The sequence below is a fragment of the Gopherus evgoodei genome, chromosome 13 (genome assembly GCF_007399415.2).
Source record: "Gopherus evgoodei ecotype Sinaloan lineage chromosome 13, rGopEvg1_v1.p, whole genome shotgun sequence".
Lineage (NCBI taxonomy): Eukaryota > Metazoa > Chordata > Testudines > Testudinidae > Gopherus > Gopherus evgoodei.
In genome coordinates this window covers 13,361,370-13,483,265 of record NC_044334.1, presented here as the reverse complement: position 1 = coordinate 13,483,265, position 121,896 = coordinate 13,361,370, and the positions used below count along the sequence as shown (strand labels likewise).

Sequence of the window (121,896 nt, the reverse complement as noted above, 5' to 3'; positions counted from 1 at the left end):
CAGCTCACAGCTCCAACTACAGGGAAGTTCTGCTCAGCCCTGGGCTGGAACAGGACCAGTATAGATGGAATCGTCCATGAATTTAGCTGCAAAGTTCTAGCAAGTGTCAACTGAGTATGTGCAAGCTGCAATTTTTCAAAAAGCTTATAGTTTGGCCAAATGTGGGCAGATTTTCATGGGAAAGGCAAGAGGCACACCCCTGGCACAAAGGCTACCCCCTGCCAAATGTTAAGACCCTGCTCCGAAGGATGGGGGCACTAGAGCCTCTCAAAGGAAATGTAGCCAGAGGTGGTTTTAACACGGGCAAGACAATTTTTCTTGGAAACAGTGGAACTTTTTTGGCTGAAATTCCCTCTACACCCGCCGCCCCCCCACAACAACAAAAAAAAACAGTCTAAGCCAGACACTCGGAATAGAAAAGCTGGTAGATCAAGGGAATTTGTTACCATATCAATGAAATAAAGTTTTTTAAACGACTAAAACCCACATTTCTTAAAAAAACATTCAAAACATAAATCGCTACACACAACCCTAGTATTTGGGACATCACCTGACTATGTGCTTCTAATCTGCCCTCAGGCCTCTGAACCATGACACAAAAAGTTAGCCTCAAGGTGCACCAAATCGCTCAGGATCCCAATGCTGCAAATACTTAAGCATGGGGGGAAACTTAAGCCCATGTTTAAGTGCTTGCAGGACTGGTGGGATCTAGCTATCATCTGCTTATCCCAGGGATTCCTCAGCTGTAAACTGACACTGACCTCCACTTTGAGTTCTACCGATGAGATATGTTCAATAACAACGAGGTATTATTAGCATTAATGCTACCAACGAAGTGATACTGGAGAACGGATACGCAATCATGGACAATTTCAAATCACTTTTATTTTCTTAATTCGGTGTTATACAATTTAAAACCAAAAAAAAAAAAAAAATTACACACAAAACACAAATTAAAAAAAAAAAGTTGACAATCGAGCATTACCTTTTAAAGAATAACATCATACACTTTCTCATAAACCTGAAGATACGTGGTATTAGATTGAGGTTTCTTGAAATATATTTAAGACGCTACGTACAAACGCTGCAACAAGTAACAAACCCATGACGATAGTGAATCGACTAGACTAGCAATTTCAAATTTTTTCTTTTCTTTTTTGCTTTCCTTATTGTCTACAAAGCAATAAATACTATTTTTTACCAAAAAAAATTTGGATTCACGCTACATGCATTTAGATAACAAATAAAGTCACCAAAGTGATGGCAAAAGAAATCTGTCTTTTTTGTTTTGTCTTTTTCTCGTTGTTTGTTTATTTTTTAAACCCAAGCACAGTGGCTAAGTTTCAAGTATTGAGAAAATATATATACTATGTACACACACACACACATATTTATTTATATATTGGTTGAAGATCTGTAAACCACTTTTTTTTTGGAGCAATATATATTTATATACGTTGAATGTGGACAAATTTGATACATTCAAGTAATTAAATACAGCTGGAAGGCTAGTGCTGAGCTTGTCATGTATACGGATCGGATCGGTACACCTGTGGCATACACACGAATCCTGGGATGCAATTGACTAATACCTGGCAATAAGCGATTAAGTTTGTGGGGTATCCATGGCATTCAGTGTGAAAAGCACGTGTGTGCTGGGAAGTTTGTCCTGGCTTACTGTTTCCACACTGCATCCAGGTTAATGTACTGCACTCGTAGCATAGCCTATTGCAGGACTGGTGGCGATCCTTTCCGAAGTGGTCTGCTTCTTGTTTAACATCTCCAGCCACAGGTTTGTTTTTATTTTAGGAACAGGCAAACATAGCCACAGCTACAGCAGGCTGTGAATGAATGAAGCAATGAAGGACTGATACTGAAGTGACACATCATGTAATCGAACGCCCCTGGAAAGGGACGGGGGTTTACTTGCTTTTGTGTTCTGCCATGAGAAGTGTCCATCTTACCACAGATGAAGCTGGTTCACACGTCAGAGTTGTTCCTTGCATAATATTTTTTCCAAAGAGTGTCATACAAAAACATGCAAAAAATTACAGTGGCAGAGAGAGAGAGAAGTAATGAATGTTTAACCACCATGTGCAAAATGTTATTAGATCCCAAAAGCTAAGCCCACGGTTCGCATTTCATCCACGGAGGTTACTTTTTCCACTCAGCGCTAACAAAATACTGCCATGACTCTGATAAATTAAAACACACCCACACACACACACAAACACTCACAGCCAACCAGTTTTCCCCTCACACACACACTTGCAGCATCCAAGCCTCAACAGATCTTCAACCGCCCACACCCACAGGCCTGGTTTGGCTACACAGTCGCTTAAAAAGAAATGCTGAAGGTAACTGAACACTAAAAGAGTTGGTTGGTTTGTTTTATAAAAATAAAGCAGCAAAACAATAAAAAAAATGCATTTTCGGTTGTAAATATTTAAGATCTCAACGTCTGTTCTTGAGCTCTTAAAAACCATAGAGCTTTGTACTGACGGTCCTTAAAAAGAACATTTAAATAAAAAAACCTCTTGGTACTGCAGGATTTCAAGTCAGCTTTGCCTGGCACGGAGGGGAACAGCACATGGACCGTGTGACTGCTGTTTGCTGCACATGCACAAGATACAGTACAGTTAAATACATACAGTGACACACACTCGATATAGTGATACATACTCGCCCCGAGGAATATGTATTCACACAGATACACACACGTAGTGCAATAAAACAACGAGGAACAAAAGAACAGCATTGCCAGCAGTCGTGAAGTTCCGGGGTCACCGTGTGATGCAAAGTCAACTTGTCAAAGTTTCCATAGTGTGTAAAGTGCTTCTTTGAGTCACAAAGTTAGTGTTTTGAGGGGGCAGTGGGGGAAAGGGTTAGCTAACCAACAGCTGAAAGGAGGACAGCATGGGCACCACCTCCTGTTGGATATGTACTGATGGGCCAAGCTGTGCAGTCAAGGGTCTAGGATACTGACCCTACTGGGGGAATAACCATCGGGGCTTCTTGTAATGCTAGAGTCGTTTTTAAATATATATACACACAACTTTCTTGTCCTTGGTAGCTCCCCATCCAGGTAGGGATGTGACCCACCTCCTCATGCTTGGTACAGGGGAGCCTCCTCAGCGGCGACGTGGTTCCAGCATTGCTCAGCAAGTCTTTCGGAAGGTTGCAGCTGTCTTCAGCAACGCTCCAGGAAGAGATCCAGCTTCCCCACCTTACTCCTCTCCACCACTCAGGAAGTGCTCTGTGGCAGGACATACACAAGGACAAGTGCGGAGAGGGAGCAGCTGCAGGTCAACAGCCAGTTCCTGAGTGCTTGGCTATCAGCAGGGATGGGGAAAGTATGCAACTGGCCTGAAATTCCACCCTTTTCAATTCACTGAACAGTTCACCTGAAACTTCCTGCTAATGGTTTCAGCACATCCACCGCCAGCAATGGATGCAGCACTAAAATACTCCGGCTCTGAGCAGGAGGGCAAGGCAGCAGCCTTGTCCTTTGAAGTGGAAGTGGGAGGAAGGGAAATTCTATCCTTCACCCCCGCCACCAAGAAAGGGAAAAACCCTGACACTCTCCTCCGTCTTCCCCCAGTCTATATGGTGGGGAAGTGCTTGCGATCACTGCTGTCATATGTCCCCCAAAAAAGAATCCAAATCTCTACTGTGGAAAACCTTCCTGATGAGTACAAATAAGATCAAGCAGTTTGTCTTCCAGGTTCCCCGCAGCCAGGCTCCTTCTCCACCACTGCAGCCAGCGATCGGAAACTGAACGTGACTGGCTGGCGTGAGGTTCGCGGCGAGCAGCACTTTTAAAATCACGCACAGATCCCCGATAACAGAGCCGACAACCGGCGTTCAATACACATCTTACCTGTCAGAGAGAAAGGACACAGGAAAATCAGTCTCTTGGCCTCCAGCAATATTAAAGATAACAAGATAAGGAGACATATACAGGATCAGCTCCTGAGCCAGTGTTAATGGATGCAGCTCTGCTAAGGCAATGGAGTTACACCCATTGATACCAGCTGAGTACCTGACTCAAAACGTCCTCATGCAGAGAGGAGCATGAGAAGTGGGAATCATTAGAGACTCCAGAGAACAGTACTTTGGCCACTGTTCCTTATAGGGACATTGAGTTCTCAGAAAGAAAAGGGCCCTAATTTGGCTCTAAAATCAGCGGGGTTGTAACTCTTTAAATCAATGAAGTGGTTTACGCCAGTAGCGAAGATGGCTCAAGATCTCAACCATATTTGCCAAGGCCCAATCTGGGACACAAAGAAATCAGGGTCTGATCAGATCCTTATGGAGGCAGGAAGTTCAAAGTTAGGCGGGATTAATTCCTAAAGCTTCAGGCTCAAGGACCTGAATTCCTGATGTAAATAATTAATATTGGTAGGTGCATGCAGCTGGGCTGTACATTTGGATCTAAAATACAGCCTGTCACAATCTAACAAGAGACACGCAAGAGAGACTGTCTCATTCAGGAAGCTGTGAACTAAACTGGGTTAAAGAACATGCAATATTGTCACAGCCGTGTTGGTCCCAGGATATCAGAAAGACAAGGAGTGAGGCAATATCTTTTATTGGGCCAACTTCTGTTGGGGAGAGAAACAAGCTTTCTGGGACTATGTCTACATCACAAATTACTTTGGTATAACTTACATTGCTCAGGTGTGCGAATAATCCACTTCTCTGAGCAACGTAAGTTATACTAGCGGTTTTCCAACTTTTTTTCCTGGCAAGTGTGGAGCCAGTGCTCAGGGGAGAGGCAGAGCACGGAGCCCTGTGGCCCCCCTGCCTAGAAGCCAGACCTGCTGCTGGGGCACAGCGTGGTGTCAGAACAAGTAGGGACTAGCCCCCCTTAGCTGGGCAGCACTACCGACGGGACTTTTAATGGCCTGGTCGGCAGTGCTGACCTGGGTTGCAACTTGCAGTTTGCAAACCACTGAGTTATGCCAGTCTAAGTGCCCGTGTAGACAGCGCTATGTCGGTGGGAGAGCTTCTCCTGCTGTAACGGACATAGTGTTGACATAGCCTCAATTAAAAAAAATGTTAGTGACTAGATCTCTGTTGGAGAGAGGTGTTTTTCAGGTGGATTAGCCAGCGAGCTACATCTCTGAGTAAGTGATACGCTTGAGACTTGATGAGAAGTGTCTGCAACGCCATAGCGTTCCTTAATAATCCAGTCAGTGCCTACCATGCACTGTTAAAGCAGCAGTCCCCCCTCTGCCTTTAACAACACTTCAGATCAGCCATTAAAGTTGGATCGTTACTGGTATTATTTAACTGACTGATTGCTTGCGGGCTGGAATTCTCTTCTTCCATAAGGTATCTATGGACAGATTTTTGCCCCGATCCCTATATGGCCTCCTCAAGGATTGAACTCACAACCCTGGGTTTAGCAGGCCAAAGCTCAAACCACTGAGCTATCCCTCCCCCAAAACTGAGTGCCCAGCTGCTCACATTTATTGATGTTCTCGATGTCCCCCTGCTCCGTTATGATGTTCAAGAGCCCCTCCATCAGCAGCAGAGCCTTCTGGTACCTCTGTGCGCAGTCCTCCCTGTGATGGAACATCTCGTCCAGCGCTGCAGACTGCACCTGTGTGCAGAAGCCCTCCCCGAGTTATTCTATGCAGCAGGCAGAGGGACAGTATTCGGGCTGCACCATCACGCCACGCTCAGCAGCACGCACACTGAGAGCTGGGTGCCATTGCATAATCATTTATTTACCCCAAAACATTGCTTTGGTCAATCCAAACCCATCCATGAATTTGTGCCGAGTTTGCCCAATAGTTTCGCGGGGACCGAAAAATCGAAATGGCTTGATGGCGTCGAAGGGAAATGTTTTGTTTCAACGTTACCAACACATTTTGGGCTGGAGCTACAAAATGGCCAGAGGCGGAGGACAGCACAGTAGCAATTGAGAGCCACAACAGCCAGCCACGGGGCCAGCAAAAGAGAGTGAGAATGACCCTAGAGCCTCGTGCTTACAGCACCCACCTAGGATGTGGGAGACCCACAGTCAAGTTCCTGCTGCCATAACTATTTAATGTTTTTTTGTAATAAAAAGTGGAACAGCTTCACTGAGAGAGAGAGATGCCTGCCTCAGAATACCCCATAGTTCAGTGGCTTGGGTACTCCTCCTGGAACGGGGGAGATGCAAGTTCAGAGCCCTTCTCCACATCAGGCAGAGAGGGGAATTGATCCTAGGTCTTCCCACATCCCAGGTGAGTGCCCTAACGACTGGGCTAAAAGCAGGGCTCCATCACCACTCCAGGCCTAGTCCTCTTTTGCTTTTGTTAAAATGTCCCAGATCAAAATGAAGAATTTCGAGTTGGGGTCAAACAAAGTGTTTCATTCGACTCAACTCTAAATGTTTTCTGATTTTTCAATTTGCTAAACATTTGGTTTTGGTTTACCCCAAAATGAAACATTTGTCTGATTTTTCTGACTTGCTAGCAACTGAAAAATCCATTATTCACCCAGTGGTATGTATGTCCCTTCCCGGCCCTCCAACGCACAACGAGCCCGGCGTGAAAACAACCTGCCAGCACCCTGTATGTGAGCTGTGACCAATCATGCTGAGCCACGATGCATGCTGGACACTGCTCTTCTAGGGCTGCGAGATCTTTACCATCTGCACGGCGTAGCTGAAAATGAGCTTCTCTGCCGTGATGCTGTTGATCCGATCCATAAGCTTCTGTTTATCCAAGAAGAATCTCTGGAGTCTCATGTTCAGAGAATGGCAGGCCGACACACTGGATTTATAAAGTTCATTAAGCTTCTTCACAACTAGGGCAAAAGAAACAAAAATGTTTGTCTCCACTTCCTGCTTTGTCTCTTTCACCTACTCTCCACGCTCCAAACCTTGAAGGAGTGTCTCTAAGGTGCTTTGTTTAAAGCAAAGCTTCAGCCGTTCAGCAGCATACAGACTGTGAAATACCCGTCACTATCGTGGGCTTTGACTTAGCCTCGTGCAGTAGCTTCAAGGCTCTTATATGGAGATACCCACATATGTGTCTAGTTCCCTGCCACCAGATCTAGTTTCGTTTCTTTTACCTGAAACAACAAAGTTTAGGCAATTCAATGTGTGCACTTTGCCTCACACACCACTGGGAACAGCAAACACTCCACAAACGGAGCCTCTCTGATCCGATGGCTGGTGGCGTGATGCAAACTTGCCTCACCTATGGTAGCTAATGGAGCCTACAATGCCAAGAGTGGGTGAAGCAATGGAGTGGAGCAGGGATATAGCAATTATTTGCTGCCCTGCCAGGTGGACGTACAAGGACACCTGACCTCCCTTCCTGCAGGGCAGCCAGGATTTTAAGGCTCCAGGTCTACGTGATGGAGAAGAGCAAGAAGAATTTATCTCAACGTTACTGTATGTGGCCAGCAATAATAATCCAAAAGGGCGTTCAACAAAGTGAGAGACTGAGCCCCTTTAGTAGCTTAGATACACGTCCTAGACTTACCAGGAGTTTTTTCAAAGGCACACAGGTCAGCCTGCCAAGCTAATGGGACTTGGTGCCTTTGAAGGTCTCCCCCTAATGCCTACATTCAACTTTACATGTTAAAAAGGGACTGTTCATCACAAAGTAGTGTCAGCGTCTTTCAAACTGCTCTCGCTTCCTCATATACTTTGAGACCCGGAATTCTAAGCAGTGCTTCGTGGGGAGAGAAGGAAGACTGGAATAGCTTGCCTAATGCCCAAAGCCTATTGGTGAAAGCTCAGCTATATATCTAGAGGCTACAATCTGCAAGGTACCTAACGAGCATGTGGGAAAAGAGAGGTTAAGACTTCTCTGTAAATGCTCAGAATAATTTGTTATTCAGGCTACAAGGACAGCTGTAGCCGTGGCTGGCCACAGCTTCTGCAAACTCATTCCAATTCTCCCTGAATATGCTGTAGTTCAGAGTTCAGAGACTAGGCTCAGAAGCTCACCCTTGGTTCTTAGAGAGCCCGGTGGATGACCTGAGTGGCACCAGGTAGTGTATGATATACAGTAACGTACAGCGGATTTAGGACTCAGAAAGTTTCAGCCTCTGCCATCTACTCTTTCAAGGGGGAAGTTAGAGTCAGTTCAGAAAATCCATGGAGCGGAGTAAAATTCCAGCCCCCGGGATTTACTGATGCAGCATTTCCTTTGGCCACTGCCTAATGCCTGAACAAAACCCAGTGCAGCTAAAGTCACTGAGCAGAGAGAGCTGAGCGCTATGGCCTCTGCGGGGAAACTGCTCTGCAAAGGCTAATTTGCACCCAGAGGCTTTCTGAACCTTTCAGCCACTGACCAGGAAAAGGTTTTAAGAGACAAGGAGGAGAAGTAGCAGCGTGACTTTCCATTTACACGAGTGGAAATTGTGTGGCTAAGTCCCTGCATTGGCCATTGCAGAAAGAGAGGCTGTGCTGTTATTGACAACACCCCCCCAATGCAGAGAGGTGATTTTCAAAGACACAAAGCAGCCAATGGAAGATGGGAGTCTAATTGCCCTTGGTGCCTTTGAAAGACTCCCTCAATAGCATCCCAATGCTAAGACAAAAATCCAGCCACTAGCTTTGTACTGACTAGTGGCCGTCTTGTGGGATGGCCAGAGACGTGCAACACGTCAGAACCAATGGAAGGCCATAACAAACTGATAAATAAACAGCTTCCTACACTGCCATTGGGTATTGTTACTTCCTGTTTTTTGTTTCTTTCACTTGAAAGTCACGATTGCCAAGAAATGACTCAACTTGCCAAGTAAGCACGTATTCCGAATAATGTAACTAAGTTGCACCCCCATCACGGATAATTAAGCACCTGTGTATAGAGACATGCCAAGATATTCAGATCAGATGCTCTCTCTCTAACTGCCAGTGAGGATTCATACAACGGCACAAGCGAGAACCTGGGTTCTTGCATAAACTGAATGTCACGTGAGGAACAGGTTCTTTGAGGTGTATGAAAAGCATCCCTGAGGACATCAGCAGTGCCAGGAGGCTCATGTGCTCTTCTTCCATGCCACCGGGCAGAGGGCCGATAACTTTGCAAATGGAATGCAATACTTGGGAGAAGGTGGGGGAGAGACAAGGCAGGCTGCTGGCACAGAGCAGGGGTGCGTGTGCGCGCTGGCAGAGGGTGGCAGCGTGAAAGGAAACTGCCAGCACAGAGGAGTGCGAGGAAGGCTGACTACACGCAGAAGTGGTGCTCACTACTGAGTGTGGGGCCACTAGCCACGTTCAGTAGCGATGGCTCATATATGTGGATGGGGGAAGGGGCAGGCGTGTGCATGCATGTGTACAAGCTGCTCCTCCAGGAGCTCTAAAGAGGAGGCAGCTGGTTATCCACGCAAGTGATCCCAGACAGACTGCACTGTGTTCACCTGGGGCTCTCCGTAGATAAGAGAGAGGGTCGGAACTAGCTAGCAGGATGAACTCAGCACTCTGCTTCTCACTCTGCTCTTACTGCTGGAGTCTCAGGGCAATGCAGGGAGGGGCGGGGTCTGTGAGGGGGGAACAACATCCTCATTCCAAGCTCCTTTCCACAGCTCTGGCACTCCAGACGGGTCCCTTGTACTTGTGCCCAGGGGCCCTTACCTTGTTTGACAGTGGAGGAGAGGCACAGCTTGCCTGCCTTGATCTGTTCTATGGCTGTCTGCAGGCCCGAGGACAGCAGCTCTGCTACTTTCAGGTACAGTACCAGCTGCTCTGCATAGCTGTAAAGGAAGCACATTTCAGTGCAAGCAGATCAATGGGCTGGTCGGTGTATTTATAGCATGACCTCTACAATAATTGTCCCAGAGTGCTTTCCAAATGCACACACCAGGCACGTGGGCAGAGAGAAGCAACGCACAGCAGCTAGGGTGGTTTTGGGAAAAGGTCAAGGAATTCTGGCTTCTTCTCAGGCCTTACCTCCATTCCCTGCTGAGAAGGCTGATCTGGTCAGCCACCATGCTCTCCTGAAGCTGGTACTCAGAGGCCACTGAGCTGCTCATCTCGCTGGTGCTCCCTTTGATGGTGGCAATTTCCATCACGTAGTGGACGAAGGCAAGCATGAAGCGCAGGCTGCGCAGGATGTCCGTGTGCTCTTGCTGGAGAAGGAAACACCAACACCGAGGTTACGTGTAGGATGCAGCGTGTGAGGGAGGCAGGACACACTGGCAATAGTGCCAGCACACAGAGGACTCATCACTGGCTTATGAAAGCAGAAGCTGAGGATGTAACTCTAAGAAGAAGCTGTTATTGTGTCTGGGTATGAAATCCCTGCACTCAGACCCAAGCCCAGACACCAATCCTCCTCCTTCACAGATTAATAGAGCACAGCTTCAGGCCACCAGTTTACAAGCAGTTCCCCAGAGAAGCTGGTAAGCCAGGCTCCCAGTAACAGGCTAACCTTCCAACAGGAGTTTTCCTCTCTGTGTGACTGCTTAGGAATCCATCAAAGCTGAGGGCAGTTTCTGTGAGCCGCGGGCCTAATGCTTCTCGCTGTCATTGAGGCAAGCAATGGAGTGATTGAGGACAGAGCTGGGCACATCCAGAAGTAACTGGCTTGAACTCCTATGTATGTAAACCCAACAAATACAAGCCTCACACCAGGCTGTCAATACAACACAACACCCCACTCCTTAGAGTCTTCAGTCTGAGTCGACACTGTCACGGAACCAACATCTCCAGAGTTGATTCTTATTTCAGGACAGGAGTGAGGTACGCTGACAGGGCAAGCTTGTCATGCTGCTGCTTGAGCATCTGTTCTGTGGGTGAACCGTGGCCTTTGGCCTCTTGGCTCTCAATCCAGCACCCTGAGCTATGAGGCACCTTCATTTAATAGGGGGAAGAAACCTCACAGCAATGGGCTCAGCTCAGAGGGGCACTTCCCCATTTCTTGGGGAGTTTTACTGAATAAACCCCACCCAGTATAGCCTGAAGGCTAACTACTCATAGCACCTGCCTCAACTGGAGTAGTGTGTCCAGTTCAGGGCACCACATTTCAAGAAAGATGTGGAGAAATTCTAGAGGAACCAGAGAAGAGCAACAAGAATGATTAAAGGTCTTGAGAACATGACCTATGAAGGAAAGCTGAAAGAACTGGGTTTCTTTAGTTTGGAAAAGAGAAGACTGAGAGGGGACATGATAGCAGTTTTCAAGTATCTAAAAGGACGTCATAAGGAGAAGGGAGAAAACTTGTTCACCTTGGCCTCTAAGGATAGAACAAGAAGCAATGCGCTTAAACTGCAGCAAGGGAGGTGCCTAACTGTCAGGATGGTTAAACACTGGAATAAATTGCCCATGGAGGTTGTGGAATCTCCATCTCTGGAGATATTTAAGAGTAGGTTAGATAAATGTCTCTCCGGGATGGTCTAGACAGTATTTGGTCCTGCCATGAAGGCAGGGGACTGGACTCTATGACCTCTCGAGGTCCCTTCCAGTCCTAGAATCTATGAATCATATGAATCTATGAACGACTGGCTCTTTGAGGGGACTATAAAACCTGTTACAACATCTTGCTGGAACTTCTTGTGGAACTCCTTTTGGTATTTTCGATCAAAACGATCGGAAGAGCTAGCAGGTCTGTCATGCATTCAATGGATACATGCAGTGTCGTAGTCACGTGGGTCCCAGGATATTTGAGAGACAAGATGGGGGAGGGGCCTATAAAAAGACATTACCTCACCCACCTTGTCTCTCTAGTAATACAATGGGTCTGTCCTTCTCTCAAAGTGGCAGGTTAATGCCCTTTAGTCTATGAGTTATGGGCAGCCGTCAAAGGGAGAAATACATCCCTCATATTGAGCAACCAATTATATAGGTTTCTTTATTCACCCATCAGTTCTGCTTCTTGGTTCATGGGTTTCATATATACATGGCCTCCACAGCACCTCAAAATCTCTATTGTCTTTACCCTAACAATACTCCTGTGAAGTAGGTAAGTGCTATTATCTCAATTTTACAGATGGGGAACTGTGGCACAGAGAGATTAAGTGGCTTGCCCAAGGTCACATATGATGGAACAGGAATTGAAACCGAGTCTCCCAACAGCCAGGTTAGCACCCTACTCAATGGACTCTCCTTTCTCCCTACCCATAAAGAGCCTATGGAACTTTCCAGCCCTACCATCAGTAATCATTCAGAACCTCTCCTGCTCCAGTCCCCCAATATGTACTTTGTTTTAGCACTGCATAGCAGACTTTTAAATACAGTCCTGAATTTGTCTTGTTTTGCCCTAAAGGAACTTTTTCAAAGAAAAAACATTCACTTACTTTTTACAATGAAACCTGAGATAAATAATAGGTTTCAAAATGCCAACATTTCAGTATGCTGTAAAAACATCAGCAGAAAGCATCTGTGTGGAAAAGTTGTCAGTTTGGCATTCCGGACAGATCCACAGGGCATAAAACAGGTTACAAATAAGCCAAAAAAAGTTGGGTGCCAGGGAGGTTTTGCAACATGTGAATGGATTATTAAAGCCTGCATTCAACAGAAACGAGGACCAAACCAAAATGACTCACTGCGGACATTTGATGCAGAACTGCATAGCATTAACAAGATCAAGCTGACATTTCCTTGGGAAGATTCTGTTTGGGCCTACAGAGGAGGAGTGGCTGCCACATTCCCATGCTTCTGGGGCTCTTAAGGTGGCAGGAAGTTCAGTTAATTCCCACACAAAATCTCAGGCTCATGGCTCTGCAGAAAACTTAGCAGATGAAACCAACTCAGCACACACCTGACAGTTCATCTCATTTTTCTAAAAAATGGATCAAACCTTAATTCTTAAACCAATGTGCACAGGTCTCTGCATGTATCCAGAGGCACAGCCGGCTTTAGGAATCCGGCCAGCACCTTTTTAATTTTACACCCAGCGGCAGCTCCGGGTCTTCGGCGACGGGTCCTTGAGTGCCACCAAAGACCTGGAGCGAGTGAAGGACCCGCTGCCAAAGTGCCGCTGAAGACCCGGAGCGCCGCCAGGTGAGTACGAATCTTGCCCTGCACTTGCTAAAGCCGGTCCTGTCCAGAGGATGATTTTTTGATATTGGAGTCAAGGCTTAGTTGTAAAAAACCTTTCATAGTCCTAGATGAGCTTCCGTAAGATTTTGAATAAAGATGAAACCAGGCCTTAGTTTTTCCCCTCCGTCTCCAGCTCCACTGCAAATGGATAACCTGACTTACACATCAAATGCAATTGGGCAGTGGGAGCATTTGCTATGCTTCCAGCTCCATTCACTGTGGGGAAAAGGGGGTGTCTGGCTGCCTTTCAACTTGAGAAAGATGGTTCAACAGCCTACTTTGTTGGTTCAGAGTCTCTCTCTCCTGCTATCAACACAAGCATCCAGTTTATTTTCTTTTAGGTCCTTTCATCGGAGATTGTATTGCTAACACAATCCCCAAGTGCATGCAGAAGATAGTAATGGGATACATTAAATAGCTCGCTGGCCGGACTTTGGCTAGACGTCAGTAATTCTTTTTAAAAGGGGGGGAAAAAAAAAGTAACAACCCAGACTTCCTTCACAACCAGCTGATTTTCAGTCAAAGAAGAAAGTGCAATATTGAGTGCTGTTTCCAACCTTCAATTTCAGCTTTAGAAATGGCAAAATTTACCCTCCATCATTCCAGTAACCAGCTACAAGGACTGAGAAGTTCAGTAACTTTGTTCCCTCACAGACAAACAGGACCAATATGCTGAAAGCATTTTTGACTTATTGAACTTGGGCCAGATCTGGTGTAAACTGGCCTTGCTCCCTTGCTGAGGGTCTGACCACATCTTCTGTAAATATCCAATATTTCAACCTTTTGGACTTCCTTTTGGTGATTCACCTCCTTCCCCCACCTGCATTTCTGTTTTAAGTACTCACCTCCATAAGCGTCTCTTCAGGCAGTTCTGGTGCCTCAAATGTAACTGCCCCTTCCAGATTAGCTGCAATAGGATCCACAAGAGTGTACCGGAGACTAGATGGAGCTTCCATGGCATCCCCACCAGCTCCCACCAGCAAGTGTCTGCCGCTGAATGAACCTCCTGAACTCAGAGAGCTTGATGAACCCACTGAGAAGAAAAGTACACATGGCAATGATTTAGACATTAATACCAGGCAGAACTGCAGCACAGCCATTGCTTAGATGATGTACAATCCCCTCTATCACACAGACACCCTGCTAGGAAGTGGAGTATTGGGGTTCTTGATTAGATGCCTAACAAAGAAAGCAGTCGATCCTATGCAACGTAAGTATGTGTGCTACAAGCTTGGAGCCCGTTTTTTGCCATCTCTAGTAGCAGCAGTGGCTCCAGGCACCAGTGCTCCAAGAACGTGTGTGAGGCAGCAAGCCGCGGGGGGCGCCCAGCCGGTGGCTGTGAGGGCGGCAGTCAGGCTGCCTTCAGTGGCTTGCCTGTGGGAGGTCCGCCAGTCCCACGGATTCGGTGGCGGGTACGCTGAAGCCACAGGACTGGCAGATCTCCCACAGGCATGCCGCCGAATCCGCGGGACCGGGGATCTCCTGCAGTTGCGCTGCCGTAGGCAGCCTGATGCCATGCTTGGGGTGGCAAAAAAGCTAGAGAAGCCCTTGTCTAGTAGTTCTGACCCTATGGACAACAGCATGTCAATTCCCGGGCTCCTGGTTCATTTGGGTGGAACTGTTCTCCTCCCCCATTTTACAGATGGGGAAGTGAGGTACGGAGCATATTAAGCTGTCCAGGGTTCCACATTGTGGCAGGGCCAGAAACTGAACTCTGATCTCCTGAGTCCTAGTCCAGTGCCCCATCTACTAGATCACCACTAACCATGTCCCCTTGGGCCAATCATACTCAAGCCCAGAGAGCACCACAGATACATTGTTTACTATAAGATTTATCAATAGCAAAAGGACCCTCCAAAGTCATGCAGTCATAATAAGAGAATTAAATATATTCACCATGACCCGCATTGCAGCACATGTTGTCGATGGGGAACGTTCTCTGAGACACAGAGGCTGTAATGCGTATCTATCCAGCTATGTAAATTCAGCCAAGATGGGATTCCCTACAGTCACTGAACGTCACGGTTGGAAAAGAGACAGCCTTTCCCCTCTGGATTCCATCTGCTGCTCTACAGAGTCTTCAGAAGACTCAGCCACATAATTTGCTGATGAGTTACTCATGACAGACTTGTATGCAGCTTTCTTTCCTTTACCGCCCTGCTTGAGAACTACACCCCAAAGCTTTCAGGGACCCGCAAAGAAGGTCTGAATATTTCCAGCTCTTTGAGGGGAGACAAATGGAGCAGGCAAACGAAAGGAATCTCAAACTCAGAGTATCCCCAAATTTGCAGGCCACTGTTTCCAGCAGCCTTAATCTGGCCTGTACAATTGCTCTGTTGTTGTACTTGTCTAATGACCCTATTTATGGTCACTCCAAACTTGTCAAGCACTGAGGCTGCGTAAGGCTTCAGCTTGTGTCACTCTGCCTCTGAGCCCCCTCCCTCCCAGCAATGACAGCCTGCTGTCCCATTTCTGTACATGAGCAGAAAACTGGCAGTAGTTAATAGAATAGGGGTAATAAAGATCAGTCACAGCTCTTCAAGCTCATTTCTTATCCAGTTGCAACACTTAGTGAACTTGTCTTAATATCCACTGCACAGCTTGCCCTGGGAATGCTTAGGGGTGGCTCGGCATCTTTTCCAGAGGACTCTGAAGAGAACGGGGAATGGAGCCTATGTATGATGTACAGGACGCTGTCAGCAGGTTAGGGAATGATTCGTCTTCATACCCTCTGGTCTCTATAATGAATTTTCACGCTATCCTGCTCAATGCCAAAAAGCCCACATTTAGGACAGGGACTGAGGGAGAAAGAAAGACGGCTAACAGGGTGGTCTCCTTAATCAAGTATTAAAGCTAGTCCTTTAATTAAACTGTACAGCTTGATGGAGTAATGCAGACTCATAATGATGAGCACAGCAGTTCCCCAAGTTAACTATTAAGCACACAGTCATTTCCTATTGAACAACATTATTCAGAGAGAGTGAACTGACTCACATGGATATTTGTTCTGATAGAAAAGTACTAGAAAAGGGCTTTTCCTGAAGTAGAGAGAGAAATAAAGTAACAAATATTTGTATCTCTCTTGATCATCCACATTCATCCTCAAAGCAACGGAAAGAGCTTTCAGTAATAACTTGGATTAGTATTTGCCACGGTTATAATCTCAATGGTGTTCAGGCCATTCTGCTAAACCGTTCTGTGCTGCCAGTGCTCCAACAACAGAAAGCAAAGTCTGTGGCACGAAGGCCTGCCCTCACCACCTTCCAGACAGACCCACCAGAGCAGAAGGGTAGGGCCATTACCTGAAAACATCCTGGTCCTAGTGGTTTGTGGGGGCGTTGTCCCACTGGGAGGGGATCCAACCGTGAAGACCACTGGGGAAGAGCTCAGAGAGCCCCCAGCTCTAGCCCCACAGTATAGGTTTCCTCCATAAGCAGCAGGGGGAGCTACAGAAGAAGAGTGAAAAGGAGCAGCTTTTACTAGGATTACTACTCAGAGGGCAGGATTCCTTTCCCCACAACCTCAAGATGTTCCCACCCACTCTGTTCAGATTCCACTGCTCCCTTTCCAAGCATCCCGCTGACAAAGGAAATGACACAGGCTTGCATACAAACAGGGCACAACCAAAGAGCACCAGCAGCCTTAGGTGGCCTCACTGCTAACTAGATTACCGACTCCTGCAGCTCCTCGGAGGAGGGCTCCCTCCTACACGACTCTGCCACAGTGGAGATCATATGTCCCTCTACCTCCCAGGAACACCGCGAGGGTGAAGGAACGTTTGAAAAGCATCCGATGCTTATTCAACTGTTCCTATTAAAATATTCATCATAAAATAGACCTCTGAGATAAAAAGTAATAATGATACCCAGCTCTTCCACAGCGCTTTTCATCCCTAGGCCTCCAAGTGCTTTACACTGGAAGAAGCACTGTTATCCCCATATCAAATACAGAAGTCAGTTCCTGCTCCCAGGCAAGGAGACCGGAGACCTCCCATTCACACAAAGCCCTGGAAAGCAAGAACCGGGCAAACTTGAGACACGCTACCAAGGCCGCGTGGCCTTCCCTCATACCTGTGATCTCCATTGGTTTCTCATTGTTCAGGCTGTCGTTGCTGCCAGCTTCTGAGATCTGAGCCCCAAAGGCAGCCTTGAGAAGCAGGTCAGTGAGGCGGCCGGTGCTCAGAGATCTAGAGAGAAAATTAAATGTGATGCAGGAAGAAAAAGATGGTTTCAGAAAGGCCTGAGGTTTCAGTGAACTTCCACTCCGTGATCTGTGCCATTCCGCCTCCCCATTTGTTCTGCACATTGCACGGCAAATGGCTCAACGCTGAAGCAGCTGTTAGCCTGCGATGCTCTTTACTCCGCTATATCAGAGCCGTGGGGGCATCTCTGGCTGGGACAGGGAACAGCTAGTAGCCCAGCTACTTGCATCAACACCTTCCTTTCGCTGATCTCTCCTTCCTGTCAGCATTCACTGATGGAGCTCTGCCACAGAAATGGTTTCCTTCTGGCCTCACTCCTTCTTCTGCAGCAAACCCCGTCCCCTCCCCCGACGGACAGAACTGCAACACTCGATATGGGGCTATTCAGGATGAACCCAGGAGAGAGCTGAACTCGCCCCACGAACACCACGCATCAGGACGACAATTAGAGAAGACTAATGACAGCACAGTAGTGTTAAGGCCCTGAAATGGCCTCAGTGGTAGATGACTGGTTTTTAAAGGGATCTCCGTTCAGGAAGCTGGGTATTTTGTTACAAGGGGCGGTGGCCTCCTCACTGCAGGAACCATTTCCAAATGGAGCAATCAGCGTGTTCGTGCAAATGGTGGTAGCCTAGTGTAACTGACAGCCCGGATCCCAGCTAGGTGAAGCCTGGGGTCCCAATCCCAGCTCAGGCCCCTTTATACAGCCAAAAATTAGGACACCCAAAATCACGAATTTAGGGCATGGCCTGCCTTTGCCTAGGAAGCCTATAAAAGTCAGGGTAGTATGTGCCTGCAACACAAGCCTATTGTGAATACTGGCTGATGACTGTAAAATGCAGTGTAGTTACAAGTGCTTGGTCAAAGGGCAGGGGATTGCTTTTCCCCCATGTCTATCAACCAAGTATCACAATACGACATACTTTATGACAGAACACACCGATATCTTACCTGCCCTTAATCTCTTCCACAGGCCGCAAGCCCAGGCCAGTCTGTTGGCAATGGAAGTGTCCCATCTCCTTCAGGTCTGGCAGAGTCCTGTTCCGCGTTGGGGCCATCATGACTCTCTGCTGGGCCAAGAGCGTGAGTAGGTTCTGGGAGCTGGGAGTTTTGGGGAACTCAAAAGGGGACATAGCCTAGAAAGGAGAGAGTTGGGGTTTCTTGGTGAGTTATTTGTAAATATTCTCTTCAAGCCAGTTCTGGTTTTCGTAAATGAAGCTGTATACACGAAACTGAGGCTGAAAACATCTCGGCCCTCCCCAGCCCCAGAGGAAAGGCAGCTGCCTAACACATTTTTGAATGTTACATGCCGCTTCAGAGCTGTGGCTGACCGTTCCCTCCACTGCAGGGACCTCGGACACTGGGGACACCTCACTCTCTCCTGGTCTCTGCCTTTGGCTCATGACCAGCTTAGTCTCCTGAAGACTGAAATTGCTCTAGTCTAATCCAACTTCTTGGGCTGAGCACGCTGGTGATGTTTAACGGCCTGTGATACACAGGAGGGCAGCCTGGAGGATCTGGTGGTCCCTTCTGGCCCTGAACTCTGTGAACTCTCTGATACAAGTGGAGACCAAAGTGAAGCTATCATGTCCGCTTCACAGGTGGACATCAGGGCTCTCATCTCTCCGGCTACCACCCTCAGGATGCTTGCAGGGCAAAGCCTTGCGTTACAAGCCCAGATGCACTGTAGAACTCAGCCTCATACAGAAGCCCACTGCTATGCCTCAGTCCTAATCTGTAGGGATAGGGTAGCTCATTGCCAGGGCCCTCTCAGATCCTTCGTCTCACTGCTCAGACACTAATGCCAAGCGAGATCTGTCCACTAGGAACAGGAGCATTGACTCATTGGACACAGATCATTAAACAGCCCGTGAGGAACAACTAATCAGCCACAGCAAATCCGAACCAGTTTCATTTAAACACAGTTAGTTACTCCAGAATAACTTGCCAGACAGAGCTGCAAGGCAGAATCCACAGAATACCTTCGTAGGGGAGCCCAAGATAGTTGGCAAGGGACTTCTCTGCATGAATTCAGACAGCTTTGGTGAGGACCTCAGCTGTCGGCAGGGCTGCAAGCCATGAACCTGCAGGGGCTGGCTGATGGGAGCGTGTCCAAAGTGAGCAACGAGAGGGTCAGAATGCTGCTTGGTGATCTTCTGCCTGCAGGAATGTAAGTCTGACAGGTTGGGAGCGCTGTGAAGCCGGCAGCCCATCCCTCGGGAAGAGTGCTCAGGCACTGAGGCACCTAGAGAATCCGAACACCCCCCCACCCCACACACACACAGTCATTCTTCGGTTCTAACTCTGCGAGCTGGTTTGATATCAGGACCTACAGGGAAACCTTAAGAAAGCAGAGGAGGCGAGTTTGTCCTAGGCACCTACAGATCAAATCCTTCAATACATGGTCAAGTTCAGACTCTGTTCTCAGCAACGTGTCCCCAAACTTTCAGGCCTTATTTAGGCTTTGACCTGTTGATGCCTAAACTCCAGGGGCTCATGAAATGTGGGGGCAGTCATTGCTCGAGTTCACCTGCTGGGACACTGCACATTCTCAGAGCTGTCTGGCCCAGCAACTAGCAAGGCGGATTTAGGAGAACATGGGCGTAGGGAGGAGAAGGATTCAGGACTTCCACACCGCACAAACCAGTGACTTCCAAGACACAAACCAGAGTTTGTGTCATGTGTGCAACCCACGAGCACCATTTAAATATATTAATTTCATGCCACGGTGGTATAAGGACAGCAACAGCTGGGGAGTGGCGGGGGAGGAGCCAATGGGTAAAGAATCTCTTCTCATCACAAAGGATTTCCTGTCTGAGCCAAGCATCAGAGAAGGACAATATTGTACCCAAAGCCCTTTGGAGAGCACATTTCTGATGTGTCCAGCCCCTTATTCATATGAGGGAGGCAGAAAGAGAAGAGGAAGATAAACATAATATGGACATACCAGGCATGGGGATCCTGCTTCTCGTTTCTGCTCCAGGTGGGGAGAAGAAAACAGTCTGGCCGGGTTGCTCCGGAATTGTTCCGACTTTACGGGAAACACAATCAAAAGGTTTACACAGTACTAGATTTTCCCAGATGATGTTGCAACCACATTAGATAAGTAAGTTTCACCGCAGACCCATCTAAGAGCAAGAAGCACTTAGTCAGCTACCTCTTCCCTTCTCCTCCCTTGGTGTAGGATAAAAAAGGACTGAAAAGCTCCAGGGAAAGCATGAGAAAGGATTCTGAGAGTTTTAGGAAGCGTGATCAGAAGTTCATCCTAACAGACTGGGGTCTAATTAGAGAAATCAAACATTGGCTCCCCACCTATATGAGTCCTGTAAACATGGGATTGGCGACTTCAGAGATGTGAAGGATCTAGTAAAATCCAAGTCCACCCTTTTACCTAGTTCTCCATATCACAACACATGCGGAACAGGGCTAATCTTATCCCCAAATGCCCTGCCCTTGAATCGCCCTATAGTATCTGGGTCAGGTTATCCGATACCAAGAAGGCTACACCTGGGGATTCCACTGACCTTGCCAAATACTGACCCCACTGAAGTCAACAAGAGTTTTGCCATTGACTTGAGTGAGACCAGAACATCACCCCCTGTTTGTTAATCATTAACGACACTAAACACTGATAAGACCGAATGTATCATGATTGTGATGGGGACCCAACTCTCTGGGGTAAAATTTGTTTTAACTGAAATCAGCACTGGAAAAGATTCTGGATTCCCAAGACACACAACTGGGGCCAGATTTTCTAAAGAGCTCAAAAGCCAGCAGGTCTCATTGAGAACAAGGGGAAATCCACCCTCACCTTCCCCTGATAGCAGTGGGAGCTGCCGAGTTCTTTTGAAAATCTGATCCTTCTTTCTTTCGTTTCTCTGCCCTTGTCCCTCATTCAGGATAAGGCTGCTGCATGACAACAGACCAAACAAGGACACAGTGCAGCGGCTGAATGTCAGTTCTTTTCATAAGCAGGCCCTGAGCGAAGATCCACTGTTCACTCCACCATAGGAAAGACTGATTGGCAGGGCCCAAGGAAGCAGTTGAAGCCTTTCATTCTGGACTCATCTGGCTTGCTTTCACATGTAACATGAACATTCTGATTTGCATGGGGCCTTTCACCAGAGGACTGCAAGGTGGTTCCCAAGCATTAAGCAAACCTCATGTCTCATGCAGTAAATGGGTATTATTATCCCCGTATTACAGATGGGAAAACTGAGGAACACACTCTTGTCAAGTCAGTGCCAAGACCAGGGATACAACCCAACAGTGCCTGCCCCCTACTGTAACCATCAGACCATCTTCCTTTTCTAGGGAAATGGGGCGCCCGATTTTGCAATGGTCGTAACACGCCAGGCTCTGCTGGCTGGCACCTTACCTTGCGGGGACGGGGTGTAAGGCTTAGCACCGCCGAAAGAGAACCGTCTGGGGGATGGCACAGCTCCATGCTCTCCAGAGAAAGGAGGGGAAGCACCGATTTTAGCAAACCCAAGAGGGCTTGTACTGCTTGATCTTCGGACTGTGCCAGACCTAATTGGAAACAGCAATAATGCACAGGTTATTCAAGACACCACTAAAGAGGGACAAGAAAAACAACAACATCGCCGGCCATCTGAGCTCCCAGAGCTACTTTCCACCAAGCCAAATCTTCATTAATTGTTTATTATTTGTATTGCAGTAGTGCCTAGGACCAGGCCCCCACTGTGCTGTGTGCCATACAAACAGAACAAGGAGCGTACAATGCACACTGAAAGAAAGACTCCAGTTAGCTTAACTATAAAAGGGACATTAGGGGATTCTCATCATTTTTAGTCACACACACACACACACACACACACACACACACACACACACACACACACACACACACACACACACACACACACACACACACACACACACCCACCCCCCCCCTTGGAAGCCAGAGACTCAGATCTTTCATGTTACCAGTTTGTTTTAATAACTCTATCAAAAAACGCCTAGTGATTTCTTATCCTAGTCGTTGCCTATCAATGTTGGGCTGCTGGTTACAGCAGTCTTTTAATTAGATAGCTCCCTAGGCGCGCATGGCATTGTACAACAGGTGAGCTGTGCCAAATGACTTACTGCCTCAGAGGGCTTTGAGTCAAGTCAGGAATGGGCACAAAACAACACATAGCGGTGCGTGCCATTGCAACTGGAGTGACTGCGCGCACAGAGGAATCATTTTATGCTCAGATTTTCAAAAGAGAGTCCGAGCTACTAACTCCCTTAAGCTCCCTTGAAAAACCTCAGCCTTAAAGAGTAAAAACGACACTGATCCATCCTCCTGAAGTATTGCCCAGATCCTGCAAACAAAGAGAAGGGGAAACGGAGTACAGTGGATCCATCAGGACCTTGATCCTTGAAAGAGACAGGAATATTGTTTTTGGTATCTCACACTATTTTTTCTTTCCAGGAAAAAATAATCTCTCTCTCTCTCTCTCACACACACACACACACACACACACACACACACACACACACACACTTCAAAGAACAGAATGTCTTTTTACCAGGGCAACCTCCTTCACCAAGATTCCCTTCTGCAGCCACTGGGCATGGCATTCAGGCTCCCCGAACAACCAAAAAAAAAAAAATCCTTTTCTCACATGAATCCCTATTTTCACTCTCAGTCAACTCTTGCGAAAAATTTCATTTTCAATCAGTCATTTCAAAAAAATATGTGATGGTCGCAACCCACAGGTGGCTTTTTTGGAAAGGGATCGGTGAGTAATTTGAAAGAACTACTCAGCTCAATATATCATACCATCAGGAATACACACTATACTTTCTCTCTTTGTAAGATTAAGGTGCAGGAATGTTGGTATATCTAATCTGATGACAAAGATTCGATTGGTGTGAATATACACTTTACTCGTGAATGATGCAGCCAAGAGGAAGCTATCCAGGTCTTATCAATTAAATGCCATTACATTCTTTAAGAAACACCATTATATATCTTATTATGCCACCTGCTTTACAGGAACAATGCTTTAAGTGGAACAAGATTTAAAATATTTATTGGTACTTTCCTGGATCTCAAACTGTGTATAAAAACACTCTAAAAAAGCTTTTATGTAAGTGAGGATGTTCCAAATTTATAGCTCATGCTATCTGGGCATGAAATAAAATTATGTATCACCCCTCCACCCCCAAAAGTATGCATTGCACACAAACACGAAAGAAAAGCCTAGCACAGAGAAAAGATGCTTAGACCCTTCATTGGGATGCAGAAAGTGTTTGTACTTCATATGGTTTATTAGGTATCAGATCTCAATAATATCATTGGTTCAAGACTGAAGGCAGTTTGTCCTGAACTTGCTTCAGCGTAACGTTAAAGGGGCTAGTCCATCTTTGGACCATAAGAAGGAAACAGTTTAAAAATGATAACTGCTTGAAACTGCTCAGAGACATGACAAACAGCCCCGTGAGTGAGATGGAATTAGCAAGCAGAGAATAGGTGAGGTGGCCACAGAAAAATGCAAATTGCCACATGGCTACAGTACCACGTCACAACTGGATACAAACAAACTGTACACACGATGTACAGATCTTCCAGTCACACTGCCAAATTATCTCGGTAACTGATAAAACTTTTAGTCGGTCTGCATCACGTGGTCCTAGGTAATCTTGTACAATGGTCAATTCCCTGCCCCCCCCAGATACTTAGCATTCAACTTTCCCTGACTTCTGTGGGATCTGTGGGCAAGTAGCCAAGACACAAATTTGGGTCTAAAACTAAGACATTTGGTCAAATGACTGATAAGGAATGATGGTCACTGTCCTTCTAAGTATGCTTGATAGGCAACCTGAATCCCAACTACAGCTTTTAGCTTGATAAGGTTTTCCCTCTCTTCTTGGAGGATGTGCACTGCACCTGCTGCATGGAGGAAGAAACAAATTTGCTGAGCACAAGGCCTCCTGGAGATAAGGATGCTGCTCTGCATGAGGCTGATCATTTTTAGAAGATGCTCTGGGTTTTCTTTAGATTTCAGACGTTATGTTAGTCTCATCATTGCACTCATGCTGAATAAAGCAGCCGAACATGATACTTTAATCCCAGATTGGTAGGCTATAGTTTGTGAATCTGAACCAGCAATTCCAGTCCCTGGTATCCATATCACAGGTACACTATATCTGCACATTTTCCAGATCCTTGACTTTGCAGGCAGCAAGGATTATTATGGGTGATGGTCAATTCTTTTCTCATGCTTAACTCCCAAGAGCTGCAGCAAACTCTGCTCCAGGAAATATGGGGTATGTAAGCGTAGAAAGGGGTTTATCCAGAATGTAAGAATTTGCTCAAATAGCACTGGCACACCATGATCTGTTATCAGCCTTTGTAAAACAGGTTGAGGCCTCTCGGCAGACCAGTCTGACAGGAATATCAAACCCTTGCTGAAAGTTAACCCTAATGAATGTAAATATACACAAAACTCACCTTGGCAATAAATCATACCTCTGCTGAGATTTGGTTCTTTGCTTGCTGCTTACGTGATGCGACTTGTCAATAATTTGAAGGTATTCCACCACTGGTATATGGGCCTTCTTTAAGGTCTCATGCTTCTTGTAAGGCTCTCCTTTCAATTGGCCTTTGACTGGGAGTGCCATGGTTAAGCCACAGGACAAGTCTAAGACTAACGTGTGTGCGAGGCAATCTCAACAGACAGAAGCCAAGTGCTCCTCAGAGGTGTGATCTATCTATGCAGTATGCAAAGCATCACTCCCATGGTCCAAGACTAATATCCGGTTCATCCTGATTGGCTCCCCAATATGCGCTCTACCTCGCAGGCATGAATTGCTCATGCACTAATTATGTTGCATCATCACATTAACATTGAAGAGTCACACAGGACACATCGCTTTGTGGAGTGACTAAGTGTGTGAACAGATTTTAATAAAAATTAGTTTCAATCATATTTTCAGTAGCTTGACCAAAAACGTCTGTAAGTTTTAGCCATTTGCCAAATAACAGACCATTTTCCCTTGGATGTTCCATCAGCGAGACTGATCTGACAGTGGGGAAGGGACGAATGCTGCCACAAATAGATTCTATTACTGGTGTCAAAATGCCACAAACAATGTTAGCACATGGCATGCTGGGCTGCCCACCTACTGCCAGGGAGAGGGCCCGCAATACAGGAAATTGTGTATAGGGATGGAGACCGATCAGATGGTAAAACTTTCTTATGACATATACAGTGCAGATCTGAAGACTCCTGCAATGAGCATGTGGTGGCATTACCTGCTCCCCGCACCTCAGCACTTACTGTGGCAAAGCGTGTTGATTGGGAGACTGTAGGTTCTGTTCGATCCGCCGGTAGTTGTGGATTTGCGTTGGGACCGGGATGGGGACAGAGTGCTCGTACTTGCTGCTGGAAAACTGGCCTTGCCGGCTGTGGAATTCAAAGAGAAATAAAGACTCTTCTGAGAAGACAGTGTTTAATGATGTAATCTGATTTATTAACTTGCTTAAGTGACTGTCTGCAAGGCAACATACACCTCGCTCCTCCCCTCAGGTTGCGAGTTTGTATTAGAAAGGAGTTCAAAGCCATTAAAGGAAGGGTCACCTCAACCTCCAAAAACCACTCACCTCTCCTTCCTCAGGGCGATTCTCACCCACAGACTGTGTTAGACACACGATGCACCACACCCGCCAGGAAAATCAGATCTCAGCTATTTCAAGATGCAACCAGCCTACTTTCCAGCAGCCTCAGATCAACAGCCAAGGAGCACATCACTGAACGAAGGCTAAATAGCCGTTGCTCACAAAGGACACTGGCGAAGAGTCATCTGTTGCCCAAAGATACTTGTGATTCATGCAGCGTCATCACTGAAGAGACAGCATCTCCACAAGTCTCAGCATTCCAAGGTAGGCACACAACTCTGGGACTATGAGCATGTTTGCAAGTGAGCTAAGTGTGGGGAGGGCAGCCTACTGGAGAGGAAATTATACAGGGCATCTCCGCTATACACACTGAGCAGAATTCCCATTGAGGTCAAGAGGAGTTGAGTGTTTTAGACTCATCCTGCAAACTATAGCCTGCTTTCCAGTCAAATCCAAACAGCCTACTCGGCTCAGGCTCCAATACCTATCCCCTTCAGCTGGCAGTTTTCTCCATTACTCTGTGCCTGCATACTATACGACACAAAACTATGAAAATGCACCACTGCGTGATTCAACTAAGTGGCTTCTTAAAATCCTTCGGTCTTCAGGGAATTCCAGGATTGATTGCCATGGCAGCGTCATTCACTGCAGCCAACCCCAAACAGGTAGCTGTTGCACAGCTATAGGAAGGTCTTATCAGCGACGGAGGTTTCTGTAGTCTTCTCTTCGTCAGTCTGGGACATAGAAATCATTGCCCTTCGGGAATCTGGGTCCCCCTCTTAGAGGCTACACTGCCAACAGTTCTACTGGTACATAACAAAGAGCAGAAATGCTTCACACACGCAGAAGAAGAAACGTAAACTAAGAAGTAAAGAGAGAGAGACTAGAGCTGTTGTCTTATACAGCTGCCAAAAGAAAAGACCATAAGCGCTTCATGCAAAGGCCAGCTATACTCTGCAGTTGCTGGTGACAATGTCTATATGTTTTAGCTTACTGGCAGATTTCCAGGACATGGCCCATAGCCCATGAAGAAGTCACTCACCACTGGAGCAGCACCAGTGGGCTGAAAAAGACCCTCTCACACAACAGGAAGACATAGAAGTGACCGGCTTTTCCTCTTCTCCTCCTTAACATCTGCAGTTTGCTAATTCTATGCAGTTCTAGCTTCTGTTCTGTGCGTTCACATTTTCTCCAAACTCCCGGGGAAGTCAGCACAAGTGCTCCAGAAAACAGCAACTACAGAATCAAGACAATCACTTCGGAGCATGGTTTTCAGAGATGCTGAGCTCTCCCTCTTCCCAATCAAGTCTATGCGAACTACTGCTTTGCATCACGGAATAATCAGGTGAGGAATGTCCCATGAGCTCAGCCCCATAACAACAAGCTAGTGCGTGTGCATGCAAAAAGAGTGGGGAAAAACCAGGAATGACGACATAGATTTAAGGTCCAGGCTATCAAGGAGTTTGTCAGCAGAACAGTGAGACCTTGGTAAGGGGAATTTACTGGGCATATCATATGGATATACGGGTACAATAAGATATAAACTGAACAGTGATTTGGCAGAGATATCTGGGAGCTAACAGAGCTCTGTGTGGGGACAACACCTGAAGTTTTAAGGGATAAAGGAAGGACTTTTCACCTTGCACGTTGCCTGACTGACTGAACTTCTAACCCAGGCCGGCATCTTTCAAAGAAGAGAAGTTACTGAGTCAAAGAGTGGCCTCATTTAAAAGCTACTGTACATCAAATCCCACTACCAGCCAACTTTCCATACTGCATGTATGCTGTAAACGAGGAGGTCAAATTTAGATGACGTGTAGGAAACTTACCAATCGGTCCAGACAACAAATAGCTGGTAACTAAACCTCAGCCTAGTATGCATTAGACTTTGGAAATATCTGGAGATCTTTCAAACCACAGCTGTCCAGAAATTCTCAGAGCCCAATAGATCAAGAAGGAAAGAGAGTTCAGCTAATTCGTTGTAACTAAAAGTGCTCAGAAAGTGGCATTAAACCCATCACTTTGAGACACATCCAAAGAGGTACACAGACACAAATTTTAGGATACATCTTCAATGGAGAAGTGATTGAAAAAAAGCCGAGCAGTTAATATGGGTTAATCCTGGTCAGGTGACATTCTGGTTAACGTTCAGGAGCATAGTTCCAGAGAGCACACTGACATCCAGAGGCAAACACTCCACTACCAGCCAATCTCAAGCAGCCTTTGCTATCTGTCCCATTTGGGCGGCATCCGGCGCTGCAGAGAGGGGTGGGAGAGGGAGGTGAAATGCTGATTACAAGACAGAAGGCACAAACAAAGGGAGAGCTCCAGCCTGCTAAGAAGCAGTGCCAAAGAGAGAGTGAAAAGCCAGGGTTGCCTCCTGATGCCAATGGCACGCAGCGAAGCGCTGAAGGCCTGCACCATATCCCGCAGTCAAAGGGCAGCAGATCCCATGCTTGAGTATGGTGAAGACACCCTGCAGGAACCAGCTCAGAAGCACCCTCAGGGGGTGGCTGAGGCCCCCACATACTCCATTTTGTTGGACTGGACTGGTGGCTCCAGTCCTACATTACAGTGGTCTCTTCCCCTTCCTGGAAGGGTAGAAGGCTTCTCTTTGGGGTCTCTGTAGAAGCAGGGTTCGGGATCTGTTCCACACAGGTTATTGGGAATGAGTGTGTGGGTGTAGGGTAGTGACATGTTTGACCCTCATGTAACTAAAAGGGTTTTTCCACCTTTCATGCTGGTGGGGCTCAGGCATCCTGATTTGGTGGAGAGAGGGCAGGGAGAAAAGCGAGCCAGCATTTGCAATGACCTTCCGTGCGTTTTCACCCACCGTTCTTTAGAGCGAGCCCGAATCCTCTAATGAGCACTGATCCCATGGCTGCACATGAATCAGTTAAAGAACAAGCTGTTAAAAAGCTTAGCAGGTGACGGCATGAGAAGCCTCATGCAGTTAAACTCTGAGCCGTGGTACGTGCCTGCCAATTAGTCCGATCATGTCAGCAAGGCTTTGAGCTGTATTTCTTCCCTGTGTTTATATGGGTTTAAGCAACGGCACATAATTGTGGGCTCTCTCTGGGTGAGGAGCATTTTCACAAAGCAAGGCTGGGACTTCTTTAGCATTTTAAGTTTTTTCAGGGTGAATTTCCCCACTCGTAAGAGATGCCCGGTCGACAGGTTCAGACACACAAGTCATCCCCTGTACTCAGAGAGCGGAGGCAGTGCGAGATTCCTTATGTCAATGGACCACCTTGAAGGGTGGGAGTCAGTCATGTGCATTCAATCTTTATGAGCAAATAGAGCCAAGCAGAGTCACTGGTGGTGCCGGATTTCAGTGTGTGGCCAGCTGGACCCTAAACTCATTTCACATGGGCTGTTGTCAGCACTAGCCTAGCTGGATTTGAACCTGTGACCAAAAGGAGGAAGGTTCTATACCCCTGCTGCTCCCCTCAGCCAAGCAGTTATACCAATACCGACTGCAGTTCCTCACTATAAACCGAACAGCTCTATCTAACAGCTGGAGTGACCTGTCTCAGGTGTGGAGCAGAGAGCTGCTTGGGGCCTTACGCAGACTCAATATATCTGAGCCAGCCCAACTGCCTCCTTCAACACGAGGATCAAATGAGGAGACAACCTTCCCACAGATTCAGCCACCTACCCACCAGTCCAGCAACTCACGGCCGCACTACTATTGAGGCCTCAGAAGATCAGACAAGCTCCATCTCGAAGTCTCTTCACAGCAAGGAGGCTATATCTGTGATGGGTTCCAGCACTGCAGTGAGCAGCGAGGTCCTTTCCCCCTAAAATATAATGTCCTTTTTTTCCTGCCTCCCAAAGAAACAAAAGTCACTCCCATTACCAATTGCAATCGCAAGGAATAAGCTACACAAACAGGTGATGCAAATGAAGAACCCTACAAAAAACATGGTGGTATTGGAAAAGTCCCATCCAAAACAGTGCTTTTGGGTTCCTGTGACGGTCGCCACTTTGGCTGGCACACTGGGGACTGAACTAGGGCTCTGCAGTGCTAAAAGCGTGAGCAGTTATAGCTAGAGCTAAGGAGCCAGGTTCTCTAGTTGTAACTCTCATATTCTCTGTGGGCTGGGCACAAGAAGGTCTCACCAATGGGTCACACTTTCACTCAGTCTCACGCCTTTGTAGTATTAGTAAAGTTCAGGATGGGGGCTGAGGTACTCCTTGGTCTCCAGAGCACAGGGGGTTAACGCCAGCTCAGATTCCTTCTCCTCTTGCCCTTCTTGGGAGGGGAGGGGGAATGACGTTGAGGAGTTCAGGCTCCACATCCAGGACGGGGCTGAACCCAAAGCTGCAGAGTTTTTCTGGTTAGTTTTTTTTTTTTTTTTTTTAATTGTTGTTGTAACTGCTGCCCTTGAACTCAAGGCCAAGCCTCACGGGGAGGGTCTGACCCCACTCCCAAATTAACAGGAGTGGAAAGATGCAGGAGTTAGATCAAGGCCTAACACTTGTTTTTGGAGTGAACAATCTCACCAGCTTCCCTCTTACCCTGCTGGGCTGGGAGAAGTGTTGTAAGGGGGCGAAGGGGATGGCGTCCTTGCCTGGCTCTCCACACCTGCCGAAGTCACCAGGGAGCTCCTGGAAAGGGAGAGAGAGACGCTGATCTGTTAGAGCCTAAGACACAACAGTACTTCCCTGCTCCTGACTGCTCCCCCCAGTTTTTCCACCCAAGGCTTTGTGTTGTTTTCACATGTGACTGAATGCAAGTCAACTGCCTCCCTGCACAGCCTGTGGGAAGCAACCCACTCCCCTCTCCACTGTTCCACCCTTGCCAGGGGGCCTTCATGTGGGGGGACATGTAATTTCTACCCAGTTTAAAAGGGCCTCGGTGTAAATGAGAATGGGATCCTCAGAGAGGGTTTTTTTTTTTTTTTAAATAGGAATTGGAGGCTGGTTTTACCACTTCTCCCTCAGCTCCCTCAGCTCTGTCCCAAGAAACTGCAACCCAGTTCTCAGGAAGGCTGTGAATTTGGTTGAGAGTCGACTGCGGTTAGATTAAATCAACAGAAAGATAGTATCAACAGCATCTGCTGCAAACCCACTGCATTATTCATCATTCTAGGAATAAATTGTCAGCCTTTATCCCTTATGCAGTTCCTTGCATACACGGATCTCAAAATGCTTTGCAAAGGTGTATGGATACCAACTCCTCCATTTTACAGCTGCTATAACCAAGCCATCGGGAGGTTAAGGGACTTGCTCAAGATCATCCAGTAAGTCAGTGGCAAAGTCCAGAAGACTGCACAGGTCTCCTGACTCCCAGGCCTGCAGAGCGGATCGGACACACCACCACCTCCTCAAGACAAAGTTGAGGGACTGTGGATAAGTTTTGTTAGGACAGTTTTCTTAGGATAAAGACTTTTCCCTCCCTCTCCAGTGTCTCTAGAAAAAAAATGCTCCCTGGCAGAGGGGTACAGAAGGGAAGGGTCTGGGTTCTTCCTATTACTGACCTCATCATGGATTCTAGTGCTACAGCAAGTCTGCAGCAAGGCTTTGCGAATGGACAGGAGAAAAGGGTTTGGGAACTTTGCCTGGCAGATGGAAAAGCGGCTTGCCAGCAAGCTGGGCTGGGTTCCAACCCAAACCTCTTCCAGCGAATGCTGGCATACCGCTGGGAATGGAATCAGACAGCACTGCAGTTCCCCGGTCTCCCTGCTCTCTCTCTATGAACCACTAAAATTCCCCATCCCGAAGGCCAAAAAAATTATAAGGATTTCTCTATGCTAAAAATACAAGCCATGTCTGGGGGCCCCATTACAACACAGCTCCAGGCTGCTGTATAGGCAGGCCCTTCACATTATTCCTTAAGGAGACTCTATGGTGCAAGCAGGAAGCAAGCTGCAACAAGGTCACTGACGGAGTCATCTCTGAAGCCAAGTCCCTTCTCCATCCCCCCCAAGCCCAGCAGAGCTGAATGCAGAGTCTGTGCCAGAGGCTGACCATTCTAATGCTTAACAGGCTAACGCTCTTACTCGCTGTACATCAGGCTGTCCTGGACGGGTTTCCCTCCTGCTGCCTCAGCAGTTATATCACCTGTGTGTCAAGAAAGTGAAGAAATGGATTAGGTCTTGGTCACGTCCTTAAAAGCTTTTACATGTTCAGAGTGACTGATTTCAACCTCCTGCTTCTCCGAGACCAAGAGGAACTTGGATACCAAGCAGCCTTTAAGATCTCGTATCACTGAACCGGTGCAGTCAGCAGCTGGTTTCGTTCTGATCCCCACAGCCTCAGGCTTTGACGGATTTGGTTTGAAATGAGGTATTTTTGGAAAGGGGCAGAGACTCGACAGAGGTGTTTTGGAGCAAAGACACTCGTCCCTTGGTGCAAGCCGTCAGCTGCTTTGCAAACACAGTGGCATGCTTTGCACGTAGGGCTCAAACACATCTATGCTCCAAGTGGCAAAATTCCAGTCTGACCACGTGAGGTGGCAGTTGGATACACAGAAGAGCTCACCCCTGCCAAACCCCCAAAATGCTGGAAACGTGAACAGTGTCAGACGTTATGACCCGGCTCCCACTGCTGTTACTGGGGAGAGTAAAAGCAACGCTGAGTTCTTCTCTCATAGTCCAATTACATGCACCGACACACACTGCAGAGCCCATTCTCCCGTCCAAGCCTACAGGAAAGTTCAAATGTTTGCAAGAGTGATGAGTAAGGGAGAGCTTCATTCCCAATTCAGCAAAGCACCATAAGCACATGCTTACCTGTAAGAATGTTCTTCAGTGCTCTGCTGAACAGGCGCGGACTTAACCACATGCTTAGGTGCAGTGCTGAATGGGGGTCCTATTCTTTATGTACATGTGTTTATATGAACACACTTACTGCTACGTACATGAAGTTTGTGAGCAGAGTACACACACACACACACACACACACACACACACACACACACACAAAGACATTTTATGACAGAATTTTTAAAAGGGCCAACTTTCTGAGTAAACGAAGAAATAATTTGTTGCTAGGACTTTTTGAACTATAAAATCCAGCCTCCGGGTACAATCCTGTGCCGCAATATGAAATTGATGGCCTGAGACTGGATGGAATGAGAACAGTTTCTGGGCAAGCACCACATTCACCTGTGAGCCTACACTGCTTCTCCTCCACTTGGGTTTTCAGTTCTCATGTTTAATTCAGGTCCAAGGCCTGAAAGATTCCTTATTCTCAAATCCTTTCTTTGAAGCTATTTAGTTACAGAATGTACCTCAAAGCAATCAGCACGCCAGATGTTTCCTCAGTCTGGGGAACCAAAACATTCCCACTTTACAGTCAAAATGTACAGCTCTATCAGTGTTTTGGCTTTCCAGAAGCGGTCCTCAGTGTGCAAACAGCCTCACTTCTGCGCTGTCTCTAAACACACTACAAACAGCGTGGCTTACTTGAGAACTGTGCTGGGACCATCACAAAGTCGTCAGTGTCGCAGGAGGAATTCTTGCTGCTGCTTCCAGCAGAGTCCTTAGACCCATGCAGAAAACCAGGGGACTCCTGGGCAGGAGATACCAGAGCCTTCTCCCGCAGCTGCTGCATCTCTCCTAAGGACTGCTTAAAGCAAAGAAAACAAACACCAGCTTTAATACAGCTAGTTTTCATTCTGCTAGATTCTCTAAATTAAATTGTGCAAAACCAGAGCCAAACGTTTGCTGAAAAACGGGGGCTACCGACTCGCCACAAACATTCTTCCTTTACTGAGTGCAAAAGAACCGCATCTTTCCAAGCTAAACCCAAGTCAGAACAGTGCCTCTTTTGATCATCACAACATGGCACTGGTACATCAAATGCACCCAAGATAAGAATAGTTTCTTTGAGGTAGGCACCATCCTTTGCTTAGATTTTCCTCATGGATAAACCACCAGCACCCCACAGAAGGAATACAAGGAGAACTAGGAAGAGATGCGGGGTGGGGGGAAGAGAGGAGAGGGGGTAGTTTTGATGCTGGTAGGCGGCTCCTCACTCCACGGCAGTAGCTGGATTTGGGGAATGCTTATAGAATGTAGGCTCATCAGCAAGGCCCTGATATGTGCAAATATATTTCACAAGGGCTGGGATGCAATGAGTTGGGGGTGAAGCCTGGGGAGAAGGCTTGTGGGAATAAAGAGCATCTCACAGTGGTCAGTCAATACCAAATGGTCTTTTCAGTGGCAGGACAGGCTCCAGGGAGATCTGCATCATACCCTCCCCTCAGCCAGAAGGGACGAGTGCCATGACATTGACGCTAAGGATGGGAACGGGGAAACTTGAGTGGCTCAGAAGGATCCCTTCTGCCATCCCTTAGGCAGGAAGCATATCAACCATGTCTGGGTCCCTAGACCAAGGCCAGTATATGAAACCTCTTGCTAACGCAATGTCTTGACAGGGAATTTGTACCACTCATGTGCTGCTCAAGCCAGAGAGCAGGCTAGGCATTCTTGATGCTCAGGGGCAGGAGAGACTGCCACAATGTTCTCTAGCCAAGTGTGACATGAGTTCTAGAGTTCTCATGACCAGAGAAGAGGGGTGACAATTGCAGAAGGGAGAGAAATGAATAAGACTCTTGCCCCCGGTGACCCAACTCGGTGAAGTCAAAAGGATACGGAGAGCAAAGAGCCCCTCTTCCAGATCACCCTGCACATCAGAACTCCTGGGTTAGCTTAGGGCAGGGATTCTCAACATTTCCCAGCCCAGGAATGCGCACCCTACTCCCATCATAATCTCATAACACCTGCTCGCAACACCACTTGAGGCATGTAACTGCACGTTCAGAGCCCCTGGTCCACGGCCATTAGGAAGAACAAAATACCTAATAGGAAAGCAACCTTGCAAAGAAGGAACAAGAAAAGTCATAACCATTTCCCTCTTCCCCCACCCCACCAATATTCCTCTGCACAAAGAAGTTCAAAAGGCAACTTTCACCGACAGTCTCTGATATCCACTGGGTGAGCTGGGGGAATGTCACTTTGCTGGCAGGTTAACATTCAGCCCTTCAGAGGAAAGTTTTATTGGTTAAGTAACAAGGGGGGGGGGGACCAGATATCAGTTCAGATCCACTCTCTCGACTGTGGCAGGTCTGGGTCTGAGCAGATGGATTTGTTGAACGTGCGTCTGGGCAAGTTCACCTTGCAAAAGAAGGTGGATTGTGCTCTCAAACTTGGCTTGAAGGCAGAGAGCTGGCAGCCAGCGCTAGACACTGAATTAATGACTTGTTCTGGTTCTTGGGAGTCTTACAGCTCTATTGACACCAGCTGGTGTCATTAATGCAAGCCTCACTCACTCTAGGCTTTTTGCAGAATAGATAAAGACAAACTGAAGCACTCCTCATGGAGAAATAAAGTCACTTAGGACCCCAACCCATCATATCGAGTAGGAGCTTGCAACAGGCACAGACTGAATTACTAAGGTGTTACAATCTTCAGCAACTTCAGGAAGTGAAAGCAAAGAACCTGTTTCATATAATCCAATGAGATGGTAAAGCAGAAAAAGGATAAGACAGTCAAGGCACCGCCAGGAACATTAACAAAACCCCCATACATCTGCAGGTTGTACTTACTGGAGGTGAGGCCAGGTGGGAAGTGGAAGAGCTGCTGGAGGAACTACCAGAGCCTGAGCTTGGATAAGAAGGCATTGGCACAGAAGCAGCTAGGAACAGAAAGAAATTGTTAAAACGTTCTGACCAGCCAACAATGCAATGATTGAAAAGGCTTTTCTAGTCTTCTTTCCCATCAGGTTTGTCCGTATACCAGGTGATGCCATTTAATGGAGGGAAAACCAACATTTGGTCCAGTTTAAATGAGAAAAACTTGCATCCCCCACACGACCATTTGACATCTGTTATCTTTATTATGGTACCCCTACAATATCATCTTAGTTCTGTGGATTAATAAAACTAAGGCAAGACTGTAATTTTCTGACAGTGCAGGTGGGAGAGAAGAGAAGTGAAATTACTATCTTCTGGATTCATGTAAACCATTAAAATACCAAAACATCTCCCACATTACTGGGAATGGTCTGACTTAGAGTTGACCAGTAACTCCCCCACCCCAGCTTATACCAGTAAAAAGTGGCTCCATGATCGAGGCTGGGAGTGAGGATCAAAGTGAGGGAGCAAGAGCTGAAGGAGGTGTCCCAAGAGAGGATAGGAGGACTTCCTCACTAGCCAGAGATAAAGGGAGGATACTACAAAGAAAGCAGAATCATTGACAGGGGCAGAAGAGAGGAGAGAGATGCGTCTCCTGTCCCTTGTATTGGAACCCCAAGGATGTCAGTTATTCATCCTCAGGGTTCTAAGTGTTAAGCCCATATACCAGGACATCTCTGTGGGAGGAAAGCTTCCTTTTCTGTAACTCTCATGTCTGTTCTGAGGGTGGGTTTGACTGCACCTCCAGTAGGCTGTGTTGTTATAAACACACTACCCTGCCGCTGTTGAGAAAGAAAAGTATCCCCAAAATGGGAATTCTGGAAGGAAGGTTGGAGCCTTGGGGTGCTCAGTTAAATATCAAATACCCAGAATGCATTTCCACCTCCCAGATCTTATAGCATGGCTGGCTCTCGTGCCCTATGCTTGAGGAACAAACCAAAAAGTCTGGGTGAACTCACATGTAGGTGGAGAGCCCAATCCCATGCAGCACTTCCTTTGAAATCACTGGGATTCCTACATGTAGACAGCTTGCAGGTCAGTCCCAATCGCCTTCTCAAAGTCTTGGAAAACAAGAAGCCTGAAAGAATCTCCCCAGTTTTAGCCTGCAAACTGTGACAGGAAGTACAAAAACTGCAGCTGCCAAATCTGCACAAAGAAACTGGGAACCTTCCTCACCTCTTAGCAGAGGCCTCAAAGACGATTACTGTAGTGAGGTCTCCCACTAGCAAGATTTCATTTTTTATTTTTTTTTACAAAATATACTGCACCGTGTACTGTACACTGACTGACGTATCTGCTTTACTGTTTATTTTTCCCTTGGATGATCATTTTTACTATTTGGGAACTTGGCTGAATTTGGGGCTTTTCCTTCTATTTTTGTCTATTTTCACTGGACAGGTATTCCATGAATCTAAGGGCAGGAATATAGACTTTTGCTGAATTCAAACTAAATTACAGCTGCTAAAGTAAATGAACTAAATGCATCTTTGGACGCAGCCTCCTTGATTGTTATTTTATTATTTCATGCGGGCCCCTCATTGACTTCACACACTAACTAACTCACAAGATCTGGTCACTTACAAAAGGGGCTTTCAGTCTCTGTGAATTAGTCAGGTTCCACTGTAATTATATGTTTGAGTCCCCCTTTACCCCAAAAAAGGCACATGACAGCAATACACAACCGCTTGAAAGAAATGCACTCATTCCTGATTTCTGCCTTCAAGGCATTCACTCTCCATTTAAAATGAATACACTTTTGGAACATGATGTTTTCATCTGTAATCTGGACAGAAAGATAGTAACACCAATTATGTTCCCCACCCCAAATCCTAAAATTGCCAGGCATCATGGTAACATAAAGGAATTAGCTCTCGTAATTATCTTCTCCAGCTTGTCCCAGCAATGGAGTTATGGATGGTAGCAACGTCAATATTCTCATGCCAACAGATTCCAAAATGGAGCACGGCCCAAAGGGGCAGTTTTGCTCTGAGAAGCAAGTTGGCACAGCCCTGCATAGTTCTTACTGCAGAACCGAGGCCTACATAAAAGCAGTTGCAACCACTAAGGGTGCCATGATTTCCAGCAGAACCTTTATTTTGCCAGGGGCTAATAAATTGTCTTGAAAGGTCATCTGGGGCTGAAACGTGGTGTAAAAAGTCTCCATCTGGCATCCACTTGTCACATAAGCCAGCTGGATAGAATTTTGTAAAAAGCTGTAGCTCTCTTGTTTTGTTTTTGTTATTTTTTTTTTTAACTGCTGAAGCCTCAGCATCAATTCCCGATGAGGCAATATTTTGGAGGTTGCAAGGTACAGAAGCAAAAGATGAAGTAAGTAAAATTTTCCCTTTAAACCTCTGAGTTTCAGAAAATACCGTATTTGAAATGTAGCTATTGTAACATGTGCAGGTAGTTAGATTTACAGATGATTTTGCTGTTCTTTGCTTTGTGAGTATGCACAGTAAGATCTGAAAGTTGGTATCAGAGCTATATGTCAAGTGTACTAAACTGAACATATTGTTCCAGACATTGAACCATCTCACCAGTATTATATATCACATTAATGCATAATATTTGCTCATGCTACCTTGCATCTCTCTTGCAAGCCAGGTTCAAAGAGATATCAAGTTATACATTAGTCATAAACAGGGGAAAAAAGAGATTACATTATAGACTCATAGACTTTAAGGTCATCAGGGACCATCATGATAATCTAGTTTGACCTCTTTCATGTTGCAGGACACAGAACCTCACCCACCCAAACCCTGATTAGACCCCTAACCTCTGATTGAGTTACTGAAGTCCTGAAATCATGGTTTAAAGACTTCAAGTTACATAGAATTCACCATTTACATTAGTTTAAATCTGCAAGTGACCCATGTCCCATGCTGCAGAGGAAGGCAAAAAACCTCCAGGATCTCTGCTAATCTGACCTGGGGGAAAATTCCTTCCCAACCCCAAAATACGGTGATCAGTATATATCCCACTTAATGCAATTGTATTTACTGGTCACAACAACCTTAATTATGCTTCCTCGTGCTCAGTTACAATAATACACTGTAACCAATATCACAGGCCTATCCAAGGCACTGCCACATCTATCTACAGACAAATGACATTCTTACTAGAAGGCTGTATTTTAAGATTTTATTAATATTTTTACACTTCTAAGATACATCTCTCATCACAGGTACAAAACCCACAAGTTAAATAAATAACAAAGACACACACACACAACACAAGTTAATAAAACCCAAGGCCCCAATGCCACCACTCAGGCTAAAGCCAGTGGCAAGTCAATAGCTCTTGCAGCATGCCCTGAAGGCCACCAGCCTTGGGGCCCTTGTCTCACCATGGAGGAGGATGGATGTGGGAGGGAAATACACCTCAGAACTGTAAAGGAGAGGCCATTAGATGAGTTCAGGAGGCCTGGGTTGCATTCCCAGCTCTGCTGCAGACTGCCACGTGGCCCTGGGCAAATCACCTCGCCTACACAGGCCTGTTTCCTCTCCCACCCTTTGTCTATCTTAGCTGTGTAAACTGTGAGCCCTTTAGGGCAGGGACTGTCTTTAAGTGTATGTCTCTAAGCGCTGTGCCTCCCACAATAGGGCCTTGATCTTAATTGATGCCTCTGCCTCAGGGGCGGCCAACCTGCAGCTCCTTGTATAGGCATCAACTCCGGGGCCGGAGTTACAGGTGCCAACTTTCCAATGTGCCGGGGGGTGGTCACTGCTCAACCCCTGATTCTGCCACAGGCCCTGCCCCCACTCCACCCCTTCCCACCCCCTCCCGAGCCTGCTGTGCCCTCACACCTTCCCTCGCCCTCCCGAGCCTCCTACACACCACGGAACAGCTGATCAGGAGGTGCAGGAAGGGAGGATTGGCGGGGCTGCTGGTGGGTGGGAGGTCCTGGGAGTGAGGTGGAGGAGAGCTGATGGAGGACTGCTGACATATTACTGTGGCTCTTTGGCAATGTACATTGGTAAATTCTGGCTCCTTCTCAGGCTCAGGTTGTCCACCCCTGCTCTACCTGACACCCCAATACAAATATTTCACAAAAAGAATTGTTACTTGGAAATACTGGAAGCCAGAGCAGGTTATGGGCTACAGGTGTCCTAAACTCTTCGATGGAAATGCCAGAGACCCAATCCTGCTTCTGTCGAAGTCAGTGGCAGTTTTCTTATCAGATCCAGTGGATAGAGGATATCTGAGACGCAATAGGGCAATCTCTAAAATTGTTCCCATTATGATTCTCACAAATGAATCCATTCTGGGAGTGACATTCTGCAGCTATTCAGACCTCTCCCATGCCCCCATGCCCAGTGGAAGGGCTAGATGGACTAACAGGAGGCCTGCAGCAGTACCCATCAAGATCTGTGTCCTGCACCCGAAGTCAGGGGGCTTCATCCCTGAGCAAGTCAAAGTGTAACTGCAGGCACGGACCTCGCGTTAAACTGCATGGATCCCAAAGGAGATTCCTGTCAGACGATGTTCTGCATGCTTCAGACAAGACTTCAAGTGACAGTGATATTATACCCATTGCCCCTGGCCTACCACTCGCAATCTGGCTCTTCCTGCCTTACCTCCCCTATGCAGGGATCAAAAGGAGCCAAGTTCCCACAGCTAACCTCCCTCATCTCAGCTCTTAGCAGTCCAAGCCACACTCTCCATGAACCTTCAACCTCCTGGAGGCCTCCATCCATTGGGTGCATCCACTACAGTCAACTGTCAGAGTACAGACCTCCAGGGCAGGCCGCAAGAGCCATCTACCCAAACAACAGGCCTCCCAACAAAAGACCACAGTCCAGCACCTCTGAGGGCGATGACGAGAATTCCTTCCCTCTTCTTGTTTAAAGCAATATCAGTCTTTCCCTGTCCCAGGTTTTACACATATGTCTAGTGGCGGGGACCAGGCAGGCTGGTGGGCAGCTTCAAATAAGGAAGGTCCTTACCTGCCCGCAGAGGTGGCCATTGTACAGGGCCAGCACCCCGCATCAGTAGCCTAGGTGCAGTTGGAGTCAAAGGCTGAGCCAGAAGAACCCTCTCCTGCCTGTGGCGGTGTGCCTGCTTTCCGCACTCTGAGGGTGTGGGTGACGCTGGAAATGGAGGGCAAGTCAGGAGAATCCTTTCCTGCTTGTGCGGCGTTCCCTGCGGTACAGGGCTGGCCCTCCATGGAGACAATGCAGCTGGACATGAGAGCTGGGCTGGTGGGTGGGCAAGCCAGGGTTGCAAGAATCGTTGCCTGCCTGTGGGAAGGTCAGACTCTGAGGGCCTCATCCCCCAGAGTGGTGGCATGGCGAGAGATGCGGGCCGAGCTGGCTTGGGACCTTCCCTAGGCAGGCAGAGTCCTTCCTTGTCTGCAGGGCAGTCAGGCTTTGAAGGGCTTGTCCCCGACAGTGGCGGCATGGCTTGTGCTGGGGGCCCGGATGGCTTGGGAGTTTCCTTAAGCAAACAGAGTCCTTTCCCGCCTGTGGGGCAGCCCCGCTTTGCAGGGCTAACCTCACACGGCGATGGTGCAGCTGGCGGAAGGGGCCGGGCTGGCTTGTAAGTGGCCCTAAACCAGAAGAATCTTTTCCTGCCCGTAGTACGGTCACCTAAGCACACAGTTAAGGTGGGGGAGTGTTTACAATGTGTATCAGGGATAAACCAGAACTCCTGCCTTGGAACCATGTTTTCCCAGAGCAAGACTGTCAAGAGCGACAAGCAACACCTCGTTTTTTGGGAGTCCACCTTGAAAGTCGTGAAAGGGACCTAATGTTCAGAAAGTACTGCGTACTCACCCTCTGAAATTCAGGCCCCTTCAAGATAGTTCAAGGTTGGCCACCCAAAATCGACAGCCACTGCTGAAAGTCTTGGCTTCAATATTTAAACAGGAGCTTAAGAAGAGGCCTAATGAGAGTCCTCTGTAAAAACAATGGTCGAGCACTCTTTATAGAGCTCTGATAAGGGGGGAGCATCTTGGTCGGGGAGAAAATTACCCAGTACCGTGATAGTGATTCTGGGTTGGACACTGAATTCCACTTTTAATTTAAAAAGTGATGAGTAAAGCGGGTTGGAAAATTGCAACAGATTCAAAACATTTTGATTAAAAAAAAAGAGAGAGGGGGGGAGGAATTGCCAGTGGAAAATGTTTTACAATTTTTCAACTGGCTTCAGTCACAAGTATCCAAAATAAACCCCTCTACAGCAAGAGAACTTGGAAGAACCTGGAGTTAAAACCAGGATTTGGTCCAAAAGACTGCACTGCTCTCCAGTACCTGCTATTCAGTGCAGCCCAACAAATGGGTAATGGATACGTGGCTTGGGGCATTTTCACAATTAGACTATTAGTGTACATCCTGGCCACCATCCACTGTTATTAATTGTCTTATACACACAGGTGAGAGGGAGATATAAGCAGCATAACCTTGTTTACCCATAAGCGTTTGAAAGCTCAGTCATTTCCAAGAAGAAAGCCATCCATACATACACACAAAAGCTAGATTTAGTTCCACTTTAGGTCCTTAAACAGACCAAGGAAGTCCAGCTTTTAAAGATAATTCAGCAGATTCAAACACATTTCAGCTGCAAAATCCAGAGAGCTTGAACTCAACCCAGTGATGAAGCCCAAGTCAATGCTCAAATAACCAAAAGGACTAAGAGACAGCTCTCTCTTTTGGGGCTTAGTGATTACGGGAAGGTAAATCATGGCTTGTTAAAGTTTAAATAAAAATATTAACACTTACATTTTTTCATAGAGGCACTTGCATCCAAGAAAGGGTGATGGAAAAACTCATCTGAAAATAGAGGAATAACGGTTCAGTGTAAGTAAAATGCTATGTGTCCAAACAATTTACAAAGCTGGGAAAGTTATTTGGTATTTTTCCATTCTATGATCTACAGTCTGCTTGTCCCAGTTAGACTATCCATAGGCTGCAATTATACTTAGCATTGTTCTAAGCAGACAGGCTGGGGACTGGATGGAGGGTCAGTTCAAGGAAGCCTGCTGTGTCCTGGAAAGTCACAGGAGCGTGCATGTTGCAAGGCGTGAAAATACAGTGCATGATCTTCTCCCATTCACCTATGCTAAGTCAGCTTCCTGGAGAATCAGAGGGGTAAAGGCACGATTAGACATGTCTGGATTGGATGCTTTTGTAAAGGAAGTAAGGGAGATTGCAGGTGATAAGGGGGAGAAAACGCGCCTTGCCAAAACACCATAAAAGGAGAATTATCTTGATTCCTCTGGGGGCTCAAGAGGTCACCGCAGAGCTACTCTTTCTCCATGGCACTGGAGGAGAAGTAGACAGTCAGCCAGTTCTAGTGGACCTTACTGTCATGTGCAGACAGGAGAAAAGAGTAAGACAAATTTCATGGCAAGTTTCAACCCTGGCATGCACCCAAGTACATGTTCAGAGCCTATTAACTGCATTAGAAATGGCAGGAGCGTTTATTCTGGGTACCAAAATGATGGAGGGTCACCAGATGCTAGGTTCAAGATGGTCTCCCCACCGGCACCGAACTCCTGTGCCATGCCAGGGATAGGGAATCATTCCCATTGCAAGAAGCCATGGAGAAGAACAGGGAACATGCCGAAAACTGGGATGAGTGTGGATAGGATTTAGGGGATAAGTGAAGGAGGTTTCTGTTACACAAGAGAAAACCTAACCTTACACAGGAGAAAACCTAATGTAGCCAAACAATTAAGAGGGAGATAACTTGAGATCCCTGGGTAATCGGGGCATCATCAAGGAGCAACAAATCAACTCAGAGTTTTTTCTCCTGTACACTACACAGCAGAGGAGCCTATACACACTTATCACGCTAAATTATAACCAGTCCGAAAGGGAGCTGGGGCCTCCATAACTTGCAGTCAAACAGTCTCGGGGGCCCCAAGGCCTGGAAAGTCTAACCACGATAGGCAGGAGCTTCCTTTTCCGAGGCTGTCCATCCAGCACTCAGGTCACAAGCAGAAAGCCCTGGGCTTTCCTATATGCCAGCTGCAGGCATCTGCTCTCTTGATTGATGGCAGTAGAACCCCTTCTGATCCCCCACAGTGCTCCTGTTTTAGCTCACTGCAGAGACTTTCTGTACCTTTTTCCATCCCTCACTTCCAACCCTCCTTCCTAGACTCATCCATTTCTCACCTTCTTCTGCCTCCACACTGTCACCCTCCTCTATTAGTCAACAACTATTATCTTTCAGGGTTCAGCAGCGTTGAGTCACTGCCCACGACGGATCACCTGGCTAAACCCAGGGGGTTCAGCTTGTTTTCCCAGTGAGGATTTCCTGTTGCAACATCCAGGATTTTATAAATGTTAGGGCGATGTAAACAGCTGCCAAATTAACAACAGGAAACATACAAACTTGGGACCCATGTGGTTTTCCTTTAAATGATCGTGGAATTAAGAGAGGCACCAAACCATGGAGATCAGGTTCTAAGCCTCCCAGCTGCTGTTCTCCTCGCCAATTAAATGACGTTCAGACTATCACATAATGCTGTTACATGAACCTTCTGTGGCGCAGGGGGGCTATATGCTCACAAGGCCATCCACACACCTCAAGGGGGATTAACAGAAACCAGGATCAGCAAACTGATCCTCACTGAGAGCCTCAGGGAGAAAGGGGAAACAATATACCTCCGTCCTCACAGAAGAGCCCCTCACCACTTAATTCTGGCTGTACACAGAATATAAATATATTCTAATTCTATGAGCACTGGAAGATGTCAGCCCTTCCCTTATAAAATACCTGTTTTTGTATCCACTTGCTGTGAAAGCAACAGGGATTTTTTTTTTTAAAATACCAAAATCGGAGAGGCAAAGAGCAGAGCCAATGGACCCCTTCAGTTCATGTGTGTCCAACAGAAAACAGCCTCCAGACCCACAGAAGAGTCCAAGGCTTGGACCTGGAAAGGAGAGCCTGGAAAGAGAAGACGGTCGGGTAGTTTTGTCACAGGTAGGGAGGCAGCTCAAATGCTCTCAGTGGGAGGGAAGACCTAGGCCAGCGAGGAGAGGAACAAAGAATCAGACCTGGGTGCAGAGACACACACTGTTCTCAATAAATCATGGCCTGGCTCTCTCCTGACTGATTGGCAGCATTCTGGCATAGCCAGTAGCATCGAGATGTGTGAATTATAGTCACACAAAGCAGTTGATAAAGGAGTGGCTTGGCTAAGGCTTATGGACAGAATATAGGCAACTCCACCCCAGAAAGGGTGAATCTTATATGAGTGTCACTTAAGTAAAAAAAACCCCACACGCAGTAGTAAGAACCAGGCAGCAACCATAAACCAGTAGAATCTGTTGCAACTGTCATGGCTATTATTCCCAATGCAATCTAAACATATTGTCCCAGATCTCCTCAGCACTAGATGCTACTAACACATGCTTTCTAGAGCTGAAGGTCACTACCCCCAGCGGATAATGAAGCAGTCTGGGGGCAGGCAACTATGGCCATTCAGCTCATCACTAGATGGGAAGGAGATCCCCCACTTAATTTATTTTGTAACATGAGGTTGCTGGAAAAGGTTGAGACCCACTGCACCAGGTGAATTCCACTCTCAACAGAAGACCCATACGCAACCATTGAACAGGCTCTGAGCAGTCTATCTGTAATATTGATTAGCACTCCTTTGAAAATGCAAATTTCCTCTAAGCCATGCGTCCTGCTCCACATCCAAACTTTTATAACCAAGGTGGTGTAATTACATTCAGTCCCGGTTAATCCATTCACTCATTTTATCCAGATATCAGGGGATTCAAGAGAAGGTTTCACCAATAGTTCCACTCCGAGAACAACCGAGACAGCAAACCGATTTGCATTAACCAGGACTGACAGCATGCTGTCCACCAGGGAAACCCACTTGGCCAATTCTAAAATCAAGCACTTCTATCTGAAGCCTAGATAAAGAGCAACATTTCAGAAACACAGACGCGTACAGTAGGTGCACCCATGTGGTTAGCCACACATTCCACTTCATTCCGAGGGCAACTACCGCTAGCTAGGCAAAGGCATATGCAGCCATTCACTTTGCATCTCACTACATTCATATTTAGCACAAAGATGAAACATGGCTTCTATTCCAGGAAATTAGTTTCAGGGATGCCACTTGAACAGGCTTGCACAGGGCCAGGACCAAGAGGCTGGTAGATGAAATGGATCTATTTGGCTACCGGCATTGTGACAATGAAAACATAGCTTTTAATTTTATTCTTTGCTCCCCACCCTGCGTACGAATGAATTCTGTAATGTCCAAACCCCTCTCTGAGGTATGTTTTTCTTCTTCTGTCTTCTACCCCATTGAAAAGGGTTTAGCTGCCAGCTGTGCTCTGGGTGGAAACAGATCAAGCAGAACTGTCACAAGGGGAGCTGGCCCCTTTCAGGGACTTTGGGTACTTGTGCCTTGTTTTCCCCTGAAAAATTGAATCAAGGAGCCCCGTGTGAAGCCCTGATTGGAGTAAGCATTACAGGTCACAGGAGGAGGATTGGCTGGAAGTGGCACCTGTGATGAAGGACCTAGATGCAGGCTCTCCAAGCCAGCCAGGCACAAAGCCTGGGTGAGATATCTGCAGGGAGTAGGAAGTGCCAGGCGACACTCTGAGGGTGAGGGCTGGAAAGGTCATAAAAGCCCTGGGAAGGGAAGATGGACAGTTCTGTGAAAACCCTGCTGACAAGGGAAGGACCTGATAAACAGGTTGAGGTTTCTTGTGCTGGCTTCATGGGTGGAGGGGGGAATGGATCATCTATCATACATATTGTGTGTGGTGTGTGAGTAGCAGCGGGCACAGGAGAGGAACCAGAGGTGAGGAGGTGCATGCAGACTAGTGGGGGAGTAACACACTGTGACAAGGACACAGACAGATGTTCATCTGTCATGTCATTTTGGCAGACACAAAACAGGTTGCAAAAGTTGAAGGTCAGACTGCCGGGTGTGGGTGTCCACGAGGGAAGGCAGGTGGCATTCAGCACCAATAAGGGGAATGGAAATCTGATGCAAGAGTTCAAAGTCAACTGGGGTAAGCACTGAACTTTGCAGTTCATATATTCAGTTGGAATAAAATCCAAGGATCATGTTGACCCTCGGGCAGCTGGAACTCCCTGATATTCTATCCACTGCATGATGTAGTGTCAACAAACGCACAGAGACCTGGAGTGTAACGATACTAAAAAGGTGAAGCCACCACAGACACCATTTGCTTTCATTTTGTCTCAATCCCTAGAACAGGTGACTCTCTTACCGAAGTCCATGCGGTCCTTATGATTGCGCTGCAGAAGACCCAGCAGCAGCTGCCTCAGGTGGCTGGATGTCTCCCTGGGGATGCTAGGATTTTTAGAGAGTTTAAAACAAAAGTTAAAACTTATAGACACCTTTAACAGCTCTTAAATATGAGCGAATGCAAACTAGAAACATCACCTTGCACCTGCTGGGCTAGAAACAGAATGCATGTCCATTGCAGAGGAACTGAATGAGGAAACCACTATTTTTGTTCCAGTGGTTCTCACGCCCAAATCCCTGTTTTGCTAGTGTTAAAGCTCTGGCTACTCTACGTTTAAAGACCTCTTCCATGAGCATCTGCAGAGCCTTGCTTTTGAGAATGACTTTATAGTGATCTGATTGGGTTCTCAGTGGTTTCTATTTCATGTACGACATGTATCACAGAGTAAATGAAACAGCTCACCAAGAAGGAGCACTTTATTGGATGGAAGCTTCCTGTTAAAACCCACAATGGTTCCTGGAGATCAGCATTACCAATTTACTACTGATTTCACTACATTTTTATGTTAAAAGACACAGATAGTTTACATAAGAACAGCATCTGCCCTTAAAAAAATTATCTGTTCAATAGTATTTTCAGTGGGTGCCCCAAAATTTGGGCCTTTGCCACCCACAAGGAGTTAAAATTAATGCAGTATTTCCCCACAGTATGTAAAAATAAAAGTGGGATAAAGGCAAATGCCTTGGGGGGGGGGGAAGGTGTGTTGTGTCCATTTTTTTAAGGGCAGTCACAGCACAAGAAGCAAATCAGTCGACCCCTGCTACCTCCCAAGGTGGTGGGAGTTGAGCTTAGATGCCTGGGGCCAAGTTGTTGATACACAGCCGCACCAGGAGGGGCAGAGAATCACTGTATGTATGAGGGAGGGGAACAGGTAATTCAGCTTTTGCGTGAATGGACAGAGCATTGTTGATTTCCCTCAGCGACTAGGAAGGCCAGCGCTGGGGAATAATGGCTGAGACCTGCCCCCAGAGAGAGCAGAGCTCTCCAAATGAGATGTAGCCAGATCTAGGCTCTGTCAGCATTAGCTCCGTTTATCACAGCTGGACAGAGCACCATCCCTGCAGTCGAACAGCCTCCCCTCCCTCCCTTCGTGGGGGTCAGCTAAGGTAATGCCACGCGCCATCTGCACAGGGATTGTAACTGCACAGAGCCCACAGCCAACCACTGTCGTGGAACACACAGCTTGCTCCGGCCCACCTCCGCAGAGCAGGGTCGACCCTCCCCATGACAGGCAGGAAACAAGCTTAACTTTGACAGGGGGAGCAGATACCTATTTACCCGTCTGGCAATTCTGCATTAGTTCCACCTTCTCCCTCCCCGGCGTAGATATGAATGAAAACAAAGTAAAAGGAGAGCGGCTGGGGCCAGAGGGGAGAGTGCTGGCGAGCATTAACACTGTCTTGCTCAGACAAGAGTGAAACAGAAGCTGTTAGGCAAGATCTATTTAGGAAGGCTTTGAAACTAGTCAGTTATTTTTTCTGCAAAGCCCTGGGCCTCTCTCAGAGGAATTCGGACCCAGCAATTCCTAGAACACAGTCTTTGCAAGCATCACACCAGCCTTGTTTGTGCAGAAGGAAGTGTTTTGCAATCTCTCCCAGGCACAAAACATTACCCAGGAGAGGGTATCTGGACCTCCAGAGAGGATGCATCTAAGGATATGTTTATGCTGCAATCCCGGGGTATGATTGCAAAAGATGTAGCACAGCTGATCTAATTTTAAGGTAGCCAGCACAGGTCCCAGACCAGCAAAGCTGCAGCAGAGAGAACTTCAGCATAGGCTAGTCCCACGAGTAGTTACCCTGAATCCTGGGTAGGCTTGCAAAGCCTGCAGTAAAAGCCTATGCTGCCATGACTTCACAGCTCCTTGACCCAACGTAGCTATATTCAGCTAGCTCAGGTACATCTACACGAGCTGCAATCACAGCCCACAACTGCAGCATAGACAGACCCTAATATTAAACTGAGGCTACATGTGGTCGCAGCCAAGAGGATATGGTGTTCAAGGTAGTTGTCAGAAAGTGGTACCCCTAGAAACACACGATAGAAGTAGCCCAAGAACCATAGCTATGCGAGCTGTCCTGGATGATACGCCAGTGCTTATGGACTGCAGTCCCCGAGTACTGTGGTGGTAATTTATTTATCCATTGCACACACGATGGGAAACAGAAATAGCTCCTCTAAGACACAGCTTCCATTTTCTAGCAAGGTTCAGCTTTTTTGCAGTTTTACAGTCAAAAAAATCAGGCAGGTTAAGTGCAATGCCTAAGGTCAGATGGCAGAATGCACGCTCACTTTGAGCTGAGAGCATAACAACCAGCTGGAGAAGACATGCCCACACTAGCTCTGATAGAGGCACCGGGCTAAAAACAGACCGTAGCTGCAGTGGCACAAAGGGCTAGCTGCTGCCCCAAGTACATATCTGTTCAGGATGTTAGGCACGTGCTCCACTTGCCCTGCTGCGGGCTACGCTCCGTTCTCAGTGTGCTAGCTGGATCAGAGCCAGGGTGGGCATGGCTCCTCCCCTTGGGAATCACCCCCCCCCGCTTCACGTGTGGCTATCCCCTCTGCTGCCTTATGCCCTGTCTCTCAGAAGTTACAAGCTTGGCTACCCTACAGCATTGTTTCCCCAAGGCCTAGGCCAAGCTATTTAATATGAACAATAAAAACAATTCCTCCTCCATACCCCACCCAGAAGTTATTTTGACCAGTACTAAATTACAATAAAATAACGAGGCCGTCTGGCTTGCTGCGCCTGGTGCGAGCTTACCGCCCCAGAGTGGCATTTTACCCATCCGCAGTCATGTCAGCTCGTGAGGAACAGAGATTTCTACTGAGAGTTTAATGAATCTTCTCCTCCCTCTCCTCCACCCCAACCAAACTACATTTCTTCTCTGGTGACTATGCCAGTGGGTGGGGAACAGGTGTGCCAGGCTGATTAGCCCCGAGGAGAACATAACCAGAGGCTGGCACTGCCCAGGCAGATGAGGACGAGGGCTCTCGGGTGGTTTTGGGTTTCATTAGCCAGGCCGAGAAGACTGTTTTATCCAGGTTTACTCAAGAAATGGCACAGACTGTGGCACACATTATGAAGACACTCTCCAAAATCCATGAGTTGGAAGAAAAACGGTAACGCAAAAAAGACTGTGGGTCTGTTTTTTTGCGGGGCCTTGTTAATTCAAATGCAGCGCTGATAAATAAGGATGGCCAACCTCTGTCTCTCACTGTATCATTACCCGGTTTCATTTTTAATCACTGACTGCCTCCTTCGGAGTGCTCAGCAATTCACAATGCTGCCAGGGCAGAATGGCTCTACTGGTGGAAAAAGGCTTTTCCTGGAAGCGATTATATTTCCCAGCCATTAAAAGTGTACAGACTCATAGGGGAACATGGGTTTATTTTTAAGGGTGAGTGGGAGGGCACATCTGCTTCACTTTCTGCCACGGGCTCCTCCCACCATAAGGCTGTTCTGACTCCCATCATCCCTTGGGCTCTGAGCACAAGGAGGGGGCAGGGCTCACAACATTCAACGCTTTGATCACAATCGTCATTTTCATCACAAGAAAAGAAAGCGAAACTAAGTAATTCACGCATGTTGGCCATCGTTCTGGATTTATAAGCTTTGATTTCTTGACTTCCCAATACACTACCTTTTGTGGCTACTTTAAGAGATAAGCTAACCATATGCACCCTGACACAACAAACTCATGCCCTACAAAGTTATACACACTATTAAACTATACACCCTCTGCACCAATTCCATCTAGCAGCTTGGGGTATGTCGTCAGGTCCCACAGGACAGTTTATGGGCAGTCACTTTTCTTTTGTCCCACCTCAGTTAAATGTCATCCTTGAGCTTCCCAAGGTTCAGAGGATCTGGAGCGTGGGTTTAAGTCCATCTCTAGAAAGACTGAGGGAGGTTTCTAGAGGAGACAGCATGGCTCTCATTTAAGAGCACAGCAACAAAATAAAAGCTCCCACTCATTTAAAAAAAAAGGCACTCTGAATCAGCGACTTTGTTATTCCAGCAGTGAGTTCATACCACTCCGGGATGAAAGCGCTGCTCTCCTGACACACACCCTGGGAATTGGAGCAATTTCCACATGCCAGGGGCACTCACCCATCTCTGTGTTCCCCTCTGAAAGGGCTACAGGCTGGGGAAGTGGCTTTCCTGGCATGTGGGAAACTGGGTATGTAACCTACATGCAGTAAGTGTGTTACAGGACTAGTGCTGCTGAGAGAGCCTGCAGTATTGGATGCTGTGTTGGGAAGAGCTTGCAAGGGGGAAAACCATGGCTGCTCTCGAACCCCAGAGGTAGTACCTGACAGGGGAAGGCCAACTTGTACACAGAGAACAAGGCCCTTGGAAATCACTTGCAAAAAGCCTCTATTCAGCAGGGCAGCTTCCATAACAAGCATGTTCTAGGGTGCATGCAGCAGCGAAATGGGTGTATGTGGAGGAGACAGAGCCAATTCGGGCAATCTAGCAGCAGCCTGACACTCTCTGGACCACATTGCTGCTGGTTAAGGAATGTAGAGGCAGGTGGCCAAACATTTAAGTCATATCCCCAACATGATGAGCTGATGGCACAAGAGGACAGGTGTAAATACAGACAGAGTAAGCAAGTGGAAAAAAATAGTAATGCTGGAAGAATGCTTACTTGGGCATCAGCATCTTGTTTTTCTCATAGAAGAGACGAAGATCTTGAGGGCTGCTGGCCTATGAAGAAGAAAGAAAATGTGTCTAGAACAGCTTGCAATAACACAGAGAGGCGAATTATTATGATTTTAACCTATTTCACAATTGCTTTGAAGTGTACTGCGGTTGCTTTCCTCCTGCTGAACTAGCACTGAAAGCAGTTTCGATTTCAGGAGACCCTACAGATTGCAATACCCAGACTGCAGCGTGGACTGAAAATATAGTATTTCAGCCTCCTGTATTTTTGTCCCTGACCTGATTCTATTTGCTTCTCCTTTCCTGAAGGCTCAGCTTCATTTCCATGAGTTCTGCAGCTCAGTTCTAAGCTGCCCTAATAGCCTCTCCCAGGAGGCTATATAATTGCAGACGCCAGGAGTCCCACATGATGAATGGCAGCTCCTGCAAAGAACGTGGATTAGTGCTTCAGGGTCTTAAAAAAGGGGGCAGGGGAGATTGTTGATGTGAAGGGCAACAGTGGAGAACTCCAGTTCTCTTGAAAAACAGGGAAACATCAAGACAACCAGATCCTAGAGTCTTTTGCCAGCAGTTCTCAAGCTCCAGCTGTTATCACTGAGGGGAGACAGTTTCTGGTCATGATCATAAAGAAACCAAATTCTGGGAGAGACGAGAATCAAAAAAATAAAGTAACCCACGACGAGAGGTTAGCCTCCAACGTTAAAAATAAAGTCTCCAGGAAATAAGCAAAGTCCCATACAGCCTCCTCATGCTGTTCCGCTTGTGTTTGTTTTTTTATGAACTAAATAACACAGGACCTGTACATTGTCCCCAGAGCGTTCGTAGTGTGCAGAAGCTTTCAGCCTAGACCAATGGTCTCTAACGGAATGCAGTGGGGGCTGGCTGGGCATGCAAACCACAGACATGGAGGCGAGGGGGAACGGGGAAGAGAGAAGGGAAAGAGTCATGCTCTGGCCCGATCATTACTGCAGGAGGCACTGGGAGGTCACAGGCAGTTTGTCCTGACCCTGGGGATCAGCAGAGAACCAGGCAGATTTACCAAAAGACCTTGAGCCCTTCCTCCCATCCAGTTCCATTTCTGCACTGGAAGCATTTCAGGTCAGCTAAGATGCTTAAGGAACCAGCGGGAGCAATGCAGACAAACCGGACCATGGGCAGGTGTGAATGGTCACTGCTGCAGCACGCTTAGAGGTCGGACAAGCAGTGGCATGGTTGTTTTGCCATTGTGTTTAGCCAGCACTTCACAGCATGCCGCCCCTGTTTCAAACGGCACCTGCAGGCCTGAAGGTGAAAACTCAGCTAACAACAGCTACTGGGACAAATCGAAAGCTGAGTGAAGCCAATGGGAGACAAGTTGACTTCTGGCCCTTAGGGGGCTGCAAAACTTCAGCTGATCAGAGTTTGTGGCAAAGCTATTGTTTCTAAGCTCACACATGCGCTCATGCACACACACAGCTTCCTAAAGGGAAGCAGAGCTTCTCCTTCAGTGGAACAAGAAAGCTGTCCTAGATTTCCTTTCTGCGGCAGCCTATCCCTCATTATTTCATGGAAAGAGGTAGGACAAAACTGGGGAGCAGCGATATGCTCAGTTTTCCAGTTTCACAAAAATGTTAAGCAACCCCCTGTTCAGCAGAGGTGGTTGCTTCGCAGAAGACAATCCATGTGACGGCGTTCCCAAGCCTGGCAGTCTAACCTGATTTACTTCAGTATAAATCTGCATTTTTTTTTTTTACCCTTCCCCACATGGATTCCGCTCTGCAATTCGCATCTATTGTTCGTCCAATTTCAAACAAGCCAGGGCACACAAGGCACAGAAGAGGCTGGCAGCAGTGCGACGGGACACACACACACAGAACCCTACAAGTAGGAATACAGTTCCACAGTGATCAGGTTAAGTGCTTATTCATGTCAGCAAGAGATACAAGGATTGGCTGTCTTCTTTATTCACTCCCTGGTTCAACAGCTCAATTGTTTCAGACATACAATGAATCTCTGATCTATTTCAAACTAACATTTTGTCAGAAGCTTCCTAGAAGTAACAGCTGCAGTATATCACAGGAGCACGTCTTTAAAATGTAAGTTAATTGGGAGCATGTTTTCTGAGCACAAATAAAACCCTTTAACACAACTCCCCTGTTTTAAAATGTAAAAAGGCAGTTTAGGGATTATGAAAAGTTTGGACGGATAGGTTTGGAGAAGGGAGTCTTGCATTTATTTCCTGAACAGGTTTTACTGCAAGTTTCCCCCACACTGGCTTAGCGATGTGCTTCTCACCTGTTCTGGAGGCAGCATATCTAGAAGTGGAAGGGTGGTTTAATCCCTGCCCAACTAAACCTTGGTCCCTTAGCTAAAGCTGCCCAAGAGGGTCCTTACTGCAGCATTGGTAACTACGATGTAACAATGTGTCTGCTGGGAAATGGACTGACACTACCAAACCCAGTTCACATTGGCCACCAAACCCCCTCAGATAACACTTCTGATCACTAATGGGCCCAGACAGGCCTTCATCTTAGTGTAACCCCATTACTAAGCAACTGAGCCATCCAGCCCCACTCCTAGGAGTAAGCTAAGACTAGACCTACAATAACCATCTGGCTGCACAGGCAGTGCTCATCAAGGCTGTTGGGAGCACTCAGATGTCAACAGCCTATTGACTGCACTAACCATCCCATGCTTTTTTGGGCTAATATACTGCCCTTCCCGCCCCCACAAGAATAGAAATTCACAGGTACAGCTGGGCAAATAATGGCTGTTTCCATTTGCTGGAAATTCTGAAAAACTGAAAATAAGTTCTGTTTCAGGTCAAACCAAAACCAAAAAGTCGTGACGAACTCAAAAGTTAAAAAAATAAGAGTCTGAACCTTTCATTTCGACTAACCCATTTTGTTTGGATTTCAGGCACCTTGACAAAAACCAGAGAGGACTAGATTCACAAAACACTGGGGGAGGGAAGCAGGCAGATCACCTTTAGCCCCAGGTTCAATTCAATGGAGAAGAGATCTCAGCTTGGGTCTCCTACATTTCAGCAGCTCTCTCAAGCTCTCCTGTTCTATTGTATATAAATAATTAGTCATTGGAGCAGGTACTTAAATCTGTATCTCCCACAGCCTACGTGAGCATGCTAAGCACCAGCCTATCGCGTCATTCTCACTCTCTTCCCCTAGCTGACTAGCCACAACCTGCTGCTTCTGGTGTGCGTTTAAATCAGCACAGTTCCCCCAAATCCTGCAGAAACCAGCAGCAAGTCTAGAAGAGGAATTTCTCATCCCTAACAATACAGGACTGGTTCTGGCTAACTCAGTTTGGGGCTACAAAACCAGCCTGCTTTCCAAACAAAAGTCTTGTTTAAGTTCCAGGTCTAAAAACCTTCATCAGTTACACTGAAGGCTCATTTCACAGTGTAAATTCCTTATGTTGTTATAAACGGCACATAATCCTAGTACTTATCTAGGAGAATTAACTGGGAAAGAATAGCGCAGCAGGCTCACTGTATCAGGCTTGGAAATTAATTTTTCATCTAGCAGCTAGCTGGGATGAGAACACACACACACACACACTTAACTCTTTCAGAGCTGGCAGACCAGCACTTAAGTGTTTGAACTACTGCCATTGTCTGACATTTCTCTCTCATAGGCACATGCCACTGTCACACAGAGGATTCTGGACAATACCTGGCACAACGAATAGACAGGTACTGGGCTCCCCTGGAAAGATCTTACATCGGCTGGATGCACATGGTACCACTGAAAGCTTTAAAAGAGTTGCATCACAAACCTTAAACCTCCCTACAAACACCCCCCACGCCCCGGGCGCGCACACACATAAAACTGCACCCTGATTTTTCGAGGCGCCCTGCACTGGGAACTCCCAGGAACATCGAACATCAGTGGTACTTGTTCCTCTCAAAAATTAAATCAAGACTTTATGACCTGACCACGTCTTACAAATAAATCAAGGCCATAAGGAATCGAGTGATTTTTAACTCTTGTGCCTGGTTCGAGCTCCATCCCCAGTCTAACAGACAAGCCACTGGACTGGGACTCAGGAGTTTGGGATTCTATTCCTAGCTCCGTCGATGACCTGCCATGTCTCTAGGCAAATCTCTTCCACTCTGTGCCTGTTCTCCCCTCCTCCCAGTCTGCCTTGCCTATTCGGTCTGTAAGGTCTTTAGGAAGAGACTGTGTCTATGTATTTGTCCGGGGCGCAGCATAAAAGGGCTCTGATCTCTGTTGGAATTTCTAGACGTTGCTGTAACACACACAAAACAAAACAGCAAGAGCAGGGAACACAAAGTGCAAGCCCTCAGTCATATAAGGCAGAAAAGCCACAACTCTCAACTGCCACCTCATTTGTTAGGCCAGGCCTATTAACAATTCAACATTAATACAATGCTCAGCAAATGTGCCGATAGGGCTTATGCATCCTCTTAATCTCACCCCTCTGGCAGGCTTCTTGTTTTGTTTATGGACATGTTTAATAGACACAGCTCCTTGGGACAGCTTGGACAGTCACGCTACCAACTGTCCAGGTCTGACAATCAGACGTGGTGTGTGTGTTGGGTGGGGAGATGAATGGTGAAGTCAGAGAAGTTGGCTCAGGTGACCTGGCTGCTGTTCATTTTCATTTCTACAATAAAGAAGAAAACCCACCCACTCTCTTCTGCCTTGATTTGGCAGGTTACATTTCCCTAGCAGAAAAGCAAGGCAGTTGGACCCAGTCTTTCCAGATGTGCTAACTCCTTATCCATCCAGCCAAGTCCCTTGAAGTCTATTGTACGTTTAAAGACTCATCTTCTTGCTGAGAACAACCTTCTGCATGTACAGCACACCTGCGAGCCTCTCCAGATGTAGCAATGGATGCTCATAACAGGTGAAAGGCAGGCAGGCAGAAGTGGGAGGCAATGGATCCCGTATTCCATTGCACCGGGGGAAATGGCAGTCAGTCATTCTCTGGCTTGGCTTGAGGAATCTAACAAAATCTTAACCAGATGTGCAAGTGTCCTCCTTCCCAGGCACTGGCTAAATAAGCTACCTTGGCTGACAAACTTCCACCCAGAAGGGTGAAACGCAAAGGGACCTTGCCCTCTGAGACAGCAAAATCAACAGGAAATGGATCACTGCTGAGAGCCAGCCACCATCCCACACTGGACCCAGCCAGGTCTGGGACAGGAAGAGGGGGTTGCATTCCTCTGAAACATCAGGCACTGGCCATTGCCACAGGAAGGACACTGGACTAACAGGCTCATCCAGTTAGAGTGTCTCTGTTCTGCTTCTGGGTTATGTCAAGCTGCACTCAAGGCACACCCCAAGAGGTCTCCGATGGACAGTAGAAAGCAGGCACCTTTATGAGTGCTGGAGGGATGCAGCTGCCTCTTTACCTTCTTTCCTTGGCCGATCTGTCCAGGTGAGTCTGGGCACCCTAGCCATCTCCCCTCTCTGTGCAAATTTTGCTGCTCTGCAATCCGCTCAGAAATGTCAAACCTGAACCCTGCTTTATCCAGTCCACACCTACCAACGTTTGCATTCCATGCACTCCCCACTCTCCCAGCCTCTTTGCACAATTGATTATAATCAACTCCAAGACCTTCAGCTGTTGCAGCACCTCTTGCAAAGCCTCCACTGGTGCAAATGAGGACAAACTCCTTTAACTTTTAACTAACTCTCCCAGCATCTGCCAACGGGCAGGCTTCATTTGCCTAGAACTTACAACCCGGGAAAAGCGGTTGATAACCTCTGTCTTAAGTGTAAACACACGATCTGAACACACACACATACTCAGAGGACCATCTGGACTGGGCTTTGCTTTCTCCCAGATCAAACAGATTCGTAATGGTTACTGTAGCAACAAAACAGGGCTCAGTATTTTGTTGCCAAAGCACAACCCCCAAAAGACAGAGGCAAGGAAATCAAGACAGATGTGCAACATGTACCTACTAAAGATAAACACTCATTACAATCAAGATCTGAAGTCACTCTTCTCATGCCAAGGTGTTAGGTGACCCCTCATTTCCCTATGCAAGCTATCCAGATTGCTGTTCACACAGCACTGTGGGCCTGCCTCATCTTCACATAAGAAAGACGGCAGAACAATAGGAAGAGCTTGGACTCTGCCCTTCCCCCTACCCAGAGCTCCAGGCTGGCAGAGTTGAGTACAGCAGGCTGGGAAACGTATTTTCCATGACAATTTTCTCAAAAGAACATCGTCACAGGAAAATTTCCACATAGTTAAAAAGGCATTTGTCACTGAATAATAATAATGGTCATACCTCAGGCTTTTCAAAGAAGTCAGCTGTCCCAAGGTTGCATGTGAGCGCAGAATGCCTACAATGCCTGCTTTGGCCCACAAAGTCAGGGGAATTTAAATCAGTAGTTCGTGTGGAGCTTTGAGATACTTTAATAATGGGCAAGGAGCTCATTTGTGTGTGTGAGTCAAAGCTTTGTGTGTATATTCACACAGCTTTATTTTAAATAAACACACAATCTTCCTGTTCTTTTCTCCTAACAGTTATTTCTTCCCCCTTCCCCATTAAACAAAGCTGTTGAGACTGAGAACAAGAAAATGTAACTAGCAACTATGAAACAGTCAAAAATTTCACACAGACCATAGGAGATACTGTAAAACCAAAAATTACACACGCAGGGAAGATGAAGGATCACTTTCGTTACAGAGCAAGGTGGGCAGACCAGAAAGTATTGTCAGAGAAGATCCCTAAACTGAGATGAAAAAATAACCCTGGCATCTAGAAAGGAACATATGCCCTTAGCACTGAGACCACACCAAAATAAAAGCCTCAGTTTACTGCCAGACCCAACCACTCCTTCCTGTAAGATTTCTAACAGGCTTGTATATCACCTTATCCTTCCCAGTTACACAGCTTCATAAATATTCGAGATCTCACTTTAAATTATGAAGCTCTGAATCTAAACCAGGGACAATCCAACAGCTCGTAAAGCTGGGCTTATGTCACTGCAGAATTTTCTTCTAGTTATCTTCATTTTCAGTAAGTCAGTCATTAGGACGGATTTGGAGGAGGGGAGGAGAATCAGATTTCAATGGCCGCTGCAACAGTGATCAAGGTTTCAAAATTTAGCCAGAAAAGGCTTCAGATCAATTCATATCTGAGGAAACGAACTGAAGTTTTCATGTCAGGTGTCCCCACGTCACTCTGTATTGATACGCAGAAAACCCTGGTTGATTCTTGGCATCTTGCTTCCTGGGTTAAAAAGAGACGGGAGCCCACACACTGAGCCTCTGGGTAGGTCTACACTGCAGTTGGGAGGTGTAGTTTCCGCACATGTAGGCAGACCTTGCTAAAAATAGCAGTCTGACCACAGAGGTAGGGACTGAGTACATACCATATTTCTGTGCACTCTGAGGCTATGCCTACACACACTGGAATGTAGAAATATCCTCTGAAAAGTAGGAAGCAAGTTGCACATCACTCTGCCAATGCACCCATCAACTTGGATGGATAGGCTCCAAAAGGAAGTCCCTTGTCAGTGCTCCCCTGGCTAGAAAGGCAGCGATCATGCTAGAGAAAGGTTTTAAGGCTGTACGAACGTCATGGAAAGGGGTATGGAATGGGAGGATTTGGGGCGTTCAACAGGTAGATGGAGGAAACCATGGACCCTCGTGGTTTGGCATAGGAGGAACAAAATAAGGTATGACCATATGTAAGCAACTGGTGCTTGGGAGGAGAACACTGATAGCTGAAGTTAGATACATTCAGAACGGAAACAAGGTGAACAGTGTGGGTAATTAACTACTGGTACAATTCACCTAGGGATGTGCTAGGTTCTTCATCGCTTGACATCTTTAAATCAAGCGTGGGTGTCTTTCTTAAAGATAGGCTTTAATTTAACCAGAAGTTATGGGCATGTTAGGCAGACTTCTAAGGCCTCGGTTAGATGCAAACGGTCAGACTAGATCATAAAGGTCCCTTTCTGGCCTTGAAAAAAAACAACATTTACACAGAAGACTTCTCCAAAAAGACCTTCTTACTCTACTCCAGAAGCCAGGCTATTTCAGCTACAATGCACCGTTTCAAACCAGAGTCATACCAATCAGCCATAATATTTCCCTTCCGATTAGCTGATCTTCCTTATTGTCCCTACACCCTCAAGCCCAACTCAAAACATATTATTCCCTGTGAACGGTCATAAAGGGAAAATGATTTTAAAACAAGCTGCTGTGGATATCGTTGCTTTCAGGGTCCAAGACAACCTTCTGAAAAGATGGCCTTTCACAAGAACACACGCACATGGGGATATAATTCTGCCGCTGCCCTGAGGCAGACTCTGGAGAAGAAGCATCGGCCTCCACCCCTATTTGCAGCATTGAAAAAGATGGGAGCATCCCATTGACTTGAGAACTAAAGAGCTTATCTTGCTCTGTGAGATGGACAGACAGACAGGCTGACTTGACTGGAGACTGGGTTCCTCGGGCTCAGTGCTGCATGTGACCCCTGGCGTGGGTGAAACGGATGAAAAACCAGCAAGAAACTCATGTCAAGCATTAATAGCCATAGAGCCACTCACCTGGAAGGGAGCCTTTCCTGTCAGACACTGGTAAATGATGGTGCCTATACTCCAAAGGTCAGCTTTAGCATCATAGTGTTGGGACATAATGACTTCTGGGGCCTGCATGGAGAGAGAATAGAGTTTTGTTTAAAAAAGACTTGGCTCTTTTCTTGGCAGCTACCAGAGAAACAGAAGCCTCTAATTTTTTTTAAAAAGCACCGAGCCAAGATTCCACAAAAGAAAAGGGATTAAAGATTTCTTCACCTGCTTTAAAGTGCTGCGTTCATATTAGCAAGGAGGCAGTTTCATAACACTAATCTGGTTACTTGAGGCATGGTTTTACTTCCGGCACTGCCCGCTTAACTTTTGCCTGATGCATTGTAGGCAAAACAGTGCATTCCCTTCTCAGGCATTACGATCTCTACTAAATCAACTTGCAAACAAAGGAGTCCCTTTAGAACAGCACAGGCATCCCTTCTAAAACAAAGCAACTGCACGCACTCTCCAGTTCAAGTCCCAACTTTACCAGTTATAGCCATGACAAAGGATTAGGTTGGTACAGGTAATTCAGCCCTTCCCGCTCCATGGATTTCTTAAGAGGCTAATGCAAGCAGGCAGCTGTGACATGTGGCAGCAGTCATGTCAGTGGACGGGACATGAGTTCAAAAGCAGGCCCATGTGTTTATCCAAAAAGAGGTCAGTCCCCACCTTGCTTCCCTACAACCTCTGTGGTCTGGAACAAAATGCACCACTCCTCATTGCATGTTTGCTCCAGAAGCTAGAGACAGCACAGATTCAGAATGATCAATAGCTCAGAATGCAACGTGCCTCTGGATCTGTGTGGAGGTGAAGGTGGGAGAAGGACAGGCTAGCTTAAAACCTATATTTATAAAAAAGACTTCCTCTAACGCTCACAGGAGACAGGACTGAAAGGGGATCAGTTTTCTAGCTGTGCCACAAGCAAAGGCCAAGAACAGATTTGTTCCATTTGGACTGAGGGTGGCATTGGGAGGAGAGGGGAAAAAAACAAAAACACCCCACTCTAAACAACGCACCGACAAGAGTTGCTTAACTCTGCCTCAGCACCAAACAAACAAAAGTCTAGGAAACAGTTGTCAATGGCAGACGTGGATGCTCAGAACCATTCTGGGTGAGGACCCAGATTTCGCGAGGGGTCAGACACACAGCCCCCTTTGCCGCACTCTCACACTGACACAGCATTCCTCCCACTGTGGCAAGGCACGAAAACAGGGCTGGCTATGTGCATGCATGAAGACACGTGGATAGGGAATGCAGAGGCCACCCCTGCTATCTATCACACACCATGCACACACGGGGACCCACAATAGCAGGAGAGTAAACCCCTGAATGCCTCCCAGAAATCAGAACACACCCAGACACCTTCCCCCAAAAAATCACCTTTAAATCAAGAACCCAAAAAGGAATTCTCAGAGTACTTACAGAAAGAAATAGTCTCTCTCACTTTAAAAGTGAGCCAGATATCTGATCTACTTTCAAGAGAATGTAAAAGATAAAGCGTCACTAAAAATAGACAGTTCAGGAAAGTTTCTCAAGAGGAAAGAGGTTACATGACCCTTATGTACAGCACGTCAGCAAACAACTGGCTTCAACAATAAAGCAAGAGGAAGTCAGGCTTGCTTGGTTTGCACCGACAGATACAGTTTTAAACACAGTGGAGCTAAAGGCCACTGTGTTATGCAGCCAAGTCCTGTGCCAAGTTGAACGCTCAGGCTGGGGGTTTTAAAAGGAGCTTAAGGAAAGCAGGCACTCAAACCACATTGAAATTCAATGAGTTGGCCATCTCAGGCAATATCTATGATAAAAACCACAGCAGCAGCCCAGCTGCACCATAGATACTACAATGACGGAAGGGGTTTTTCTATCCCTGCAGTAAATCCACCTCTCCCAGAGGCAGAAACTAAGTCAGCAGAATAATTCTTCCCTCGACCTAGCGGTGTCACCGATGGGCTTAGCTCAGCTTCACTACATTGCACGGCCCTGAGCGACTTAGTTAAGCCAACCTACTTTTGGAGTGCATACCAGGTCTAATTCTCCATCTCACCTTTGAAAACCCCAGTCTGAATTAATGGAAGAGCATTGACTTTTCAATTAATCAACACACACCCATCTTGCAGAGCAGTCACACGGACCAGATCGAAGGACTGGTTTGGTCATTTTTTATTTTGGTGCCCTGGTGTGAGCGATGCACCAAGGTTATTTTATACCAGTTGACTCCATGCACACGAACAAGCAATTACCACTCTACATTTCATCGCTATGGGTTGTGGGTGGGGTGGTTTTTTTAGCATGTCTGGTTGCAATCTGAGCAAATATCCTTCAGGCAACTGGCTTGACCAAGGCACAAAGTAGACGTGGATCACAGCAGAAGCCAGGCAGACTCCATTTACAGCCATTGTTTCAGAATTAGGTTAGGCTGTGAAATATATTCAGCAGCAGATTTAAAGACTGTAGGGGTATATTGTTCAGGTCACACATGGAAAGCTGAGAATTCACCTCTCTCTTTGAGAGATGGGTCACAAGAGCAGATATCCAGATATTTATAACCCAAAATCTCTCTAGTTTGGAGTTTAATTTTAGTGCTCGTGACAACAGCGAGGGTGATTTGGAGAGCAGTGAGGTGCAGGCATCATGCCAACTTCCTAACATAGCCCTACATTCTGGACTAGTCACAAGCCTCTCTGCTATCCTACAACCTCCTTCGGAGCGTGCTGTAAACACATATTAGCAAGGTCTCCTTTGTTTGAAAGCAGGTGTCACCTTCTATCTCAGTAGCCTGCTCTGAAGCTCAACCTGATGTAGGAGAGGTTTTCTAATCAAGATTTGTAGGCTACAATTCTTCCATCAGTCCCACTGTATCCCTCTACTAATGGGGTGCAACTCTTACTGACAGCGAGGAGATGTCTATACACAAATGTACAGGGAACAAACAGGAAGAACTGGAAGTAATAGTACATAAGTCCAATTATGACTTAACTGGCATCACAGGACTTGGTGGGATAAATCTCACGACTGGAATACTTGTATAGAGGGAGATATTTGATCAGAAAGGGCAGGCAGGGTATAAAAAGGGAGGAGGTGTTTCATTATACATCAAGAATATATATACTTGTTCTGAGGCCCAGAAAGTGGTGAGAGGCAGATCATTGAGAGTCTCTTGGTAAAGACAACAGGGTAAAAGACAGGGGTGCCAGCACGGTATGGATCTACTATGAACTACCAAATCAGGAGGAGAAGACGAATGAGGCATTTCTAGAATAACAAATATCCAAAACTCAAGATCTGGTAGTAATGAGAGACTTAACTACCCAGTCATCTGTTGGAAAAGTAATACGGCAAAACACAAAATTTCCAGTAAGTTCATGGAATGTATTAGCCACAACTTTTTGTTCTGAAAAGTGGAGGAAGTAACCAGAGAAACAGCCATTTTAGACTTGATTCTGACTAATAGGGAGGAATTGATAACAAGTACGCAGGTGGAAGGCAATTTGGGTGAAAGTGACTATGAAATGATAGATTTCACAATTCTAAGGAAAGGAAGGAGCGAGATTGGTAGAATAAAAGACAAAGCAAACTTTGACAAACTCAAAAACTGGTAGGAAATATCCTGTGGGAAGAACATCTAAAAGAAAAAGGAGTTCAGGAGAGCTGGCAGTTTCTCAAGGAGACAATGTTAAAGGCACAACTGCAAACTATCCTGACACTAAGGAAAGAGAGAAAGAATCATAAGAGGCAATACGGCTCCATCAGGAGATCTTTAATGACCTGAAACATAAAAAAGGAATCCTAAAAAAAGTGAAAACATGGACAAATTGCTAAGAAGAAACAAACAAATAGTACATGCATGTAGGAAGAAAATCAGATAGACTAAGGCACAAAATGAATTACTCCTAGCAAGGGACATAAAAAAAGATTCTTCCAATACATCAGGAGCCAGAGAAAGATGAAGGAAAGTGTAGGTCCTCTACTTGCGGGGCAGGAAGCAGAGCTAATAACCGATGACAAAGATTCCTGAGGTGTTTAATGGCTATTTTGCTACAGTCTTCTCTAAAAAAGTTAATAGTAACAATTACTCAGCACGATTAATATTAACAACAAGGGGGAAGGAATCCAAGCCCAAAAAGGGAAAGAACAGGTTAAAGAATATTTAGATAAGTTAGATATATTCAAGTTGGCAGGGCCTGATTAAATTCATCTGAGGGTACTTAAGGATCTAGCTGAAGCAATCTCAGAACCATTAGCAATTATCTTCGGGAACTCATGGAGGATGGGTGAGGTCCCACAAGACTGGGGCTGCGCAAACATAGTACCTGTCTTTAAAAAGGGAGAACGAAGAGGACACATGGAAATACAGACCAGTCAGTCTAACTTCGATACCCTGGAAAGATACTGAAACAAATGATTAAACTTTCTAACTGTAAGAGCAGCTAGCCCTGGAATAGGCTACCAAGGTTGTGGAATCCCCATCATCAAGAGGTTTTTAAAAGCAGATTGGATGAACACCTGTCAGGGATGGTCTAGGTTTACTTGGTCCTCCCACAGTGCCGAGGGCTGGACTTGATGACTTCTCAAGGACCCTTCCAGCCCCGCATTTCTATGATTCTATGTTCATGTATCACACTAGAAAAAAAATGTATTCATATAGCCCAATCAAGATACAGAACAAGTACACAACGGGCTGGCTGAATTACAAACACAGGGCCACTGTCTCTCAACACTGGGAACAGAGAGCAATGGAAGAGAAGACACTTTGTCCAAGAGGCCCTTCATCAAGGCAGCACTTTGGAAAAGGCCTTATGGCTGCAAAGTCATTCCTATTCCTAGTTTGCATGTTTGCTACTCCGCCTGCAGTCAAGGGATAACTCTGGATTTTAGGTCCCAACGCCTTAGCTGAAGGGCCCTGCTTCCTATCTGGAAGAGGCAATTTCTGAGTGGGGTCAATCAATAGTCTATTATTATTTACCAACGGTTGCCTGAAAGGCAGATGTCAGCACAGCAGCATAGATGTTTGCCATCTTGCCGCTCGGAGAATCTTTATCAGTCTCCCATTAGGGTTTCCACTTACAACAGCAGCTTTAAGAACACAAAATCCAGGTCTTGGGGGGAGGTCTAGGAGGAAAAGAAGAACTAGGCTTAAGGGTTGCACAGCACTTTGAATGGTATAATCCCGGGTTAGGCAACCTATGGCACGCGTGCCGAAGGCGGCACTCAAGCTGATTTTCAGTGGCACTCACACTGCCCGGGTCCTGGCCACCGGTCTGGGAGGCTCTGCATTTCAATTTAATTTTAAATGAAGCTTCTTAAACATTTTAAAAATCTTATTTACTTTACATACAACAATAGTTTAGTTCTATATTATAGACTTATAGAAAGAGACCTTCTAAAAATGTTAAAATGTATTACTGGCAAGCGAAACCTTCAGTTAGAGTGACTAAATGAAGACTCGGCACAGCACTTCTGAAAGGCTGCCGACCCTTGGCATAATCTAAATAACCATTGCAGGTTCCACATGTCAGGAAAGGCCTGTTTTTTGCAAGCCTACACGATACAGCAGTTTGACCACAAAAAGATACATAAGCAGAGTGCACTCACCATGTACATAGGGGAGCCACACAGCGTTGCTGCCATCATGTTGCTTTGCAGGTACCGGGCAAATCCAAAATCAGCTACAAATACAAAGAAAAGAAGACGTTCATTCACTAGATCTAGAGAAGCCCAACCTTTCTTCAGTTGCCTCAATCCCCAGCATGGGCCCTCCTGTTTCTCCGTAGTCCCTCAGTACAAGGGACATCCCCCATTTTGAATACAGAACTTGTGTTCTATCCCAAGCTAACGCAAGTTTCTCTCACTATTACTACATGTTCCACACAACAGAAAGGGTTGAGAAAATGCAGCTATAAAAAGCACTCTACGTGAAAAGGAATGAATCCCAAATCACGTAAAGGTGCCTGCAGTCACTATTTTTCCTGTGTCTGTTGTTCACGGTTTGTTCTTTCCAGGTGGACTCCAGTGGCCAGATTCTCAGCTGGTGGAAACTGGGAAGCCTCTATTGACTGCAATGGAGCTATGCCTCTTTACATTAGCTGAGCATCTAGTCCGAGATTTATGAATGCAGTGAAGGTCCAGCAAAGCTTGATAGCTTTTCCCTTGTTACTTGCTGCTACTTCAGATTTGGGGAAGTGGTAGTTACACTCCATGACATAGGACAGGAGGCAGGGTTGGACCACAACATAACAAACATCAGCAGGGACCGACCACCATCTGTATCTTTGGAAGATGCTCATTTGAAGCTGCATGGCACTATATATGTATCATGACTTATGAGGAGAGGCTGAGGGAACTGGGATTGTTTAGTCTGCAGAACAGAAGCATGAGGGGGGATCTGATAGCTGTTTTCAACCACCTGAAAGGGGGTTCCAAAGAGGATGGACCTAGACTGTTCTCAGTGGTAGCAGATGACAAAAAAGGACTGTTGCAGTGGGGGAGGTTTAGGTTGGATATTAGGAAAAACTTTTTCACTAGGAGGGTGGTGAAGCACTGGAATGGGTGGAGCTGGAATCTCCTTCCTCAGAGGTTTTTAAGGTCAGGCTTGACAAAGCCCTGGCTGGGATGATTTAGTTGGGGATTGGTCCTGCTTTGAGCAGAAGGTTGGACTAGATGACCTTCTGAGGTCCTTTCCAAACTGACATTCTATGATTCACCCTAGAAAAGTCAGGGTCTATCAGCGCTGAAAGTATTTATAGCTGCAGGTTACTCAGGTTACTCAGCATCTGATCATATGATGCTTAGAGGTTCCCTTAAGGTTACCAGATATTTCAAGCAATATTTGACACGGCTGCTTATATTGCCATCTGTCATTAGAATGATATTATGTCCGTCTAGTCCCATTCCTGGACCACACAGTATTCTCCTTAAGGAAAAGGGGTGGTTAAACAGCAGTGTGTGTGTGAAGGGTAAGGCAGCACACATTAGCTAGGAGTGCTGTTTAGATGGCCCTCCCTTTTTACGTGCCTGTGGGTCATTAGACATTTCTACTTTCCATCCATGCTTGAATTCTGGAGAAAGGCTTCAGCTACAGCTGAGCGGCTGCAAAATTTCACACACACCTGCAGCAGACCTCATTCTCCAGCAGACTTCATTTCTCAGCCAAAAGGCACTCATGCTTTCTCCACAAGACAGAGTTGAAACCGAGCATGGTGTAATTTAATTGGTGTTAAAATCAACTTGGTCAACTTATAGTACAGTCCAACAAATGTCCATGAATCAAGATGTGACTACACAGCTCTCCTTTAAGAGAAACCTTGGGTTCAATAACTGGGTTTCTGGCGTGTGTTCATATAACCCATTGATCAGCATATGTTACATGTCCCCCTCTGTGCTTGATCCACAGAGGATGTGGGTCCGTCACATCCAACCTGGTTCTTTAGCTCAAGCTGTAAACTGACATTTTTAGCTCTGGAGGTTTCTGATTCAATCCCTGGTGTCAGCCAAGATGGCAGTCATCACATGTGCTGTTTTCTAAATCAGAGCTCAGCGTTCACCAAGTATGTAGGGATCGCAGTCTTGGGACACCAAAATTCCCACCCCACCTCTGTTTTAAAAGGTTGGGACAAATCAATATCACGGTCTAAACAACTGTTGCCCAGGGAGGAAACTGAATGACTGTTTTTTCGGAGAAAGACACCTCTCAACTTGTAACTCGACTGAGTCCACCCATTCATTTTGCATATGTCACAGAACAGCCAGAGCATAAGAACTCTGTCACTCACTAACTACTAAGGATGGATTAGAACTAATGATCCAGGTCATCACTAGAGTAGCAAAATAGATCATGTATAAAAACAAAGACTTGCTAGTTAAAACAGGTTAGGTCATATTTAAAAACACGCTAGCTATTCTCCTAGTCTAGACAGAGCCAGATGAAAGGCTCCATATCTGAATACCCACCCTTAGGCCAGGAAGTCAAACTATATATAATTCACATGACTACCCATGATTTCATTTAAACATCATGGGGAGACTGGTTGAAGGCAGCTTATGCACTAGAATTTAACTTAGCCACAATAGTTATCCAGCGGAGCACAGTGCCAATCAGCATCCACTTCTTTTGGAACAAGTGTAAGAAACAAAACAAATGGATATGATGGCAGGGGGGAGAAGGGGGACAGACATTCAGTTGGTGTGAGCTAGCATAGCTCCACTGACGTCAATAGCACTACACTGATACATACCAGCTGAGGATCTGACCTGGAGAGCTTTCAAGACATTCCACTGCAATGGTGAAAAACTAATCCTAATTCCCCTATGATCAGTTCATTTGTTTCTTATCCAGTTGCAGCCGTCTGGATTGGCTAGTTAGCCATTTCCAAAGCCATGTTGATCATTCCAGGGAAAGTGTTTCTTAAAAGCAGGATATAAGGAAAGGTTCTTACCAATCTTTATACGAATGTTGTTAGGATTTGATTTCTTGCCTCCAGCATAAGAAAGGAGGATATTCTGTGGTTTCAAATCTCGGTGGATGATACCTTTGCTGTGTAGCATTTTCATGGCACCTGCTATTTGCTGGAGAAAGAGCCTGATGGTATCTTCGCTAAGTGTCCGCATGGCTGGAAGAAAAAACAGACAGAACGATTGTAACACCAGCCATCACTAAGCAAAGCAGAAGGCAGCTTCTCCACAGAGATGAACAAGGATAACTCTGGACTGCGCACTCCCAACGCTCCCTCAAGCTACCCAGTTAGAAAGTAACTACATGTGGCTTTTTTTAAATTGGTTCTTGAGGAGCATCCCTTAAAGTATTTGTGACTAGACTGCATTCTCCTCCAAATCTGAAATGATGCAAAGAACCGTGCATCAGATCCTCAGCTACTATAAATCAGCATAACATTACTGACTATGGTGAAGATACACCAATTTACACCAGTGGAGGATCTGGCCCTGTAACAGTATGTACCAACAGGGATGAGACTGAATATAAATAGCTCTCATAAACAAAAGGTTTTTTTTTTAAATTAATAAAGTTCTATAAATGTGCATGCAGCTAACTGCATTCTCCTGGGACGCAGGCTTTCTTTTGATTTTAAAACAAAGAAATACTGAAAGGATCAAGAAGCTAAACGGAAACCCACATCTAATGAGGCTGATCCAAAATTAACCCCAGCAATTTTATGAACCATCTTTCCCCACACCTTTACAAGCACATCTGTAAGATACGCCTACCAGAGGCGGGATCCGGCCCACTGAACACAGAAGAAGCCTCAATAGCAATACTGTGTGATGCCTTCTTGGGCGGATGCTAACATTCAAGGACAAATAAGGTTCAAAGAAATACATTTCACTTGAATAAAATCATCTCTCTCGTAAATGCCCCAGTAATTATAGGAGGCTCCATTTTCATGTTGCTCCAGCTGTTCTCTGGTAAGGTCTTAAACCATACTGGCAAGAGCACCAAAACACTATTCTACTTTCTCAGCTAAAGTGGAGGAATCCTTAAGAAAACACAGAGCAGGGCATAAGCAGTTTTAGCCCGACACAGGAAATTAAATATTTTACTTTAAAACAGCATGAAACGTGGGCTGACTGAACTGCGTTTAGAATAGAAAACAAACTCCCATCCCAACTCCCAAATCTTCACAGGGAGGCTCACAACTAGCAGACCTAAAATGTCACTCAGTCAACCAGTGGCTCATTGCTTCATACACGTAACGCCAACATACAGATATGCAGAGCTTCTCTTCCCCCCACTGAATTCTGTTCTCATGAGCCAGCACTCTACTGGAATTTACAAGACACCTGCTCTTGACGTGGAGTCTTGGTGAATGGAATATACCAATTGTTACAAAGGCATCTTGAAATTTTAGTCCGAGTAATCCTGACGGTATCTTACATCGAAAGCATGGCCTCACCTTTAACATCACACTCTCAAAAGCATGAAGTGGGGCTGCACCTGGTATATGCTAGGGTAATACTCCGTTCATTTCAATGGAACCCTGTTGATTTAGACCAGCAGAAAGACAGGTCTAGTATGTCCAGCAAGACTGGTTACATTCTCCTGTATGCCAATTCTCTTGAATAGACTGTTCCTCGTGGTATCTATCCATCCATCCATGGTACTTTTATATGGCTCCCATCACCACGGTATCTGATCACCTCACAATCTTTAATGAACACAACATCCTGTGCTATTACCTCAGTTTAACAGATGAGGGAACAGAGACCCAAAGAAACTAGGTGACTTGCCCAGGATCACACAGAACGTCTGTGGGGGAAGCTGAGAGTTCAACCCAGGTCTCCCAAGTGCCAGGTTAGTCACTGGACCATCCTTCCTCCCAACACCTTAGCTGATTAGACGTCATGATTAACATGTCTACAACCACAGCATCAGGTCTTCTGAACAGGCAACACTGACCCCAATAATCTGCTCCAGAACCTTTGGAACAGGGACCATCATCACTAAAAGAGTACGACAGCCCCTCCCCACTCCACAAATAATCTCTTTCAAGATTAATTTTGAACCCACAAATCTAATGGGCCCAACTGTCTCAATATCTGCCTAACAAAAAAAGTAGGACTCTAAACTCAGCAGTACTTACGCTGTCAAGCTAGCAGGCTATCATAGATTCCTTCAGCTAAATACCCTTTGCCTCTAGCAGTTAAACAGTCTTGTAAAAGTCTTGTTCTGACCTGCAGTTCTGCCAGCAAGCCAGAACTGCTTTCAAGGCATTACCCTTTCTGAGCTGTTTCCACACAATTTACCAGCTAATCTCCACACAATACCATACAATCTCCCCACTCCGCACATGTTAAGAGTACATAACCTGGAGCTAGTCTTCTACTGCTTTACACGGCAAAAATAGATTAATATGGGGATTTACAAAAATCCACTAATTGCGGAGAAAGTAGTGCAGAATTCAAGCTTTCACTTAAAAGTTAAGCACCAAGTTCTTAAGCTTGTGAAGATATAACCTCCAAAACATGGGAAGTATGTAAACCAATGCATGGCTGTTGCCTTGAACTGGCAGCCAGGCTGCTCCAGTGCTCTGCAAAGCTACGAAGCAGTAGCAGAATAAAACTGATACAAGACTGAGGTCCGTTGCACAGATGCTGCTACTCAGAACCCTGTGGGCAGCAACAAAACAAAAGGGTGAAGTCAGTTTCATGCGGCTGCTCTCAGTTGGGAACGTGTTGCAATATGGGGAATGCTGCGAAGGAAAAAAGCTGCATTCCTCACTGCAATTAAAAAAAAGAGAGAGAGAGAGAGAGAGAGAGAGAGAAAGGAAAAAGAAAAACAGTTTTCCTAGGTCTCGTTCACTTCTCACCCCAATCCCGCCCTACAGCACCTAGCTGGCTCTGGAGGGGTAGAATGGCAAAGGTCCTATTTGCTGCATTGCTGGCTCTACTCTTCTCTTAGGAGTTGCTAGAAGGAGGGAAGAGAGAGCTCCTTTTCCCGTACAGCAAGGGACTCCAGAACCCCACTAGCCAGAGGCAGAAACAATACACGGCTTAAGTCCTGGCAACTTCCCACCTCCCAACAGCTATGCCTGATGCAAGTGCATAGCCCCTGGATCTCGTTGGTAGTCTTCCCAGTTGTAACTTCCCTATTTACCCTCTGGCTAGTTGGTTTAGTCCCCACGCTAGCTGTCTAGCAAGATTTTCTTGCCCTTCTGGGCTAACATATGAGGGAAACTGGGACTGTCCCTGTTCCACCAGAAAGGTTTCTGAAGAGCAGTCATGTGCTGAGGTTAGCTGGTGGCTGATCTCCAGGGCAGTACCCTATAAGTAGAGGGAGGGAGAAGATACAGCAGAGCAGACATGTCCAGTGCATTGGCCATTCAAGCAAAGTAGAGCATGATCCAATTTAACATTTCTCCGCTGTTAAATCCTCATCCTGAGCAAGGAACTTGTGCCAGTGTCCCTACAAAAAGAGGGAGCATTAGCTCATCTTCACCATAGCTAGAGCCCTACCAAATTCACTGCCCGTTTAGGTCAATTTCACGGTCATGGGATTTTTTAAATCATAAATTTCATTATTTCAGCTATTTTAATCGGAAATTTCATGTTGTTGGAAATTGTAGGGGTCCTGCCCCAAAAAAGAGTTGCGGGGCACAATGTTATTGTAGTGGGGGTTGCGGTACTGCTACCTTTACTTCTGCACTGCTGCTGGTGGCAGCGCTGCCTTCAGAGCTGGGCAGCTGGAGAATGGCGGCTGCTGGCCAGGAACCCAGATCTGAAGGCAGAGCTGCTGCCAACAGCAGCGCAGAAGTAAAGGTGGCCTGGTATGGGATTGCCACCCTTACGTCTGTGCTGGTGCAGCGCTGCCTTCAGAGCTGGGCACCTGGCCGCCGCTCTCTGGCTGCCCAGCTCTGAAGTCAACACAGAAGTAAGGGTGGCAATGCCGCAACCTCCCCCTAAAATATCCTTGTGATCCCCTGGCAACTCCCTTTTGGGTCAGGACCCCCAATTTGAGAAACGCTGGTCTCCTCTGTGAAATCTGTACAGTGTAGGGTAAAAGCACTCAAAAGGTCAGATTTCATGGTCCGTGACGTGTTTTTCATGGCCCTGAATTTGGTAGGGCCCTAACCATGGCATAGCTGGCAAGGTATTAAAAACATGCAATGGGGATTGGGCACACCCCAACCTGAGCGCTGTTAACCTGCGTTCCCTGCAAGGCCATGTTATGGCTTCACAAGCCTTGCTCTGCCATACCTAAGGAGTAACAATATCCATGTGTTTATTTTTGTGGGCTCGACAAGCAATAAGGCACTCAGCTGACTGCCTCAGGGACTGCTAGACAGGTCAGTAGAACAGAGCAAATATTTACAGCAGGTCAGTCAGAGGCCCGCATGGCTCCAAGCTCCCGGAGTGCTGTAAAAAGCTGAAACCACCTAAAAGCACTCTGGTCAGCACTCTGTGGACAGGGGAGGAGTGCTTTACCTGCCCTGAGGCTGCGGGTGAGCTAGAGCAAACACAGGGACCTGTATCAGATGACCCTAGCTCAGACATACTGAACTAGACATGACACTTTATGGACAGGATATTTAGGATTGGGGGAGAGGCGGCAAGAGTAACATCTCATCTTACCCACAAGTATCAGCTGGGTCTGTCCTCAATCTGGGCCTGATCCAAAGGCCATTAAAGTCAATGAGACTGAGTGGGCTTTGGGTCAGGCCCTACTTAACTTGTGATATTGCAGAAATTGCTTCCACCGCAATTTTGACAGTGGGAGCGCCGGGAGGCCGACAGTGGGAGCCCCATTCTCAGTCCTGGGTGAGAAATGCCTCACTCCCTTTTGCAAAGGGGCGCCCAAGAGCTCAGGGGTGTCCTTCTTGCAGCTTTCCTAACTCCTTAGAATTCAACCTACAGTACTTATTACACGCCCCTTTCAACCTGCATGCTCTCACACATCATGGTCTATCTAAAAAAAAAAAAAAGGTACATGTTGCTGCGGTGAGAAATTCTCTTCACAGAGATGGCTACTCCATCTACCTGCCTTACTACCAATAGCTGCCCAGAGCTGGCAGCCAAAAGAGACCATTAGATCACTTAGTCTGACGTTCTGCATAACAAAGGCCATAAAATTTCATCCGGTTACTCCTGAGCTGAGACCAATCACTTGGGTGACACTTTCCACTGCTCTGCTCACCTACCAGGTAACGCGGAGCTGTACTGTACTCTCTCACTTTGATACATGACACCAGAAGAGCTACAATGGAAGACAAAAGTCAACAGAACTGCCAAAAGGAAAGATACATCATACAGTGAAATCAAATTCCTATTCACTGGAAGCAATAGGCCACATAGCCAAGGGATAGGACTGAAGATGAGGGGAAAACCAAACCAATGCATTTCACACTGAAGAACACACACACGTCTTTTGCTTTATGATGGGATGGACAATTACAGTTGCTTTGGGTGCAATGGAGAATTAAAATATTGCCTAACATTTTTAATTAGAGGGCAGAACGGATGAGTAGGCTTAAAAGCCTATTCTCCCAATGATAAGGGGATTTGCATGCGTAGCTCACGTTACCATTAACAGGAATTACCTGCTGAAATACTCCATGAATGGATGGGAAAAAGAGATGCCACAATTAAAGAGCAATCAAGTAACAGCTCCGTCCAGCAGGGAATTCAGGCTAGAGAGCAGAAATTTGCTTGGGTTTCTGCACTTCAGTGAAACATGTTGGAAGAAACATGAACTTTCTGAAATGTTTAACAGGGGGACGAGCTTTAAAAAAAAAGAAATTCTAAATCTAAGAAGGGCAGCGAAGGGCCTGCACACGACAGGTGACTGTACCCGGGCAATAAGAGAACACCCAGTCAAACAGCCTCACAGGAAACAGGCAGACCAGCATGATATAGGACCAGGGCCCAGCCAGATGTTGCTGAGGCAACAGATATGAACATTCCATGCCTCATTTCTTTGTTAGCAAACTCATTCTGGAAGTTCGTTGAAGGCTGGATGCCAAACCAAGCAGAGGAGCTTGGGAGAAGGTGGCAGGAGACACAGAGGTTTAAAAAAATAAAATAATAAAATTAAAAAAAGCTAAAGCAGCCTGAACAATCTTAAGAGCGAAACTACTAATCGGAAACTTCTGTTCGCTGATACTACAGAGGTACAAGCACTGCATTGCTTGAATACATCCCTAAAAGATGTCTCCTATGTGATTTGGAGAAAGGATCTGCTGGTAAAAAATTCTCTAAAAATAGGTGTTGATAAGGATCACTGGGTTTTTTTTAAACATATGGAGTTCATCTGATGAGGTTTTCCCTTCGGTGCATACAGCTCACTTAGGTTTTATTAGCCACTGTTATTCATAATTGTCGCCTAGATTTTAAGAGTCAGAAGCAAGACTACATGTCCTTTAAATTTATTCTTACCTGGTAGCTGCTCCTCACCACTGTAAAGTAAAGTAATTTTAGGGAAGGAAAAAGCCTAACATAACCACCTTTGAGTAACCCAGGGATCAAAGCAGCAACCAGCAGCCCATTGGACATTAAAGCCCCCAAAACAAAGAGGTTGAATGGCAACTAAAATTAAACGCCACCTTCTAGAAGTGACTACTAACCTCCTTATTATAGTCAGTTTTGGATTTAAAGAAAGCAAGTCATGACAGCAAGTAAATGAGTTTAATTAGCAGCCTAACCTAATTGCATAGTGTGCTCCACTTTTGTGCTGCCATGGTGTGCACGTACCAGTGGCAATACAAGCAAGAGCATGTTCTATAAACCACGTCTGGAAGCTTAACGTTCAAATGGGGAGGGGTGTGTGTCTGTATACACGTGCGCAGTTCTGAGTCATGGACGCATAGCTCAGTGCTTTACCCTCTAGAGCAGTGGTTCTCAAACTCGGGTTCGTGAACTCCTGGGGGTTCATGAAATGTTACAGGGGGTTCTCAGAAAAAAATTCTCCAATGGCGGACAGAGGTGGCCCTAGGCATCTTGGGCAGCACAGGGCCAGCAGTCCGGAGCCCCTGGACTTCCAAGATCTAAGCAGATCAAAGCAAACATATCTATCATACTGAGGAGATTTAACATTCAAGACTCCTTATAAGAAACGGAAATGGAAGTGGATATTTTTTGCTGTTTTTAAAATTAAATAGGCAGCTAGTATTGTTTTTTTTAATTATTATGAAGAACAAAGTTTAAGCTTTGTTGTAATGTGCCTTGTTTGTCTGGACTGCTCGAGACTTCTGAAGGCTTGTGTAGGAGGAACTTTTTGAGTTGGCTTCTTAAATACCTTCATGATGTTTCACATCTGATACTCCTTGGTGAAACATAGGAGCCTTGTCTTATAAGAGGCTTATTCAAAGTGATACACGCTATGGAAGTGAGATATTGGAAGAGAGTGTTGCCATTTTCCTAATGTAATAAAAATAGTGCAATAATAATAGTGTGTAATATGCATGTCATAAAAATAAAATTTATATTTCCCAGATCACTGCTTTTATAATTTATACTCAGATAAAAGGAGAAAATCCCTGGAAATATTCATTTTTAGGAGAGGGTTCACGAGACTTGATATTCTAATGAAAGGGTTCACAGGTTGCTGAAGTTTAGGAACCACTGCTCTAGAGCAGGGTTTCTCAGCCCTTGGGTCATGACCCAAAATTGGGTCACCAGAACGTGTCAAAGAGTTGTGTGGAAGGCCTGGGGGGGGGGGGGGGGGAAGGGGCATGGCTAGGCCAAATCTGAGTGAGTGGCACTGCAACCCCATATACCAGGTTGCAATGCCCGGTGCAGGGAGCTGAGCTGAGCCCAGCCAGCCCTGTGGGACTAGAACCACAGGAGCTGCCAGGATGGTGTATATTATGCTTCATGGGTAAGAAATATTTAGTAAGCTAGATGTTTTTGGTGCTATTTACTAAGTCACAACAGGCCATCAAGGTTTACAGCTGGGTCCACAGAGGTTGAGAACCGTTGCTCTAGAGCTCAGGTCAGCTATGCTGACAAAAGTTAGATACCATGGGTGCAATTTGCCTACTGATGTAGAAGAGCAAATCCCATTGGCTTACAATGGGACTTGTGCTCCTAACTCACCCAGGTTTCTGCAAAAAAAAATCCCACCCTACAAGTCAAATTTTCAGAATGGGCAGAAGCAGCCATCTGTGCACACAACACTTTGTAATTGTGCATACAAGCAAAGCCTTGTGCACACCCTGCAGGAGACTGCTTGAAACCATGGACTCCTACATTTTTATGACATTCCTCACCTCGTCTCCTCAACTGCGCCCCCATTTCATTGCTACCGATCACAAGTTGTAGTTAGTCTAGTTCAACAATTTTAATGCCATAGTAAAGCAACTAAGGGTATGTCTACACTACCCGCCAGATTGGCGGGTAGTAATCAATCTATTGGGGATCGATTTTTTATCGCATCTAGTGCAGACGCGATAAAAATCGATCCCCGATCGCTGTGCCGTCAACTCCCGAAAGCCACCGCAGCGAGAGGTGGAAGCGGAGTCGACGGGGGAGCAGCAGCGCAGCGGTCAACTCGCCACTGTCCTCACGGCCAGGTAAATCGACCTAAGATACGCCGACTTCAGCTACGCATAGCTGAAGTTGCGTATCATAGGTCGACTCCCACCCGTAGTGTAGACCTAGCCTTAAGTTGGCTATTTTTAAAGTGCTCCATTATTAAAAATTCCAATTATATTCAGCCAAAAAGCTCCAGAGTACAAGCACATTAATTTATCCCTACTCCAGGAAAGGTGTTCCATTTCTGCACATCATTACCTAGTGGATGTGAAAGCATCACACAGAACTAACACCAAGCATGCAAAACTCAGAACTAAAATGCAAGTCTAGCTCGCCTCTGACTCATCTCCACATAATTTTTGTAAAGAGTAAAATGATGCTTTACATTCCTTCAGCTACCAATACCCTTCCATAGACTAAAATCAAGTTAAATGCCATTTGCTAATGCTATCCCATATGAATGAGCTGGAGTACATTAGATTGAGTCCCGAATTCATCATTCATGAGACACTGAAGTTAGCTCCAAGGCAAATGTGAATTCATCTTTTAATCCTTCAGTTTCCACAGTATCCAGTCATTATCTGATTTAAATAAAAAGCCTCCAGTAAAATTATTATTACTATTATTTTAATACAGTCTCATAACGTTAACAACAAATGGAGAAGCCACCCTCGACTGGCACTGTTTGTTTAAACATGACCCAAAAGCCACACAGGAAGAGACATTAATAAATACTGAGAGCTTTAATCTTTCAGTTAGCCTGCAAGACAAAAACAAAACACTTAAACGACAATAAGTTTTAAATCCAGCATAGCTCCGGCAAAGCTACTAGTTAAGCGTCCAGGAAAACAGGCTCTCTTCTCTCCATTCAGACTCCATTCCAGTCTGTCTTTCAATAGGAGCCTTGCATTCTAGATGTTGTTTATTTAGGTCATGATCCTGCAAGCTGCTCAGCGGGTCTCTGGACTGGCAGAGCAGCTTGTAGGATCAGTGTCTTAGTCCCTGCATCACAAGTTTCATTAGTTTAAGCTGAAAGTAAGAAGAGGACACAGCTGCTACCACTATCCTGATGCTAATTAACACATATAGGTCAAAAACATCTGACTATCACTATTGTGCTGGACAAGGTTCTAAATGTTCGTACTTATCACCACTCTACACTACGCAGGCTCAAAATTTCCCCTCGCATTTCAATTGGATGCACACTGTTCTTAACTTTCGACCCTGTACTGTTAGGTAGTAGTTCCATATGCTGTTAAATACATGGGGTGTTACATCCCAGAGGTGGCTGCATTTTGCCTACGTTTGTTTAAAAAAGAAACATCCAACTTTCTTTGGGATCCTTGAAGATGAAACACTATACAAAGGCAAGGCATCAGTATAAACAAGTTCGCAATTTTTTTTTCCAGCTGATGAGCAAGATGCCAGTTGTGCCTAAAGCAGCTTGTAGTCACTGGTGGAATTCAAATAAACAGTCTAATTACAATGACCTTATAGATTAAACTGGGTGACTGCGGACAGCAGCCTATTCCCAATAGTCATTATTGACATAAATTGCAGAGCATGCAAGCAATCCTAGCTGGCTTCCATGGACTTAGTATTTGCAAAGCACATGTACATTCACTAATGAAGAAGCACTTGGCAAAGGGAAAAGAAGAGCAATGATGCTGTATTTGTTTCATAGGGGAAAGGATCAGCTCTGCACTCTTCACATAACACAAGAGTCAGGGGTCACCCAATGAAATTATTTGCAGCAGGTTTAAAACAAACATAAGAAAGTACTTCTTCACACAGTGCAGTCAACCTGTGGAATTCATTGCCAGGGGATGTCGTGAAGGCCAAAACTATAACTGGATTCAAAAAAGAATTAGATAACTTCATGGAGGATAAGTCCATCAATGGCTATTAATCAAGACGGTCAGGATGCAAAACCAAACTCTGGGTGCCAGATGCTGGGACTGGATGACAGGGGATGGATCACTTGATGATTGCCCTGTCTGTTCCTTCCTCTGAAGTGTCTGGCATTGGCCACTGTTGGAAGACAGGTACTGGACTAGATGGACCATTGGCCTGACCCGGTATGGTCATTCTTAAGTTCTTATCTTTCACAAATTCCAACAACTCTAACAAATAAAAATTCAAAATGTTTCCTTTGAAACAAAGGATGTCCTCCCCTTTGGTCTACTTACTGTGCAGGTAATCAGCCAGGTCACCACCATTGCAGTACTGGAAAGAGAAGGGAACAACAAAAGTTTAGTTAGCATTGGGCAGGGTGGCAAAATTTAAAGAATAGAGGAAGCAAAATTAAGTAAGATGGGAACTCCACAATGATGTTTATATCATGGGATCAGGAAAGGAACCTGGGAGTGACTACGAGTAAGTATTCAAAGCTCACTCAATTATGCTCCCCTGCTAGTAAGGAAACATCCAATGAGATCTCAGTTTGAAGAGAACATAAGAACGTATATATAAGGTTTGGCAGCTCTACAACTATAACACGTGGAGAAGTTGTTCTTTCCACGAAATTGCTCATTAGTGAATAGTAGGTGATAACATATATTCCCCTTCAAGATAAAAAGTCTTCCCCATCAAGCCTGCGCTAAACAGGCATTCCAGCAATAGAGAGATTAAAAACAGCCTAGTGCTTGAGCTCTGCTGTGCTTGAACTTAGTGTGACGATGCACCCCATAAGGCTTCCTGGAAATATGCTTATGAATGTATATATGACATAACTGGAAAATGTTTTATGCTACATACGCCATGTAATATCTCTCTGCAAAGGTTATGATCTACTGAATCTATTCATCCTATTTGTACGCATGTGTCATTGTTGTATTCAAAGTTATGAATACTGGCTCTGTACTTGCTTGATTTCTAAGTAGCCTAAGCAGAGCATTTGGTCAGCTTCTTGAGAAAGGAATGTGCAAATTAGTGCCCAGTCAAGAAACACTTAAAGGACAACGAATCTCAGAAGGCTCCAATCCACATAAGTAGTCTACCTAAGGATGTAGCATGTAAACAATAGCTGCTTCCTGTAAAAACTGAGTCATGTCTGGACATGTGACTTGCCCACGTGACTCCAAAACTCCATCTTGGAGCTGGACTTTGAATAAGAGAGAGGAGGGGGTCTCCACACCCAAGAGAAAGTCTACTTAGACCCCTGGGAGACCCCTCCATTTTGCCTTCAGCTGGCTAACGAGATAGCCTCTCCACCCCGCAAAGATACCTGAAAGAAACTGGAACAAAGGACAGTAACTACTGGGGGTGCGAGTGATTGCTGAAGCCAGACGAGAAGGAGACTAGTCTGTAAAAGGAAGCTTATTGGAATTCCTCTGAGGTGAGGTTTTTATCTGTATTCAGTTTTCTTACTATATCAGACAGACTTGGGCATTCTATTGTATTTTGCTTGGTAATTCACTTTGTTCTGTCTGCTATTACTTGAACTACTTAAATCCTACTTTCTGTTTTTAATAAAATCACTTTTTACTTATTAATCAACTCAGAGTATATATTAATACCTGGGGGAGAGGGCAAACAGCTGTGCATACCTCTCTATCAGTGTTTTAGACAGCAAACAATTTATGAGATACTCTGTATAATTTTATACAGGGTAAAATGGATTTATTTGGAGTTTGGACCCCATTGGGAGTTGGGCATCTGAGTGTTAAAGATAGGTACACTTCTTAAGCTGCTTTCAGTTAAGTCTGCAGCTTTGGGACATGAGGTTCAGACCCTGGGTCTGTGTTGGAGCAGACTGGCACGTCTGGCTCAACAAGACAGGGTGCTGGAGTCCCAGGCTGGCAGGGAAAGTAGGGGCAGAAGTAGTCTTGGCACATCAGTTGGCAGCCCGAAGGGGGTTTCCATGATCCAACCCGTCACACTTAGTGCACTTCACACACCCCCTTCAGCCTCACGGATGTGCACCTGCAGATCGATAGCAAGAGGCACTCTAACTAGACCACGAAACAGGAGAAACCCTATCCAAATAAAAGGTCTGTCCACTTTGTCAGTGTATCAGAATAGCTCACCTCCATAACCAAGTAGACAGAGTTTGCCATTTCCTGGGGGAAAAGGAAAAAAACAAAAGAAGATTTAAGCATTTGAAGATCAGAAAAGTTAAAGCCATTGTGCACCTGAAGGAAAAAAGTAAGTTAGTAGTTTTGGGGGGTAAAACCTCATCTCTGCCTCATAATCCCCAAACCAGGGATGGGAAACTATCACATATCGTCCTTGCAATGGGTGTTATGAGGATTAATTCATGAAGATGACATGTGATAATGAAAACGCTATGTAAGCGCCAAGTACTTCACACAGATTTGAGCAAGTTATCCATTTCTGAGAGCACATCCCTTTAACAATGCAAGTCTCTTCTTCCAGCATTGGTCCTGGTACTCCTTTAGGGCTCCCAGGGATTAAGAGCAGCTATTTCCATACAAGGAGCACCTATATGAGGGAAGAGGAAGGGGTAAGGAAACGTGCACTTAGCTCAGAATTGGAGGTGCTGCTGAGACACAGAATTGGGATCTGCACTGCAAACCCCCCCAGCTCAGGTGTGTTTGAAGGAAAAGTCTTGGTTTTGCCAATTGTGGAGGTTGGAAGGCAGAACACAAATGTTGATCTAAACTCCTATCAAGTTCAAAGTGTTCAAATCTTGGGCTTTTGGTTGGAGACAGTTCTAGTTAAAATTTATCTTAAAGGAGTTGGGGGGGGGGCGAGATAAAGGATTCCAGGAGCTACTAAAGAATCAACCCCTGAACCAGTAGCTAAGATGCAGGTACGATTCTGAGACACATTTCATTCTAAAAACAACATAAGAACATAAGAATGGCCATACTGGGTCAGACCAAAGGTCCATCCAGCCCAGTATCCTGTCTACTGACAATGGCCAATGCCAGGTGCCCCAGAAGGAGTGAACCTAACAGGTAATGATCAAGTCATCTCTCTCCTGCTGTCCATCACCACCCTCTGACAAACAGAAGCTAGGGACACCATTCCTTTCCCATCCTGGCTAACATGACTCAGTAACCAAGGACATACAGAAAACCAGCACTTCCCAGACTGCTGATGGCATTTGGCCTTTCCTTTGAGGCCTTACAATGTAAGCAAGGCACCAGGGAATCCTGGTTCACACAGACTGCAAGTTCAAACTGAAATCTTGCTTCAGCAGTGTAGCTTTTTTGCCTTATTTCTAAAAAATATGAACATAGAGCAATATTTAAAGACACTAACACATTAAAACGCTTGATGTCAGCATGTGGCTAAGGTTCTCTCCAAATGTGAAACTTTGTGAGAGCCAAGTGAGGCATCAAATCCCAAATGGACAGCTGTTCTTCTAAAGTTTGGTATGTGCACTGCCTTGGAATGCTCTCTCCCGCCTTAAAAATGCCCTCTTCATCAGTCTCCCGTCTTGGCTTTGTACACTGCATACAAGTATGGGGCCCTATGGAGCAGTGTTAAGACTGGAGAAGGCTGTTAAGAATACCTTGAAGGGAGCAGCTATTTACACAGTAATTCAGTGCTAGCAGGTTCTCACTCCTAACTACACCTCCACCTCGATATAACGCTGTCCTTGGGAGACAAAAAAATCTTACCGCGTTATAAGTGAAACCATGTTATATTGAACTTGCTTTGATCCACCGGAGTGTGCAGCCCCGCCCCCCCGGAGTACTGCTTTACCGCGTTATATCCGAATTCGTGTTATATCGGGTGGTGTTATATCGAGGTAGTGGTGTACATGGAATTACCATGAGCAGGTAGGCCAAAGGTGTTATCCTTACTACCCTCTGATGAATGGGTTATTCTCAACCTCCTTTCCCCAGCAAAAGCCAGACAGGCATTATGAAGGAAGTAACAGATTCAGTAGAACCATGATAATAGTAGGTACACTAGTATTTTCTATCAGAGTCGGGCAACCCAGACTGAACCAAAGACACACGCTTTTCCAAATTCCCAGAGGAGTTCAAATCCTGCTCAGGCCTCTATGGAACCAGCAATGTGGTCTTCAAAAATGGGACAATTATCAAGGTAGATGTAACATTCATTCTTTAGCAATGGCCCTAGTTTTTCCTTGTCACTCCTGTGTCTCCTTTAACATATGATTATTGAGGTACTGCCTCTGGACCCCGATCAGAGCTCCATTGTGCTAGAAACTGTACAAACAACTAAAACACAGACTGTCCCTGCCCCTGAGAGCTCACAGTCTAGGTCTATGACAAGACACAGCACAGGGTGGGGACAGGACAAGCTAACTATGAGAGTAGCCAGTGGCATTCAGTTGCTAAAAACATGCCTATTTTAAACTCTGGGCACCTGTACAAGAACACACCCACAAATGTTATTAATTTAAGGGTAACATTTTTCAGAAGTGCCTAATTTAGTGGCATCAGTCCCACTGACTTTCAATTAGCCTTAGGCACCAAAGTCACTTCCGAAAGTTACCTTAAATAATCATCAGCCAGAGGCTCTTCTGCACCATCCCAGCCTCTGGGTCCCCATCTCTAATCTATTTACAAACTCCTTAAATGGATCTTGCAAGGTCTCTCTTAAATCAAGCGGAGGAAATATCTATCCACATCCTAAAAGCCACTCTCAGCTCCAGTAAGACTGGGCACTGAAAACAATGACTTATCTACCTGGAAGTGCTTTGACATCTGGGGCAGAGTAAGGAACTAAGCCCCTCTACCTTGTCCCAGGCCAAAGCCTTAGCTACCAAATCATTCAGCATCTGCTATACTGTTCCCCTCTCTCTGCAGGGCTTCAGCTTCAAAAGGCATCAATCTTCACTCCCCGCCCCCTCAAAATTTGAGCTTTAAAAGCAGCCTCAGCCCCTCCCCATTGCTCTTTTCATCCCTGCCTGCTCAAAGGACTCTGCAGTCTGTATCATAACAGCTCCTTTTGTCAAGGCCTCGCCCACCTCTTAGTAGTTCTGGTTCAGATGTGTAGTGGAAATGACATTTAGAGTTTCAAGGGTTGCAAGAAAGAGTTAAATATATTTTTGTTGACCTTTAACTACCTGGCATGCATAGAAGCCAAGAAACAGAAGCATGCAAAGTAAGTGGCCTTCCCCCAACAGTGCATTAAGAGGGGATGCAAATGATCAGCACCCTGGCAGTGTATGTTCCAACAGCCCCCCAGGTCCAAAGTGCTCCCCAGACCCAAGGGCTGGCAGTTCACGGCTTTCACAACTGCTCCAGTTACCAGGCCAAGCTGAATTTTAAAAGGTCTCTTGTGTTCGGCCCATGAGCAATTTACTGTGATACTTTCAAGAGCGCCTTTGTTGCATTTCTGTGTAGGACAAGAACTGCACGAGACAGGGCTTGGATTCCAACCCACGCATTTAAAAGAAGCGCACTCTTCAACCCGACCTGCTTTCACACTCTATTCATAACGGTCTGTGCTTCCAGCACTGACTGGGAGTCGGAAGGTCTGGGGATTATTCCCAGTGTAACACAAGCTTCCTGAATAGCCAGAAAAGTCACTCAGCACCCAATTTTCAGAAATGCTGAACACTGTGTGTGAACACTCAGCAACAGTCATGAACTTCAGCTGAAACTGTGAGAGATCAGAACATTTGAAAAAAAAAAAAAAGAATCAAGGCCCTTTTAACCTCTTTGTGGCTTAATCTCTCTGCCTGTAAAACAACGCTGCTTACTTAACGAACGAGGGTGGTGGGAGGATAAATTCTTTACCAGTGTAGCACACCAAGATCCTCTGATGGAGTCATATTCTAGTTTATACAAGTTAAGCACCATATATGCTTGCAAAACCCTCTTACAATTGATCACAGACAGGAACTAGTATGGATGGGACAGATCCGTTAGGTTATTGTACAGTTTTGTCTTCTACCTTTGTAATTTGTTTTCAAGTCAGTGGAAATGTAACAGAAAGGGATTTGGTTCGGTAGTTGGTGTGCATACATGACACTTAAATACAGCTCAGATGCTATATAAGTGCCTGGATAGATAGGAGAAAGACTCCAATCAACTTGCCTAGCAACAGAGTGTGACCTTTATGCTTCAGGTTTTACCATTTCAGCCTAGGAGGCAGAAGCAGCAAAGAAGTACCTGAAAGTCACTCGTCAGACAGCAAGCTTCTAGCTGCTCTAATTAAGAGATACAGTGTCCCTCCTCCAGCGAAAGCATTGTCAGTGTGTTTCCAACCTCGTTAGGAAGCAGTATGACACGTCTGCTGTAGATCAGGTTTGATGCAAAATTCCTGCCAAGATTGTGCGCAATCATTCATTATTTCTGATGGAAAGTTAAATTGTCTCCCCTTGTTCCCATTTTTTAAAAAGCTACAGATTCATAATCCAAAATGTGCTGTGTGTGTGTGTCACTCTTCCATTTATGATGCAAACATTTCGTGTGAGCATAGCTCCCAGCTCCTCTGCAGCAGGGCTGCGTCTGGGGTCAGGGAATAAACTGAATGGGGCTTCGGGCAGAGTGGCATTTGAAATTTAGTTATCTAGAGGGGGTTTGCAAGTAGATACCGGGAGGCCTTCCTTACTTTTAGCCACCTTAGCCAGCATTATTTACGTCAGGCAGATGTGGGGTATCACGCTGAAGATCCCCAATGCCAAACTACATTCATACAGTCTGCTTGGGGAAAACTCACTGGGATTGTAGTAGATGGATTGTTTGACTCTTAATATTCTCATTTACAACCCCCCTTCGACGTTCAGAACCAAAACCAGTTTCCTTTCACTTGTCATCCCTCCAGTGCAGGTTGGTTTTGTTCATTAAGAAACAAAAGAAGGAAAAATAGGGCAGGCCAGACTTCAGGCCTACCAACCGCTATGGGCCCTTTGAGGCAAACTGAAGTGCCCAGAACATTCACTTGCATGTTAATCCCGAGAATATTATTCCAGGTCATTATTCCATTGCAGAGCTGGTGTAAAAAAGCCACTGAGGGTGCTCTGCTTACGGCCTCTTGCTCACGTTTGCCAGTTTCTGTAGCAGCAGCTAATTTTGCCACTAGTTGAGGAAAAAAAATACATGGAGACAGCACCTTCGCTTCTGCCCTCTTCTCAGGCAACAGCAGCTCACTGACTGCAATCCACTTCCACGCCATATGCGTACCGGTGTCGTGTCAGAGGGATACCGCCAAAGGCGTTCAGCAGGACTATGAATCACCCTGGATTGTTGCCCAATTTGTAGTTCTGCCATTAGAGACTCTAGCAGTGAACTTTCTCTTTAATTGGTGTTAAAAATAAGGAAAGGGGAGGGAAATAGTTACTGACAATCTACTGTCTGCAAACCAACACACATGCACTGGGAGAGACAAGTTAAGGAAATAGGATTTTAATTAAGCAGTGCAGCAGAAGTTGCTGTAGACCAGCACTGTGCTGGAATCCTTAAAGTAATGTGGTACAGTTATGGAAACTATCAAGGATGATTCAATTTGTTACAACATCTAAGGCCTAACAATATCGTGACCCTTTAAATTCCCCTTCCAGACAGATTGGAAGGAGGCATATTAGAAGTGAAGTAGATGTATCAAAATTAGTTTTTCATGACCTAGTTTGTAATCTTCATACCACTACTTTAAAAAAAAAACCAAAAAACTATCAAGGATGTTTGCTCTCATAATGCCATCATTCTCCTGTCTCTATCCTGGTGCCTGCCTACAGCCAAATTTAACACAATGGTTAGGAGACAAAAGGCAGAGGTGTCTTTTTTCTTACAACTATGACAACCCCATTCAATAATGCACTATTTCCACTGGTCTGTATGGGACTGGTGATAACAGGAGACAAGAAAAAATATACAGCCCACCTTTCCTTTCATAGAAAGACCTTAGTAAGTTTGAACAGAGTAGAAAAGAAATACAAAGCAGCAGCATGGACAAGGAAGTTCACACGTTCAGTGCCTTTGTGTAAATGCCTTTTGAATCCTGTATTAAAAAACTTTGTCATCAGGAATTTAAAACATTTGACAGCTACAAAGTCCAGATCTTGAAAGTCACCAGGGATTGCTGTATGGGGCCTATTGTTAAAACTTCCTCTTTCTCAGACACAAACTAGAAGTCAAGGGAGAGAAAAATCTGCCATTAATGGGTCTCTGCACTGACTTGAACAGACTACTGTGGGGAAATAAGGGGTAGGTCAGACTGATGCCAAGCATATCCTTAGTCTCTCCTCAGAGATGCCCAGCATGATGGCCACCATCTTGGTTCACACAGCAGGGACTGAACACAGGGCCTCCAGAGCTAATAGCAGGAGATGCTACAGTTTGAGCTAGACAGCCAAGACATCCCTTCTGGTGGCTAGAGCCTTAACAGACTTGCATCCTCTGCGCATCAGGCACAGAGCGGGGACCAGTAACACACACTCACCAGTGGCCCATCGTGAGGATGGTTTGACAATGTGGACAACAGTCAATTCAGATGTGCACAGACTCTAAAATCATTCCATGGAGACCACCAAAACAGTAACAGCTTACAGAACTCTACACCAGTCTGGCCCAGACTGGTAGTGACCAAATCTCACAACCGAGCCCACTATGCAAAATTCACACATGAATGTCGTCACTAAATGTGGACTACAAAGGCCTTCACGTTCAAAACCACCTTATGACATGATTCCAGTGTAAACTACTTTCACACTGCAAAACAACAACGCCTCTAGGCGAGACATTTATGTAGGCTGGTGGAGATGACCTAGACTACTTCAGCTTCCAGAGCTGTCAATCAGGTACCTCACAAAAGCATTCAGCACCTGATCCAACTTCCACTGAAGTCAATGGGCTTGGATCAGGACCTGTATTTACAGAGATAGTCTATTCAGGATGGAGTCAGTAACAAATGGAGACACAACCTATCCTGGAAATGACCCGAACCACCCACCTCTGCCTAGAAAAGATCACACAGGCAGAACAGCTACGATTACTGTACATAACCAAACGTTTGACAAAGCAGTTCCCATAGACTAGAATTGATGAATGACAAAGCACAGTCCACATCAAAAACCGTCTAGCTAATAAAACAGTCACTGAGAGGTTGTCACTTTATTGGCCATGAAGTATAGTTTCTGGAAACTTTTCCTACTGATACAGTCTCTTTTACAGGACAAATACAGTTCCACAGTCAGCCCAGAGCGCTGAAAGTAGCCGTGCTAACAGGAATACTTCTGCTCATGTGTGGAAAGGAATCTTATGGAGATGGATCGTGCAGCCAACACCCCATCAGCTCCAACAGACAAACCCAGATACAAAGGACCTCCTGGCTTGGGAGCTTTTCCTCTCACTGCGAAGGCTCCTGCCTCTTACAACAGATGCAGAATATGCTGCCTGCCCTGGCCTCCCAAACTATCTGGAGACAGCTGCTGAGTAAAGATAGCCAGGGATATATAGGCCATCTGTTATGAATGAGATTCACATGAGGGCCTACTGGTTGCACCAACAAAAGGAGAAGCCTACAATATATACAACTATATACAATATAGTTCAGAGCCCAGCCTGAGGGTTACTAAATGGGTGTGGGGAAAGATAACCTTCGATACAAGCTGAACTTCAAAACAAAAAACCACCACCTAATATTACCACCACCCCTCCCCCCAGCTCTCTGCAGGGACCCTGTGGATGGGCCCTGCACCACACCGCACCTTTTTCTTTTATTGGTGTAATCAGTGGACCCTGGTGCCGTGGCTGCCTCTGGAATACAGTAAGTATGTGGGTAAACACCCATGGCTGGCCTGTGTCAGGCTGCGGAAGTGCCGTGTAGATGCAAGGGGGGCAGGGTCACCGAGCTCAGGTTCCAGCCCAAGCGTCTACATTGAAATATTACAGCCCCGCGGCCCCACGAGCTCAAGTCACCTGATATGGGCCAGCCGCAGGAGTGTAACTGTAGCATAGACAAACCCATAGTGTTTTCATCTTTCTCCTTCCACTCAGCAGCTGGCTCAGTGTCAGGAAGATTGTGGGAGCAAATTCTAGATCATCTGTGGATAGAGAAAGGAACCCCCACTTAGCAGGTCCTGTCTCCCGGCTGCCTGAAAAGCCTGCAGCTAGTATGTAGGTCCCTGTTACCAGCTGGATTGATTTGGGTAATGGAACCTGGCAGCTGCACCTGCTACATCCTTAGACTGGAGGGAATGTCTCTAAATGGTTAAACCTCGCCCTCCCACCCTCTGAGCTGGGACTGAATAGACTACCCTCTAAAAAGAGGAGGGAAGGCTGGTGTTATTGCTCTATCTTGATGCAAGCATTTGGACTGAAGCAAGATAAGAGAATAGCCACATTGATCTGAATAGCAGGAGCACTTATCAATAACCATCTTTCTCTAAGTAGCTGTAAAATAAACACAGCTGGAGAACATTCACAGGACTTTTGGTCTAACATGCAGCAACATCATGGAGAGTGACCATGCTACCTCGTTGGTCCACATGGCTCCCACCCGCACCTTGCTCCTACTATGCACCTCCTTCATTTCCCTGACAGTAAAGAATTGAGGAATATTTTTAGACAAGCTATTGGGAAGGCAAACGTTCATTTAGATGCAAAACAAACAAACGTGGGGGGGGGGGAGACACAAAGCAGAGAAATCAGTAAGTTAATATTAACTGGTTTACAAGAATGCAACATTCTCTCTGCACAGATAGATATATGGTAACATGGCAGTGCCACTGCAACCACACACAGCTTTAAAGACATATCAACAGTGGGCAAGTTTCAGGAAGGACCTTTGTGACCCAGGCCCTGCAGCTGGAGTGGACCAGCAATGCACCACCAAGCATGCAGCAGGCAGTAAGGCTGCCACCTGCTTCTTGCAGAAGTCCTACACTGGGAGGAGGAGACATACTCATATCACCTCATATACTCCAGGAAGCAAAAGAGCTTATGTGGGGGGTGGAAAGCAGAGAGCAGCTGGAAGTCACATAACAGACTCCACTCGCCATCCTGGAGGGCATTTTCCAGTGTTTTGGTGGATCCAGGCCCAGCATACTCCAAATTCAGCCCTAATTAAGACTCACACTAGTCAACTAGAAAAACCTTCTCTTGACCAAGGTACAAGAGTTCGGATCCAAACTTCAGGGGTATCCAGATCCAGAGCTTTGGTTTGCAAAAGAATCAGGGCATTACACCAAATACCTCAGTGCCAGATCTTATTGGGTTGTGAGAGTCCTGCAACCACCTGCATAGAGGGGTTGTGCTTCCGTAACCCACACACCTTCTGGGTGGGGTGTTCTGTCCCGTCGAGTGGCACCAAGACCACTTAGAGAGAGTTAAAATGAGTCTGCTCTACAGCCTTAGGTAAGAGCCAGTTGGCTTTTAGCTCAGGCGGTAGAGGCTCATGTACTAAACTCCAGAGGTCCCAGGTTCGATCCCACCCACCGACAACTGGGATCTGTCAGCATTACACTTCCATGCTGACTCTCGGCCACACTTTGCCCGCACATTCCCATCTCCCTCAGTGACAGCTGGACCCAGAACACTTCTTGGTGGAAGGAAGGTCCTGACGCACGGAGGTGATTAGAAAAAGGAACAGTGCCACCTCCACTTGCCCCTGCAGATCTCAGGGAACCCATGTAGATGGGCTTCTGTGGGATCAGCAGGAGTATAAAGCAGTGGTGTCCCTTCCACACACCATGTACCCTCTTCTTGCAAAACCAATGGGACAACGTTACCCGAAGTCAATAGGAAAAACAATTCTCAAGTTTCTAAGTGGATTTCATGAAAAGAAGGAAAGTGCTCCACATAGGGAGCTGTCCTCAGTGTCTGGTTGCATGTTGGTTGAAAACCCCTCAAGATAAATAGCGTAATGTCCATTTAATTATTATTCACAAGACGACATAATAACCAGCTTAGCCAAATGAAAGCAACACCATTCTGCTTTCCTGGTGGCCCCCAACCAGATGAAACCTCAGTTCACCTGAAGGAGACCATCCATCATCTTCTGACCAACACAAGTCTTCCAAAATGTAGCCATCCCTTCAAACAAGAGTCTCGACTTCTCCAGGCCCTAGTAGCCTGTCAGGTTATATCTACCCTGCAATGTAAGCCCAGGGTTAGCAGAACTTGAGTTAGCAGACCCAGGATTTGTTAACATAGGGCTTCAGTGTTTACACTCCTGTAACCCCAGTTTAGGAATTGTTGAACCCTGGGTCCCAACCAGGGACTCCAGCATCTATACTGCACCATGCAAACCTGAGTCCAACCACCCACTAGCACTCCCCCAATATGTGGCCACTCTAGTCCTTTGTTGGCAGTGCAGTGTGGGAAAACTTGACTGTCCACCAAACTTGATTGTCCAGAGGACAAAGAAAATTGGCACGTGTGATACTTTCAATGGAGTCCCACAGCACAAGTCCAGTGGTGCTGTGTCTACACTGCAAAGCAATAGGGCTTGAACCCTGGGTCCCGGCTGGACTCAGGCTCAGACCCTCTTCCTCCAGAGTGTCTGGGGTCTGAGCTGTGAGTTAGCACACTTTGTGTTTAGATGGAAGGGTGGTTAGGCCTGAGCCTGAGTTTGAACCCTGGGCTCACATTGCACTGTAGACCTTGAACAGACACTCAATCCCTGGTCTGACAGAAGTTTTAAGCAGCACTTCTAACAAATTCCTGAGATTTCAAGCCCTGGGTAAACCTTGTTCAGTGACTGAAGACTTCATGTCAGCCCCAAACATTAAAACAAGACTCTCCCTCAGAACATGCCTGGGCCTTTATGGAACAAGCGCCTAAAGCAGGGGTCCCCAACGCGGTGCCCGCACACACCCGCGGGAGCCATGGTGCCCGCTGGGGCGTCTAAGCACGCCTGCGTACTGGCCGGCGAACAAGCATCCGCCAAAATGCAGCCAACAAGTGCATCATCCAGAGGCGTCGCCACCGAAATGCCGCTGATTTTCAGCGGTATTTTGGCAGTGACACCTCTGGATGATGCAGCTTGTCGTAGCATTTCAGCGGCGACGCCTGTTGACATTGCCGCTTGTCAGCAGAATTTCGGCGGATGCCCATCCACCGCCACCGTCCTCCGTGGCTCATCGCCTGGTGCCTGCCAGATGAAAAAGGTTGGGAACTACTGGCCTAAAGCAACCACCGGAAGCTGCATCGGAGACACTTCTATGACACAAACCACAGGAACAAAAAAAAACAAAACAGCGTAACGTGTCGCAGCAAGAACCCACAGAAGAAGTGGCAAACTTTGACAGGATGCCATAGTCCTGCCGAGATGCAGATGACATTAAGTTACTGCTTACAGGAGAAAACATGGGTCAGAGCGTGTTCAAGACTCCCACTTCCTGGGACAGTGGCTTCTTACAGGAGCTACGTTTCTTCATCTCAGGGGCTTACTGAGATGCCACCTGTACCAGTTGGTGCCCTCAGCTGGCCAGTTATTACAGTGGCAGTAATGTCCGAGATCATGTGGTATAATCGTTGAAGCAGCTGTGAAAGGGCAGGAAGTTTGTCTAAGGAAAAAGTAGCAGCACCCTGAACCAGCTGGGACTTTCCAGCACTCTGATATTAGGGTGGGAAAGGGAGTTGTCTGTTTGCTAATAAAAACAGATGTTTCTTAATATGGTGCATTCAATATTTGTAAAAAGAAATCTCTCCTGTTCAAACCAAGTAATGTGTAGATTGAAATCCCTGTGTTAGAGCAAAATTTTCAAAACAGTGATCCTAAAAACCAGAAAATCTAATTTGCTTTCCTCTATTTATTCTGTATTTCCTTTCTGGATATCACTCAGGTTACAGAGCTCAAGCCCACTCCTCTCCACCTGGAGCAGTGATTCACGCTGGGCAACGTGTGTAAAATGCTGCCAAGTCAGACTGGTACTATTTGGCACTGGCGTAAGTGCCTACGCAAGGCACAGGGCACTGCATAATCAGGTGGTGAGACTACACTGGTCAGTTTCTCCTTCTGATTCTGCTGCACTAACACAATACTGAATCCTTTCCATTGCAAATATCCTGGAGGTATATTTAAATCCAAACAAAGAGTTGTTTTCCTCGAAGGTCTGGTTATAGATCTCATAAGCATAGTTCTGTTAATAGGCCCTGTAAAAAATTTTTTTGTCTTATATGGCAAATCCTAAACACTGGGCCTAAACTAATTTAATCTAATCTATCATAGACATTTGGGGGAGATTTTCAAAGGCACTACTGGGAGTAATTTGCCCAACTCCGACTGGACTGTCAATGAGAGTTGGTTGACTAACTGGCCTTTGTAAATTTCCCTTTTTATGTCTATTTACTACATAGTTTTCAAATGTCTGCTTCTGGAAATCAAACGTACTTCATGTCATTGTGAAATACTGATTATAACAAAGAAACAAGATTCTCCCTTAGAACAAGTCTGGCCCTTTGTATATGAGAAAACTGACAGTCAGAAGCCAGAGAGAAGCAGAGCCTGAAACGTCCAGCAGTTTAACAGCAAAAAATGGGAGAGAAGAAATAACTCGTCTCAATGTTCCTTTGCTGGCTGCTGCTGCATTACAAGATACATCATGCGCTGACTAGATTTTCACAGGAAAACACATTCGGACCAGCCTGAAAAAGCCTCCAGGCAGTACGATTCCCCACTTGTTGGCGACGTGCACGTTAAGAAGGGATTAGAGACTCTATAGGTTACATAACTACAAATTGGCGCTACATCTTTTTGCCTCTGTATACATGCTACCTCACCTCTCAATACCTGCCGTGTGATTTCTCATCTCACCAGCAGCCTCCACTCACCATCATCTGGGAACACAAAGATGGACTGGAACGGGCTGGAAGGCTTTCCTTTGTTGTAGATGTAAGACACTTCGCTTAATAAGATCTATAATGGCTTTAAATTCAGCATCTTTCATTCCCTACAAGTGATACTTAATGTCTAGTTGATTACTAAGATGCTAGCTCAGGTGACTTAATTCCTCCTGTTGTCCTGATGCTAATTTCTTTACTGGCTACAAGGCAGCTAGATGCTCAAACTGTCCAGACATGACATTTCAAGCATGACTGGCCTAGAGGATAATACATGGACTGGAATTCAGGAGACCTAGGTTCTTTTTCCAGCTCTGCCAGTAGTCTGCTGGATGATTATGAGCACTCTGTGACTCAGTTTCTCCTATCTGTAAAATAAAGATAATGTTTGTGATCTGCTTGATTAATGTGTGAGCTGGACACTTGATCCACTGGCCAAACCTTCTCAGAAGACCCAAACAAAAATAAATGAGACACAAAAATCTCTCTCTACCCAGCCTTTTTATAGGGTACCACTTCTCCCTTGAGGGCTGTCCATCTTACCTTTCTCCAGGGAGTAACAAGCACTTTGCTCTCCATAGACCACAGCTTCCTTTTCCAACCCCTTCCTCTTGGGTGCAAAGTGGCACCACAGATGAGCTGGTGGGGTGGGAGGATCTTCACTCCCCTCTTGTCTCCATCTCTGGGACTCTAATACCATATAGGCTACTGGATGCCCTTCAAACTCCAAATCTCCCTGCTCTTCCCATTCAGATTAAATGTTTTTACAGTTCAATCACAAATATTTCATAGTGCAGGTTGTCATAATGGAAATGCTGACACAACTTAAACACCAGCAGAACGAACAGCACCTCAACAGTAACTGGAGCTTCACTGTCCAGTTCAAAACACAACCACACTCCAGTTTCCAATTACTCTTTGGAGACATCTCTTAATCTCTCTCGTTACAGGCTGAGCAATGCTGCCTTTTCTAGGAGGAAGCTACAGAGACTATTAACTCTCCCTGTCACCAGCTCGTGAGAGACATAGCGTCATGTGAAGAAAACACAGGTAGAAGGCCCAGTCACCGGACTATAAGAACATGGTGAATAAAATATAGTGATCATAATTTCAAAATTGCAACAAGGCCACTCCATCTAAAAAATATCACCTCACTATTCAGAGGGTTATAATGAGTGGAAACATTTGCCAGAGGTTTCCTTGGTCTTTAGAAGAGTGTGGACACCTAGGAGACCTTTTATTTATTTATTTGTTTTTGTTGGTTCCACGAGATTATAAAAAACAAACAGTTACCTATGCACCAGTTAAACCCCTCTTAATACAGAAAAGATGATTCCCTAGACTCTCATACCTTCCTCCACAAGATTATGGAATCTTCACCAGGTTTTCACAATTAAGCCTGACCAAATCTTCAGTCAACAGGGTCAGGGTCACCTGGGGCGGAAGGGGGAGGCGGAAGTGGGGCAATTTGCCAGGCCCCATAGGGGCCCTGTGAGAATATAGTATTCTATAGTATTGCAACTTTTTTTTATGGAAAGAGCCCCCGAAATTGCTTTGCCCCAGGCCTCCTGAATCCTCTGGGTGGCCCTGAACAGGGTATTGACAGTTAGTCAATAAGGTGCCACAGGACTCTTTGTTGCTTCAGTCAACAGGGTATTTCCTGCATGCGGAAGGACAGGGTGGCCATGCATAGCAGGGATTCCCATCATTAACATCCACAACTGAGGCACAGAGAAGATTGTTTGGCCATCCAGATATACCTGCATGAGACACCCAACTCACAAGGCAATATGCCAACTTCACTTCGGGACAGAATAAGAGAAGGGTTTAGATGGGCCTGAATGACCTCAGAAGTGCCACCTCTCAGGCAAAGCATATTTTTTTAGTGAGTTCAAATGGCATACTGGAGTCCTGTGTCCTGAGACACAAATGTCAAAAAGTAATTCTTCAAGAGCAAAAACCCCAATGTTAGCTGGCAACTGAGACTGCCAGGCACAGCGGTGGCTTTTTGGCTGGTGATACAGGACTTGGCCAACACCATAAAGGACACCAGAGCAATGCAGCAGGTCCCTGCTGTGCATGAGGATAAGCCCAAGGACAACAAGGTCACACAAAACCATTTTCAAGTCAAAAGGATAGAGCCTACATGGGGGGGGGGGAGGAAGTCACACACAAGGTGCGAGCAAACCACCAAAGCTGCACACTTGGCCAATCTTCTTCTGGCAAAGGACACCATTCAGGCACCCAACTCATTTTAGCCTTTGATCCCACTGACTGTGAGGCATTGCTGCCTGACAAGCAGGCTCCAGAAGAAGAGAATGATGTCATTCTTTGCTGGCTTTGTGTCTTTCCGAGTTTGGCACTGGATATCTGATCATCTAGCCCAATGGCCTTCTCTCATGCAGCCTTTCATCCGGTTGCCCCATGGTCTGTTCAAAGTGCATGAGTCCCGCAAGGAAGTTTGGTCCTGCAGGGCCATCAGTATGGCTGATGCCGCTCAGCTCTGTCTCCTTTTCATTCGATCCAAGTGGTGGAATTTCCTTGCTTTTCCAGCATAAGCTTTTGTGGGTGAATACCCACTTCATCAGACGCATGTAATGGAAATTTCCAGAGGCAGGTATAAGTATGCAGGCGAGAATCAGTCTGGAGATAACGAGGTTAGTTCAATCAGAGAGGGTGAGGCCCTCTTCTAACAGTTGAGATGTGAATGCGTCTGACGAAGTGGGTATTCACCCACGAAAGCTTATGCTCCAATACATCCGTTAGTCTATAAGGTGCCACAGGACTCCGTGTTGCTTTTTACACATCCAGACTAACATGGCTACCCTCCGATACTTGCTTTTTCAGAAACCAATGAGAGGTGCAATTTTTCGGCCAAGCCTTTGCAGTAGTGTGGGGAAATAAGGCAGGGTCTCTCTTCCAATTCCTAGTTAGTGGACGATGTTTGTGAAACGCTGACAGACCCTGGTTGTCGGCAGGTGGGATCGAACCTGGGACTTCTGCAGCTTAGTGTATGAGCCTCTGCCACATGCACTAAAAGCCAACTGGCTGTTAGCTAAGGTTGTAGAACAAACTCATTAATCTCTCTCTCTCTCTGAGTGGTCTTGGTGCCACTAGACAGGACAGAACACCACACTCAGGAGGTGTGTGGGTTACATTTGCTTTCCCTGCGTTGTGCCTGATGCTGCAGTGATGGACACACCAAATTACTGAAAATATTAATAACCCCCTTACTTAAGTAGGTCCCCTGTGGGAGTAACAGCATGATTAGGTGTATGTCCCAAATGCGATTAGTAATTCCATCTACATAGCAAACTCTTCTCTTCGCAAAGGACAAGATCATCTGAAGAAGTAGGGGTTTTTTACCTATGAAAGCTGATGCCCAAATAAATCCGTTAGTTTCTAAGGTGCCACCGGACTCCTCGTTGTTTTTGTGGATACAGACTAACACAGCTACCCCCTGATATTTAACAAGATCATTAGCGTCTACGCAGACCAGACGGGTATAGGACATTGGGGTAGATGTTAGGGCAACTTTGCACTGTGTTACCGGCACAAGCTGCCCTGAAGCCAGCAGAGCTGCTCACAAGGAAATCACCCCAGCACAGGGAAACCTTCAGGTGGCACAACACCTATATCACCACCGCTCCGAGCAGCTGGCACAGGGGACAAAGCACAACCCACGCTTTCCTGTGTCCTAGTGACCCCAGGCACCACCAACAGCCTGCAGGCACTTTAAACTAGTGCTGGCAGGAAGCAGCCCAGGACAGAGCACTCCCAAGATCAGGCAGACTCAGAGGCACGGTAACCATTCCCATTCCTCTCAACTGCTCCTTCACCACAGCTGAATATTCATCCCCCCAATTTCTACGGCTATGGCTACACTGGCGCTTTACAGCCCTGCAACTTTCTCGCTCGGGGGGGGGAAAAACACCCCCCTGAACGCTGCAAGATACAGCGCTGTAAAGCGCCAGTGTAAACAGTGCCCCAGCACTGGGAGCCGTGCTCCCAGCACTGTAAACTAATCCCCTCGGGGAGGTGGAGTACCTGCAGCGCTGGGAGAGCTCTCTCCCAGCGCTGGTGTGGCGACTACACTCACACTTCAAAGCGCTGCTGCGGGAGCGCATTAAATTTTTGAATGTAGCCACAGCCAAAGGTCTCATCACACAGGTTCCCCCATCCAGCAAGTTACATGGATTTCAATTTATTAGCCTCAAACAGAGGAAGTTGAGTTGATCCACACATGGGTGCCGAACCCCTGGTTCTAAGGAGCCTAGTTATTGCCAAGCCTGATCCTTATGCCGCTAAGCCATCATTATCTCCAAATCCTTGTCTCTTTAGACTGCCCTTCCCTCCAGCCCTGAGGAGTGACACCCCGTTCTGCTCTCTGTAAAAAGAGCCTGAAGACCTCTATTTCCTATCTGATGAGGCGTTTAGGATACATCAGCAGATTGGCAGCATATACTATAAACCAGATGTGCCACTAGGCACCTCTGTTCGAACTCCATTGGACAAAGGTAAAAGGGTAGCAGCACAAAAGGTCTATCCATGGCTTAAGCACAGAGACACAAGCGAAGTTTTCTGAAAGCAGCTGGAGCCAGGAAATGGTGGTCAATAAAATGAGTGGGCTTTGGAAAGATAATAAAAAGGATGCTCTCCCCTAGGGGTTTTAAACAGGAGCAAAAATCTTTGCGTCTTGAAAGATCATTGAGATAAACTATAGTACTTTCTCCACTGTGAAAGCGCTCTGTTTCTTCCCCTCCATGCATTTATATTGCATTCGTTATAGTACTTTCTGAGTGCCTCCACACCTAGAAGGCATTTATCCTCAATACTCTTGGGAGAACAGGAAGTGCTGTTATCTCCATTTTACATATAGAGAGCTGGAGCACCGAGACGCTAAGCAACTTGCCCAAGGTCACACAGGAAGTTTGTGACAGGCTGGGACTTGAATCCAGGTCTCCCAAGAGCTAGTGCCTAAAACACCTCTCTCCAAAAGATGGGCTAAGAATCTGTGATCATTCAATGGGAGAAATATACTTTGATTTAGGGCAAACCCAAAATCCAACTTCTCCAACTGTTTATTGCTCCAAGGACAGGTTGGCAGCTCAGATCTATTCTGCATGTGCTTACAAAGGAGTATTTTTAAGGCAAAACTTGATAAAACCCAATTCCATCCCCTCCTTGTGCAGAGACTGTCTCATTGGGATCCCTGGATGATGCTGAGCACATCAATGATAGTTGAGCACATAATAATTGGAACATACTTTTCATTTTATAAGCCCATTCCAATTTACTGAAGTTACAGTTAGACACTCTCCTCACCGCTCCTAAAAGCCCAGATATGGTCTCCTTATGCATCATTAAATATTCACCTATGTCAAATGTCATGCCAGTAAACTTATTTAATTATTATTCATGATCCAATATCATAAAGCTCTGTGCAAAAAGGACTGAATGCAGCAGTTTTCTGGGGTGAAGGTGGAGAGGGGATAAATAACGGCGCCAGGGAATAGGCATAAGTAGCACTGCCGCAGCAAGCCTGATGGAGTTACTCAGTGTTATTGTAGAAGAAATCTAGTATTACATCAGGCTTTATTTTCACATGCAAAAAACCCACCAAAAATATCACTAACCTACACCCTCTGTGATTTTCTCAACCATTTCCTTGAGTATACAGGAGTAAGAATTAAAGAAGCCACTGGTGACAGGGGTGGCAGAGAGGAGGAATAATTAAAAAAGCAAACAAAAAAAAAAACAATACTGCAACAATGCAACTGAAACAAAAGCCACAGAGCAACAGGAAGACTAGCAAAAACTATTTATAGCTTCACAGTAGCGAAGGCCAAAAATACTAAAGTAAGGGAAACGTATCTTCAGTTTTATGCTTCAGGGAAATAAAAGTGCAAGTAATTGCATTTGGCTGTTTTCACAGGGAAATAAAAATGAAGCAATCAAGTCTGCTCTCAGAGAAAGACAATCAGTCAGAAATGTTCCCATTCGGGATGTAGAACCACCACACTCCAATTTCTTCTTCAAAAACATTTATTTAGGACCCCCCATTCTATCACACCAGGGAGTTAGGGGGAGCAGGAGCTAAAGAAAAACATTTTGAATGTTGGTAACAGATCAACCCTGCAATGTAACGATTTAAGGAAATGAGAACTGCAGCAATGAACATTTAGAGGCAGGACCAGTAATTGGGGTGCAGGGAGTGCAAATGGAGAACTGCACATACATAAAATCAGGGATCCCACTTCCCCATGGTAACCTCTCCCCCACTCCCAATTCTGTCTCCTTTAGTATCTCTGCATCTCCAAGTCTGCAGCTTTACAGACTGAAAGAGCTCACACACACTGTGACTGTGCAAGACTTTTTTGCAACCATCTCCACATCCTGTACAGGTTTAAGAAACAGGCTTCTCAGGACAGTCGGGCTCTTGGCACAAGACATAGGGTGACCACACAGCAAGTGTGAAAAATCAGGATAGGTGTGTGTATGTGTCTGTAATAGAGCCTATATAAGAAAAAGTCCCAAATATCGGGACTGTCCCGATTTTACGGTCACCCTAACAAGACATGCTGCCAAGAACTAATCCTATTCCCAACTCCCACACACCACCCCCAGAAAACAGGGTCTGAAAAATCCATGCTCATTTGCCTTTAAAAACAAAACAAAAAAAAATGCAAGCATTAAACCTTTCCCTTTCCAAGTACTGTACCTGACCCAGCATAACCTCCCCTATGCAGCATCTACCCCACCTCCCAGCAGAGAGAGATGCATGGTGGGTAATGTAGTCCTGCGTAAAAGAGCACTAATACTAAGTGAGGAATGCAGACTACCGCTCCCAGAAGGCATTGCTGGCAGCCTCTACCACCCAGCTGGGGATCTCGTTGCACAGTGATGCAAAAGGCTGGCTGCACCAATGGAGGAGGGCAGGACGAATGTCAACAAAACAAGGAGGCCTGCAGGCCACGTGACGTCACTTAGCATACTGAACCACAGATAAGCAACAAAAACAGCAACCCTGGTGCTGCATGGTCTGATTGCACCAACTAAAGCTGTCATTCCCAAACAAGAGAGGTTAGGCTGAAAATACACATTCCGACTTCTCCCATGCTAGGATCTAACTGCATATGTACACAAAAGGATTCCAGTCTATTGAGAATCTACTGTCACTAAAATAATAAATAAAATAAAATAATAATTAATAAAGTGTGCAATAAAACCTGTCCCAAAGAACAGTAAGAAGGGGGGTGCTGCCTAGCAGAGTTGGTTTTTATAATCAGAGTACCAAAGAATGGTCTCTTAGGATCAAGGCTTGTCTGTTAGAAGCGATCCTTAGAGCTGACCTCGGAGGGAAAAAAAAACTTTACAGGAAGCAGCAATCTTCTAAAAATAAGTCTACTGCAATTTATAGGATCCACTGAACAAAACATAGCCCATAAAGTCAACCTCACCCCTCTTCTATACTCTATATATGTTCAAATTATCGTATAACAGGGAATGTGCATGCACCCTCCGCAAGGAAAAAAAAAGGCAGGAGTGCCAAAAAGAATGATTGTATTTTTTGTTCATAAGGAGACACGCATTAACAGGAGACACGCATTAACATATTCACCATGAATTAAACTTCACTGCACAACATCTAAGGACATTAGCAAAGTAGGTCCCCCCCTCCCCAGCAATTATATCAGAGTGTTGTGGTCTGGAATACAATATAAGTGATCTGTTTGGACATGTTAGTTCATTTCCCTGTCTTACAAAGGGGAGACTTTCCCTAATATAAGTAGGCTCTAAGTGGAACATCCGTCCAAACATTCTAAGATCTACACTTTTTACCCAACATCCCCCCACCCTCAAATACTTCAATGTAATGAGACATATTACCTGGAAGTCATACAAGGCAACGATATTTTCATGTTTCAGTTCCTAGAAAAAATAAGACAGGAATGCTAAACTAGGAATAACAGCATATATATAACAGAGATTCAGAGAGAAAAAGTAGTTTCTGCCTTTACCTTAAGTATTTTGATTTCCTTCCCCAGCAGCGTTTGAGATTTTGCAAGGTTTTTCTTGTTAATACACTTTACAGCTACCTCCAGCCCAGGTTTCTGAAAGTTAAATGTGTATGTATAGTTTAAGAGATAAATGTCAATTTCAGTATTAAATGGCATTAAGAAACAAGGGTCTCTCCCAGATTACAATTATGTCTGACAAAGGAGTTACAGAGCATTGGTAAAGGGCCCTGATTCAGTATCCCAGTAGATACCCTGTACTTGTTCAGACTTGCCCTTTGCTGAATTAGACTGCTCAGCTCAAAAAAGAAAACTCCCAAGGTTTGGGTTTTTCTTATTACTTTATACTACAGTTCTCCTCTTATTTAAGCAATGCAAATAAATGGATTCTGGGAACCAGGGCTTATCCTGAGCTTTAATGATGAAAAATCCACAGACTGACTGTATCCTCTTATTTAACCGTAACAGATCCCCCCCCAAAAAAACCCCAGACCCATAACAGCCCTCCTCTAAAAGCCACACATTTAATAAACACAAATACACTTCAGAAATTGAACTGGTTTGGGGGCAGATTATTTTGATCTATTATGTTTCTATGGGACACCAGAGCACAACCCAATATTGATAGTTCACTGCTGCGTATGTTGTTGACTTTAAAACTATTTATTTTGGCCAGCCACAAACAAAGACTTTTTCAAGGGTTCTGCTCACATACGTGTCCCTCAATAACATATAATAATGCATATGTATTTACATGGCACCTAGCTACAAACCTGTCTGGGGAGGTTTGTAATAAACAAAACAATACATAGACTAACTTAATTTGAGACAACAGTACAGAACCATAGGGACAACCACAGACAAAGGGGTAAACCCTCCCCATTTTAAGTCGTGGAAAAGACAGACAAAAGAGAAAAAACTATTTACCTCTTTGTGTCTCCCTTTGAAAACAACAGCAAAAGCTCCATGTCCGATCAGATCTTTCCTACTGAACTCAAACTTTCCTACTGTCTCCATGTCTTTATCCTTTTGCATTTCCAGTATATGTCCGAGAGAGGTGGTTGGTAGTAAATAATAATATTTGATAGAGTTTAAAAACCAAAATTAATGACAAACAAAACCAAAAACAACCCACCCACCCCCCTCCTTAAGAACAATCAGGAGCTGGAGACTTGTTGAAAAAGTAAAGTCTCTCTTCTATCAACCTCTCGGCAACTAAACATCTGGCTTTTCACTCCCACCTCTTCTTCTTCCATGGGCTGCCTTTTCCTGGAGAAGGATTGGGGTTTAGTCATTGTCAGAGGCTGGAGAGACGTCTGTTCCCTAACAACAGGTCTTTCCCATCCCCTGCTAGCAGCCTAGTGGTATCAAGAGGAGTTGTCCTGCCGATTTTGTGCTAAGAACCTCTACCCATGATGTAATCCCAGCCCTTCCCACTCCAAAGCCGCTGATGAAAGAGCAAGTCCGCTTTAAAAACAACAAAAAGAATTCCACCTTAAAAAAATCCACCTTAAGAGCAAGTCCACCTTAAAAATATTCCACCTTAAGAGCAAGTCCACCTTAAGAGTTGCCTTCCTCCCCCCATTTGTTTGTATACAGGAGCCAGCGGTGCTAGGGTCACCCCTAGAATCGCCCGGCGCCTGGGATCCGATGCCCTGCACGGGTTCTCCGGCTCCTTCTTCGCTGGCCGGGAGCGATCCGGGGAAGCCACCGCTGCCCAGCCTCAGACAAAAGATCTGCGGAGTGCGGAGCGGAGCGGAGCAGAGGAGAGTCCTAGCTCCGGCAGCCGCAGCGCAGGCGCGGTGAGCACGGTGGGGGAGGTAGAGGAGCTGGAGCGGAGACGGCGGCAGCAGCAGCCTAAGGCGAAGGGGCTGAGCTGACACATTTAAAGACACAGCCTGTAGCAGCCGCCAGCTGAGAGTCACCCTGCCCAGGACAGGCGCACAGCGCGCAAGCTGGTCCATTCAGCTCTGGGAGTTAGCAGCACATCGCCTGAGGAGACATGTGAACAGGGATTCCATGGAACCACACAATAAAGCCCCTCCTAGAGCACAAATCCGCCTGGTAACAGGACTGACACTACAGTGATCACCTTGTCACAGGATATTCCATCAGTGGCTCCAAGTTTTACTGCTTGCAACGGTCAAAACACAGATGAGATCCGCCCCCAAAGTGATTTTTGCTATTTGAACCAATTAGTTTATGAAACCAGATTATACGTTTCAAAAATTCAAAATGGATTAACTCCAGGAAAGCTTTGAAAATTCACACCCCCTCCCAAACGTTTCAGCCAGTTGTGTCTACTCACTGTGGCAAGGCATAGGGGTCTACCCTCTACAGCATCAATTACAGGATATCAGCTCTTAGTTGTCTATAAAACACTCAGCACACTTTTGGTGCTATATAATAATAATCAGAACCTCAATAACAATCATACACATATTCCAAGCACAATAATAATATCCCATGATTATACCCCACAAACACTTCTTTCAATTTTGATTGTGAAAGAGGATGAAATGTTGTTCCAAGGCCTTGTATGTGGTTTCAGGGATAAAGAAATGTTCCATAAGTAACTGTTTTAAGGATGGTGCATGAAGAGGTCATTGGTCCAGTTGATATTCATTCTATCATGACACAAGCTGATAACATGATGGTTGCATTGCTCCTGAGAGTAAATTTGTGCTATTATGCAAACACTGTTCTCAGAATCCTGTGTCAACATGCAGTCATGTCGCTGAGCACCTTCAACTGCCAATGTAGCCAGTGGAAGTTGAGAACACTCAGTAGCTTGGCACATCAGGCCCTATATATGATTCAAAGACATGCTTTCTACTGAATTTGACTGCTGCTAGACAGTTCAGGTGCTTTATTGTATATAAATCCCTGGGAAAATGAAAGCATATGCTAAGCCCAGGTTTTAATTTATAACTTGTGTTTCTGGACATCCAGAAAAGTTATTAAATGTTTAATGGGGATTACAAGGGGAAAAATAATATTCTTTTAAAGTGTAATCTTGGTAATGATTTGCACCAATACAGCCTTCAAGCCAGAATGTATGTTACAGAGTAATTTCAGGATTGCCAAAATCCTGAGTCAGGCCCCCAAATCATGAGATTGGCTTAAAAATAGGGCTGTCGATTAATCGCAGTTAACTCACGTGATTAACTAAAAAAAATTAATTCGATTAATCAGTTTTAATTGCACTGTAAAACAATAGAATATCAATTGAAATTAATTACATATTTGGCTGTTTTCTGCATTTTCATATATATTGTATTCTGTGTTTTAACTGAAATCAAAGTGTATATTTTTTATTATAAATATTTTCACTGTAAAAATAATAAACAAAAGACAGTATTTTTCAGTTCACCTCATACAAGGACTGTAGTGCAATCTCTTTATCCTAAAAGTGCAATTGACAGGATGTAGCTTTTTTTGTTACATAACTTCACTGAAAACCAAAACAATATTAAACTTAGGAGCCTACAAGTCCACTCAGTCCTACTTCTTGTTCAGCCAATTGCTAAGACAAACAAGTTTGTTTACATTTGCAGATGATAATACTGCCCTCTTCTTATTTACAGTGTCACCAGAATGTAAGGCATTTGCATGGGACTTTTGTAGCTGGCATTGCACGTTATTGATGTGCCAGATATGCTAAACATTCGTATGCCCCTTCATGCTTCAGCCACCATTCCAGAAGACATGCTTCCATGCTGATGATGCTTGAAAAAAAATAATGTGGTAATTAAATTTGTGACTGAAGTCCTTGGGGGAGAATTGTATGTCCCCTGCTCTGTTACATGCATTCTGCCATATATTTCATGTTATAGTAGCCTCAGATGATGACCCAACACATGTTGTTCATTTTAAGAACATTTTCACTGCAGATTTGACAAAACACAAAGAAGGTACCAATGTGAGATTTCTAAAGATAGCTACAGCACTGGATCCAAGATTTAAGAATCTGAAGCGTCTTCCAAAATCTGAGGGGGACGAAGTACGGAGTGTGCTTTTAGAAGTCTTAAAAGAGCAACACTCCAAATCGGAAACTACAGAACCCGAACCACCAAAAGAGAAAATCAACCTTCTGCTGGTGACATTTGACTAAGATAATGAAAATGAACATGCATAGATCCACACAGCTTTGGACTGTTATTGAGTAGAACCAGTCATCAGCATTGGCACGTCCCCTGGAATGGTGATTGAAGCATGAAGGGACATATGAATCTTTAGCATATCTGGTACGTAAATATCTTGCAACGCCAGCTTCAACCGTGCCATGAGAATGCCTGTTCTCACTTTCAGGTGACATTGTAAACAAGAAGTGGGCAGCATTATCTCCTGCAAATATAAACAAACTTGTTTGTCTGAGCGATAGGCTGAACAAGAAGTAGGACTGAGTGGACTTGCAGGCTCTAACATTTTACTGTGATTTATTTCTGAATGCAGTTTTTTGGTACATAATTCTACATTTGTAAGTTCAACTTTAATGATAAAGAGATTGCACCATAGTACTTGTATTAGGTGAATTGAAAAATGCTGTTTCTTTTGTGTTTTTACAGTGCAAATACTTTTAATCAAAAATAAATACAAAATGAGCACTGTACACTTTGTATTTTGTGTTGTAATTGAAAACAATATATTTTAAAATGTAGAAAATATCCAAAATATTTAAATAAATGGTATTCTATTATTGTTTAACAGTGAGATTAATCGCCTGACAGCCCTACTTAATAAAAATACATTTGGGATTCTTTTCATTTGCTTTCTGGTTTCTGAATCTGTAGAGTGCACCAGGTTCACATTTTTAAGCTCTCCTCCGCCACCTTGAGAAACTTACTTGAAAAAAAGCAAGCAACCATGCACATTGAGATTCATATCCAATTGCTTGATTCCAGCAGCCAGGGCTTTAAAAGAAGAAAACAAATATCATAAGACTCCCAATAAAATTATGAGAGCTGGCAACAATGGGATGTACAGATAATATAGTTAGGAATTTCTTCATTTACCACTAAAATGAAACCACCTCTGCTGCAGAACATAGCAGCATTTTAACAATATACAGAACAATATGCAAAAGTTTCAATCAGGAAGTGGAGAATTCATCATCAATTTGAAATGACATAGAAAATTTTTAAAATTACCCAGCCTGGAAATTAGTCAGCACATCACAATTAACATGTCTGCTGTTGAAAAAAGTATGGTAGGATCTCTAATTACACTGGTCTACAATTTTTGAGAAGTCGTCTGCTTCAGAGATAAAATGTGATATTTATTATGTATTTTGATGTGCTGAATTCAAATATGACAATTAAAACAACTGATTGGCTACTGTTTCTAAGATATTTAAGTTTTTACATTTTATGTCTATGTATATTGTGTAGATAGTGTTTTAATCATAAATTGTAAAGCTAGGTCTTTTCATGTGTTTATGGTTGCTTTACATGATAATATTTCACCTGTCCTGTTTATGTAACACTTTAAAAATCAGGGTTATATAAATAAAATCTATTATGAAACAAAAGGCAAAAAACTATTATGTACATAGTTTAGTCCTATTCAGTGTCTACTCGGGGCTTCTTGGCTTGTCTCTTGTATTCATTAAATGGAGCATCTCTTGTCACTGTCCAGCAATAGTCTGCAACCATTGATGGGCTCCATTTGCCCTGATAGCCTGCCAGGAGATTCCACTGCTGTAGTCTGGAGCCCAACTGCTCTGCCTTACTCTTGAGTAGTTCCAAATCCCTGACAAGGTCATTCAGTTCACCTTGTGTTATGAGGTGTGGTTCAGAGGAGGAGGATGGGAGAAAATGCGGGTCCTGTGACATTGATGGTTCAGGACCAGAAGTTTCATCCTCTTCCTCGTTTGACCCAGCAGTCCTTCTCCGTGAGGTACTGGGCATATAGTTGATGGAATGTTTGGATAATGCACAGTCCACTTTTTCTTCTTTGACACACCTTTCCCAAATGGAGGCACCACGCAGAAGTAACAATTGCTAGTATGATCTGTTGGCTCTCTCCAAATCATTGGCACTGCAAAAGGCATAGATTTCCTTTTCCTGTTCAACCACTGGCAAAGATTTGTTGCACAAGTGTGGCAGCATATGTGTGGGGCCCACCTCTTGTCCTGATCTCCAATTTTGCAGCCAAAATAAAGGTGATAGGCTTTCTTAACCATAGTGGTTATACTGCGCTTTTGTGATGCAAAAGTCACTTCACCACAAACATAGCAGAAGTTATCTGCACTGTTCACACAAGTACGAGGCATCTCTGCTCACTTTGGCTAAACAGAAATGTGTCCCTTTGCAAAATCAAACACTGACAAAGAAGAGAGCACGACACTGTATGATTTCTAGAGCTGATATAGGGCAATTTGTTCAGCAGAGTGATGTAAGCTTCGTTATGATTGCATCATCCATGACTTCTAGGAATAACATGATGCAATTCATATCATGTATGATGCAATACCAGCTTCAGATTGCATCATTCATTGTATGCCTAAAAAGCAAGTACGTCCAAATCCAGTCATCGATTTATTCATAGATCCAGTGAAAGATTTATTTTAGTCATTTCTGGTTTAAATTGAGATCCCTTCCCTTTATAACTCACTCATCCTCCACCATTCCCAAGTCAAAAGTCGTATATACTGACCCAATAACATATCTTGAAAACTAGAGCCAATCAACAATTTTAAGCATCATTTTCATTCTCAATGATCCAGAATTAGTAAAGTTGGACTACATTTATTTCAGAAGCATTTTGGCTGTAGAGCAGTGTTACCACAGGTGGTTAGGTCTTTAGTTTTATGGTGCATTGAAAAGACTCATGCAGTCACACTTCAAAGAACATTAAGAACCTAATACAAGTGCTATATAAAAGGAGACAAGAAATGTTTTAATGGCTAGAGTAAATCTGTACTGTGTGTGTCCGCTTGTGTCTTTCTTTGCTGGTGCTCTTGAAATAGATTTAAACTTTAACTGGCCTCTCTTCTCGACTCTGGGTTTGATAAATCCTTTCAGAACAAGCTTTCTTAATGCAGCCCAGAAAGAGAAACCAGCAACATTGATTTTTTTTGTAGATTCTCAGCAACAGTGGATTTAATTTTAAAACAAGCCTTGGGAATCATTAAGTTGTTTCCTATCTGACGATAACAGTTTCCATGTATTATCATTTAAATTGTGCTAGCACTCAACCACTGTATGCACACAAATCAAGCTGCAGTTCCTACCCTAAGAAATTAACATCTATCAAAATTAAATGACCAGCATTTGTCTTCAAAACTTAAGACAGTGAAGGCTGACCTTAGGAACAGTAGTAAGCAAACTGTCAGGAGGATTTACCATCCCTGAAACTATTGGAACTCAAATTATTGTCTCTTCCTAATACAAATTTTCATTTGTTAAATGTTAACAAAGCCAGTATTAAGTCTGAATGCTAGAACATTTGCCAAATTTACAAGGAAAGAGTAAAAAAGCTGAATATGCAGCTTGACTGAGCATCAATTTAGCAGAGGGAAGAGAGATAAGCCTACCATATCCGGTGTCTGTAAACACTAAAAAGGAAGAGGAATGAATGGTAGAAGGGAGAGAAGCTAAAAGTAATGGGATGAAAGCCAATTTTATGTTGAATTTCATTAATAACTTCCTGAAAGTGAAATGTATGTCTCAGGTGTCGATAAGACTCGATTCTGATCCCAGTTACATCAGGATGAAGCCCATACATACTTCAGTAGAATTGCACACCAGAGTACACAAGATCATATCACAGCTCTCTGATCTCATGTGTTGTTCCTGGAGAGTTTTGAATTAGCAAATACATCTGGGATCTTTGGGAACACGTTACCATTGTATGTTTGCTTTAGTGGTGCATGCTGTCTCTGCAAGGTTTGTTCATGGCCTTCCTGAGACCTGAAGAAATAACATTTCATAATGCCTGCAAAATGCCTTTATCTTAAACATACAGGCCCTGAGTTGAGACTCTGGTACACCAGTTTTTGGCCACTGAACTTGAGGGCCTTCAATGGCGTAGCAGAGTAGAGAATTAGGCCCCCATACTACAGCTAAATGAGGTTTTGTTTTTTTCCCGAAATATCTTGATTTAAACACTACCAGAGAACAGAGTATGTGAACATAAGCCTGCAGCAACTTGGGTATTGATTACTCTAAGGTACTGATTACTTTAATAGTGGTCAGAGGGTTATGGTACATAGTGTTATTTACACATAAAAGAGCGGCTTATGCTCCCTGTGTACCTCCACAGAACCGTCATATAATACACCCTGGATTTACTTATGCTGTGAGCACCTTTATTGACCAATTCTGTGGACAGATTTAACTAGTGAATCAATGAGCCAGCTCGGGTAGGTTTGAACTGTATAATTTCCCCCTCCCCTGCAGTGAACACAATTAGGCTTTATGAATTATTGAAGGCAGTGTTTTTATGTAGTAGAAGTGTCCTGGCAGAGGGTTTCCTGTGTTCCTTCTGCATTTCAGTGTCAGATGCTTTCCAATTGCTGTCCAAGGCTGCAGGTCCTAGGCTTTGCTTGGTGTTCAAAATTCTTAGCATGCACATTACCTAACCTGTTTTCAAACAGCCAATTATTACCATAAGGTCTGCAGATAAAAGGAGAGACAGTGAAAAGCTTTGACTTCAAGCAGTCAACTTTCTGGCCAATTTGAGACTAAATGTTGCAGAAATGAACACAGTTTCTCCTCAGATCTGAGGGTCTTGTTGTGAGGTTCCTGATGGAAGGGTTCAGTTTATGTTCCTGAGGAGAATAGACCTGTCTGTCACCAACCTCTCTTCTTTACAGGGCTGCTCAGAACTGGTTGCTAATAAATACAGTAGAGTCTATTTCATCCTTAGGGGCCAATCACTGTCCCCTCCCATTCCCATGAAAAGCCCGTTGGGGATCTGAGAGATGTGAGGACGTGTTAATGGCAGTCCTTAAGCCCAAATGGTTGAGGCCTGGGTTTTGGAGGCCTGATCCAAAGCCCAATGAAGTCAGTGGGAGTCTCTCTGCTGACTTCAGTGGGCACTGGATCAGGCCCTTTTGTGCTGAAGGTCCCAGGGTCTCTCTCTATCGCTGACCCGTGTGTGCATGGGGATGTTGTTACAGGCTGCAGCCAGCTTAAAAATAACCGATTGCCTCATTGCAGGGTGGCAAATGCCATAGTGACCGTCATGCTTCAGCTCATGTGTGTGAGCTCGTAGGAGGGCTAGTCAATGTTTGACCTGGGCGTCTCTTTAGCTCCGGATAATGTCAGACCCGGCTGCCTAGTGGGAGGTGGGGTGACCCGTTTAGACAAAGCTTCTATGACCAGTGGTTGTCTCCTTCTTCATGAGAGGGTTGCAGAGCATTGGCACAAACTGTTCCTCAGCCCCCAAGAGTGTTCTGCAGAGAAGCTTGGGAGGGCTTTGAAACCACAACTATCTCCTTCCATGTCCAATGGCTGCTGAAATGGGGCCTTGTGACAGCAACACACTGCATGGAGGGTGGAAGATATTCTAAACAGGAGAGGCTTCTTAGGACAGTCTGCACTGGCCTTGTTTTCAATCAGATACCTGCTGCTATAAATCAACGGTGAGAAGTGTGTCATTTCCCAGGCCTGAGGAAGAGCTCTGTGTAGGAAGGCTTGTCTCACTGCTAGAAGTTGGGCCAATAAAATGTATTACTTCACCCACCTCCTCTCTCTCATTTCCACCAACTCACTTTCAGAAGAAAGCCACAGGAGGGCCCAAACTTTTAAAAACAACCACCACATCTTCCTTTCTGCAGGGAAACTGTAGAGCCAAGACACCTGGCTTTTTAAAGAGGGGACTATCACATCCCTGAGGCAGATGCTTTAAGCTGATAATCTCACTCTGAATGCTATGAATGCAGTGCTTCTGCTCCCTCCCTGGAAGGAAACAGGGATTGCTGTGCACACAGCCGACTGTCAGTGCACATGAGCATAGTAACAGTGGCTTTCTTGTCCGCTTTCAAGGTCATCCACCTACTCAGCAGGCTTTGGGCTTGTCTTCTCAGTTCGAGTTAATGGGGAGAGAGGGGACATGAAACATGTACTAGTAAATCCAAGTGCTTCCCCCTCCACTGTGGCTAAGTTATTCACAGGCTTCTACATTTTGTCTTAAACTTATTTATTTAAGGCCAGGATTGGGACGCTCTTATTCCCACTGGTGAGCAGTTACTCATGTAAGTAACCCCATTCAAGTCAATGGAGTATGGAATTCACAATCCAGTCATGTGGAGTCCCACCTTACTTCACAAGTGCAAAGGCTGGTAGATCCTGGGCAGACCCGAGGAGTAAGGGAAGTTGTTACGGGTGATTCCCTGGTGTGGTTAGATTGCAGGGTTATTGATAACCCCTTCCCCCTGCCTTTCAGCACCAGATTAATTGATCAAACAAGAAATAATTAAGCCACAACGGCCCTGATGTTCTTATGGTCCCTGGGGTTTCTTCAGGACCCTGTACAGAAGTCAAAGGATCCCCATCTATCCTTGTGGCCTGATTTTAATAAGTACTGAGCCCCCACAACTCTCATTGAAAATAGTGGGTTCTGTAAGTGTTCAGTGCTTCTGAAAAATCAAGGCCCCATTATCTCATTTTGGACCCCCGGTTGCAGCAATTATCTTTCCAACTATGAAGGACCAGATTCCTCATAGAAATGTCATGGAAAACCTTGCACGCCAAGTATGTTCACAAGAGAAGCGCCAAAACAAGGATAGGTCTTGAGAAATTTGATCGCCCTTTCTAGTGTACTCAGAGAAGGGGGGTGGAGTCCACAGCCAGCAAACCAGAATCTTTAGCCAGGTTCACTGAATATTAACCTACCCCTGAACAGGGAGTGTACAATGTAGTAGGTGAACAATTCATTGTAACTTTTCCTAAATATAAAAGGTTTTTCTAAATTGTAAGAAAGCGCAGCAGCATTCTTTAGTCATTGTCCCAGACACTGTTGTTTACAATAGCAATACTGCTGCATTTTGGGTGATTACTGCAAAATACTGCAGTATTTTGAGTGTCACAAGGCAATCCCTCACCATGTTCCTCTGGGGCATTCAGTGAGCCAACACATCTTTTCCATCCCTAGTTTCTGCATAGGTAAATGGCTCTGAAAAATGTGAAATAGCCAGGAGGGAGAGAATGTCTAGCATTAAACCAGGACATACCGGGTAGGGTGGGGGAGGCATAATTAAGAAGGGGAATATTTAGGTTGAATATCACAAAAAGTCTACTGACTATTGGATCCATTAGGCTGTGGAACAGATTCTTAAGGGGAGCAGTGGCCACTCCAGTACTTGGCATATTGAGATTGCAGACCTACTTCATGATAGTCCACCAGGGGCACTAAAACACTGTGTTCCCCACAGGCTGGGGGTCACAGGCACACACCAGTCTCATGCAAGGAACAAGTAGAAAAAAATTGCCCATGAGGTTCAGTTTGAATTTTTGAATGTATTCCCCATATTTATTCACTTCCCCATGAATATTCTAGCTAACGAGTTTGCTGGCAGAAACTGCACATTTTACGTGGCTGTTGGAGAATATTCCTGGAAGGTGAATGTTTGAATTTGTTATTGTGGCAGTACTCAGAAATGAAATCTGGCTAAAGCATTGGCCTGGGACTCAGGAAATCTGGTGTCAATGCCCTGCTCTGCTACAGACTTCCTGTGTGACCTTGGGCAAGTCAATTAATCTCTTTGTGCCTCCATTCCTAATCTGTAAAATGGAGGTAATACTACTCACCCATCATTTGTCCTGTCTATTTAGATGGCAAGTTCTTCAAGGCAGGGACTGTCTCTCACTTGTATATGGACAGTGCCTCGCGCTGTGAGGCTTTGATCTTGACTGGGACCTCAAGATATCACTAACATAAATAAACTTGATTTTAAGGGCTCGACTATCCTGCCCTGCAGTTTGGACTATGGGGTCTGAATAGCAGCATGCATCAAAGTGCTCTGCTGCAACTCTCCCTTGTGGATGCTGCAGGTGCGAACTAAAAGGTTCCTAGTTCGTATTTCTGTAATCCTCTTAAAACAGTATCCACACGGGGAAGTTACAGCACAGTACATTGGTGCAAACTGCTGTTCACATCTCTATAGTCCAAACTGTGGGGCAGTGTAGATAAGAGTCACATTCACCCAAGCGGGCATCGGAAAAATAACATGTGACCTATATGCCCCATCCAAATAGCTTCCGTTTCAAATGCAACAATCTATGAACCGAGATTTATGTGGCCAACACTTTCCAATCGCTAATATATTTAAGAGAATAATTATCTGATTGCAACACCAAAGAGAGGCTATGTCCATTGAATACAGTATTTGGAAAGAGTTCTTTGCTCTAGCTTGGGCTACATAAGGAATATATGTCGCTATAGCTATGTCTCTCTGGGGTGTGAAAAATCCACTCCCCTGAGAGATGTAGCTACTGACCTAACCCCTGGTGCAAACAGCACTAGGCTGATGGAAGAATTCTTCCATCCACCTAGCTACCACCTCCCAGGGAGGTGGATTTCCTTTGCCAGTGTGAGAATCCCTCTCGTCTGCATAGATGGTATCTACACTCAATACTACAGAAGCATAGTTGTGCCACTGCAGTGTTTTAAGTGTAGACATACCCGCAGTGCTGTGAGGGCTACTGCCAGTCCTGACACTCCCAAGTGGGAGCACACACTGCACTTTTTGCCCTGCTGACTGGGTAGCTCAACCCTCCTGTTGCCCAACAGAGGACTTTGTTTTTAATTGACACTGCAAAATGTTGTTTGATGCAATTAAGTTAATGTATTTCCAAACATTTGGGAGACTGCAGGACTGGCAGAACTGGTTTGGAATATCATTCAGAATGGCGTGGACTGTGGATGCTTTCCATGAGTCACATTTAAATGTTAGCCAAATGGTCTGTGACTCATGAATTAAGCTAACAAAGGCCAGAAAATAAACCCATTGGATGATTTGTTTATTAACTTACTATGTAGCCTTGTGCTGAGGTGATGTGATTAATACTGGAGTCTTTTTTTCCTACTTCAAAGCGTAATTGCAATATATATCTACATAACCAAAAGTAGAAAAATGAAATGAAAGCAAAGACTCTCAAATCTATCAATAGCAACTTTTTTTTTTAAATGTAGTACTACTTTTCATGCTGGAGGATCCAAAAATCATTTACAAATTTTCATGTAACTCTTCATATGGACACACTTCCTGTGGAATACAAGTGTCCATGTGAAAAGTTATACTGGGATAGTGATAGCAGGATACAATTGCATTGCTTAATGCACTACTGGAAGGCAATTGGATACTATGGTGATGAGTGTGGTACAAAAACCTGTGTAGAATAGAATAGAAGAGAAGAGAAGAGCAGAGCAGTATAATTATGCCAGTAAGTTTCCCCATGTAGACAAGCGCTTAGTCTCTCTGTGCTTCCGTTGCCCATCTCTAAAATGGAGAAAATAGCACTGCCCTACCTCAGGGGTGTGATGAGTATAAATACAATAAAGATTGTGAGACATTCAGATACAATGGTAATGGCAGCCAGATAAGCACCTAGCAGACAGTCCTGAACAGCCCTTGGCATCAGTTGAGCACAAGAAGTTCAGTTGTGGCAAATTTTCCCCCCAACACCATGTTAGTAAGATTGCTTCTTGCTCCCTTTCTTGCAGTACTGGCCATCAGTATTTCAGGTATTCCAGCTCCTTGCTTGAATGCTCTTGTACGTAAAGTGACAATGGCCCACATGCAAACACCAGATGCAGGAGAGATCTCCCATGTAAAATATTGCAGACATTTCTGGTTAAGTGATCACGAACGCTCTGTTCACAAACTGGCGGCAAACTATTAGGGAGTTTCCGTTCCAGGAAGCTGGGGGTGATGGCTGTTTGGGGAGGATATGGTTAAAGCTATAACAAATTGGTGGGTAAAAGCTAAAATAACTTATTTCACAAGGTCTTTTTGGTTTTAAACAATAAAATTCATCTGTAGTTCATCAGAATGGGATTCTCTGGTATAACTTCCTGCAGCTCTCATGGTTCATGTTAGAAAAATATTCTTTATTAATAAGCTTAATATGTTTAAAAAATAATAGAGCATCTTTCATCCAATGAACTCCAAGGACTTTACAGTCACCCATTAGATTTTAAGACCAGAAAGGACTAATCAGATCATATAGTCTGATCTCCTGCATAGCACAGGCCAGAGAGAATTTCATCCAATAGTACCTAAATGAGACCAATAACTCATGGTTAAATTAGCGCTTGTCTTTTAGAAAGACATCTAGTCTTGATTTAAACACTCCAAGTAATGGAGACGTTACAGCATCTCGGAAATTAAAATGAATCATGATGACAGCCATTATTGTCCCCATTTTGCTGGTAGGTAAATTGAGACATAGGTTAGAGACACAAGGTGGGTGGACCAATTTCTGCTGGGGTGAGAGACGAGCTTTCACGCTTATACAGAGAGCTTCTCATTTGCCTAAGATCACACAGTAAGTCAAAGAAAAAGCTAGGAATAGAATCAGGGAGTCCTGCTTCCCATTCCTCAGCTTTAACTGATGGACTTGCTCCTTCATTTAATGAAAAGAGGGTGGAAAGGGGAAGGGGTAGGGTGTCCTAGCATGCTGTGAAAAACCCCCTAGAGCTAGAGAGCCAGGAAAACTCTGCAAGGCTTGTTTGATGGAATAGACGGGCCCAAAGTGTTCAAGGGCACTGTCTAACATTCCACAATTTAAACAAGGTTTGGGGGTTAGTAAACAGATCTCAGCTTGCTTAGTACCACGGGAAATGCACCATTAAACAATCTTTTATTAAAGATACAGAAAAGTGGCAGGGGTAGGGGAGGTTAAAGCATTTGAAATGTAAAGTATAAAGCAATGATTTTATTTTACCAACATCCCTTGCCCCCTTTAGCTGGGGAGAGTGTTTAGAAAGAAACCTTCCCCCTCCACCATTCTCTTATTAAAGATGGTAATAACTGTTCTTTTGGGGAAAAGAGAAGTTAGCTGAGATGGGCTGGAGCTGCTGTTGTTAACGGCCAATCCTGTTGCCTAGAAGACAGAACAAGACAAACGCTCACGAAAGGGGAGAGAAAAGAACAGCAAAGATAGACCATGCAGCCCTAGCATCTGTTTTTTGGTGCGTCCTTCACTTGCAACCTGACTGCTGGGAAAAACAGGCACAGCACAGCATTTTATGAGCCACTCTGAGATTTGCCACACTTGTACCAGCATGGGGTTGTTTAGGGCATTGCATTTAGCTGGCTTTCGGGTCACAGGCTCACAGCAGTGTTGCAAAAGATGCAGTCTTGGCCAGCTAAGCCAGACTTCTACTAGACAGACGGAAAAAGGAGAGGAATAGGAAAGAGATGGGAAGGAAAAGGACATACGAACAGGGTGGGGTGACAGTCTCTCATCCCAGGTGATGGTTTGGTAGTTGGGATTTAGCTGAAGCCAGTGGAAGTGACAAAGTCATGGGTTCCTCTCTTGACAAGACATTTTTCAGATTAGGACAACAGAGGCCCAGTGACATGAGGGTGGATCCTGGGGTCCCAAAAGATGGCGGAGGGCAGCTATGATCATAAATCTTGCTCCTTTCCCTTCAGCCAGCAATATAGCCTCCTTCGTCACCAATAGTACTCCCCAAGTTTTTTTTTAAGGGCCCCAAAAGGAAGTAGCAGAAGCCCATCCTCTTATTAGTTTGTCCAGTTGGGTTCAATTTCTGACACACTGATTTTGGGTCATAGATTTCTGGTCTCATGGTTTCTCTTGTTTATGAGACATGATTTTATACAGTCCTTGGGTTATATCAGAAGGCCTTTTTGTTTGGACTAATTTAGTCTTTTTGTCTTCCTTTTGCACGTTTCCCCATTAACATACAAATGGCTACACTACATCAGACCCAGATCCATCTGGCCCAGTATCCTGTCTTCCAACAGTGGCCAGTGGCAGAAGCTTCAGAGGGAATGGACAGAACAGGGCAATTATTGAGTGATCCATCCCGTTGTCCAATCTGCAAACTTGTATCCCCTTTCTCACCATGGAGCTCACATTTAGGGTAAATTCATAGGCCCAATTATTACAACAGTAATCTTCTCCTCAGGAAGGATGGGGTCTTAGGACTAGTCTACACTGGCAATGTCAAAGCGCTTTAACGTGGCTGGTGTAGTCACGGCAGAGAGCTCTAAAAACCTCCCTCCACGAGGGGTGTAGCTCCCAGCGCTGGTATGCTGTCTAACTTGCTGAGCACAGGGGGTGTTTTTCACAGCCCCGAGTGAGAAAGTTGCAGCGCTGTAAACTGCCAGTGCAGCCAGGCTCTTATAGGATATATGCAGCAATTTCAGTGACATTGGAACATCCCTGTGGAGAGTTTATCCTTCTGTACTGCTCTTTTGGTCCCTCTCACTCCTGAGCTGTGCTTCCACTGGCCAGTCCTCCGCCCCCTCCCCACAAACAGAGCCGTAAGTAGCTATTTCTGCGTCCGAGGCAAGAATATAAAAGTGCACCCTCCCCCATCCATATAATTTCATAGTAGTTAGTTTGTTAAAAAAAAGAAAAATACATAAATAGCAAGAATAATAATGATAATAGAACAATCATAAGAGCCGCGTACAAAATCAAGTAATACATATAAGGTGTGCATCATAGTGCATCATGAACTGGTGGGGTTGTGGCTCGCAGCCACGCATCCCTGTTGGGGTCGAGGCTTGCAGCCACGCACCCCTGTCGGGGTCGGGGCTCGCAGCCTGGCCCAGCGGTCGGGGATCACAGCCCAGCAGCTCCACACATGGTCGGGGCTCACAGCCTGGTGCAGGGGTTGAGGCTCACAACTTGCAGCTGTGCACCGGGGTCGGGGCTCGCTACCCCCCCCATAACCAAGTTGTGACCCCCAGTTTGAGAACCAATGCTTTATAATTACTGTAGGATGTATCCTCATAGACTCAGACTATTTATTCTCAAATTACATTGTACATTTGTCATGACGCAATGTGCATATTATATGATTATAATTTTTCATAAAATAATAAGAATTAAAAAACTTAATTTGTCGTTTTCTGTACCCGTCAGCTTTGTATGCCTGAGGCAAGCTCATCAGCTTGCCTCGCCCTTGTTATGGCACTGCCCACACACACATACACACACACAGGCACACACACCTCCCTAGTCTCTAGACATGAAGTGCCTAGCAGCATTCGTGTGTGCTGGTATTTGCCACTTCACAAGGGTGCTAGAGGGCTAGAGAGTTCAGGAGCCCTGCTGTGCAATCCCTGTTTGCTTTTTCTCCACAACAGATGGATGCAAGTGGAAAGTGCAGGAAACCAGGAACTGGGTTGGGAAAGTGTGAGGAATGCTGGGCCTAGTCTGAATATTAGGCCAGATCCACACCTAAATGGACGTAACTATATCAGTTTACACCAGAAGAGGATCTGTTTGATGACCGCTATTGTGCTTAGTATCACATCTGACTTTAAATTGATTATGTCACAGTGATTATATGTATATTTCATACATTATATTTCAAGGACAGATTTGATAATGCTATGATAGAAAAATCTACCTGTGCTGGTTAACATATATTGTTACATACTGGACAGAAATTTTATTCCTATGAAACTTACATGGAGTATGTCATTATATATGAGTAGAACAAATGTCCATTCAAACCACATGATCATTTTTTCTCAGTCTCTCATGCACATAGCTCTTATCCATATAATTATATATGAATGAGAGAGGATGATTATATCTTTTCACATTTAAAATATTAACTTTTTATTTAATTAATTCAGTCCTCACAGAGAATTACTCCATGTATATTTCATAGGAATAGAATATCTGTACGTTACATAACAATGTAGTGTACCCAGTACAGGTATATTTTTCCTTCCTGGTGCTAAATAAACCCAGACATAGGAAACATATTTATAATTGACATGAAAATCAAAATGCAAATAATAAAATAATAATTTAAAGACAGATGTTACTAAAAATGATAGCTACAGCACACCCCCAGAAGTGGCAATCAAATTTAACAGTGTGATTGGGCCTGTAGAAGTGGTTTAATACTAACTGGTTAGGAAGAATGTGCACACAGCGACTTGAACAAATTGCACTGATTTATAATTATGGAAGTGTACATAGGAACTGCCATTCTGGGTCAGACCAATGGTCCATCTCGCCCTGTATCCTGTCTGTGACAGTGGCTAACGCCAGAGCTTCAGTGGGAGCGAACAGAACAGAGCAGTTTTTGAGCGATCTATCCCCGTCTTTACCTTCTGGCTTCTGGCAGTCAGAGGTTTTGGGTTGCCCCAAGCAGGGGGTTACATCCCTGACTATCTTGGCTAATGTTTATGTGAATCAGAGTACAGTTAAGTCATTATTTCCATACACAGCATAGCGTATATTGGATACTTGTCTGCTAGATTTTACATTTTACACATTTTCTGTGACTTAGGGCCCATTGGCTTCAAAAGAGTTTGGATCAGGCCCTAACTGCATCTACTTTATGGGAAAGGAATTTCAATATGTTATGTAGCACAATATAATTTAGTCATCCCAGGTACATATTCCTCCATGACACAAAATGCCCCCGTTGTTTTCTACATCACACTGGAAACATATCAGCCTCTCTTGAGTAACCAGCATGACATCATCCATTTACAGCCAAGTCTATTACTACGCACTGTAGTGGTTGTTAATTATTTAGAATTCTCACCAAGACTCATAAGGTTCTGTGCAATATTCGATGGTTGGTCTTCCAATCCCTTACATTTCGCCAGAAGGTCCCTGTCAGTTCTTTTGGCCTCAGGCTTTGCCTGCACTAAACTTCTTTTGCTGAAATTTCCCACCTCCATTTGTGGTAGCAAATTTACATAAGAGACAACATGATGGTTAAAATGCCAGTTGTACACTAGAGCTCCCACTAGTGAAGGAACGAGAGAATTTTAGGTGAATAAAGCTAATGTAGACACACACTGAAAGCTTACAACGTGCAATAGTTAAAGCCAACATAATACTTATTTTGAATCTGTGCAAAGTCAAGGGCTGGGATTATTTTGCATACTTATAATGCACCTGGTTAATATTTACTATTATCCACGATACCGAGGCCTCTCTGATGTTTAGACACTAACATAATTAAAGCATAATGTGGCTTATCAGGCAGCTCATTGTAATGGGTTTGCTTTGTACGTGCGGTTTTCCAGAAAGTTTCTAACTACTCCTCAAGCTGATTGCAAGAGCTGTTACTGACTGGTTCTTTTAAAAGAGATTTAATTAAATCTAACCTGTGTAATAATGGATTTGCTTTAACCTTAAGATTTATTTACTTATTTGTAAAGAAATGGTTGGGCTTGTGAGAGACTCTAGCTTGTCTGTGACACATTCTCCATACTGTGAAAGCTTCCTTCCCTCACCAACATGTCTTGCCCTGTAGGGATCATTGCTAAACTTATATGAGTCTTTGTGTGTATTCATTGGTTGGCTTCTAAGCCACAACAGCCAATCTGCAGCTCTGAAGTGAACACCTGTCCACTCAGAGCTGGACTGAGCTTTTTCAAACTGCCACCAGCCAGTCACTCCTTTCAGTCACTACTGACCTAGACTGAGCATGAGTAGTGAGCGAGAGTAGACAAAGCCACCAACAATTCCCACAGCCATCTGGATCTTCTCATGAAGCAACACCAGGTCCTATTGTTCTCCTACGCAAGTTATTTTTGCCTCTTGGTAAGGAAACTTCCCAAGTCCAAATTTTCAGCATTTCTTAGGGATTAGAGCTGGTCAGGGATTTTTCACCAAAACAGGTTTTTTTTGACTGTTGTTTTTGTTGAAATCTAGGTGTTTCAAAAATGTCCAATCTGATAAAATTTCTTTTTGGAAAAAGTTGACTATTTGAAAGGAATTTTTTTTGTAATATAAAAACTTTTTAAAAAGTAAAACGAAAAGATGAAAATCAGCCTGAAATGTTTCAATTATATTTCCCCCCCAACATATCATTTTGCAGGAAATTCCTAAATTGCCTGGCTTTGTTCTGTTTCAGGATATCTTATTATCGTAAATCACAGAAATTCCCACAAAATGGCAAATCCCATTTCTGCCCAGCCCTGCTTTGGATTCTTCCATTGGAGAGAGGTTTTGCTCCCTACCATCCCTATGGAACTGGACAGAGTTTACAGATCTTCAACCCATGGATTCCTGGTAGACCTGTTGTTGTCCCGACTCCTTGCTCTCCTAGTTCCTCTCTGACTAGCACCCCACCGTCCTGGCTTTTGCAGTAGC

The 121,896-nt window shown here is 45.2% G+C and overlaps 1 protein-coding gene across 8 annotated transcripts; it reads right to left on the bottom strand.

Annotated features, from left to right (window-relative positions):
- Positions 1-858: 858 nt before the first annotated feature.
- On the bottom strand, positions 859-103,580 carry ULK1 (unc-51 like autophagy activating kinase 1). Of its 8 annotated transcripts, none has more exons than XM_030583254.1 (29): positions 102,545-103,574; positions 101,621-101,713; positions 101,490-101,531; positions 80,952-80,984; positions 79,113-79,149; positions 68,379-68,552; positions 65,539-65,612; positions 59,926-60,027; positions 51,375-51,433; positions 46,678-46,760; positions 42,187-42,237; positions 40,414-41,055; positions 35,378-35,466; positions 33,234-33,396; positions 31,827-31,887; positions 30,343-30,432; positions 25,484-25,609; positions 21,571-21,722; positions 20,140-20,223; positions 19,175-19,437; positions 18,144-18,328; positions 17,062-17,177; positions 16,294-16,437; positions 13,837-14,024; positions 9,902-10,080; positions 9,587-9,705; positions 6,644-6,801; positions 5,473-5,608; positions 859-3,880 (listed from the first exon to the last, which is right to left on the bottom strand). In XM_030583254.1, the coding sequence occupies exons 1-29, from the start codon at positions 102,650-102,652 to the stop codon at positions 3,825-3,827; spliced, it is 3,807 nt and encodes a 1,268-aa protein (XP_030439114.1). In that variant the 5' UTR covers positions 102,653-103,574; the 3' UTR covers positions 859-3,824. The 8 variants fall into 8 exon arrangements, with proteins under 8 accessions (XP_030439114.1, XP_030439115.1, XP_030439117.1 ...); XM_030583255.1 differs by having other exon boundaries at positions 33,234-33,393; XM_030583257.1 differs by having other exon boundaries at positions 40,414-40,707; positions 102,545-103,569.
- Positions 103,581-121,896: the final 18,316 nt, after the last annotated feature.

Coding starts and splice junctions, on each gene's coding strand:
- ULK1 (XM_030583254.1), bottom strand. CDS start 102,652: ATGCAAAAGGATAAAGACATGGAGACAGTAGGAAAGTTTGAGTTCAGT. Junction 31,888..33,233: donor GGTCCCAGCACAGTTCTCAA/GTAAGCCACGCT, acceptor CTTGACACACAG/GTGATATAACTGCTGAGGCA. Junction 14,025..16,293: donor TAGGACCAGGATGTTTTCAG/GTAATGGCCCTA, acceptor TTTTCTTCTCAG/TGGGTTCATCAAGCTCTCTG.